This window comes from Lemur catta, chromosome 9 (assembly GCF_020740605.2).
Source record: "Lemur catta isolate mLemCat1 chromosome 9, mLemCat1.pri, whole genome shotgun sequence".
Lineage (NCBI taxonomy): Eukaryota > Metazoa > Chordata > Mammalia > Primates > Lemuridae > Lemur > Lemur catta.
In genome coordinates this window covers 28,565,856-28,710,034 of record NC_059136.1, presented here as the reverse complement: position 1 = coordinate 28,710,034, position 144,179 = coordinate 28,565,856, and positions in this window count along the sequence as shown.

The window sequence follows — 144,179 nt, the reverse complement described above, 5'->3', positions numbered from 1 at the left end:
TAAATAACCTACTCATTGCACATAATGGTATTTTCAATGTCCATTCTACTCTGCAGCCAGGTTGAGAATTTATATGTCTAGAGGTTGATTAAACTAATATAGAGAGAAACTGGCTTCACAGTGCTTTCAATATTGTAGTGGCAAAAGCTGTATAAACAGAAATAATTGCAGTAGAATATTACCAGCTCAGCAATAGTGATGTGTCAATGCCTCATGGGGAGAAAAGGTAGAAATGTCATTTGTACAATTTATTTAATCTTCGTTTATTTGTTTTTGTCATCTGTAAATGTCCATAATAGCAGCTGCCTCCTAAGGTCGTTGGGAGATTAAATTGGAAACCTTATGTTGAGGGTTCTAACCTCTGCATTTGTCAGATGGTAAGTGCCTAAATGTGGGTTCTCCTTTCCATACGTATAAAGAGCCACGGAGTCCCCAGTTACCCATTTATGAAATAGTGATCTTAATGCCCACTTCACAGGTTCCTCTGAGGATCATACGACACTATAGATATAGAATCTTTTGAAAAATAGCACAAACAAATTCAAAATGTTCTTAGGATTCCAAATGTCTAGACTGGAAAACATGTAGGATCATTCTCCTATCAGATTCAGATTCTACTATCAGAATCAGATTCTCCTATCATCCCAGCCCCTTCCTGAGTGGCTCCTTTGAAGATGTATCACTGTAATTAAAAAAAAAAAAAAAAAAACAAACTGTTTGAACAGTTCATGTTTGTGCACTTGGTTTCTTGTCCTGAATTATCCTTCCATGGTCAAGGTAACAGCAGGGGTGGGTCTGATGACCATCTCCTAGAAGGAGAGTAAATCAGAATCCGGGGAATTCTCCCTCCTATTTCATCTGTATTTTCTTGTCACCTTCAATTATCCTCCCTTCACCACTCCAGCATCCCAGTAATGGAAGGATATATGGGTAAGCAGACTTTCCTTTTCAATTCTACAAAACACCGGATCTATATTATGGAGACACTGGCTGACTCCAGGCAATGACCCACTTAGGTTTCATCTCATCATTCTTTTTGAACGTCTCATGACTATAAGGAGAATAAGAAAAAAAAAATACAATCCACAAAGAAAGCCAGCATTTTTCCTTAAAACAACTTTTATATGTCTGTGAAGTATAAATTGTATGGAAGAGTAGGAAGACTGTAGGTCTGGGTGATAGTACCCTGAATTTTACTTCTGTGCCTGCCAGGAAGTGACTGGCCCTTAGGAGGACTAGGTTTGGAAGAAACAGGGTGGTTGGTTACACAGATTTAAAATAGGCTGTTTGGGAAGGAGTAGAGCAAATCCAGAGGTTACTTTTCAGCAAGTAATTATATGGCAAAGTTAGAGCTACAAGCTAGGTGTTTGGATCCCATGATCATAGGCTCCTTATATATATTTTGCATTTCCGAATGATATGTGAATATGAGGCTGCTATGGAAAGATAGAGGTGGAGCCTGAGGCTTCTGCGGCTATTACTTGACTCTAGCAGGTTCCACCACTCCCATCCAGTGAAGGATTCAGATCCATTTCCATAAGAAAACTAGTCCCAGGATCTAGACAATTTTGAAATATGCTTCCCTTTGTATAATTAATCATGCTTCCTTCTTATTTTTAGAATTCTCTGTTCTTTCTTTAAAACAGGACATATTTTTGTAACGTTTCCTGTCTTTCCACTGCTTACTATTCTAAGGACTCTCCGTTTGCATGCACATTACAGTCCAAGCCCTGGGCATCCTAATCATTCCTCCCTTGTGCCTTTCTTCTTCCTGTGGTGGCAGGAACTACACCACTCTCCCTCCAATGTCTTCTTGCTCTGGGTGCCTTTCAGCGCAGGGATAGCTTGGGTCAAAACAGCCCTCAAGGGAACTACATTCAAGGGAAATAACAAGTTATTTATTTTCAGTTCTCAGAGCACAGCCTGTTTCTGCTCCACACCTCACTGCAATCCTCTCAGCTCTCTGGAAAGGCCTCTTCCTTGTTTAGATGCTCCAGCTGGCAGAAGATGGCTTTTCGATGCCCAGTGGTCTTAGACACCATCCGCCAAAGCAGCCCCCCTCAGAGGCCTTGATGCACAGCCTTCCTATGATGATCTCAATCTCACACATTCCAAGGGAGTGCCAGGCATGGCTGTTGCCGCAGAGTATTTTAATCTTCCCTTCACTTGACTGTTGCTCTCATCACAAAGAGCTCTCTAAAGGAAGGAACTATGATTTTGCCTTCTCCCCCAGCCTAGTACACTGCCTGAATTAAGAACATGTGAATTAATGTGGAGGAAATAAATGAATGAATGAATGAAAGGATGATTGTGAAATCCGTGAATGAGTGATTGTCATGACACACACAGCTTCAGACAGAACAGACATTATTTGTGGGAAGTCACCCACTGCCACCTATTGTAAGATCAGAACTAACTGAATACAATTACTGACAAGATCAATGAGATATTTATTTCCATTCAATAATTAATCCTGCAGTGAAACAAGACCTAGAAGGAAAGAAAATTAGTATTCTCATGTGTAATAGTCAATTTCATGTGTCAACTTGGCTGGGACACTGCACAGATACTGTGTCAAATATTACTTGGGATGTTTTTGTGAAGGTTATTTTTATATGAAATTAATATTTAAATTGGTGAACTTCCAGTGAAGCAAATTAACCTCCTTAATACGGGTGGGTCTCACACAATCAGTTGATTACTAGAACAAAAGACTGAACCCCCTCCCCAAGCAAGAAGAGATTCTTCCAGCAGACTGCCTTCCAACTAGAGCAGCAACACATTCCTGGGTCCCACCCTGAAATGTCTGAATTTATGCCTCCACAATCATATGAATCAATTCCTTAAAATCTCTCTCTTTCTCTCATATATATATATATACACACATACACATAGACACACACACATACACACGCACACATGTACACACACATTGTTTTGGTTTAGTTTCTCTGGATAATCCTGACTAATACACCATGAACTTGCAGAACTCTGTTTCCACATTTGACAAATCTGAGAAACTCCAGAGAGAAGGACATCTCACCTTCTCTGAGATAGAGTCCCTCTCATAAAATCTGAAGTAGGGAGCAGGTGGATACTTTTAGTAATTAATTGAGGAAGGTTATCATCTATTTAATAACTTCTCTATAATTATTAAATAATGCAATCACACTTCTAATGCTATGAATAGTTGGACTTAGAATCCACCATGCTGATATCAGCACATTTAAAAGCTGAAGACATTGCAATCTTTATATTTTTGTCATTTTGAGCCATGAATGCAGAAGTGAGTTTAATAATAATATGTGCTATTTATTTATTAGGTGTTCATACCTTTGTGTATATTATATATTAGATATACCCAAATAAAGTATTAAGAAGCTTTACATACTATTATCTCATTCACTTTTAAACACAAGTCTACTGCTACATACATTATATTATTTCCATTTTTCCATGAGGAGACAGATGTAAGAAGCTGTTATACGAACTAGGGTCACCTACTTAATGGTGTAGACTGAGGATTCAAAGTCAGATTTCTTTGATTCCAGAGTGTGAATGCTTTCCACAATTAGAAGAAATCAGTGACAAATATATAGATGTTTCCTTTATTCAATAGGATCTATTGTGATTGAAACAGAAGCTGTTGGTGTCTAGCCCCCATGCCTTCTGGTATTCACGTTTACATGGCAAAGGGCACTTGCAGCAAAAGCCAGTGTCTTGCTGCCTGAGAGCTGTTTGTGTGTTTCTGTTTAATACTGGCTGGAAAGCAAGTTGGGCTTATGTTCAGAACTAGCTCTAATTGCTAGAGGATTAATACCCTCAGAGAAATACAATCTTCATCCAACGACATAGGGAAACAGTGGGCAGATATGCCAGTGTCCTCATCACTGAGTTGGGATGTGAGCTCTGCAGCGTCTCCTCACTAGGAGGAGGAGACGCTGAAAAATCCAGTAGGATTTTGATTCAGTTCCCCATTCTGGCCACTGGGTAATTTTGCAAATTTTGTTGGCCATCTTCTCTTCCTCATCTTGATCTCCCACTGCATTACCGGTGATTCTTGAGTACTCTCTCAAATAAATTACTGCCCCTCAAATTCTTGTCTCAGAGTTTGCTTATGGGAGAACCCAAATCGAGATAATAATCCCAATTTTTTTGAAATTCCTATATATTTCACTCATCACAGGTTAATTAAATACCCAGTGCTTTTGTGTTTGCCTTTTAAATGTTTTTCAGTATGATCATTTCTGTTCTGGAGCTGAGGGCAGAAAGGTAAATGCCTAGAATGCTTGGATTGCCTCTGTAAAATCCCAATCCAGTAATCAATACCCATTAATAGTGCATGTGAGAAAATGTTGTCTGAGGCAATATTTGCTTATTTGTCTACTCTATAGACTTTTAAGAGTATGCCCTTTATTCAAACACCCTCAGGGCACATGTACAATAAAGAATTCTGTTAATTAAAATGCAGCCACTGCATTAATAAAACATCAAATGAAGACTGTAGAAGACACATCAGTTTGATGGTCCCACTTTTTCATTAGGTCAGAATTTTTTTCCCCCCACTTTCTTTCCTTAATAAGTCTGTAATACTTACTCTGAGATATTTAATTTAGACTAAGGATCATGAATACCTGAACTCCAGTGAGAGCTGCACTGATTTCTGAGAAGCCAGGGAGGGGAATTACAGCACACTTTTGGAAGCATCCAGATGAAATTTAGGCAATGTGAAAAGAGAGAGCCCAAGGACAAACAGTTGGAGGAATTGTGTTATGTTTCTTTTCAGTTTTCTGTATTACTCCCCTCTTAAACTTTTATTTCTTCTTTGCACCATACAAAAACAGTGTGTCCATGTGCCTTGAATTAAATCCATGATCCTAGTCAAGTCAAAGTACACTCCCTGCATCTCTGCATCTGGAAAATAAGGATGACTACTCGATATACTTGGCCAAATGTGTTGGATTCCTTCACATCTATCTAAGAGGAATTTTTTAAAATAACACATTCATACTTTACTTTTTTCCTAGGTACATATTGAACTGGCTCCATGACTACTTCAAAATGGGAATACACAAAACCTAAAATTACATTTATGGAAAGGACAGGGCATTTCCCAAACATGTTCATGAATTGTATGCTTCCATGTTGGGTGATGTTTAAGGAAAAAACATCAAACATTTAAAGAATTAAAGTTAGTTTTATTCAGAGTCTTACTGAGGACTACAGCCTGGGAAGAGTCTTTCAGAAAGTTTTTGTCAGACTGTTCCAACACAGCATCTCAACTCACAGTTTATATACAGGCTGTGGAGGTTCAGTATGTGCAAGTCACATCAAAGTGTGTATGTAAGAGTACACCTGGTTATAGATTGCAGAAGCATAATTGCAAATCCTATCAGATATTATCTTATATGTAGGAAAAGGCAAAGTCTAGGATCATTTATCTATGAAGGAATGCAGTGACTCAAGCAAGAGACCTAGGGGCCATGTGCTCTGTCCTGTTTTGTCTTCAAAGCATTCTTCCAGTGAGCTGTAAGTCATCACAGAATCAGGGATTTGGTGAAATTATTCTGGCAGGCAGAAATGAGCAGACATGGCTTCTTATTATACATTTGCTACTTTGTCTCACAGGGACATGGTATTTTGCCTTCATAGACTGATAATATTCTTAACCACAGAGTTAGAACTATTATTATTAATGAAATAATTTCTACTTGCTAAGCATTTATTAAATGATTTTTGTTTCATGTATTTTTACTTACTCCTCACAACAGATCAAAAAGATTGGTTCTATCATTAGTCCCACTTTACAGATGAGTGGAGGTGTCTTTCTTATGTTCTTTCTGCACATAAATGATGGAACAAAATCTTGTATTCTAAAATATACTCAATACATGTGCCATCCCATACTGTAGGCACTGGTCATATTAAATTAAAAGTAAAAATTAAATTCAGGGTAAAATCATATTTAAATGAAATAAAATTCAATACAATGGAAATTCACTCTTAGTCATATTAATCATATCCTTTACTCCTATAATCAATACTTTTTATTCATATTTTGAGGTATAGATAATAAATAAAAATTGTATATATTTAAGGTGAACAACGTAATGCTTCCATACACATATACATTGTAAATTGATTATCAAAGTCAAGGTAATTAACATATCCATCATCTCACTGTTACCATTTTTTGTGTGATGAGAACACTTGAGATATACTTTTTAGCAAAATTCAACTATATGATGTGTTATTATTAATTAGAGTTACCATGCTGCATGTTAGATGCCCAGAATTTACTCATCTTATAACTGAAAGTTTATAACCTCAACCAATATCTTCCATTTCTCCCCCCTCCCCCAAGTCATCAGTAATGAACTACCATTCTACTCTCTGTTACTAGAAGTTTAACTAATTTTTAGATTCCAGATATAAATGCAGCATTTGTCTTTCTGTATCTGGCTTATTTCATGTAACATAATATCCTCCAGGTTCATCCATGTTGTCACAAATGGCAGGATTTCACTCTTTTCTTAAGACTGAATAATACTCCACAATTTATGTATTATCTATGCATGTGTGTGTGTGTGGTGTGTGTATGTGTGTGTATATACATACATATGTGCATATATATCACTTTTTAAACTCTATTCATCTGTCCACGGACACTTAGGTTGTTTTCATATCACAAGAAATAATAAAGAGAGTTTCTCAAGCTGAATGAAACAAAAGAACACAAATTAGTAAGTATCAAATTCACTGATGAACATAAATACATCATCAAATTCAGAATATTTATGTCTTATAAGGCAAATCTAGTGGTCATAAATTCCACCAGCTTTTGTTTGTGTGGGAAAGTCTTCATCTCTTTTTGATTTCTGAAGGACAACTTCACTGGTAAAATATTTTTTGTTGGCACTTTTTTTTTTCCTTTCACCACTTTAAATATATCTTGCCGATTTCTCCTTGGCACAAGTTTTCTGCTGGGAAATCTACCAATATTATTTTAGTTAAATAATTTCCATTTATTAATTTTTAAAGTTTTATTTCTTCTTTACTGTATTTTTTCATTTGTTTCAAGAAAATTTATAATGGATTATTCAAGCACTTTTTGATGGCCGTTGTCAAATCCTTATTAGATAAGTGTAGCATCTGATTTATCTCAGTGTTGGCATCAGTTGAATTTCTTTTTTGTTGCTATTGTCACTTAAGCTGCAATTGTCCTGGTCTTGGTGTAGCTAGTTATTTGTTTTGAACATTTTATATGTTATGGTAGGAGAGCTGGTGTCTATTTCTATGTCTTATGTTAGTAGGTAGTCACCCTATTTAGGTTTAGCATGTGGGTCTTGACCCAACTCTGTGGGCTGCTGTTCCAAAGACAATTAAATTTACAGAGGCCCAGCAGTACTATTTTGGTCACTTGGTTTATTGGTTTATCTGTTGCTGTTGCTGGGGCTTCACCTGATCCCTGCTGATGTTGTCTGTGCCACATCTCCAGGTGCCTCTCAGCGAGTGAGGGCTGCTGTGGGATCTCCCTACTGGTGCACCAGGCCACCTCAGTGACTTGTGGCAGTGGAGGAGGTTCTCAGGCTCCTGGGGAAAAAATAGCTTGCTTGCCCAGGGTACTCGTTGTGACTGGTTCCCTTTTTACAACTCCATCAGCTTGCGTAAGTGTCTCCAGGTTTAAAAGAAGAGTCTTAGACACAGCACAGAAGAAGAGTACCTGCCTTGGCCACTTAATTCTGGCAGGGCTGCCACTCAATCTCCCTTGTTGGTGATGTCAGACTCACCTGCTATTGTCAGAGGGATTTATGGTCAGTCTGGGAGAAGAACAAGCCTATCTGGGCTGCCTTCTGTTTGTTCTAAGTTAGGAGATCTGGGCATGCCGGGTCTAGGTGGCCTTCCTCTGTTGGATAATGGGATTCTGGACATCTTGTTGCTGCGGTGCTCTTGGAGGCTCCTGGAGACTCAAAACAGCTCACATTCTTTTTAGCACATTTTGGAATTACCCTTTAGTTTTCCCTTATGCCATTTCTAGAGATTATAGCTGTGCTTAGCAGAAAGGCAAGGAAAAATGGGCTTATGCCATGTTGTTAAACTGGAAGTTCAAAAGCAGGGTTTTAATATAGTTTCTAGTCTCTAATACAGTTTTATCTCTAGGTAAAAGGAATGAAATTAAAACGTAATGCTCTGTGACAGTTCCTATTGATTGTATTTGGCAAGTTATTACAAGAAAGAGATGAGTTGAGAAAAGATTTGGCCTGTCTTGAAGCATGAAAAGGAAATAAAAATAAACCAGAAGTTTGAGGACTTGCAGAGTTGTAAGAGGTGACAGATTCTCAACAAGGCCACTCAAATATAAAACTGAGGAAAGGCCTTTGGCTACACCTAAATCAGTGCATGGCTCTCAAACCTATTGTTAAAATATCTGAATGCAGGAATGAGTCTCAGAGTCATTTTATTGTTGTTGTTTGTTTGGAGGAGAAAGAGAGTTGTTGCTGTTAGTTTTCCTCTTGTTTTTCCAATAAATCCCTAAGAAAATCACTTCTGTTTGTTACTGTGGCATGACCCAGTTTATACAGACTGATGTGCCATTGATGGTATAATGGCTGGCTGGAAAAAAATACATTATAAAAGCTAGGGCTTGAAAATGTTCATCTATTTAAAATTCACCACTTAACATACTACCTTCCAAATTTAGCCATCCTCCAGTAGTACAAAATCCATTATCCATGGAGCAGTTAAAAAATGAATGCTTTCTGGAGAGATGCAATGAATCATTGCAAAATGATGAACTTTGTCTTTAACTTAGAAAGTGATTCTCTTATGTTTTATTTCTCATCCTCTTATATTCTATGGCATTCAGTCTGATATCTTGATACCTTCATTATCCTTCCTCCATACTCAGGATCAATAAGTCCATAAGATATATATATACCTCAATTTGCATTGACACTGTCCTCTACATACTAAGTGAATCTTTCATTCTACCCAGACTATAACTCAAAACATTTCAGGGTGGAATTCATGGACTTTCATTTTATTTTGACAATCAATTTTGAAGGTCTTCTAGGTTTCCCTTTCCTCTCCCACATGTCCCACTCTTAAGCCAAACTCCTTGCCTTTTCCTTGGGAAATTTTATGTTCTTCTTCCTTCACCATGCCTTTGTTTTTGCTGTTCCCTTAATCTGGAATTATATCTGTCTTTATTTAATGTCATTGTCACTTGATCATATGACTAGATTTAGCTTCTTCCTCCAGGAAGGATTTCTTGGTATGCATTGCTCCAACCTACCCAATGCTATAATGAATGTCTCCTCTAAACTCTATAGATAAGTTAAACTATATGTGCTTAAAACATTCTTATAATAACTCCTAACATTTATTTTTCTCCAAGCAGAAATAATTCATTATTCAACTCTCTCTCTTATATATGCTCTTACTTAAAGAACTCTAAATACATATTTATTGAATCAAATAGAATTAAGTTGGATTTCTCTCTTAACTTATTAATGAAATAAAATATCCATGGTGAGTTCGTTATTCATCAGTGAGGCCCAGTCGGAGAAACACTGTTCATTTCAAGGTGGCCCATAATCTTTACACTAGCATACCGGTTCAAATTATTAGAAAAATTACTATGTATGTACTTGCTTAACAAAAGCTATAAATATCAGCCACATGCCCTCCAACTTTCTTAGTGGGAGTGAAATTCTTCTGTTATGTGTGAAATTGAAGGAACATAAAACATGCCACCTGCCCACACTTTAACCTTTGAAGAAGTTTGTAATGAAAATCTCACTATTAAGACTAGCCAGAGCAAGCATTTTTTTCTGCCCATAGCAACAGCTTAGGTTAGCAACAAAGTCATATTTTTCTCTATGACAATACCAAAGGGCACAGAAGGTGTCCCAGGGGAAACTATAGTGTAAGAGAAACTAAAATCATGTTAAAGACAGTGACATCCAGGGGAAGTATCAACAGATTCAATAACAGGTAGACATGGGTTTGATTCTCAGCTCTATTGCTTATAGAAGGTTAAACCTGGCAAGTGAATGAGCCCTTACGGCTCTCTCCAAAGTCTATATGCCCAACCATGAGGCCCCATAGCCTTCCATGGTCATGACTGCATTAGTATAGTCTAAGTGGCTGTAAATAATAAACCCAAAATTATAAATGCTAAATAATAAGAACTTGATTTATTTTTATTTAACAGCCCAGGGAAGATTTCAGTCCCTAAAGACCTAGTCACAGTTAAGAGTCAATAGGTGTTTTGCTATCTTCACCAAGTGGCTTCCAACATCCTCCTGTGCATCAAACCTTCAGTCAATTGGAATTGGTAAATCTAATGCAAGAGTACCATGCAAGTTTGTCTTGTTTGTTTTTCTCATGGACCACACTATAAAATGGTGCAAGTAATTTCCATTCACATTGTCACTGGAAGGAGCTTAGTTGTGTGGCTACACCCAACTGCAAAGGAAACTGGGAAATACAACTATAGCTGTGTGCCCAAGAAAAAGGAAATAAAACAGATTTTGTTAGACAGCCAGTGATCTCTGCCAAAAGAGGCCCATGTTACACACTGACATTACAAAGACAATGGAGACATGGATCCAGGCCTTCAACAGCTGACAATGCAGAGGAAAAGTCACTTAATATGCATTACGTGCTATAATAAAATAATTATATTTATTTATTTATTCATTGTACTCCTGGTACTGGGGTTAGTGTTCACTGTAAATGACATTTCTCAATTCCCCTTATAGTCATTGGTGGTCATGTATGAGTTCCATTCAAAAGAATGTGAGCATAAGCATTTGTGTCATTTCAGGGACAGTGGTTTTAAGAAGCTGGTGAGTTTTTCCAATCTTTCACTCTCTCTGCCTACTGGATGGAGAGGACCCCAAGACCCTAGGCAAGCAGAGCTCCAGAATGGAAGGACTACGGTCCCTGAGGTGCCATGGACAGAAAAGAGACCTGCTAACCTGAAAAACAGCATTTTGAAATCGTGTGAAAGAGAGATAAATTTCTATTATGTAAATCAGTGGTGTTTTGTACTTTATCTTATTTAATAGTTTTTACTGGAAATAATACAATGTTAAATCAAAATAAAAATACATAAAAAATAGTAGATCAGCTATTGCTAATACTGTGTTTAGTTTTTCTTTTGCATTATAGCTTGAGTACCAGAGGTCCCAACAAAACAATGATGTGATTGAAACCTTACCTAGAAGCCCATCATGATACTGATCATTCTTATTCTCATGTCTTATATTCTATGCCCCTTACATAGTTTCAGCCTTAATCTAAAACAATCATTTTTCTGTACAAAATCTCATATCCCTGCTATATTTATCCCCTTAGGATTTTAAAGTTTTCTGAAATGAGTTTTTTTTTTTTTTTTTGCCTTTTATTTTTGTATTCAGAATTTCTTATTTGCCCAGATACTACACTAGGATTAGGAGCACAGCTATGATCAAATAAACAAAGCTAGTTTTTCTTCTCACAGAGCTTACATTTCATTGACAGAGATGAAGATTTCTAAAAGAAGTCATGCAAGTCATGCATTCAATTATTTAGATACAGAAGCCAAACCGGACACTGCTGTGTCTCACGTCTTTACTTCCATGTTGTCATAAATCATTCCTGCAATTCCACAATTCAGCGCTTTTCAAAGCCAATTCAAAAAATAATGATAAAATTATCTAGTTTAAGCATATTAAATAACACTAATTTTAGGATAACACATCACAACTAATGACTTTATGAAAATTAATAAGTAATAAAATTTAGATATCGGATTTAAAAATGTACTTGGCTGACATATTTTGTCAAGGGTAGCTGGGATGTAATTATTTATTTTGTTTTATCATTCATTATAATGGGAATTTTCAACCATGGGATGAATCCTAAATAATAACAGTCAGCAGTAACGAGTAATTTGGTATGCGTGTGAAATGTGTCCTTCCTTCTTGATAAATCAGGCACTTATTATAATAGTGTTTCTCCAGGCTTGTAAACCTAGGGATGAAGCTAAAAGTTTAAGTTGAGAACAATGTAAAGTTTCTTCTTAATTTATTCCCTTGCTGGAATTCTATCTCAGCAAAGCCTACACCTCTAATTCAAAGGTTTGATGCTGCTTTAGAATGTTTTTCCATTTTGAGCAATTTTTTGTTGACGGTTTAGCCCTGTAAATATTCTCCATTGTGTGTTGATTCGTACACCTCTGTCTGCACAGCAATAACCAACAGGCAACGTCTCCACCCCAAAACTCCTCACCCCTCAACATCAGTGTCCCTGTGATTCTCAGGTTTTTTCCTCCTCCACCTCACCTCTATGTGTTATCAGAAAATTCAGCTTCAGAGGTACACATGTCATGGGAACGTCCCTTGTTTTAAAATGTAGAAGCACAGTAGTTTCTCACAAACAACATGAAACTAAAATGTATGACAGGTATAGCCTTAATTATTTGTTCTACACATTTTAATCTCTTCTCCTCTTTCCAGGCCCTTCCAGTGCCTCCTCATTCATAAGTGGCCCTGATGAGAATTAATCCCACTTTTTCCAAAAGTCTCAGAGTTCCTAATATGCCCATCTAATTAGCACAACCTTTATTTGGCATTTATGTATGATTTTGCTAAGAGGAAAAACTCTTAGAGTGACACAAAAACCTAAACATGAAGATATAAAGCTTCTCAAAGCCTGAATAGAAGCAACTCTTTAAATATTTAAATATTTTATCAACTCTTAAAATAAAAGCTATGCATTCTTAAAATTACTCTTGAAAGATCTTTAATCACCAAGAAAGTTCTGACTTTCAATAGGTCTAATTCAAGCAGATATCCCCCCAGCTTTGGAACAGATACTTCTTTGATAGAGCACTTTACAATTAAATTTTATTCAATGTGTGCTGTGTTCCAGATACTCTTCTAACCACTTAATATTTACTTATGTATTTATTTTTCAGAATATTATGCAGGTACAAATGTTTTGGTTACATGAATTGCTTTTGTACTGCTTGAGTCAAAGTTGTAAGCGTGCCCATCACCCAGATAGTGTACATTGTACCCATTAGGTTTGATTTTACCCATTCTGTCCCACTTTCTTGATTTTCTCTAAATATTACTTCCATCTGTGTACATGAGCGCTGACTGATTAGTTCCAATTTAACAGTGAGTACATGTAGTGTTTGTTTTTCCATTTTTGCAATACTTCACTTAAGAGTGATCTCCTGCGCTTCCATCCAGATTGTTGCAAAATGTATTAATTCATTATTTTATTGCTGAGTAGTACTCTATGGTATACATATATCACATTATATTAATCCACTCATTAATTAATGGGCACTTGGGTCAATTCCACAACTTTGTGATTGTGAATTGTACTTCAATAAACATTTGAGTGAAGATGTCTTTTTGATAACATGACTTCTTACTCCTTTTGATAAATACCCAGCAGTGGGAATACTGGATCAAATGGTAGGTCTATTTTTGGTTCTTTGAAGAATCTCTACACTATATTCCAAAACAGTTTCAATAGTTTGCAGTCCCACCAACAGTGTATAAGTGTTCTTTTCTCTCCGCATCCACACTAGCATCTGTCATTTTGAGACTTTTAAGTTATTCTTTCTAGGTGAATATCATTGTGATTTTGATTTGAATTTCCCTGATGATTAAAGACATTGAGCATTATTTCTTATGTTTATTGGCCATTTGTCTATCTTCTTTTGAAAATCTTCTGTTCATGTCTTTTGCCCACTTTGCCCACAGGGTTGTTTAATTGTTTCTTGCTGATTTTCTTGAGTTCTTTGTAGATTCTGTTTTTTTGTTTGTTTTTTTGTTTGATTCTAGTCATTAGTTCTCCATCGAATGTATAGCACACAAATATTTTCTCCTATTCTCTGTTTGCTCTGTTAATTGTTTCCTTGGCTATGTGGAAGATTTTTAAATTTAATCAAATCTCATTTATGAATTTTTGTTGTTTCTGTGATTGCCTTTGGGTTCTTCCTCATAAATTCTTTGCCTAGGCAGAAATCTAGAAAAGTTTTCCAAACATTTTCTTCTAGAATTCTTATGGCTTACTGTCTTTTGTTTAAGACTGTTATCCATCTTGAGTTAATTTTTGTGAATGGTGAGAGATTTGGATCCTATTTCAATCTTCTACATGTGGCTATCCAATTTTTCCAGCAACATTTATTGGATAGGACTTCTTTTCTCCAGTGTATATTGTTGTCTGCTTTCTCAAAGACCAGATTGCCATATGCAGATGATTTTATATTTGGATTCTCTGTTCTGTTAATTGGTCTATGTCTCTATTTCTATGCCAATACCATTCTGTTTGGTTACTATAGCCTTGTAGTATAGCATAAAGTTTAGTAAAGTGATGTCTCCAGATTTTTTCCTTTTGCTTAAGGTTGCTTTGGCTATTTTCTGCTTCAAAACGAAGTGTAGAATCATTTCTTCTAGATCTACAAACAATGATGTCGGTATTTTGATGGGGATTCTATTGAATTTATAAATCACATTCGGTAGTATGGACATTTTAACAATGTTGATTCTGCCAATTCACGAGCATGAAATGTTTTTCCACTTGTTTACATCATCTGCAATTTCCTTCCTCAGTGACTCGTAGTTTTTTTGCAGTGATCTTTCACTTCCATGGTTAAATATATTCCTAGGTATTTTATTTTCTTTGGAGCTATTGTGAAAGGTTGAGTACTTGAGTGCCTCAAGCTTTAGGAGGGGCCCTATAGCTCCCAGGGGGTTGCTAGATCTTTACCATCCCTGAGGTGTTGGTAGGATCAAAGCAGTCTATAGCTTGGTTGCAGGAGACTATAAAGCTTTTTAAAACCTCAGTGGGGCTCAGAAGTTGCTTTCTGGCCACTAGCAGGAGCCACTGGTGGTAGGGTCAGGACATACTCTCCAAACCAGGAGGTTGTTCATGGGGGAGGGGCCTACAGGCTTGAGTGCTAAGGCCCCAGGCTGGGGGCCTTATCCAGTAGCACTGTTTTTCTGCAGGGAGGGGTGGACAGTTTCCCAGATCGCTGATCCTTGGACTCCCACAGCACACTCCAGTCAGTTCAGTGCATGTGTGCTCCCTCATCACCGGAGTCCAGCTCTCAAACCTCCCCCTGGTCTGTGTGTCTGACCCACTAGCATTCATCTCTGCAATATGCTGGCAGGCAGGGTGTTTCCGAGATTGTGCACGCCTGTTCCACTATAAGTCTTCAAAGGAAGAGGTGTGGGATACTTTATTTGTGGGAACCTCAGCCAGGAGTTGGTGCCCACCAGAGAAAAGCAACCACTTATGAACTTCTTGGAGTAAACTGCTCTCCCTGTTATAATGAGTGGGGGGAGGGATCGCAGCACCTGATCAGCTGGCATGCCTATGTGTCAGGCATGTGGTTGCTGTGGAGCCAGGGACTAGGCTATCCCTCTCCAAATGCCATACCCTTATCCAATATGGGTGGTTCTCCAACGGGGGTTATGGACACACTCCCAGATCCCCTTTCCTCAGCACCCTACCACACTCTCCTGTCAGTTATGTCTGCACAGGCTTCTTTGCCACCCTAGTTCAACTTCCAGACTTCTCCCCTGCATCCACCTGCACCCATATTTTGTCCAGGGGCACCAGGACCAGCTTGCTTATCTGTGCCACTGGTATGTGACCCCGCAAAAATGCTGGTGGGCAAGGAGTTCCTAAATTGTGCACCTCTGTTCCACTACAAATCCTCAGGGAAAGAGGACTCTCTGTGGAGACTTCAGCCTGGGGTACACACCCACTAGAGAGAAGTTGCCATTTGTGAACTTCTTGGCTTAAACTATTCTCACAGTTGTAATGGGTTGAGGAGGGACAATTGTTCCTGGTTAGCCTGAGATCCGACTGCTTTCCCAGTTGCAGTAGTTAGGGGAGGTGCAGGGGAGGAAGAGTCTGGATGGAAGAAAGTTGGACTCTGGCCTCTCGTGACACTCTCCTGGGAGGAGCCCCTCTTGGACTGCCCAAACTTCTGGGACTCACTAATTCACCCCACTATTCCTTACTTGTCTCTGTGCCTGGGCTTGTGGAGGGTAGAAAAGCCTTCCATAAACTTAGTGGCCCACTGGCCACCAAAGGCACGTAGGAGGGGGATGGCAATCTCCCCTTACCCTTTCACTGAGCTCTAAACCTTCTTGGTATTGATCCTCACCAATATCTTTTCTTTGTCTTCTTCCTTCTCAGCTTCGCAATTTTTCTCTGTGGGGTCCCCAGCTGTCCCTGTGGTCTCTCTCTGTGGTTCACACCTTAGCTTGGACTCTTCTACTCCCTCCATAATCTGATATCCTACCTTCCTGCTGGGATGTCTCTAGGTGGCCATCTTGGCTCCTCCCCACTTAATATTTATCAACTCAGTTAATTTTCTCAAATATTCCGTAGACTAATGACATTTCAGTCACATTTTATGGATGAATATGTTAATGTAAGGAAAAGTTAGATAGCTTTCTCAAGGCCACAATATTGATTAATTAGGAATAGAATTTGAATCCACAATTTTATTGGAGCTAAGTCACATATATCTCCTTTCCTTGTATTTGTTAACAAAGACAAAACAAAATAAATAATGACAGTGTAAAACTAATCATTATTACTTTATTGCTGAAATCAAAACTAGGCATGGATTCAAACTTACAGGAAATTGTGAGGGCTGGTCAGTCTCCCTTTACAGCCTGTTGAAATCCTTCATCTAAGTACTCCTGTAACTTCCTCTCTGTTCCTGTTTTCTTATATGGGTCCTTCCATTATGAGTTTTTACTAAATATCTCCAATCTTAAATAAAAACCAACACAATTAATTTCATTTGTACATTCTGTTCCAGCAAATAGAAAGGGAAATCTTTACTCTCTCAATTCATTTCCTTATTTTCATTTATTCTTCAAACCTACCTACTCTGACTTCTGTTTCACTCCACTGAAATAACTCCTGATGTGGTAAAAAATGTGACAATGGTTCATATCGCTAGATTCACTGAGCACACCTCAAACTTCATCTTACTTCTCCAGAGTATTTGACATTTTTGATCACTGTTTCTCTTTTAATATACTTTATTTCCTTAGCCCTTGTCACATGACCATTTTTACCTAAAATCTATTTTTAATATTTATCCATATGGCCAAATGCACGTCTACCTTGTTGCTTCAAACTGTAGCATAATATTCCATAGCAGGCATATACTACATTTTACGTCTATAACCCCTGGTCATAAACAGGTTGGTAGTCACAAAATTTTTCATATAAAAAGCAATGATGAACTTATAAATGTGCTCTAATAGATGAGGGAGGATTTCTCAAAAATATATATGCAAGAGTGGAATTTCTGGTTTATGAAGCATATGCAGAATTAATTTCACTAAATAGTATTAGACTGATAGCCAGAAAGTCTGAATATGCCAATTTCAAGAAAATTTCTATGTTCCCTTATTTTCGCCAACATATAATTTTATTCCACTCTCTACTTATTTGACAGTACGAAGCATATGAAAAGATATTTTGCTTATGTATTAATATTCACTTTTTGAAATTATAGTGAAGTTTAACATATCGTTATATTTTTATTAGTTATTTCATCTCAACCTTTTATAAATGTCTTAGTCTTATCCCTTGTCTATTATTCTATGAACTTCTCTTTTTTACTTTTTCTCTCTCCTGAACAATAACATCAATGCCAACATTTTCCAAACTTATCTTTTTTCGGGTGGCCTTTAAATTTATATTGCTTTCATAGCCTTTATTCTTAGTTCTAGATCCAACTCTGTGGTTGACTATTTCACATAAGGTCTCTGTATCACTAACTCAACAAACCCAAGGCTAACCGATGCTCTAACACTCCTTCTCTACTCTAATCTGGGTCAGGTGTCTTAGTATTGTCTACAACAGCCTCCATGGTCTAGTTCCTGCCTAAGGCTCTTGCTTAACCTTATAAAACTCGTTTAATGACCTTCATTTCTCCTTTCCATAGGTAAAGCCATTTCTTCATTCAGATACCAATTCAAAATACTGCTTTCTCAGGGAATATTTCTTAGTGTTCTGAGTCAAATTTCTTTGTGATATTCTCTCAGAGTAATGTGCAGATTTCTTGAGGACCAATCATCCCTTTGTAATCATATATCAATTTGGATAACTACATAATTAACATTTATCTTTCTCAATCCTGTCTAAGAAGTCATATACCATGGCTTTTTGTGTTTCCAGGCATGTACAGTGGGCAATTAATACACACATGCTGTGTAGATAAATATATTTTGGTTTGAAAACCTGTACGTGTGTGTGTGTGTGTGTGTGTTTGGGTATGGAATATGCATCTAAATTTTAGAAAACGATGTATAAAAATATTAATAGCTATAAGTAGTAAGATTATAGATGTTTTTTAAATTATTTAATGTTATTTTTTCCCTAAACTTGCATAATGAGATAGTTAAAATAAGTGAAACAAATTATTTCCAAAGAACCTGTTCTCAGAATCCATTTGTTGAAGCTTTCCTTTCTGCATTTGTATTTTCTCTGAAAACACAAATTCCTTGGCCTTCTTCTGTTGTTACTTCTTTAATTCATGGAAGGCAGTGAATCCATATTCTAATGGCTCTCACGGGAGCAGCATTGGATAGTAAGCTAATTAACTAGTTACATGTTACTTGCACTGACTAATTGCTTAAAATCAATTAGCCAATTGGAAAAAAAAATCAATGTTTTTGTTGAGAGAGTCATAAGGGGATAGTAGCAACCATTTCTTCCTACATAAATTAATAGCTATTTTTTAAGAGAGAATTATTTGTTTAAAAAATCAAATGATTTCGGTGCAAAATGAGTAAAGAGTTTAACACTTTTGATTCAAAATAATATTGATGATATTATGTAAGCATATTTCAGATGAGATCATCTTTTTCTTTCAGTATGTTTGATCTTCTTAAAATTGTTTAAAGACAGCAAGGTAGACTTTATTTTCTTTATATTTCTCAGAGTATCTGATTAGCTGAGGATCACCTGATAAAGACTAGGTACAGCAGGTTGAATACCCCACAACTTTTGATTGCTAGGCAAGTTTTTTTTCTATATTTGTCATTTTATTATCCATCTTTTCTTGGTAATTTTAACTACTTACTGCAGGCTAACTCTGACAAATATGTCTGGAGACACCAGGCAAGGAGGCATTCCAATTCTTTATAACCCAACTAACATCTAATAACTAGATCATAACTTGAAGTATGTTGTTGTATATCCATATGACTATTTCAGGTAAGTGGTTTTATTCTTACTACACAGATGAGGAAACTGGATCCTAGCGAGCTTAAATATTTTAACTAAATTTACAAAGATAGTAAGTGAAAAAATCAGGATTGAACAACTGTCTTCTACGCTTTCAGCAAAATCACTGAGGATTAATTATGGACTGCACCTAGCATGGAAGTATAGGAAATGAATAGACACCAAGTCTAGGGCATTTAGCTCTCAAAATAAGTTTTTTAATTCAGTAAATGCATTCAGCAAATATTTGCTCAGCACCCTCTCAGATGTCAGATGTCAGGCACTTTGTTAAGCAGTTCAGGATATGCAAGGATGACAAAGATGGGTGTCTCATTAGAAGGATCCTAGGATCTCTTTGTAAAGAGAAAGGGTCATGAATGTCTCCCATATGAGGAGATTAATGCTCAGTAGATAGAAATAAAAAGGTCTGTGGTACCCAAAAGGTGTTGACCACTAAGACAGGCAGGGAGAATGAGAATGATTTAAAGAGACAATGGAATGATGTGGGGTCATAAAAGAAAAGGGAATTTGTTGGTATGACATAGGATCAGTGATTTGTAATTAATAGGAAAATATATACAAGACATAAAAGTGGAAGAATGTGGTTTGTTAGAAATTGGGAAAAAATAGGTTGTACAAAGGATTTTCAGAGAGAGTGGAAGGAGATTAAAGAGTTTAGTTGTTCAGAGTTATAAGCACACTTTTGTTTTCCTTCTATGTTTCAACAAGATCCTACCATTGGTAGGTCCTGTGACTCCAGGTATATCAGTCTACTGTTGCCACTTGCCCACTGCAGGCTGTTTTTATTCATCCACCATGATCTGATCCTGCTCACCCACCACAGTCTATAGCTACTAATCCTATAGCTTAGAGTGGGATTTGGGGAGGCAAGTCTGAGCGTCCAGATCCTTCTTTCCTCTGGGCCCCTAAATGCAGACCCATAGTTGAGCTTAAGCAAACATTGGGAGCTTAAACTGACATTGGAAAATGGAACAACTCCTCTTCAAACAGTCCCACCAGAGAACTGGCTGACTGGAAAGAAAGAGATTTCTTACTAAATGGTCCAAACAAGCCTCTTGTTCATGAAAATTTCCAATACTTTGTTCTTTCTAGTCTTTTTTACTTCTCCCTATTGAAAAATTTTTTTTTATTTTTGAGACAGAGTCTCACTCTGTTGCCTGGGCTAGAGTGCCATGGCGTCAGCCTAGCTCACAGCAACCTCAAACTCCTGGGCTTAAGCAATCCTCCTGCCTCAGCCTCCCGAGTAGCTGGGACTACAGGCATGTGCCACTATGCCCAGCTAATTTTTTCTCTATATATCTTTTTAGCTGCCCATATAATTTCTTTCTATTTTTAGTAGAGATGGGGTCTCGCTCTTGCTCAGGCTGGTCTCGAACTCCTGAGCTCAAACAATCTGCCTGCCTCGGCCTCCCAGAGTGCTAGGATTTACAGGTGTGAGCCACCGCGCCGGGCCTGAAAAAAATTTTTTTTTCTTCTTGAACTTTGAGGTGCTTTAGGATTTATTTAGAGTATTCTCCCAATTGCAGTTGTCTTTTATAATAAAATCTCTCCTTATCTAACTTCAGATTTTATTTTTATTTGTCCTTAGCCACCGTGGGCCATTGTTACATGTCCACAGCAGGACAAGTAACAATGATACTCTGCCAGAATGGGCTGTTTTCACTGATACTCCACAGGCTTCTGTTATTAGCACAAGTGTATGAGACATCTCTGTTCAAGTGATGAATTCATATGTCCAGAGTTGTGCCAGTATAATAAGATCTTCTGACCCTCCATCATCCCCATCTCCTACACCGAACCAAGAGAGACTATTTAGATACAAAATGCATGCTAAAAATACCATAAAATGTCTTCCTTATTGGGAAAACTTGAAAGCCCATATTCTTACTCACAGTATAGAATCACTTGAGCTATTTAGGAAAATATTTATTATTAGAAATTAGAATTTCTCATGGCAGTGGTATTTAAAAGTGATGCTATAATTTTTTTAATATTAGATCCATCTTTAAGTAGTTAGCTTAATGTTAAAAGGACAAAATTACATGAAAACTTCCACAAAGGGACACTGGAATGATCATGAAATTGGATTACCATTATCTGGAAGAATAGAACCTTAGTATTGTGATTAGGTGAAAAGTAATTGCCAAATCTAGGAATCAATCTTCAGTTTGTGCATTATATTTTGCATGATATTGGCAAAATCACTTCAATTTTTTGAGTCCTGTTGCCTTCACTGATAAAATATGTCATGACAATCAGATGTTGTTAAAAAATTCCATGGAGGATTTCAGGTGCAAAGGAATGAGTCAATAATTCAGTTCTTATCTTTCTTGATTTTAACATTCTTCTATGACTTGATGTTTCCTGACAAGCAAAGGACTGTTACATCTCTGTATACTCTTTTCACTGAAAATTATAAGCACCTTGAAGGAGTGAGGTGATATTTTGATCATCTTTGTACTTCTAATAACAGAGTAACCGGCCGAGAGGGTAGGACCTCATTATAAGTCTATTCATTTCATGACTGATTAGAGATGATTTACTGAAAATGAGCAATAGAAAGTTTAGTCCTATCATTTGGGATTTTATTTTCTGTGTTAGAGACTGCCTGGGCTGCTTAATAATCTCATTATGTATAGAGGGAAGCATTACAGAGGATTCAGCTATTTAAGTTTCCCCAGGGCAACCAAAGATATACCAGCTTCTTACAAAACATATTTCTGCTTAAATCTAAGAGACGATCGATTTGGGGTAGACTGGTGATTATGGATTAGAAAAATAAACATCCATTTCTGTCCTCTGATGTTGTATTAATAGAGAAAATAACAATAATAATAATACCTAACATTTATTCCTAAGAATTTTGTTATTTTTTGTAGTTATTGTAAATGGGATTGTTTACTTGATTTCTTTTTCAGGATAGTTGGCTATTGATGTATAGAAACAATGCTGAATTTTGTAAGTTGATTTTATATCCTGCAATTTTACTGAATTTGTTTTTCAGTTTTAAGAGATTTTTGGTGGAGTCTTTAGGGTTTTCTATATATATTAATAAGATCATATCATCTGCACACAAGGGCAATTGAACTTTCTTCTTTCCAATTTGAAAGTCTTTTATTTCTTTCTCTTGCCTCATTGCTCTGGCGAGGACTTCCAGTAATATGTTGAATAGAAGTAGTGAAAGTGGTTGTTAGTATAACTAATTTGTTGAGAGTTTGTATTGTGAATGAATGTTGAACTTCATCAATTTTTAAAAAATTTATTGAGATCATCATGTGATAATTTTTTTATTCTGTAAATATGGTAAAGTTACACTCATTGGTGTTTGAATGTTGTACTACACTTGCATTCTTGGGCTATATCTCACTGGATCACCATGTGTTAATCTGTTTATATTTCCAGACTGATTAACTTATATTTTTTAATGAATTTTGTGTCTATGTTCATGAGAGAAACTGATATATGGTTTTCTTTCATTTTAATGTCTTTCCTCCCCGACCCCCATCCCAGTTTTGGCATTAGAGTGATACTGGCGACATAAAATAATTTGAGAAATGGACCTTCACACTCTAAGTTATGAAATAGTGCACATGGGATTGACATTGTTGCCCTCTAAGTGTATATTAGCATTCACTAGTGAAGTCATTTATCTGCACTAGAATTTTCTTTATTAGATTTTTTTTAGCTAAGCTTTTGATAAAAATAAGCCTTCTTTGTGAGTAAGCTTAATTATTTTTCTCTTTCTAGGAATTTGTCTATTTTGTGTAAGCTATCAAATATATAGGGATAATATTGTCATGATATTCCATTACTGTCTGTTATTTAATTTCCATCTATTCTCTAGAATTGGAGAATCTAATATCTAGGTTCCTGATATGAATAATAATTTGTATTTTAATCATTATAGGTAGAAGATTATTAACATTATGGATCTTTTCAAAGAACCAACTTTGTTTTTATGGTTTTCATTTCATTTATTTCTTCTAATGTTTACTTTAGTTTACCTTTTTATGTTAATTTTTGTCTTAGTCTTGAAGCTTAGATAACTGATTTGCAGACTGCTTATATAGGTATTCAGGACTGTAAATTTTTCTTTAAGAATTGTGTTAAATTTATTACAAAAGTTCTGCTATATTTGCTTTAATTTTCATTTCCTTTAAAATATTTTATAATTTCCTATGATATTTCCTACTTGGCCCATATGTTTAGAGTTGTGATGTTTTATTTCCAAACATTTGGGAAATTTCCAGATACATTTCTGTTACTGATTTCTATTTTGCTTATGTTTTAATCAAAGAACATTCCCTGTATTATCCCAATCATTTTAAGTACCTTAAGACTTATCAGAGTGCCCTTTTTATGCTCTATCTTGATGAATCTACCTTGATGAGTAATGCATGTACACACCTTTTCTTAACCTTAGCATTCTAAATATGTTAGTTAGGTAAATATGTTTGATAATGTCTTTTGAGTGTCTCTACTTTTACTAATTATTTCACTTATTTTATTGTTATATTTCATCTAGGAATTACTGTAAAATATTATAGTTATCTCCAAATATGTATGAGGATTATTTTTTTCCTTTCAGATTTGTCAGTTTTTGTTTTATGTGTTTTTAACTTTTCTTATTAAGTATGTAGAGGTTTAGGATAGTTACGTCTTTTTGGTGAATTAACAATTTTATGAAATTTTAAGAAATGTTATAATTATTCATTTTAATATTTTTATTTGAATTCTGATTTTTAATTATTATTTATATTTAATATATATTTTATATATATTTATATATTATAATTTATATAATATTAATTATAATTATAGCTACTCCTGTTTTATTTTTATTACTATTTTATTATTATGTGTATTTCCAACCTTCTACTTTTAAGTTAACTATATATAGTTATATATATAACTTTGCTTTAACAAGTACTATTCATTTTAAATATCTTAAGATGAAAAAATATTTGTTCCCAAAGATAGTGTGCCATTTTTCTCTGGCTACCAACATTTTGAATATGATGTGCTTAGGTAGAGTTTTCTTCAAATTTATCCCATTTGGGGTTTTCTGAGTTTTTTGATCTGTACATTTATGTATTTCACCAAAGTTGAACATTTGGGGTGATTATTTCTTCAATTTTTTTCTATCTCATTCTCTTTCTCTTTTCCTTTTGAGACTCCAATTACATGTATGATAGCCATTTTTATTTTTGTCACACAGGTCTCTGAGGCTCTCTGTTTATTTTTTCTATTTAGTTGGGTTTTTTTATTATTATTACTTCAGAATATTACTGGGGTACACATGTTTGGTTACATGGATTGCTTTTGTACTGCTTGAGTCAAAGTTGTTAGTGAGCCCGTCCCCTAGATAGTTTGCACTATACCGTATCTTTGTATTCAGAGTGGGTTCCTTTCAGACATTGTAAAGATAAGTTTTTGGTTCTTATAAGTTGGATAATCTTTTGTTTTACTTGGATTGATCAGACCATCTGTCCTTATTGTATTTAACAATAATTTATGTGGTTAAGTTTAAATCTACCATGTATGCGTTCATTTGCTGGACATTTTTCTCATTCTTTTTAAATTCCCTTTTTTCCTCCCCATGCCTTCTTTCTGATTGAGTACATTTTTAATATTCTGCTTTATTTCTACCATAGGATTATTAACTATAACATCACATGTTATTTTTAATGATTACTCTGAAGTTTCAAATAGTTATCGTTAAGTGATTACACTGTACTTTCAAATAAAATCACATTAATACAACTTTGTGTGGAGTGTATAAACATACATCAGTGCACTCCCATTTCCTATTCCCTTTCTACGTGCTTTTGAGTTTACACATTTTACTTCCAGATGTTATAAACTTCATGAAAGTGTTGTTAATTGTGTTTTATATAATAAATTATAACTTTAACATTATAAAAATGAAATTATTCAATATGTATGCATATATTTATTATTTTTGGTTCTCTTTGATAAGCCCAAGTTTTTCTCTGGTTTCATTTCCTCAAGATTGAAACACTTTAGTATTTCTGATTGTGTAAGTCTGCTACTCATGAATTTTCTCAGCTTTAGTGTTTATGAGAGAGTTTTGACTTAATCTTTATTTTCAAAGGATATTTTAACTGTTGTTTTTAAATGCACTTTGATGATATAATTTCATTGTTTTCTTGTTTGAAGAGTTTCTGGTAAGAAGGCTGTGATATTTTCATTTTTGATTCCCTGTTTGTATCTCTTTATTCTTGATCTTATTTTTTAGGATTTTTTCTTTCACTGATATTTATTGCCTTCATTATGATTACCTTGGTTTGGTTTCCTTTGGTTTTATTCCTTATAAATCTAATTGAGTGTCTTGGGTCTGTAGTTATGTGGTTTTCATTAGTCTTTTTGCCTTATTGATTTAATTTTTTTTCTGTTTCCAAACTTTCTTCTTTCTATATCGTATCCCAATTATACATATATTAGAACATTTGATATCTTCCACACAAGTTAATGAGGCTCTGATAAATTATTATTTATTATTTTTTTGTCTTTCTTCACATGGTCTTTTAACTTGGATATTTTCTAGTGCTGTCTTCCGTCCATTGATATTTTCTTTTGCTCTGTCTAATCTGTTGTTAATCCATCCAGTTACTTTTTTAAAAAGTTCAGGTATTTTATTTCTTTAAAACTAGAGGCTGTATTTTCTTTTTATGTATACTTTTTAATTTCTCTTCTTTATATCTTTATTTTCTTTTATATAATTGAGCCTACTCATGCTGGTATAAAATTATTATTGCTGTCATCTATGGCACTGTTTCTATTTATCGATTTTTTTTTCAGCTGTGGAATTTTGAATTTTACACTTTTATGCTAGATTTTTTTTGCATTTCTTTATACTGTGTTGGACTTTGTTCTGGTGAGCAGAACAAAGTGGAACAGCTCAATATTTTAAAGGTTGTTTTAAGATTTGCTAGAGTGAATTTAATGATGTCATAGTCTGGTCTAGTTTTTTCCTATTACTAAAGAATGATACGTTAGGGGTCCTTATTAATTGTGCTGGTGTTCAACAAAGCTTCAATTTTTGATTGGTTGGAATTCATATGTCTCCCAGCCCTCCAATCTTTTAGAATTGTTTGGCTTACAGACACTTACCCATGTGTAGCTTAATGATCATTAACAAACTTAAGGGTATAACACTACGCTATCATCAGTAGCTCTTTCTCTGTGTAGCTTCCTCCCCTCCATGCTCTGCAGCCACCTGTTCCTCCCTGGATTCCAATCTCTCTCCTTTCAATTCAGCAAGATTTTTGTGTTTTCCTTGGTATTCCTCTGTCTGCATTGTAGTTTAGAAGGTAGGTGTCTCCAGGCAGAAAACTACCTTATTTTTTTTTCCATTCTTTTAGAGTTGATCTTTTTTTCTTCTTCTTCTTTTTCTTGTTCTGTATATTCAACTCCTATTAATTTCCCTTCATCCAAATCCAAATTTATTATTAATTTGTTTATGGGGATTATATTTTTAAAAATTATTTCACCTCTATTATATCTTAAGGTCATCTAATCAACCTTGTGAATTAGTGACTCCCTGAATTTTATAGAAGATATTGAAATGAATGTATTTCTGAGCTGGATTTGAAATGTTAACATAAGTAAAAGATGTTTTCTCCTTAAAAGTCTAGTGTTTCCCCTGTTATACCAAGTCTCCTTTAATTATCTGTTAAATTATAACAGATAAAATCTGCATGGCCAAAAGTCCCTGCCTCAAACCTTCTTGTACTTACTGATGAGAGTCCTTGACAATTTTAAGGAGAGCAATTTAGTTCTATTCAGAGTCCCCACTTAACATCAAACTCCACATGGACCAGTGAGTTCATTAACTCTTTCTTTAAAGTGCTGATGTGGTGCGTGTTGACTGCCTTGGTATATCTCTCCTGCAGCTTTTTTGTAAATGTCAAGGACCACTCCACAGATGCTTAAGGAGGCCTGCTGCGGAGACATCAGCAGAGAAAGATAGAAAATGTAAATTGAACCAATATCTTCTACAATAATTCAGTCTGAGAAGGAAAAAAAGTTATATCAAATCTCTTCTCAATGGAGTGTAGAGATTAACACTTGTCCTTTTTTTTAATTTTATTTTTTTATAATACCCACTCTTTTCAATGGGACCAAGCCCATCAGCCAAAATAGCTGAAAAGTAATTATTATTTTTTCCTTATAAATGGAGATAATAACTACTACTTGATTGCTTACTATGTGCCAATTTCATTAAATATATTGATTGATTTAAAATTTTAACTATATGAAACAGGAATAATTTATCTTCATATTTTACATACGAAAAATGCAATCTTCAGAGATAGGAAATGGGTTTCCCAGTTTCACACACTAAGTAAATGTTGGAGAGCCTTCAACTTTTTATTGCTTCATTGAATGACCTGTTTTTGGTTTTCTTAAGACTTTCCATATATCCCTGGACAGATATCCAGGGTGTCAAGGTTGCTATCCTTTTCAGAGATTTTTGATTATATACAATAGAAAATAAACCTGGCTAAACTCAGTAAAGTATATGGAAAAATGCTAACAGTATGTAAAAATAATTCAGAGAAAAAACTAAAGAACCAATCTCAGAAAGATCAGCAGAAAGTGTTCATCTGGAATTGGGGGAACAGGGACAGAAAACATTGCTGTTGAGTCACTGCCATTGTGACTTACTGTCTTCAGTCATATTTCTATTTGTTTATTTGTTTATGTTAAAAATTTTCCAACTCAAAAGAATTATACAAAATGGTAAAACAGCTATTCAAATACTTACTAGATTTAACAAACCGTAATAGTTTGACTTTTTCTAACTTAAAATATATGTTATTAAAAATACTTTATCCGTGACTAAAGCCTTACCCTGCTGTCTTTCCTAAAGGAAATCTCTGTCCTGTAGTTGGTCTATAACATCTTCATTCTTGATCTTTATTCTTATTGTATATTAATATCAGTAAGTATCAATAAGGAGCATGCATTTTATTTTGAATGTAAAGATTTATATAAGCCATCAAAGTATATGTATTCTTTTCCAAATCTAATAACTTTCTCTATCTAGTATTATTTTTCAATTTTTATTCTTGTATATTTTTTCTGATCTTGTTTAATCATTAACATCACTATATAATTTAACTGAATGAATCAATTTATTTATATACTTCCCCAATGAAGAAAAAGGTAAGTCCTTTTTACTGTATTTTTTGCTATAATGATTCTACTATGATTATCTTTATACATATTTTTCTCTCTAGAAGAAAATTACTAAACCGTTGAATACATCCACTTCAAAAGATTTTTCAAAATTGTACTTCGAAGCCATTATAATAAAGAGGATACTAATTGGCAGTATAACTGAGTTCTCACTTCCTTATATTCTTATTAATGCTTGGGAATTCAAATAACTTCAGCAAATACTTATTGATCACATACTGCAAGCCAAAAACTCTTCAATGTTTTTCAGAAACAATAGTAAACAAAAGGGGTAAGAAATCTGTGTCTTTATGAAACTTATGCTTTGGCATGGCAACACATATAATAAGCAATATAAACAAATAAATGTTTTGTGTTTAGAAATTGATAAGTGTTACATGGGGAAAAATAAGCAAAGATAAATCAGTCGGAAGTCAGAGGGATGGTGAGATTGCATTTTTAAATTAAGTGCTAAGGGAAGTTCTCACTGAGAAAGTGACATGCAAGCAAAGACTTGACTTCCCAGGAGTATGGTAGAACACCATTTATTATCTAGGAGAAAGCATGTTAGCTATAGGGAAGAACAAATTAACTGAAGTGAAAGTTTTCTTGGGTGGGTGTTTCTGAGGCAGCAAGGATGTCAACGTGGTTGTGAGTGACACAATAACTGGAAAGAAGGAATAGAATAACAGGGAGAGATATTTTGGGTCTTGCCACAATCTTAGGGATTTTAGTTTTAACTGGAATGTTGTAGGAATCCACTTCAATATATTGAATACAGGAGTGATATGATCTTATATGAAATTTAAAGGACACCTCTTGCTGCCATATGGAGAATAGTTCTAGGAAGACAAGTATGGAAGAAAAATGTCAGTTAGGAGGATAGGCAAGAGCAAATAAGGTATCAGACCAGCATGGCAACAATGAAGGTGCTAAAAATAGTTTGATTTTGATGGACTTTTAAAACTTTTGCTAGATGATCAATATGAACTGAGGTCTTGTTGTTTTGTTAATTTGCATTTCCCTATGCATAAGTAAAATTCAATTTTTTTTCTGTCTATAACTTAGTTAACTTATTTTTTATATTCTTTAGGATCTACAAATATGATTTTATGTTGATTGTAGTTATATTTTATATATTCTTTGTCCATATACTCTGTTAATTATATTCATATTAAAATCAAATATTATCTCCCAAAAGTATAGATCTTATTTTCACTTATTTGTGATACATGTGCATTTTAACTCTTAATATACTATTTAGTAATAATTTTCTTCTATAATTTGCTATATGGTTATTTACTTATTCCTTCCCTTCCTCCTCTCTTTCTTTCTCCCCTCCTCCACATTCTTCTCCTTCTTCTCCTCCTTCCCTCCCTCCTTCACTCTCTTCTTCAGAAATCCTACCTAATGTTGAGGCTCTCATACTAAGGCCTAAAATATGTGACACTTATTTCATGGGAAAGTAATGGGTAGCAAGAAAACTAATATCATGGTGAAGAAAGCTGGAGATTCATTTTATAGAGTGGCAAAACAGTTGGCAAACTGTCAGCTGTGAAAATGTGAAAGATCGTGTGCCCCTTGAAACCATGCTCCAGGGGAGGTAATCCGAGTGTTAGTAGGTATTGCCTTTGGTTTGCTGATTTTGGCAAGACAATTAAGAAAGAGATGTGATAGTAGATAACTGGCTAGATTGTAGGGGAAAATGAAAGGGAAGAGAGTCAGTGCTGAAATGCGGTTTATCAAAGAGTGGGAAAAGTGGTTAGGTGAAGGTTTCTAGATTTCAGATTGTAAAATGATATATTTAATAAGGCTTGGACCTAGAAGTTCTGCTAAAACTTGAACTGAACACGGTGAGTCATCTCTGAATCAAAAACAGGAATAAGGATGTGACCATTCAGCTATTGCTTCATGTGGCCTTAAGTGTTGGCAGACATATGTTCCTGGTTTGTCCTGATAGTCATTTATATCTGTTTTTCTGATGTAATTATTAATAATGCCCCCTTTATTATCAATATTGTTTTGGTTTGGATAATAAAATGCTACTGATACACAGACTAATCCTATCTTTGAGAGACAAGAGAGAGAAAGAGAGAATGAGAAAAAGAAAGAGATTGATAAAACATTGATATAAGAAAGAAGGATGGAAGAAAAAGGGCAAAGAAGAAAAAATTGATATGAACATTACATATAGAGAAAAAAAATTAGCACCATTACAAACATGCAAACAGACAGGAAGCAAATAGATCAGAAGTTGATTAAGTTGTGAGGGCACTGCATGCCAGGGAAATTATCAGCCAGGACTGGAAAGGGCCTTTGGTTGTTGAAACTGTAGAACAACCATTCTCCAACAGGGAGTCACCTGTTAAAGTGGTAGCCGCTAAAGACTGCACAGTCCACAGCACTCACTTCAGTGTGGCAAAAAAGATGGTGGACAACACAGGACTTCTCAAAGAGTAAGGCCAAGAGAGATTCCACATCTGCTGTGGACTAGCGGCTGTTGATGTGTCAGTGTTTATTGTGGTTATCCTGACTCTGCTCACCATTTCATATTGACTAGAGGTGAGAGGAAAGGAAGTAGGAATTTATATTTTTAGTTTATTTATATATGTGGATATCCATTTGTCTAAGCACCATTTATCAAAAAAGACTCTACTTTCACCCATTAAATTATCTCAGCATCTTTGTAGAAATTTTTCTTTTTAATTTCAGAATATTACAGGGGTACAAATGTTTAGGTTACATATATTGACCTTGCCCCACCTGAGTCAGAGCTTCAAGCGTGTCCATTCCCCATATGGTGTGTATCGCACTCATTATGTTTGAATATACACATCTCCTCTGCCCCCCTCCCATCTGCCCAACACCCGATGACTGTTATTGCTATATGTACACTTAAGTGTTGATTAGTTAAAATCAATTTGATGGTGAGTACATGTGGTGCTTATTGTTCCATTCTTGATATATTTCACTTAGTAGAATGGGTTTCAGCTCTATCCAGGATAATACAAGAGGTGCTATAGAACACCTGTTTGGCCCATCATGATTGCAAGACACAGTTATACAAAAGGAAAAAGGAATGCTGTTAGTTTATGTCTTTATGAGAATGGAAGGGCACTATAGGCTATGAGGCAAAAAAAAAAGCAACTCCTTTTTAATAACAGAGGTGGGGAATACATGGAACCCTTTATCAGTAAGGAAGCCCTTGATTTTAGCCAGGCATATTCCCATTCCACAGAAAAGGGATTTTGATAGTGAAGTAAAAGGGAATTGATTACTGGAGTCAAAAAGAAAGTTCTAAAATATTTAGCCATGACTGTATTTTTTTTCCCTCGCTGTTCTTAGGCTCTATGACTTGTTTTTCTCAATAAAATATGATCAGAAGTGACAGGTAGTCATTCTAGGTGGAAGCTTTGTGCTTTGTCATCCTCTCATTTCCTCTGCCGTGACCACTCCCAGTATTATTCCAGATTGCACTTCCCTCCCAGCCTTCACTGTGGAGTGAGGGTGACACTGGCCTGCACAGAGCCCCAGCCATTCTCCAGTGGATGTCAAGCTTTAACAAGAAGGAAATCTTCGTTGTTTTATGACCTTGAGATTTGGCAGGTGTTTGCTGCTCCAGGGTCGTGAAGCCATAGGAGGACTATGGAGAGTAGGGAGAGAGAGTTTTACATGGAAAATTAACATCGTCTGCCACAGCCAGATGCTGTGTCATTACTCAGTTTTATAGATGAGGAAACTTAGGCTCAGGAAGGTTAAATAATCTGCCCAGTAGCATATAGCTAATTAATACTGGAGGGATTGTCCTTCTGAAACAGTATTTGTAAAACTATGCCATACTGAGTGTGCTAGATGTTATTTTTTATGATATGGATGGCTCAAACTACTAAGTGCTAAAATAATTTTCACATAAATAAAGCACCTTCCTATATGTACTATTCCCCTAGATTACCCCATAGCATCAAACACCAAGCAGCCCTGTTTTTATTGCAAATTGAATCTCTTAGAATGTTATCTGGTACACTTCATTTAACAGCAATTAAATTTTTCATAGGTTGGTATTAAATAATGTATTAATGAACAGTGTTATAAATGTTCTGTCATTATGATCTGTAATTAAAATGTCCCAACGAGTCTTGTGCTAATGATAATAACTAAATTACTGACACCTTTAGAGTCGCTGTGGATTTCAAATACTTGGGCCCACTATGGAAATTTAGCTCAGTCAATATTAACTTCAGCTGTCAGGAGATGCAAAACTTCTCATGAATAAGCATTGTTCCACTCATTTCAAAATATATTTCAAACACCTGTTACCAAATCAAAATAGAAATCTATTTTCAAAGGCACCCGTAAAATGTACGAGCATATTAATAGAAGCTAAACTTTATTTTCATCAGCTGATCTGCACCTGTAGCATTTATAACATTGGGCTATGACAGTGAAAACATGATAGTCACTTTGGAATCTTTATTTAATAAATTTATTAATTCGTGACTCTAAAGAATCCTCTTGATACACACTTGTCACTAAAATATGAATGTCTTTATCAATAATAATAATATCTAAAATTTGTGTAACACTTTCACTTTTAAAAACATTTTCATTACAGCTCTCAAAAACATTTTAGTATATATTAGCTTAATGCTATTTTAGAAATTGAGAAATTTAGGTCTGAAAATATTAAATTCAGAAGTACATAGCAAAGCTGATTCACAGAAACTTCTTTTGACTGTAAGTACAGTATTCTTGCCATTGCATGGCAGAATGAAAGTACCTGTCAAAGACTTTCAAGGGATGAATTACTTAGAGTCAAAGTTATATTGGGAGGGGAAGCATCCCAGAAAGTGTCATGTGAAGACTATGTGGCCTTTTGGCCTTTTATGATCTTCACTACTATTGTTACAGAGAAACTTCCACTGACCTAAATGTACACAAAACCTACAAGTGACAATACTTAAGCTAATTTTGAGGTAGGTTCTTCATTGGAGATGGAACTTGGATCCTGGGGGACGAGATTTGGATTGCAGAGCAAGATACAAGAGTAATATTTAAAATGGTTTCATGGGGCCTCCAGTTATCTTTTGCGCAACAAAACAGCATATAACATAGTGGTTTAAAACAACAGAAATCTCTTATTTAGCTCATTAATCTACAGTTAGGCCATGACTCTTCAGGGATGACTCAATTTTTTCCCATCTGAGATCATCTGGGGTTTGTGTTCCTATAAATGCTGGTGCATTCACATGTGCACAGATTGATGCTGGCCGCTGGCTTGGACCTTAACTAGGACTGTCAACTAGAATGCCTACAAATTTTAAATCCTCAGCTTCCTCAAAGCATAGTGGCTGGGATTCAAGAAGTAAGCATCTCGAGGGTTGTTGGTCAAAGTTGTGTGACCCCTTAAGGCCTTTTAAGCCTTTAAGGGCATTAGAAGTGATGTAATGTCACTTCCACTGTCTTCTGTTTGTTAATCTTTACTGTTGAGTCTCAAAGTCTTGCCCATATGTCCATGGATGCTAATTGGACGAACATTTGATGGCATTTTTACTGGATGGAACAATACTTAAAATAATGGTTATTTCAAATGCTCTAGTACCAAGTATTGGAAATACTGAGTTAGCTGGGCCTCAGCATAGATTTGTCTGCCAAAACTATCTTCATCTCTGAGCTGATTAAACAAATCATATTACAATTATGGTGAAAAGTGCTATAGTCCTTTAAAAAATGGGAAACAATTGTTAACATAATGGTTATATCAAAAGTTCTGCTACATACTTCTTGGAAATATCCAGTTACCTGGGCCTAAACACAGATTAGCCTACCAGAACCATTTTCGATTCCAAGCTGATGAATCAAATGATTCTTAAAATAAATGCAAAAAGTGTGGATCCTGTTTCAGTCTTTAGATCTGCACTTTTCACCTCTCACAAAAATGCGCGCTTCTCATCCCTGGCGATAATCAACTCAAACGCAACATTGACAGAGGACCTGCACTTTCCACCTCTCACAAAAATCAACTGCAACAAAGGATTCTTAAAATAATGGTGAAACGATGGTGGAATAATACTGAAAATATTGGTTATTTCAAAGGCTCTAGTACCAAGTGTTGGAAATACCCAGTTAGCTGGGCTTCACCATAGATTTGTCCACCAAAACTATCTTTGGCTCTGAGCTGATGAAACAATATTACAATTATGGTGAAAAGTGCTATAGTTTTTTAAAAAATGGGAAAAAATTGTTAACATAATGGTTATTTCAAAAGTTCTGCTACATACTTCTTTGAAATATCCAGTTACCTGGGCCCAAACATATCTAGATTACTCTACCACAACCATTTTTGATTATGAGCTGATGAATCAAATGATTCTTAAAATAAATGTGAAAACTGTGAATCCTGTCTTAGTCTTTTCACCTCTCACAAAAATGCGCACTTCTCCTCTCTGGTGATAATCAACTCAAACACAAGACTGACAGAGGACCTGTACTTTCCACCTCTCACAAAAATCAACTCCAACAAAGGATTCTTAAAATAATGGTGAAAAGTGCTACCATTCCTAAAATAATGGTGAAAGGATGGTGGAATAAGGCCCTGTTGGAATGACATAATAAGAGATAACTCTTACCAATCTGCTTGTCATGTACCAGGTGTAGTTCTCAGTAAATACAATTCAACTAGTTCCCACAAAAATCCTACGAACATAATACATATATTAGCCTCAATTCTTCAGGTCAGGAAAGTGAAGTTCAGAATGCCTCAGGCCACTTGCCAAAGGCCAATAAGTGGGTGAATTTAGATATGACAGCAATTTCATATCTATGACTTCAATGCCTACCCTTGTATTCGTGGTACTATACAGGACATGATTGTTTTGGCAAAATTGCCCACATTTTGGTAGAGAAATCATACAAACAATATAGAAATCAAGTGCTGTAATAAGTGCACATGTCATGAAATACAAGTAAAATTCATGTTTTCTTATTTTAGGACTAAGTTGTTTAGAATATAAAAAAGTGAACCAATATAGTAGCTTTCTAACTACCAATTTAATACTGGGAAATATGTGCTAAAACTCTTCCTACTTATTCTGAAACATGGTCTAGGTGTGTTTTTCTCTGCCTACATCTTTCTGCAATAATTTTAGTACATTATTTGCTATACCTAGAAATATATGTCATCAATATTAAAAACAAAATTCTATCCAAGCCAGTTTTCTCTCATGGAAAAATATAAAAACTTATACATAGAGAAAATTGCAGTGATAAGAATTTACTTTTCCATAGATTGTGCAAGTAAACCTTAATATATGTTTACCAGCTATGAATTAAGTGGTGACTATGTGCTAGGCACTTAACCAACATTTTCTGTTTTGACAATTACAATATTGTGAAATAGGTAATTTGATTTTTTTTGACCAAAGAGATCAGAGACTCAGGAATGTTGAATGATGTGTCTAAAGGATGTAGAAAATCCAAAACTCTAATCCAATTCCACTGACCCATAATCCATTTTTTTTTCCTACTACATGATGCTGCCTGATTTGAGATAAAGGAAAGAAAAAAATTCTTGGGACATTTGTTGTCTGTTCAAACTGTGCTGCCTTTTTATGCCTTTATCCACTAACTTCAGGATAGATTCATACAGAGTAAATAATGAATTCAACTTTAGGATCCCAACACGCTGAAAAGAGTTAAGTCCTTATAGAATCAGATCAAGGCAGGTATATACAAAGTTCAAATTTTTAAATCGTATTTGGTACTTTAAAAATCATAATAAAAGCATAAATTAATCCACTGCTTATGTTCTCTCAGCTGTCAGAGTGCTTTAAGTATCATTATCTTTCTGAATAAAACAGGTCTATGGTGGAGAGAGAAATTTATTGCAATCCTAAAACTTATCACATGCTCTCTTTGGCCCTACCTTACAATGTGTCATCTAGTATTTAAATATGTGGAATTTTATATTAACTTTGTAGATAAGGAAGCTGAGACACAAAGAAATAAGGTCACTTCCCAGGGTTATGCAATTTTGAAGTATAGATCCAGTTATTAAAACAAAATCTACCTAACCCCGAGTCAGTGTTTATTAAATTGCAAAAACATCGCCACATGGAGGAGATCAGAACTGTCAAATTTGTCTCACAATTTAGGATATTTCAAATAGTTTTGTGCTTTTCTTATTAAAAAATCTTAAATTTCCTGTGTGTATGTGTGTGTGTGTGCGTGTAAGTGATATAATAGCCTTAGGGGATACGTATGGATAAAAGAAGGACACCGATCCGTCTATGAAGTGTTTGTTATTTTTCTAAGTTTTATTTATTTACTTAAAACTTTTACCATGTTCCCCAAATATTTCTATGTTGAAATCTTAACCCCGAGTACCTCAAAGAGTTGCCTTATTTGGAGATAGGGTCTTTATAGAGGTAATGAAGTTAAATGAGGTTAATAGGGTGGGTTCTAATTCGATAGGACTGGCGCCACAAAAAGGGAAAATACAGAGACATAAATGGACCCAGGGAGAAGCCCATGTGACCATGAAGGCAGAGACTGGAGTGATGCTTCTAGCCAAATAATTCCAAAGATTGCCAGAAAACCACCAGAAGCTAGGGAACAGGCATGGGGCAGCTTATTTCTCGCAGTCCTCTGAAAAACATGGTCTCTGCTGATACCTTGATCTTAAGACGTTTGGCCTCCAGCATGGACACGGTGAATTTCTGTTGCTTAAACCACGCAGTTTGTGGTACTTTGTTACCACAACCCTAGAAAACTATATGAATGCCATCTATTAAGATTCAAAATGCACTGGATTTTCATTAAAGATTGGAAATAATTAATCTCCTTTTTCATATTACAGATTCAGACTATGCCAATGTCTCATCTATTTCTAAATAAATGTAAACTCCACTAAAAATAAATAAAATCTTTTACCATGTCTAATGTAGAGAGCATTTCAGTAGCTGCAGCTACAATGCTTTCTCTGCTCTACAGCCACAGCTGCTACCCACCAGGTGTGGGAAACTGAGGGAATACCATGTTCATCAGAGGGAAATAAAGCTGCATGAATGAGTCGTGGTTGAGACATAGAGGGCCTTTGAAGGAGGTTCTGAACGGAAAGAAAAGTATATGTAGAGGGTGGGTCTGGACATTAACCGACTCTGCCTCAAGCAACACCATCCCATTCCACCCTACCCCCTGCATGCCATGGGCTTGAGACCCAAGGGATGCTTATTTGATATATTTGATAAACTGGGAACAACTCATTTATAAGCAACTCTGTTTATAAGCTACACTGTTTGGCTACATCACCTGTACTCTTGCCCATTCTTCCACCTGCCTCCATGAGAATATACAAAAGAAGCAAAAAACACCTGCCTGCAGAAGAGGAGATAGGTGGGTTCTTTGTACAGCCTGATGTAATGTTCCCATTGTGTGTAAAACAATTTATTACATACACTAAAGGTCTTTGGGTAAGGAAAAAACTGTTAAAATGACTTAGCATCCACAAATTAGTGCTTCTGAGAAGGCATGAGGCTGATAAGTTTAGTATGCTGGAATAGGTGCTGAAATGCGAGAAGTGTACAACAAATGTTTTGCCAGCCATTTGTTCTGCTTCTAGTGGTCAGGGAGGAGCCAACATTTGAGCTGGCCTTGAAGGAGATGAACAGCATGCATCTTCCGATTTCACATGCCTCTGCTCATCCCAAAGACCTCTGAACTCATCAGTTTTATACAAAAACGTTAGTGATGGTTGGGTAGCTTGAGCAATAGCACTTCTCTGAGCAAACCAAATTGTCTCAAGTCTTCTTCATTTTGTCGGTGGTTGTTCAGACAGTGTGGAATAATCTAGCTATCCATCTGCATCAAATGTTGCATTACCAAAGAAAAGCATTTCTTCAAATTGAATACAAGAAGTTCAAAGCTGATTGCAGACACAATTCATCTGTGAATGCAGCTTTCTTTTGTTTGCCTTGATGACTGAATAGTACATGAAACTCCATGATATGCAGGACACAGGGTACCTCTTTTAGGATGAAATCTCAAAGAAAGGAAAAATGGTAATATAGCCTTTGCATCATGTCCCTTTCCATGAGTTTCCCAAGTAGTATTTTGCAACAATTAGTCTCTTTGTATGGTAGTATGCATACCATCCCAAGCAGAAATTGAAAATTAATCAAACAGCAGTATTATTCTAGCCACTTTCACCACTGGTCATTGTAAAATAACAGAGGCATTGTTGCCTAGGGGTTAAGCATTCCCATTCTGTAACGAGACTCTTGAGGTTAAATTCTAGCTTCTCAACTTACCAATTGAAGGATCCCTAACAAATTCATCGATTCCTAAATACCTCAGTTTCTTAATAAGTAAAAAGAGGCTTATAGTACCCATCTTGTGTGATTGAGAAGTAGCTGTAAAATACTTCTAAATCTCAACAAATGTTGCCTGTAGCAGATTCATTTCTGAACTCTGGATCCTCCTTGGAATTCCTGGTACCCTCTATCTCACATCTCTTATCTTCTCTGAAACTGACTCTTTTAAAAATTATGTATATTAAACCTCTTAAAACAATGGTGATTATGATAATTTTAATAATGTCACTATGACAGCAACAGCAATAATAATTCTCTAAAAACTAGTCACATCTAATATTCTTTGGTGATTATATGCTCTGGGCTCAGTGCTTTATCTATATCATGTCATTTAATCCTTCCATAAGCCCTAGACGATGAGAGTCATGATTGTTCACATTTGATGGAAGCAATGAGAATTCATAGCAACTAGGTAATTGGCTGTGTATCTCACCTCTGATAAGTGCCAGGACCTGGATTTAAATTATATTGGCTGACTCCAGAACCTCTGATCTTAATCTAATTACTCCAGCCTCTCATGTGTCACCCGGCACTGCATTCATCAAAGTACTGTATCCCTATAGATTGTGACATAGAAGCTGCATTTTTTCTCATTTCTCTGGTACCCTTGTGTAAAACCCAGATTTTTTTTTTTTTTACATTTTGCCAATACCATTAACACTGATTAGTACTGGCATTTGTTGGTTTGTTCACTTAGTCATTTGGATCATTTAACACTTAGTTTCTAGTCTTTCTCTTCATTCTAATTCTTCCTTTTCCCTTCAAATTTGATTGTACCAGGACTCTGCTTAAAACTTATCAAATTTATCAACTTATCAACTCATTTTTCTCGGGGTGAAGACCAGATCCTTACCGTCACTTGCAAGCCTTGCATGATCCAGCCCTGATGACCACCTCATCCTCATATGACTTGCTGTTTCCTCTTGTTCTTCACACTTCAGCCGCACTGACTGGTTCTTGCTCTAATATGAACCTTGATCTATCAAATCACATGGATTCATATAGCATCTCCTCTGCCTGAATGTTCCTTTCTTCCCTGTTTGTACAGATTATCCCAGTTCTCCCTACAGATCTCAAATCAGTCAACATTTTCTCGCAGAAGACTTCCTGGAACTTTCTGACTAGATCAACCACCATTTGTAAGTCTTCATGGTGCTGCATACCTCTTCTTTGTAACACCTGTTGCTCTTCTTTGTAACACCTGTTGCACTTTGTTTCCTCCACCAGACTGTGAGCACTATGTAAGCAAGGACCAGGTCTTTTAATATCTAACCACCTTTATAAAATATGAAGACAATTCATTTGACTGCAAATATTAATGTGCATGTAAGTGGCCATCAGCTCCTTGTCATTGAGAAAACATTAATTATTATTGCTAATAGAAACAATAGCATTGTATGATTACACACACACACACACACACACACACACACACACACACACACACACATGCAAACTACTAGCTTATTCCAGCCAATGAAATGTAAAATTGTAGACAGGTAGCTAGCAGATCCACACTGGTGCAATCATTGTCATGGGGTATATTTATGAGCAGTATCTCCTTGTTATTTAATACCTTCCACCACATGACCCCACTGTGTCTATTCCATCTCATCTCAGACTGTGCTCTCAACCTGTTATAAAACATCCCAGCATGCTCCATTTCTGACACACCTGGCTTGTACACCACCTGCACTCACACCTGGATCCCATGCTTCACTAGGCTCTTGCTTACTCTATTCCCTGCCTCAATGCCCTCCTTTTCCTTTCTAGGTATCCTACTAACTGTGCCATTTCAAGAGCATAGATTCGGATTCAGACTGTTTCCGAGTCCCATCTGTCAGATGGGAATGGTTCCACAGGGATGCGGTGGAGGCGACCAGAGATGAGAACTGGTGTATAACAGACAGTGAATAAATATTATTCCACCACACTCTATTATTCAGAAACCAGAGATAAGTCCATCTTATTGAGGAAGACTTCATCTACTGTGCCCATCCAAATTGAATTTCCACCTCCACATACCACTGCCATTTACTGTCTATACTGTGCATTCCTAGTCTCATTCCCTGAGATGATTCTATAACTATTTCATATGTATATGTGTGGTGCTTCAAATGGATTGCTGCCATCCCAAGGGTAGAAAAATTGTCTCATGTTAACTTCTTATTCTCTTTCACAGAGCCCATTAATACCTTAAATGAATATTAGAATAGCTTAACTTTTACAGAATGGAATTTATCTCACAGATCATATATCAGCCATCCAGTATTGTGTGGGGTATATACCACCATTTAATCTCTGTGATAAAGAAGGCTCTGTGAATATCTAACTTTTGCTTACTAACTAAGAACACAGTCATTTTCATAACAAACAGCTTTGGCTTAAAGGAAGTATCCATCTGGGAGGAAAGATTCTGTTAATGCACTCATTTTAGTCCTATCATTGCATGATTCCATTAAGGTATCTAAGTCACTTTATTATTAGTTTACACATTCATGCATAAACATATTTGTAAGGATGGAAAAATATTCACCATATAATATTAATTGAAAATAGGAGAACATAAGATATGTAGTGTGATCTCAGCTCTGTATAATGTAAAATTGTGAATTACATACTAGAAGGGAAATCATTAAATATTAACAGAGACTGACTCTAAAAATGATTGTAGATATGATGTTTACATATTTTACAATCATTAGTATTATTTTCAATTCATACAATAAATGTCTATTACTTTTGTAATCAGAAGAGTGAAAATTTTTTGTGATGTAAGATGTATATGCTGTAAGATTATATTATAAATTCTTGATAAAATACAATAATCTGTATGAAAATTAGAAATATATTCATTTATTAATTACTATATTTTAATTAAAAATTTTTAATGAGTTTCTATTATGTGTTTTGCCGGTGCATTGTGCACTTTACTAGGTACAAAGAAAATCATGGCAAAATGTCAGCATTTTGAATGCTCAAGTATCTGTCTTTAGTCTAGTGACAAATAAAGAGAAGTTTAAGTCTAAAAATGCACGCAAAGTGAAATAACATACTGCCACAAGATAATAATGGAAGTCAGGCCGAGTGAAGTGGCTCACGTCTGTAATCCTTGCACTTTGGGAAGCCAAGGCAGGAGGATTGCTTGGAGGCCAAGAATTTGAGATCACTGTAGCCAATTTAGCACGACCCCATCTCTATGAAAAAAAAAAATTAGCCAGATGTGGTAGCATGTGCCTGTAGTCCCGGCTACTCAGGAGGCTAAGGCAGGAGGATCACTTGAGCCCAGAAATTTGAGGTTAGAGTGAGCTATGATCAGGCCACTGTACTCCAACCTGGGCAATGGGGTGAGACCCTGTTTCCCAAAATAAAAATAATGGGGGTCATGCAAATCTTATAAAGAATATGACAAATGAAATGGAAAGGATGATAGGTGGTATGTGAGTGAAGAAGAAAAAAAGGGAGTGATGTGTGTGCACGTGTGTGTGTGTGTGTATAAGCATGAATGTGTTTGTGTATGTGTGTTGGGTCCTGTGTATGTAGGTGCATGTTGATTTGTGTTTGTGTTGGCATGTGTGCTGAGGTTGGCTGGGGGTCAAGTGTAGCTGAGGAAATTATGCAGTACAGTTCAGATTTCCAAGGTTTTTGAGGTCGGTTCCCCTTAAGGTTCCAAGTGCCCATCAGTACATGAGTGGATTAATAAAATGTGGTATATGTGTACCATGGAGTTCTATTCAGCCATAAAAAACAATGGTGATCTAGCACATCTTGTTAGCACATCTTGTATTATGCTGGGTGGAGCTGGAACCCATCCTTTGACGTGATGTATCACAAGAATGGAAAAACAAGCACCACATATACTTTCCATAAATTAGTACTAACTGATCAGCACTAAGTTGCTCACATGGAAGTAATATTCATTGGGTGCCGGTCAGGTGGGGAGATAGGGGGGTAAACTCAACTAATGGCTGCAGTGCACATGATATGGGGGAAGGGCAAGCTTTTAGCCCTGACTTGGGTGAGGCAAAGGCATTATATGTAACCAAAATGTTTGTACCCCATAATATTCTGAAAAAAAAAAAAGCCCTTGGAAATCAGCTTGTCCCTGAGAGTTAAACCATACATTTGATTTGAGTATGATCACAACAGAGATATTCAAGGTCACCAGCACACAAACACACACATACGCAAATACATGCACACTGATTCCAAGGTCAACTAAATTTGATTAATTCCTCTTTTATTAGTGAATTTCAAAAGTTAAGAGTAAAATTCATACAAACACCATCCAGGGAAAAAGTTTCTCTGACCCAAGGGTCTGTGCCAGTGTAAACATTGTAACAAAATGACAGTAATAACTTTTATTATTTTAGAATTATAAGAGCATACTTATGCTCATTTCTTTTTACATGCATTATCTCATTTACTCTACACAACATTGAGATATATTCTATTCTGTTTATAAATGATGGAATTGTAGCTGAATCTAGGGCTTCTATACCTTGTCCCTGGACATGGATTAGCCTCCCTTAAACCAGCTTGTCCTGCTTGGGATCCATCAGCATCTTATTTCATTCTTTATCCTTGATCACCTTAGCCAGTCTCTGAGGAATGTGGTTATTCATTCCACATGCATATGCTGTTCCAGTGTTGGATGTATGGTACTCGTCTGGATTCTACTGAGGGGGGAAGCAGATTATATAATAACATGCTATAAAAAGAACAATGGACTTGAGTTAAGTCTTGGTTTCAAGACCCTATTCTGTTACTTACTGACTGTGAGTTCTCAAGGAAGTGGTAAAGTCCTCTCTTGACTTTACTTCTGTCAGACTCAGAATGGAAGATAAATTGCGTAGCAGTGGTAAAATAAATCATTGTTCAGCAAATATTTACTGCATCCATTCCTAACTCCATGGGAGTAGAATATTACTCTCTGTACTAGTCTGCTAAGCTGTCATAACAAGACATCATATACTGTGTGTCTTAAATAGCAGAAATTTATTTTCTTACAGATCTGGAGGCTGGAATTCTAAGATAAAGGAGTTGGCAGGGTTGGTTTCTGTCGAGGGTTCTCTCTTTAGCCTGCCAATAGTGCCTTCTTGCTGTGTCCTCACGTGGACTTTCTTATGTGTGCTCACACTCCTGGTGTTTCTTCCTCTTCTATTAAAGATGCCAGTACTATTGGTTTAGGACCCAACCCTTATGTCCTTATTTAACCTTAATTAACATCTTAAAGGCCCTATCTCCAAGTACAGTCACATTGCAAGTGTGAACTTCAATATATGAATTTTGGGGGGTACACAGTCTATAACTCCCTTCCTCCCAATTCAGGTTGGCAATGGTACTTACCTTGGCCTCACTGAAGGAGGAGTTTACTTTTCTATCTCTTGATCTGGGGCTTGGCTATGTAGTCTGCTTTAAATGACATGTCAGCAAGAAGCAGTTGGCAGAGGCTTAAAAGTTGCTCACATATTAGACTTGCTCTTCTGAGCTTCTGCCATAGTTATGAAAAGGACCAACCATGAGTATTTCTTTTGATCCAGAAGAATGAATGACCACTGAACAGAGATACCTCATCTGGTCCACAGTTCTGCAGCCAGACGTATAATTACCCTAGGTGGGTACAGAGTGCTTTCTGCCAAGTTTGGGGGCTGCTGGTTAGGCAGCATTATTGTGGTGTGGCTAAATAATACAGTCTCATTTCCTTTACTCTCTTGCCACATTTTACTTGAGCCAACAACTTCACACAGGTTAAGAGAATTGGCCAAGCTCACCTAGTTAGTAAGTAACAAAGACATCGTTCATGTTTGACAGCCTAACTCTTACCTTGGCCCTCCACTTCCCTGGAGTAGCTGCTTTCAGTTCACTCAGACAGAGGAATATATTCTGAGGCTTAATCACTAAAAACTCACAAGTTATTAATTCAATAAATACTTATTGAATACTTATTGAATGCATATAATTATTTGCTCTGGGTAATGTGAAGATCCTCTGATGGTAACCAGGCTAACTTTTGCTGCAATAACGTTATTATTCTTGAGGATTTGAGCAGGTTTTGAAATTATTCAGTTATGATAAGAATGGGTAGGGCAAATAGGGACCATTTTATATTGAAGATCCTGTGTCTCACAGAAAAAATGACCTTGAGTCAATCTTACTATGAGAAATGAGATGTCAAACTAAATCATCTCTATAGGCTCTCTGGATCTAAAATTCTAAACTTTGGTGATTACAACAGGCCTCTATTCCTGGGTTAATGACTCTAGTCTGTATCCTTCAGATATTATTATTCATCAATACCTTGATAATCATAGGAAACAACTTTACTATTCAAAAAGTCTTATATTGATTAGATTTATATTTTATATTTGTATGATGCCTTACAGTTTCCAAAGCACTTCAACATATTATCTTTCTGTATCCACAAAAATTCCCTGTGAATTAGAAAGAGCAGAATTTTAATGCACATTTAATGGTTGAATTAACAATGGCTTTGAGTAGTTTAAAAATTGCTCCAATTGAATTAGATAGAATATTAAGGACATTGTTGGAGCTTGAAATCAGATTTCTTAAAATCTAGTTGCATGTTTTTGGCACTGTCTCTGAAAATAAAACATTTGTGTTTAGGGAATGCAGGCAGAGATATTTCATCCTGCTTATTGTTCATTCATTAACTTATTAATTAGTGCAATCCTTCACTCATTCATTCATTAATTCACTTATTGCTTCAAGTAAGCCTTTAAAGAGCATTGGGAGCACAAAACCTACAGCCAGTTGTCAGGGTTTGTATCTCAGCTCTGCCACTACTTAGCTGTATGTCATACCACTTTTATCACTAATGAGGAGGAATCGAGTCAGTCATAGGATCTGCCTTATAATTTTAAGATGATAAAAATGTTAATATGTATTAAGGGCTCAGATAGCCCTTGTCTTGTAATATACACCCTATTCCTATCCCTACACTGCTAAACTGCTTATGCTTGGCATTGAGGAAAGAATGGAGAACAAAATGATGAACCTGGTTTAAAATTGGCAGTGGGAGAAAGAAGGGGGGTAGATGAGTAATTTTGTTTGTAAATAATTTTGCAAATGTTTGAAAAATGCTATGATGGGTTTAGGCGCACTCTGAAAGCAGGTGACCTCTGTTCTAAAAGATCTCTGGTAATTGTGGCCATTAAAAATTCTGCCTTTGGGTTTAGATAATGGCCCCGGAGCTTCAGGATGGGTAAATGTCTCTGGTTTCCTCCTGGGGCCCACTCTTCATTATTCTGCTGCATGTCTCAGATATTTCTTAGAGGAACATTCCTCAATGGGTAGCAACTGAATGGCTGGGATAGGCCCAGCTCCATCCCCAACTCTGCAGCAGGCCTTGGTCCACTGTTGCCAAGGATCTGGGATCACAGTGCTGAGCCCAACCAAAGACAGAGCTGACTCCATGGGAGGCAGTAGGAAGACAAAGAAGCATATTCTCATGTGAATTTTTGGCCCACTGACTCAGTCTAAAACCAAAGCCAACTCCAGTTCTGTACTTTACAGCAAATGACCTAATAAATCCAGTAACTAAATTCTATTGTTCAAGCCAGTTTGAGGTATGCTGTGACTTGTACCCAGATTTTCCTCATGTAAAGTGTAACTTGAATCCATAAAATTTGGAAAGTGGACTTAGTAGGTTAAGGACAAAGTCCCATAGGCATCCAGGTCTTGTGTCCCACCACTGCCACCACCAGCCCCTTCCCCAATCTATATATCCTTATCACAGTATGTATGAGCAATCAGTCTTGGCCTGGCCCACCCTTCTCTTCAGTTGGCTTTATGTCTGATACTGAAGGCCTACAGTTGTAATGCCTGGGTGTTCATGACTTCAACTTCATCTATCTCTAGCCTCATCTGCCAAACTGTATTAAAAAAAATGACTTCTGCTCTGCCCTCTGTAGTTTTTTTCCAGCATTAATATATATACATATATATATATATTTATTTATAGAATGTTTGTATCCAATTTCCATAATGATACAATAATAGTTAAGAAGAACCCACATTTTCATCAGAAGAGAAACACCAGGTGAACAGGTCTTGGAATAAATGTTTCAATAATCATTATGCCTAGAAAGAGAGTAGGATTTTGGGTGGGGCTTCTGAAAATTCCATTCCAAACTCCTTTTTTCCTCATTTACTCTATCTTCTCAGAATGTTAAAGAGATTTCTTTAACAGAATGTTAAAAGTTTGCGTGATTTGTTTGTTTCCCGCCCATTACACAAATGAATAATAAAAAACTCATAATAACTGACATTTCTTATACACATCCAATTCTTTCTAGCCTAAGCTGAAAAACTTGATGCTTCTCGGATGGTTCTCTTCTTTAAAATTGTTCTCACATTTATTATTCTATGAGTTAAAATGTCTATTTTTTTTTAAATTTCATATTTCTTCCCTAGGATCTTATCATTATCTGTTCCTGCCTCCCTGATTTTCCATGGTGACTTCAACTAATTTATTTTCATCACTTCATAGCAAATGAAATTTTCTTAACCTTTCTCTATGAGACATTACAAAGGATATTACTCACGGTGCTTAATTCCTCCCCACCTTTCTGGCAATTTCATGCTCAGTGAGGTATTATTAAAATCTACAGAGAATTCACCAGGTGATACATAAACTTAAATTTATTCTTAAGAAATAGAGCCCCTGTAGTTTGCCTTATTTTCAGAATTATATCTGTTGCAATGTTTATTCTGTCAACTGTATATTTTATATTTGTTGGGTTTTATGTTCTCCTCCTGTGTGTGCTGGTTTTTTCTAGGTACTACCACGGTTTCCTCCCCTATCCCAAAGGTGTGCACATTAGGTGAATTGGTGTGTCTGCATTTTTCCAGTCTGAGTGAGTGTGTGAGTGTGTGTGTGTGTGTGTGTGAGAGAGAGAGAGACACAGAGAGAGAGAGAGAGAGAGAGAGACAGAGAGAGAGAGAGACAGAGAGAAGGAGAGAGCAAACATGCCCTGCCTTTGGAATGGTGTCCTGTACAGGGCTGTTTCCTGCATTGTGTCCTGAACTGCCATGGTAGGCTCAGCTACCAGAGACTCTGCATTGGAATAAGAGGCTTGGAAAATGAATGAATACACATTATTGTGAAATAAAAATTTGGAAAGTATACAGTAATTACACAATACATGAGAATAAATAATGCGATGGGAAAGCACTCAACAAGATCATCATATTTGTTATTATTTGTTTTTGATGAGTGGGAGGAGATGCTCCTTACAATTTCTGATTTGCAAATATTTAGTCCTTGATTTAACCCACTACTAGTATGACTGTCATCACTTACTGGTCCACTAAACATTGAGTAAATTATTATCTTATTTGTTTTTATCAATCTGTTTTAATGCATGTATATTTAAGTGCATATATAGCTCACATTTATTTCAATGTTTAATACTGGAAGTGTTCCAGGTCTTTATTTAAAAGTTTTGTGATGATTTTTGACCAGAAATGTGCTGTAAGAAGTTAACTCTTGTTTATATCAACTAGCTTATGATAAAATTGGTTTTGTTATATATCATTTTACTTTTAAAGATGCAGTAACATTAAGTGGTAACATTAAGTAAGGACTTACTATACTGGAGAAAGAGATATACCCAGACCTTCTGGGGTTCTCAGTTAACACCAGTCCATCAGAATCCAAAATGCCACATGGAATCAGAGTGTGGAGTGACGGACAATGGAGACTCAGAAGAGTAGTGGGGAAGGAGGGTGGATCATGGGAGGTTGCTTGTTTGGTACAATGTGCATTGCTCCAATATTGGATGCACTGAAGGCCCTTAATTCACCACAGTGCAATATATCAATATAGCAAAATTGCACTTATCTTCCATGAAAATATATACAAATAAAAAATAAATGAAAAAACATAAAAGAACCCCAAAGGCCTGTGTGATCAGAGTGAGAGCTTATGGAGGTCAGGCAATGAATGGAAACTTGGCCTGAGTCAGTGACACATTGGTCCAGAGGACACAAGGACCCATTCTGTGGCTCTTTCCCTAGTTCTTTAATGTGCAGTTAGAATACAAATACTTAGCAACTGGCAGGATCTCCACTTTGATTCCTTAACAGGTTAAGTTAAAAGCCAAGATTGCTTTTAAAGAACAACAGTGAATTATAGCAAATGTTATCATGTGTTAGCACTAATTTCAGAATATGTTCTTCATTTGACTTCTTTTTTTTTTTTTTTTTTTTTTGAGACAGAGTCTCACTTTGTTGCCCGGGCTAGAGTGAGTGCCGTGGCATCAGCCTAGCTCACAGCAACCTCAGACTCCTGGGCTTAAGCGATCCTACTGCCTCAGCCTCCCGAGTAGCTGGGACTACAGGCATGAGCCACCATGCCCGGCTAATTTTTTTTTTTGTATATATATTTTTAGTTGGCCAGATAATTTCTTTCTATTTTTGGTAGAGACGGGGTCTCACTCTTGCTCAGGCTGGTCTCTAACTCCTGACCTCAAGTGATCCACCCGCCTCGGCCTCCCAGAGCTAGGAGTACAGGCGTGAGCCACCGCGCCCGGCCTCATTTGACTTCTTTACTCGAGCAAATCAACAGCTCCTGGCAACAAATATGTAGCTACTGATTGACTTATCAAATATTTCATTTCTCATTCCCGATTAATATATTCAATTGGGAATGCTCCAATTTTACCTGGCAAGGACAGCAATGTTTCTTCACTGTGTTATTCCAGAACTATGTCAACTTTAATGGACTCTTTCTTCATATATTATGCAAAATCATAGTCATATTTTTTTCTCCCAGTATATTATTCTGTTACATAACATAGACAATGTTTTGGTAAGAAAATTAAGTGAGGAGAATGTATCAAAACCCTAAATAAATGCTTTAAAAGGAGACCTTATGCCAGAGCAATTTCAGTGGTGTTTATGTATCAGTAAAGTTTCTAGAGGGTTAATGGTCTGGATCAGGTTGGGATATACCTTCTAAAGTAAATAACATGTTGCTCAACCCTGCATTGACATGATAAATAAAACAGTGTATAACCTTTGTTGGGAATCTCTGGATTTTGAATACAACACATACCTCATGTGCATGTGCTGCTCAGCTCCATGTATAGAATAACTCAACCCAAAGTCTGACAATTGTTTTAAGTCAATAGACTATTTAGAACAGTTTTAGATTTCAGAAAAATTCAGCAGAAATTACAGAAAGTTCCCTTATGCTTCCTCTCCCCCCACAGTTTCCTTTATTATTTACCTCTTACATAAATGTGATATGATTATTATAGTCGATTAAACAATATGGATACATTATCATTAACTAAAGTCTATAGTTCATATTAGAGTTCATGGTTTGCATTATAATATTCTATGAGTTTTGACAAATTGATAACATCGTGTATCCATCACTGTGGTGTCATGAGGAATAGTTTCATTGCCCTAAAAATGTCTTGTGCTCCAGGTATTCCGCCCTCTCTCCCTTCCCAAAACCCTGGCAACCACTGATCCCTTTTTTGTAATTGTATTAAAATATACGTAACATAAAATTTAACATCTTAACTATTTTAAATATACAATTTAGCAGTGCTAAGTACATTCACATGGTTGTACAACCAATCTCCAGGACTCTGTTTCATCTTGCAAAACTGAAACCCTATACCCGTTAAGCAGCAACTCCCCATTCCTCTTTTCCCCCAGCCTCTGGAAACACCATTTTACTTGCTATCTATGAATTTGACTACTCTAGGTATTTCAGTTACTTGGAATAATGAGTTATTTGTCCTTTTGTGACTGGTTTATTTCAATCAGCAAAAGGTCCTCAAGGTTTATCCATGTTGTAGCATGTGCCAGAATTTCCTTCATCTCGAAGGCTGAACAATATCCCATTGTATGGACAGACCATATATTGTTTCTTCATTTACCTATAGGTGGACACTTGTGTTATTTCCACCTTTTGGCTATTGTAAATAATGCGCTATGACATATGTGTGCAAATATCTCTTTGAGATCCTGTTTTTATAACTTTTAAGTATATAGTCAAAGGTAGAATTGCTGGATAATGTATAAATTATAGTCATAATTTTGGGGAGGAACCACTGTGCTTTCTTCCATAGAATTAACCACATGTCTGACAATTTCAAGCAGTACAATATAGATTATTTACTTGACACAAGCTACCCTGACACATGGGTCTCATGATCCAGTAGATCTGATGGTACTTTAAGTGATGTGTCAGATAGGGATGCTGCATAGGTTTTGTAGTGAATTTAAAATAGTAATTGCAGCCTAAACGCCTATGATTTTGGAGGAAAACTATGCTGTTCTGTACAGACAGTCGCCTTCCTTTGGGAAGGAACCCCTGGCATGTTTCCAGGCTCTGGTAGAGATGAAGTGCCTGACTGTGAGGCCCCAACGGCCTATGCTGACTTAGCTTCCCAGCATGAACTAGGTGTTATCTGATATTAAAAACATAATAAAGTCGGATATACACAATAGCATTTCATCCATATGTGATAACGATTTTTTCAGAGCAGGTCTGAGAAGATTCAATTTTTAAAGAAGGAAACAGATAACGTGCCTCTTCATTAGAATAGCAGGAGCCTCAAGTCATAAATTTTCATCAATTGATCAACACATAGCCTTGTTTCATGTGTGTTTCCGTTTAAAGATGCCATACTTAGGATATATTGTTGATTTACTAAAATTGAACTTATGACCAATAGCACTGTAATTTATGCTTGAATGAAGCTTATCTGTAAAAAATGTTTTTCCCCTATATGGCACATAACAGCTGTCCTGTGTTTACGAACACTAGACAGCACTTCGGCACTAATGGACCGTTTTAAAGAGGAACAGCGCCAACCAAAAACACAAAAATCTGAACATGTAACTACATAGACCTCAGAAAAGGATATATATTTTTAGTCTGACAGCAGGAAAAAAAAAAAAAAAACATTGCCTCTTTCGACCTCTGCTGGAAATGTACCTGTTGGATGACCTAAACATTTTGCCAATAACCAGGAAAACACGGGGAGTATTGATTTTGGTGTTACAAATGCATTTTAGGAAGCACAGAGATTAACAAACATGGAACCCATAAATGATGAGGATTGACTGTAATGTAAATATATATCCTAATGTTTAAAAAATACAATCTGCTGCGCATATTGTGCTTCGGGGTAATGCAAAAAACTGTGGCAAAAGAAGACTTCTCAGTGTCAGAACTTCTGATAGTTCACCAGATTTTCTGCTTTACTTGTTATGAAAGTTCCTCTGGGCGATCAGAACTTGTAAAGAAGAAGATTAAAACATTGATTGTAAGGTGCTATGATGCAGAGCCATATTTATGCACCTCTCAGAACAGATACGGTAGACATGATAGTCATGCCCCCGTGAAAACCCAGCTTAACTGCAGTTTAACAGCTCAACTGCAGAGATCTTAATAAGCAGGTGGGAAAAATGACCCATTCTATATAAATGTCAGTCAGCCTCTTTCCTCAGGTAGTCTGGGGCTTGCTATTAAGCCCTGCGTATTAAGCAAGTATAGAAACAGAAGAATGCTATATATGGATTCAACAATCTGGCTACCAATGAGTAGCTGAGCCACCCATAGCAAAGGCTGAAGCTGAACCCTGATAATGCACCGTAAATGTATTAACCAGCCATTTGGAGGCAGGCTGATTACATTGGTCCCCCTCTATTAATATTAAGGACAGTGATTTGTCTTACGGCAATGACAGATATTTGCCTTTCCTGCCCCCAAATCTTCTGCCATCATCACTACTTAAGGGATGCTTTATTCCCATTTATGTTCTTCCACTTGACATTGCTTCTTACCAAAGAAACAATTTTACAGCAAGCAAAATTTGACAGTGCATATATGCTTATGGATTTGCTGATCTTATCACATATACCATCACCCAGAAGGAGCTGGCCTGTTAGGATCATGAAATGCCCCACTGAAGTTTACTAGTTATCACCACCTGAGAGAAACACCACCAGTGAAGTTGGGAAGCTGTCTTACGGGATGTAGAATAGGCTATACATAACAGGCCAGTATATGTTGTCTTTTCCCTCTTAATCAAAACACAGGGATCCAGATGCGAGGGATACATGTATGAGTGGCCTCTTTCACTATTACAAATAATAACCACCTTATACAAATTTTGTTCCCCTTTTCTTCACAACCTTGAGTTTGGTGAGATGGAAGTCCCTTAGATGGAAGCTGAGAACTTCCCCTGGCCACTTATATTCTTGTGTTACTGAGAAAAATAGGTGATTATATTGACAAGAGTGAGTTGATCCTGTTTAACAAGGGAAAATTACTTATTGTGTAGGTTCTAAGGGGTTTATTGGGTTTTTCTTAATACTCTTATGTTCAATAACATATCAATGGAAGACTGTGACCACTCAATAAAGACAGGACAAATAAAGATTCAAATCCTGTGACAAAACGTTTATAAAATGGGACTAATACGAGTACACTTATCTCATGAAAAAGTGATAATTAAATAATTTAATAGATGCAAGACATTTATAACAGTGCTGGAATATGTCATGCACTATATTTTTGACATGTTTAATATTATTTTGTCTCATATTAATTTGATAGCTGAAAGGTACCAAATCAAATAAAATCTAGCTAGGTCAAAATTTAAAAAAAAGAGAGATTACACTTTATACCACTTTTTCTCCACCTAAGTCTCTATGTACCTCATTTTCTCACAATGGTCACAACTCTCCTAAATACAGTCTAGCCTATCTTTGAATAGCTTTGCCCTTTTCTTTCTTTTTGCTCTCCCATAGATTTAAAATAGGCATTATCCGTATAAATCATGGCATGTCTGTTCGGTTGATACACTCCATGTTTCTTTCCCTGCAACCCCCAACCCAAACACACATGGTCCTTCGGCTCTGCCCTTAACTAAGCTGCTGCGAACACTGGCTCCTGCTCCCTGCTCTCATGCAAGCACAGTCATCACTTAGCTGTGCTGTAAATGTTTACCACCCAAATCATCTGTTTCTTTGTTTCGTTCTCAATAGAGAGCATGCTTCCTGAGGGCAGACATCGTGTCTGTATGTGTACGTATACACACTCACTCTCTCACACACACACAATCTGGCAGATTTTTACTGATAGATTTACAAAACCATTTTTTTTGGTTTGTTTTTTTGAGACAGAGTGCCACTTTGTTGCCTGGGCTAGAGTGAGCGCTGTGGCGTCAGCCTAGCTCACAGCAACCTCAAACTCCTGGGCTTAAGCGGATCCTACTGCCTCAGCCTCTCGAGTAGCTGGGACTACAGGCATGCGCCACCATGCCTGGCTAATTTTTTCTATATATATTTCAGTTGGCCAGCTAATTTGTTTCTATTTTTAGTAGAGACGGGGTCTCGCTCTTGCTCAAGCTGGTCTCGAGCTCCTGATCTCGAGTGATCCACCCGCCTCGGCCTCCCAGAGTGCTAGGATTACAGGCGTGAGCCACTGCACCCTGCTACAAAACCATTTTTGAATCAATAAATGAAGGAAAATGTTTTTCAAGTTTCTCGATTATAGTAACCTACTTCCCCTCTCATTCAGCTGATGTATTGATTCTCTCTATCTGTTATGAGTAACGTACTTCCCTGACTAATGGTCTCTTGCTATATCTGTGGCCTCAAGTTTTCCTCCTCTTACCATTTGTTAATTTCCACACCTTTGGCAAGTTCCATAAACAGAAATTTTCCCTCGCTAGTAATTTTAGTGTATTATTTAAGGCAATTCTATTATTCTTTTAATTAGGAAATTGGTTTTTAAATTCTTTGCTCTTTGTAAACATTTTATAAAATGATGTTAGAGTGGATTCAATAATGGCCATGCACAGAAGAATTCTCATGTATATTTGCAAAAAATAAATTAAGGGGACAAACACAAAACAGAAATAAATTAAACAATATGTACAGCAAGATACACATTTTTTTTTTTGATGTTTCCAATGGTCATATCCCAAATTGAAGTGAATTGAATCCGGGGTACCATACTCTTTGCTTGAACTGGAGCTGTAGTTCCATCAAAATGTGCTTTACCTGAAAAGGATAAATTTAGCCATAATTTGGGTCTTAACTGAGATTTTGAGAGATGGCAACATTGTTCTCTAATTTTAATTAAAGTCTTAAAAAATCTAATATATCCTCCAAGCCTCTATCGTCTTTTTGGATTTCCCTATTTAATATCCTTCTTTCAGCCATTCTGAGCAATCTTTCATTTGGACACATATCTGTTCTCCATTTTTCTCCTTTGTACAAACAGATAGAGACCAGTTATTTAATGTTTTGCTTTTTCCTTTATTCTCCAACTCTAAATCCCAACCACCATTCTTAAGAGAACCCACTTTTTTTGTTTCAGTGTTGTTTATCATGAATAAGAAGAAATTATTGCCTTTGTTCAGAGAAGCAGATTGCACATAGGTTATTATAATTCACAAAATACTCAATTGTTTTGTTCAATGGCTTCTTTTTTTATGTGTTTCTTTGATTTTACAATTTAGTAGCCAAATATCTGATATTTAGTAGCCAAAATATCTAATTATCAAAGTGGTTTATTCCTTTAAAATGCTTCTGATGTATCTTACTTTCTTGTTTACATCATGATCTAATCACCTTGTGTCTCCCATTGTCTTTTTTTTTTTTTTTGACACTTAGGCCACTATGTATGAAACACGTATATCATTTATGTGACAATGGTTGGAAGGAAAAATGCCTGTCCTAAGTAAATTCCTAGTTTTCATGATTCATCATTCTCACTATTTCCCTGGCAAAAACCCAATAACATCATACTAAGACAGTGAATATTTTCTGTGAATCATAAATTCTGGTTGTTGTTTTTTTTTTTTTTCATTTCCTATGAAAGATTACTTAGAGGGAATATTTCATCAATATTTAGAATCCTATATAGGCATTAAAAATAGTTTATTGAAACTTGTTTAGAGTTTAAAGATTCCATAAATTTTAATCTTACAAGTAGGCAAACCCTTTTAATCCAATTTATTTTCAGGTTAAATCTAGGAAAGATAGCAGTTATTATTTTATTGTTAACAAAACTCCCAGATTTGTATACATTTAGCCCCAAATTTTCTTCATATTGACAAACCCAACACTATGCTAGACAATTATATATTACAGACATCATAAAATCAGTAAATCCCAAACTAAATGTTTTATGTCCTTTTTGACCAACCTTATTTCACTCTGAACCACAGTTAGGTGTTTAATAAATATGATAACCTCAAATATTCAACTTACTATTTCATTAATTAGCTTTAAAATCTAACCAGGAAGCAAGGCAAGAAACTAGGTTTATCCTTGACTGTTTCTTTTCCTAACATTTACATATAAGCTCTTTTGGTTATTTTGTTTATACATCACCCTAAATAGTACTTTAATTCTTTTCCATTGCTCTATTAGTTCTTATGTAAAGACCACTGAAATTGACACCAAGGACTCCATTTTCACCTATTTAATACATTTTTCCTTAGTGTGATGATGCTAAAACTTTTGTCTTATCAACTGAGTTATCTATTCTAAATCTCTGAGGATTTTCATTACTATAAGGATAAACTCCTAAAGTAAACTCCAAGGTAGTACACTGTATCCAAGATGCTGCACAATTTGCACCTAATGTTGCAGTCTCTTGCTTTGATCCATCCAAATTCAAGTTTATCCCATCTTTGCTTTCTTCATGATGATCCAACCGCTCTAACAATTCCATTCCACATCATCTCTATATGGCATCATGCTCACTCACCTTTTACTGTAGTATTATGCTCACTCACTCAACTCACAAGTAGCGCTATACTTGATTTACCAATAAGCAAGGCTATGAATCATGTCAAAACTAATGAATTCAGTTTGCTAGCATTTTATTAAGGACTTTTTCATCTATATTCATAGGGGCTATTGGTCTGTAGTTTTCTTTTATGCAGTATCCTTTCCTGGTTTTGGTACCAAGGTGATGCTCACTTTGTGGAATGAGTTGGCAGGATTCCTTCCTTCTTGATGTTATAGAATAAGTTTGGTAGTGTGGGTACTGGCTCTTCTTTGTAGGTCTGGTAAAATTCAGCTGTGAATTCATTTGCTCTGGGGCTTTTTTGCTGTTGTTGTTGTTGGAATATTTTTTATTACTGCTTTAATCTAGCTGCTTGTTATTTGTCTGTTCAGGATTTCTATTTCTTCCTGATGGGGTCTTGGGGGATTGTGTGTTTCCAGTAATTTGTCCATTTCCTCTACAATTTCTATTTTGTGCATAGAGATTTTCATAGTATTTACGGATGATATTTTATATTCTTGTGGTATTAGTTGTAATATCTCCCTTTTCATTTCTGATTGAGCTTGTTTGGGTCCTTTCTCTTCTTTTAATGGTTAATCTAGCAAGAGATCTATTAATTTTGTTATCTTTAAAAAGAACCGACTTTTTGTATCTTTTTTTTTTTTTTTTTTTTTTGGTTTTCATTTGTTTAGTTCTACCCTGACCTTAGTTATTTCTTTTCTTCTGGTGCCTTTGGGTTTGGCTTGCTCTTCCTTTTGTAGTTCCTTCAGATGTGTCATTAGATTGTTAATTTTTTATCTTTCTGTCTTTTTGATGTAGGGATTTAAGGCTACGAATTTCCCCAAAGGAGTGCTTTTGCTGAATACCATAGATTTTGATAGCTGTGTTCTTTTTGTCTTTCAGTTCTAGAAATCTTTTCATTTCTGTCATAATTTTATTATTCACCCAATAATCATTCAACAGCAGGTTGTTTAATTTCCATGACTTCTTGTAGAACATAGAAGAACATGTCCTTCTATGTTCTGGATATATGCCCTGACTATAAATATCCTTACTGTGGTGGTTTTCTCAATTGCCAGTTGTTTGTAAGCTGCCGCAGTGGTGAGCTAAATGCATGGGAAGAATCCCTATTATTTATGACTGAGGGTGGGGGTCTTTGAAGTCCTTTCTTTTTTCCCAGCCTTATGGTGTTCTTAATGGTGTGAATTGTATTGGCAAGTCCAGTTTAATCTCTGAGCTAGTAGTTGGTGCTTGTGTGTAAGAAACAACTGCACCCTGTGTGATGAAGTCAGTCAACGTTGTAATGGACTGTACAAATTGACTGCCCTGTCAGTAGGTGGTGCTGGCTGGAAAGAACCAGCTTTAGTATTGTTTTCAGGACCTGTGACCAGCTCTAGCCCCTCAGGAAAAGCATTTGAATGTCTCAAGTGTTGGGCAGGGCCCTAGAACTTCCAGATGAGTCCTTGTTCTCCACTTCAGAAAAGTCATGTGGGGAAATGAGGCTGGGAGGGGCTGGGTTGGGTGAGCCTGCCCTCAGGTTCCACAAAAGCCAGTAAGGTAGTTGTCTAGGCAGGGGTCAAAGCTCTTCTCCCAGACTGCTGGGAATAGCCACCAGGGTGGGGCTGAACTGCCTCACCAAGCCAGAAAATCTGCTTGCAGGGGTGGGGCATTATGGATTGACATATTAGAAATGTATAAGTGCTGAAAATATTCAACACTCAGTTTATGACTAGTAAACGGAACAGCATATTTTCAGGTGTAGCTGTGGCCTTATAAAAGACCAAATTAGAAAGTTTACAAATTTCTATATAATATTTAAAATGCTATTTATAAAGTTTTCTTGAAAGCAGATATACATACTCAACAAAAATAAAGAGCAGCTCCAGGTATGGGACCCATTTTAATTGTTTGCATGATTCATAGCCATCTCATAAAATCATAGCACTCTTGTTATGATAAAAATATAAAACTCTTTTAATGTCTGCTCCACTTAATTTGCATAGTTAATTGACAGCTCATTAGAAATGATGAAAGCATAATTATGAAAACAAATCTAGAAGAAAGGACAAAGTCTCTACTGGTGAATCATTGCTAATTGTATATTTTGTTTCATATTGTGGACTTATTATGGATATTAATTAGGTTATTTTTCTTCTAAGATCCCCACTCTAAGAAATCAGAAAATGAGAGGGAAATAAATGCATATAAGGAAAATGTTAAGCAGTGTAGTGTATTCATGGCCAGGTAACAAGTCAAAGACTCAAGTTCAATTTATCATCATGTAATCAAGTCTAGAATACAGTAATGCTGCACAATTTAGCCCAAAAGCCAGAATCCCAGTTCAATAATAAGGTACATTAAATTTTACTGTAAAGATTAAATATTTAATCTTTTAACTTTATACACTAACTTTCCTTTGAAGCTTTCTAAGATATCATTAACATAAAAACTATGCCATATATTGAATTCATTATTTATGTATTCATTCATTTAATTTATATTTATTAAGTTTCTATGACTCAAAATCCAGAACCAAGTAAAAATAAAAATATAAGATTTCCGAATTCAAGACTGTCCCATTAGTATGTAAAGAACTTCTAAAATGACAGAGACGATCACCCACCAGATAGAAAAATGGGCAATATATATATAGTTCACAGAAGAATAAATACATTTGCCCTTTAGAAAAAGGGGTGTTGTGGTTCTCTTTTTTGCTAATATGAAGAAAAATACAAATTAAAATTACACTGAGAAAGAAGTGTCACATCTGGTACTGAGTGGTGAAATTGCTCCTAGTGGATTTGTTGTCCTATAAATAACTATGGATACTCTTAAAACAAAAAAATGACAACTAATTAAAAGCATTGAGGAATGACTAAAACCAGGCAGAAACAGGAGAGGCCCCTAATCTTAGACAAAGGTGTGTCTATTTTGATAACTTATAGACTGAAGGTTTTTCCTCTTGGAGGCACGAGGGATACCTGGAACTTGAAGAAAAACTTTAAGTTTTTCTGGTTTTGAACACTAGAGGTCAGAGTTCTAGGCAACCACAACATGTGGAACGTGGAGAAATATTGCAGAAGTGAGAAAGCCACAGAAAAATTCCTCTGAATTCTCGCATACGATATCTACCCAAAGCCCTCACTGACTCTTGAACTACACACAGATAGAGCATATTTTAAGCATTCTAGCTAAGGTTAAAATATATATTCAAGCTACTTTCCTTTGTAGTAGTGGAGACGTTAGTTTGAGTTCAACCAAATGAACTGCATGCTTGAGAAGGAACAACAACAACAAAAAAAAACCAAAATAAAACACAAACGAAATTAATAGTGTTGAGAGGAACATAGCAAAATCTCTAAAATCTATGATACATTTTTATATTATCCAAATAAATAGATATATGATTAAAAGAGGAGAACCTGACCCATACATTAAAAAAAAGTACGAGCAAAGATCAACCCTGAAATGGCAGGTGATGAAATTTGCACACATAATCTTAAAGCAACTGTTAAAATCATGTCAAGAATAATAAAAATACTAATGATGAAGAAACCAGCAAGAAAGCTTAGTAGAAAATGAAAACTACAAAGAAACAAACAGAATTTTAAGAAACAAAAAATATAATGTTTGAAATGAAAAAAGAAGAAAAAAGGAAAACATACATTCTTTTCATGGAGTTACTAACAGATTGAAATTGAAGGAGAAAGAATCAGGGAACTTGAGTACAGACTGATACAAATTATTCAATTTGAAGAAGTGTGTGCAAATAAGTGTGTATGTGTATGTACATATGTATGTGCATGTGCATAAATATATCTGTGTGTGTGTCTGTGCCAGAGTCTCAATTATGTGCAAAATAATATCAAAATATAACATACTTATAATTAAAGTTCCAGAAGTGAAAGAGATAAGAATTGGTCAGAAATTTTTTTTTTTTTGAAGAACTAATGCTTCCAAACATCCTCAAATTACTAAAAGATATAAGTTTACAGATTTAAGAAGTTTAGTGAACCCTAAAGAAAGTAAATCCCAAGCTAAGAATAATATGTTCATCTCGTTAGAAATCAAAGTCAAAATTTGACAGAATTCAAAGAAGAGTGAAGTATTTCATATAAGAAAATGGTGATACAAATTGCTGCAAACTTCTCATCAGAAAGAACAGAAGCCAGATGAGAATGGAATCACAAGTTTAGAATGATAAAAGAAAAAAAAATCTTCTGAATACAATATGTTTTGTTCATATTCTTTAATAACAAAGGCAAAATAAAGACATTTATTTGAGGATTGGGGCTCAATAGGTATAATGTTTCAGTTAAACAAGATAAAAAAAGTTTCGTTTATGCAAAACAAATCTAGAGATTTGCTGTACAACACAATACCTGTAATCCATAATACAGTATTGTGCTCTTTAAAATACCTTCAGAAGATAAATCTCATGGCATGTGTCCTTACCACAAACACACATAGAAACACACACACACAGAACACAAGGACATTTTGGGGGTTGATGGATGTGTTCACTACCTGGATTGTGGTAATGGTTATCACAGGTGTATGCATATACAAAACTCACAAAAATGTATACATTAAATATTTGCCTTTTTTGTATATCAATTTACCTCAATACAGCTTAAAAAGAGAATTCCAAATTTTAAAAATTAATTTATTATTCAACAATCATACCATACAGAAAATCCAGGCCTATGGTGTGTCACTAGTGAATAATTTCAAATATAAAAATTAAAAAGAAAATAACATTTTTCAAATTCTTAGACATTAATAAAGAAGAGAACATTTGACATCTTGTTTTATGAGGCAAGCATAAGCCCTACACCAAAACTTTACAAAGAAATTATATGCACACATACACACAAATAAGTTATAGACAAATATTCTTCATGACTAAATGAGAAAATTTTTAACAAGATATTAATTAGCAAATTAAATCTTGCAATGTATACTCACTATTAAAGATTTTTGAAAAGATTCTCCTTGCTCAGATAATTGGCAATTAAAGAGAAAACATTACACATCTATCCAGCTTTCTTTATATCAACTGTATATCAGTGAAACAACCCAGGTTGATGAGGGTTAGTTCTTTATGGAATAATTATAGATAATAAAAATTAAAGGTACTATAGACTTGGAAAAATAACCTTATTATCATGTTGCCTGATAGGAAGAAATGTCAATAGATGAATCTATTAGATGAAATATTCATTAAACACACACACACACACACACACAAAGGAAAAGAGAGAGAGAGAACTTCTCAGTGAAGTCATCTGTCTCATCTGTCAGTAACACCCTGAGATTCTAAGGCCACTAATTAATTTTAACTCAAAGAAAAGTATAACATGGAAAGATGTTTAATGGATAATATTTGTATATAGAGCAGCATATGACATATTCTTGCCAAAAAAGTTTAATTTGAATCAACTTAACAATTTAGTACTAATTTTATTTTTCACAAGAAAAACAGAGCACAGAGGACCAAGTTAAGCATCACATTGAAACAGCAAATAGACCAATGTATAATATGGAATGGTCCACAGGACAAGAGCCAGGTTTTTTAAAAAGTAATTCAATGATTAAGAATAAATATATACAAAAATTTGGGAGAGGGGCTTATATTTTAAGCGACTTAATTTTGGAAATATAATATGTGAGTCTTGTTTGGATTCTAATTGTGTAAAAAGACAAATTCTAGACTATTTAGAAAATTTGAATACAGCCTAGGTACTAGAAGCAAATAATCATTGTTAACTTCTTAGATGTTGTGTAAGAAAAAGTTCAGAAATTTTAGAGATTTGTGCCAAAATATGGATGTATAAAATTATATATATTTTTTCTTTACAATAAAACATCATATAAAATAAAATAAGAAGATTGAAGCAGCAAATATAAAATTTTCATAATTTCTAGGGATAGTTGACAATTATGCAGAGATAAATTAATACACTCCTCTTTACTTTTGTGAATGCTTAAAACTACTTATAATTAAAAATATATCAACACACACACACACACACACACACACACACACACACACACACTGTCTCTCTCTTCTGAATTTTACAGAGACTGCATACATATACTACTTCCAAATTAATTTGACATTGATTTTCCCATACTTAAGAAGTTCTCAATTTTAAGCTTCTCAACTAACAACAATCAGCCAAAATTTGTTATAAACATTTTTAAAATTCTTCATATTGTGTATTTTAGATTTTCTCTTTCATTAAATTGGGGAACATTTGTTTTTATGCAAAATTTTTATTAATCTAGAAGTGGAAGATGAATGCAATTTGAAAAAGGAGAGTATTAGCAAGAGGACTTATAAAAGTAGGAACTCCCCAAAATGTCAGTTTTTTCATGTGTTAAATGGGGAACTTCTAAGAAGAATCAATGAGATAATGTAATTAAAATGCTTTCCTATGTCATTAATTTAATCATACAAGTGATTGTGCCTCTACCCCCATTTAAAAACCCCTCACTTGAGGGTCATTCGATGGATGTGTACCCTCTTCTATGTTTCACTGATACTGCTGTTTACCCACTCCCCAGTCACTCAACTTCATTTTCAGAAGTGTTTAGAAGACAGCTCACAGATTCTGATACCACCACATATTTTGCCATCTCTTTATCATTGCCCTTGTGTGTAACAAATCCAACAACCTAACTCTATTGCCTTGAATGTTTTACCACAATGGACTTAATGTTCATTCAACTTCAATTTCTCCCTCTGTGATATCACCCTAAATATTCTTATGAGAACTTTCCTATGTCTGGGATTATAGGAATCAAACTCTGTACAGAACATTCTGCACTTTCTAGACTACCTTTCAATGACTATCATTGCATCTAGTTTTATTTTATTCTACTTCACTGAGATATTAGTTTGCTTCACCTTTTTGCTTTTGGCCAACTCTTTGCAGCCTCACTCCTTGACTCCTGCCATTGTCTTTCTTTTCCACAAGCTTTGACACTATTGTCCATCAAACTGCACACTCTCTGGTTAGTATGGCCAACTTCTGTGTTCCATTCTTACTGTTAGCACCATCTTGAATAATCCTAACACTAAATAAATCCACTATCTGAATAAACTTTACCTTTACCATAATTAAGCTTTGGAGTTCTTAAAAAAATTGCAAAGGAGCAAAGAATTATGCCATAGTACATATGAGCTCTTCTGTGTTGTGACTCTTTCATTTGGAAGTGACAGAAAGCCAACCAAGACTAGTTTCAGAAACAAGAAGAAAATTTATTGCTTTGTGTAATAGAAGCATCCCAGGCAACAAGAATGATTTGGTTAGTTGCTTAAACATCATTTTCAGAAACCTGTCTCTGATCATCTTGCAGGTCTTCTCTCTTACGCTTTATTTCTGGGCTCTCCTGATCCCTGTTGTTCATGACTTCAAATGAGAGGATTTCTCTCTCTTTATCTCGGTCTCATGAATATAAATAAAAACAACAATAAAACCACACGCTGGATAATAGAGTCATATGATTGCTTTAAAAAGTAGTATAGGGGATCTATCCCAAAGAAAAGAGGCTCTGTAACAAAATAAGAGAAGAGAAATTCAGACAGGAAAAAAACGACAACAAAGGTTTACTGTGCTTTACCTTTCGGCTTCCAAGATTGAACAAGAAATTTAATCTGGTGATAGTTATTAAATTTAAACCCATCGGTATTGAACTTTCAGCAACTGATTTGGCCTCTCTTCACATTCACACAACTTTTAGATCAATTGTAATAATACTGACCTCCAATCATGTCCAAGATATTGGGCATGTTCTTGACATGGAACTAGATTTTAGGTTCAACATACTGTATTATTCTTTCAAAGGAAGGAATAGAAATATAGGGAATATCATCCTTGAAGAATGAAAATTTTAAAGACTTAAGCTTGAAAGAGAGGTTGTGTTCATTAATATAAGTATTTCCTGGCTTATTAATATTAAATTATAAAAAAGAGGTTTGTTATTTGAAAACAGAAAACGATAACACATCTTAACTAAGATGTTTTACCTCTGCTTCCCTTTAAGCCCCCTTTGAGACGTACCCATTTGGATCAAAGCATATTTGTTTATTTTAGGACCTTAAACAAGAATATCAGAATAGAAGACACCAGCAAAATTAATGTGCAATTAAATTGTGAAATTTTTCAGCCAAGTCATTGTAACTAGCATTATTAGGAATGTGACCTGGGTCACAAAATACAAGTGACAATGTACTATGTATAGGTTTATAGCACAAAACAAACAAGCAAAAGCAATATTCCAAATTATTAAAGATTGGGAAATTTTCTTCCCTATAATTGACCACATGTGTTGGTGCAGGGACTCATTACTACCACTAGGGTTGAAGCATCCAGGGGAGCAAATATCATTATGGGAGCCCAGCTAGCACTGGAGTCATGAAGGGGTGACTGCCAGTTCGCCTAGCTAAGTAATATTTGCAAAAGGACACAGTCATTGCCAGAGAATATGTGCCAAATCAAGATGTAGCATAGAAGAAATACCCCACCTCTGATCTCCTGATGAAGCCTTCCAATGACTGAACTCAACAAGAAACCAAAGGAAAAACAACCCAAATGAAGCAAACTTGGAGTTACAGAATACATATTTCTTGTCATGATTTTGACATAGTTAGACTCAGTCACCCTAAGATTATTGGTCTTTAGTGGGCATAATCTCAGAAAAATATAAATTTTTTTCTCTTCTCTTTCTCCTCCATCTCTATTACCCTTTCTATTAATCCCATGGAAACATACAAACAAAAAAAAAATACTTTTTCCAGTAAATTACTTACTTACACTAAATGCTTTGAGTGCAGGGGGAAAGCTATTGCTTTCTTTACTGCTCTGTCCCCAGTATATAAAGACGCGTATGAAAGGATTAATAAATATTCGTATAGTGGGAAAGAATGTATCAGAATTTTTACATATAAAACTTAAAGCCATTATTAGAATTACACAATTAAAAATTATTTTAAAAGAATTATTGCCAAGCTAGTTAAAATGCTTTGGATATCTTTTATTTTAATTTTGAAAATAAATGCAAGTAAAAGACTTCTATTTATGTGGTGAATTACATTTATAGATTTGCATATGTTGAACCATCCCTGCATCTCTAGGATTTGTGCTTCTCTCACCTCTCACAAAAATCAACTCATGGTGGATAAGAGACTTAAACCTAAGGCGTGAAACTTTAAGAATTCTAGAAGAAAATGTTGGAAAAATTTTATGGACATTGGCCGAGGGAAGAATTTATGAAGAAGACTCCAAAGGCAATCATAGCAACAACAAAAATTAATAAATGGGACCTGATCAAATTAAAAAGCTTTTATACAGCCAAGGAAACTATTATTAGAGTGAATAGACACTGACCAGAATGGAAGAAGCTATTTTCATGCTATACATCTGATAAAAGACTGATAACTAGAATCTATATAGAACTCCGGAAAATCAGCAAGAAAAAATCAAACAACCCCATTTAAAATTGGGCAAAAGACATGAACAAAAACTTTTCAAAAGTAGACAGACTAATGGCCAACAAACATGAAAAAATGCTCAAAAATCTCTAATCATCAGGGAAATGCAAATCAAAACCACAATGATATATCATTTAACTCCAATTAGAATAGCTTTTATCAGAAAGTCCCAAAACGATGTGGATGCAGAGAGATAGGAACACTCATACACTTCTGTTGTGACTGCAAACTAGTACAATCTCTATGGAAAGTAATATGGAGATACCTCAAAGAACTAAAAGTAGAAGTACAATTTGATCCAGCAACACCATTACTGGGCATCTACCCAAAGGAACAAAGGACATTCTATAAAAAAGACATCTGCACTAGAATGTTTATAGTAGCACATTCACAATTGCAAAGATGTGGAAACAACTCAAGTGCCTCTCAATACATGAGTGGATTAATAAAATATGGTATATGTATACCATGGAGTTCTACTCAGCCACAAAAAGCAATGGTGATCTAGCATCTCTTGTATTATCCTGGATAGAGCTGGAACCCATTATATTAAGTGAAGTGTCACAAGAATGGAAAAGCAAGCACCACATGAACTCACCAACAAGTTGGTATTAACTGATCAACACTTATGTGCACATTTAGTAGTGACATCCATCGGGTGCCAGGCAGGTGGGGGGCAGGGAAGAAGGGATGGTTATATTCACACCTAATGGGTATGATGTGCAATGTGTGGGGGATGGACACCCTTAAAGCTCTGATTTGGGCGGGGTAAAGCCAATATATGTAACCTAAATATTTGCCGCCCTGTAATATGTTGAAATAAAACATAAAAACAAAACAAAAAAATTAAAAATAACATAATTGCTTAGTGAATATGTATCTCCAAAACCACTGAACATCAACTTTTTTTAGAAGTTTAAACAGTTGAACAATTTTGTTCAAGTATGGCATTAAATCAAGAGGAAAATTTCCATTATTTAGATAATCATAGAAGTTATTGTCAAGTTAAGCTTGCATAGCTATTTGTTACATCTATGTTGGTTTTCAGTACTATTTACTACCTTGTAGATAATCCCATATTAGTGTTGGAATGAACTTTGGGCACATGGTAGCACAGCCCTCTCAATCCATGGGAAAGGAAAGAATACGTGCAAAGTTAGACTGAGCCAGTTTGGAATATGTATCTTCATAACCCTAGGTTAGAGCTAATCTAGACATTGCTGGAAATCCAGACACTAAAATTGCAAAAAGTGATGGTAACAAATGATGATGATATAAATATCTTTCTACAGGTGCACATTCTGCTATACTCACAGGGTATCTTGAAATTATCTAGATTGCCATACTTATTTGCATCCATTTGCTATAGTATATGCCCTCTTTACTATGGGAGGGCAACTACCATTTATATTTTGAATTTTACAACAAGCCTTGGCTCTTTCTTGAATCCAGTGAGTTTTTGCTGCTCTCTGAGACCTCAAATATTCTGATGCTCTCTGTCTCTCTCCCTCTCTTTTCTCTACCCCTCACCCTCCCACTGGAATGATACTGCACACATAGGTTTTTTTCTTGCATTTTTTCAGTTTATAGTATATCATAAATTTCACCCCAAAATATTGTAGATGGTAGTATAATGTATCAAATAAGGACTAAAGATTATGAATTAGAAAGTCTCGGGTTTGAATTCTGACTCAAATGTTTATTGACTGATTAGTTATTACGCTGGTTTTAAAACATCCCAGAGTTCAGTTCCTTAATGTAAAGCAGAGCAAATAATACCCAGATCTCATGTTTGTGGAGAGAATTTAATGAGATAATACATCTAAAGCAGGGTTGCCAGATTTAGCAAATAAAACTACAGGATGTCCAGTTAAATTTGAATTTCAGATACACAACAATTTTTTTTTTTTAGTTTAAGTAGTGTATTAGTCTCTTAGGTTTGCCATAACAAATTATTGCAAACTGGGTGGCTTAAAAAAACAGAAATCTATTCTCTTATAGTTCAGGAGGCTAGGAGTCCAAAATCAAGGTATTGGCAGATTTGGTTCCTTCTGAGTCTCTTATAGAGAATCCATTCCATGCCTCTTTCCTAGTATTTGGTGATTGCTGGCAATCCTTGGTATCTCTTGGTTGTAGCTGCTTTACTCCAAAATCTGTCTCCATCTTCACAATCTTCACATCACTTGTGTGTATGTTTGTGTGTGTGTGCATGTGTGTGTCCTTTTCTCTCTTTATAAGGACATTTGCCATTGGACTTAGGGTCTCTCTTAATCCAGGATGACCACACCTTGAGAATAGTAACTACATTTTCAAAAACTTTTATAAAAAGGTCACTTTCATGGGTGCCAGGGGTACCTTGGACATATTTTTTTCAGGGCCATTCTTTAAGTTATTGTAGGTACGTACCGAATGTTGCATAATGTGTGTGTGTGTATGTGTGTGTGTGTATAGGTATATACCAAAACTTATTTGCTGCTTGTCTGAAAGTCAAGAATTTGGATTCCTCTGTTTTCTTTGATAACTCAAACCTAATGTTCTGAACTCGATGCCTGAAATATAGCAATAGCTAACATGAATTAATAAATAAATATATAGTTGTTTTGTAAAGAAAATTCTGTAGAATTTGTTTTAATAGCTACATAGTATTCATAATTATTAACTAAATATTAATATAGTCTGTGCCACATATTTTGGAATTTTCATGTTAATGTTTTAGAAAACAGATCAGTTTAACTTTTGGGTGCTTCATTATTCATATAATAATAAATAAATAAACATTTTGTGTTGCAAATTCAATTGCTAAGCATGAAATATCTTGCTTTAGTATGCTTAGAAAGAATTCACCTTTGAATATCTTATACTTTAGCGAGGAAACATGCAAATGTCTGCATTTAAAATACCTACTATTCTGTTTAATCTACCATTTACCCTTACCTCAATGTAAGAAATAAATGAAACTAATGCAAAATAAACTAAAATTTAGGAAGAAGCTAAACCATTATGTCCCTTTATGACTACTTCTTGAAGTGAATATATTGTTATCAAAAAGAAAAGAAAAAAAACATGAAAGACAGAGAGAAAGGAGAAGAGAGAGACGGGACGAGGGTTGATCTTAATTCTCCAGGTATTTTCTATGAATCTTAAAAATGTTTCTATCTTCTCTCAGGTTTTCTTTCTGTAAGGGTTTTTGCTGAAAGGTGACTGAGACATACTCTACAAAGCAGAGTGCTTATTTAACTGCCTTACCCCACGGTTGTTGGCCTGTTTCTGATCAAGAATCTTAATTCATATTATCATCTTTCCAATGAACTAAACCTTGTAACATTCTCCTTCATATCTTATTAAAATGTTAAGTAATTTATTATGTTTTCCCTGACTGACAAAATGGTGATGCCTTTCTTGTTTTGTTCTTTGCCGCCTTTTTATAGACTCATTATTCAGATGCCAAAGTATCACCGGTGATCTCTTGTACAGCTGAAGGTTTAATTTAAAACATTTCTGTATAGAATGTGCATGCTTTATGTCAAAACATTAAAAAGAACCAGATGCCAGTGAGGGAGAAAGAAGTTCAGATGGGGTGAAACGGATAGATTCATACAAAACAATTCATTATATTTTTAATAGCATGAGCAAGAAATGAAAACTGAATTCATATAAATAAGAAATCAGATTCTTCTGTGATTTAGATAATTTGAATCTTCCAATGCCTTAATACCAAATGTAATAAAAAAAAATGTCCCCTGGTGTGTGTGTGTGTGTGTGTGTGTGTGTGTGTATGCACTAGAAAGTTTTATGTGTGTATATATGTGTATATAATACATATTAAATATATAATATATATTTAATATATAATATATTTAATTATACATAATTTAAAGATATTTTTATAGAAATTGCTTTTCAAATGGGAAAGAAATAAAGGGAATAAAAATTCATTGGGCATCTATTATGATCTAGGGACTTTGCAGAAATCTTACTTCGTTATATCTTTATAGTTCTGTGATGGTGACAGCATTTAGCTTTCTTTTCAGAGATGAGGATACTGAGGTTCAGAGAGTTTCAGTGGGATTCCCAGGTTCATGTAGGTAGATTTTTGTCAGATATTTACAATGCCGTTTAACTAATTCACCATCTCCTACCTCACTGTAAAAAATAATTGAAACTCACACACACCCAGGTCTCACAAAAAAGCTCAGTCTTTTCCCACAGATTGAGAGTGAGTAAAGAAATGCTAAATAAGCAAACCTTAGGCATTTTTTAAAATGTTCTCTTTGCATTCAGCAAAACAAAATAATAATGTCATGCAAAATTTAATAAAATGTCTTAATCATTCTACACAGATGAGATCAGGCAATATTTCTCTTTCCATGCCTAGCTGATGTCACTTAACATAATGCTGTCTATGTTTACCGATGTTTCTTTATCCATTCATCCACTGATGCACATTTAGGTTGATTCCCTATCTTGGCTATTGTGAATATGCTGCAATAAATGTAGGAGAGCAAACATGTCTTCAAAATACTGATTTCATGGTACTTGGTTATATAGCCAGTAGTGGGATTGCTGGGTCATAGAACAGTTTAATGCTTAATTTTTTAAAGAATCTCCATACTGTTTTCCATAATGGCTGTACTAATTTACAATTTACATTCCCACAGGCACTGTGTTGGTTTCCTTTGCTCCACGTCCTTGACAACACTTGTTATCTTTTGATTTTTTTTTTTTTTGCTTTTTTCTGTTTTTGTTCTTTCAAAATATTAAGAGGGAACAAATGTTTCTGTTACATGGATACCCTGTATAATGCTAAAGTCAGGGCTTTCAGGGTGCCTGTCTCCTGGACAGTGTTCATTGTTCCTGACAGATAAAATATTATCCCTCACCCTCCTCCATAATCATTCTAATGGGAGTGAGGTGATATTTCATTGTAGTTTTCATTTGCATGTTCCTGATGATTAGTGATGTTAGGCATTTTTTAATATATCTGTTGATCATTTGTATATCTTCTCTTGAGAAACATCTATTCAGATATTTTGCCCATTTTTTAACTGGGTTATTTGATTTTTTTTGTTGCTGAGTTGTTTGAGTTCTTATATATTTTGCATATTTGCTCCTTAAAAGATGTACAGTTTGCAAATTTATTCTCCAATTCTGTAGGTTGTCTCTTTGTGCTGTTGATTGTGTCTTTTGCTGTGTAGAAGCTTTTTAGTTTGATACATTCCAATTTGTCTCTCTATGTATTTTCTGTTGCTCATGTATTGGAGTTTTTATTTAAAAAAAAATAAATAAAAACTCTTGACTAAACCAATCCCATGAAGCTTTTGCCCGGTGTTTTCTTTTGATATTTTTGTAGTTTTCAGTCTTATGTTTAAGCCTATAATTCATTTTGAGTTAATTTTTTATATGGTGAGAGATGAGGGTCTGGTTTTATTCTTCTGCATGTGAATATGCAGTTTTCCCATCACCATTTATAGAATGGCTGTCCTTTCCCCATTGTTTATACTTGGTACGTTTATTGAAAATTAGTTAGCTATAGACACATGGATTTACTTCTGGGTTTTCTATTCTGTTTCATTGGTCTAAGTGTTTTTTTTTTTACACTGTTTTGATTACTATAGCTTTGTAGTATGTTTTGAACTCAGGTAGTATGATGCCCACAGCTTTGTTATTTTTGTTCCAGATTACTTTTTCTATTTTGACTCTTTTGTGGTTCAATACAAATTGTAGAATTGTTTTTTTTTCCCATTTCTGTAAAGAATATAATTTTGATTTTGATAGGAATTACATTAAAGCTGTAGATCACTTTGAGTAATATGGACACTTAGCAGTATTAATTCTTCCAATTCATGTATATGGGATATATTTCCATTTTTGTGTGTGTGTTCTTCAGTTTCTTTCATCAATGTTTTATAGTTCTCATTGCAGAGATCTCTCACCTCCTTTGTTAAGTTTATTCCCAAGGTTTATTTTTTGTAGCTATTATAAAAAACATTGCCTTCTTGATTTGTTTCAGATAATTTCCTATTGTCATATAAAAACACTATTGAGGTTTTTTTTTTTTTTTTTGAGACGGAGTGTCCCCTTGTTGCCCTGGCCTAGAGTGAGTGCCGTGGCGTCAGCCTAGCTCACAGCAACCTCAGACTCCTGGGCTTAAGCGATCCTACTGCCTCAGCTTCCTGAGTAGCTGGGACTACAGGCATGTGTCACCATGCCCAGCTAATTTTTCCTATATATATTTTAGTTGGCCAGATATTTTCTTTCCATTTTCAGTAGAGACGGGGTCTCGCTCTTGCTCAGGCTGGTCTTGAACTCCTGACCTTGAGTGATCCACCCACCTCGGCCTCCCAGAGTGCTAGGATTACAGGCGTGAGCCACCGCGCCCGGCCAAAAACACTATTGAGGTTTGTACATTGATTTTGTATCCTGCAACTTTACTGAATTTAGTCCTAATTGTTTTTTGGTGGAGTCATTGTAGTTTTTTATATATAAGCTCATGTCATCTGCAAGCAAGGACAGTTTGACTTCCTTCTTTGCAGGATACAAAATCAATGTACAAACCTCTTGCCTGATCACTCTGGCTAGGACCTACATCACTATGTTGAATAAATGTGGAAAGTGGGTAGCCTTGTCTTGTTTCAGATCTTAGAGAGAAATCTTTTAGCTTCTCTCCATTCAGTATGATGGTAGCTGTGGGTTTGTGGTTACCAGAGGATGTGGAGGGGAGACAGAAGGGAGAGATGGTAAGAGATTAATTAATGGGTTCAAAGCTACAGTTAGATGGAAGAAATAAGTTCTGATGGTCTATTGCATACTAGGATGACTAGAGTTAAAAAAAAGTATTATATAGTTCAAAATATCTAGAAGAGAGTTTTTAAATGTTTTCATCATAAAGAAATAAGTGTTTAAGGTGATGTATAAGCTAATTACCCTAATTTGATCATTATACAATTTATACATGCATCAGAACATCACACTGAACTGAATAAATATATACAATTAAAGAAACAAACCTTAGTCATTCTGATGAGAGAATTTCATTTTTCTTACATTCTTCAAAGTCCATATAAATGCTATCTTTTCTGGGGACTGTCTCCTAAACTCTCCTACCCCAATTGTTCAATTCCTGCACTAGGGTACATTGGCACCAAGCATAAGGCTATCTTGTGATTTTTACCCCACCACATTAGTTTACCTTGCTGTCCTCCATTAGTAGACCTGCCATTCCTCTGGAGCTATGTCTGTGTATTGTTTACTTTTGTTCCCCTAAACTTAGCTTAGTGCCTACATACAATAACTTCCCAGTAAATACTAAATGGATCAAATGTATGGCTTCTTAAAATATTTGCTTAATAAAACTATCATTCATAGACAACAGAAATCTGCCTATACCACCACTGGCTTAATATTGTTATACAGAATCTCAGTTGAAGATGTACTGGCCAGATTTTAAGATCCTCTTAGTAATGGATACACAAGTTTAGATGTCTTTAGACCAGTTGAATTTTCTCTACCTCCATGTCCTCACTTCAGGACACCCTTTTATCAGTGGAAATAAAAGCCATGTATCAGAAGTGAGATGATCTCAGTGCCAATTCAAGTTTACTATTGCAAGAGCAACCCAAAACAAATGAATTTATAAATAAAATAAGTTTAAATTTAATTTAAAACAATAGGTATTTGATCAACATTAAAAGCCCTGCTCCACAGTTTGATGAGTAAAAACACTCATATAGGTGAAATTGCAATCTTTAGGCATAAACTTCTTAACATTACTTGTAATGGTTTAAGTAGATACTGAGGCAGATTGATGCTTGTTGCTTTTCACATGATGGGAGGTATCACTGTTGGCCCCTTTAAATAACAACAAATATGTTGTATGGATTTTACATGCACTATTAATTTCATTGACAAATACAGATGTTGTACTTGATATTTTAAATTTTATCTTATTGCTGCTAAAAGGATTTACTTAAAGTGTTACCAAAATATAATAAATACATAGTTAAAGATATAACAGGTGGCAAAAACACTATAGCAATATATTCAGACTATTATCTATTCCATGGTGGGCAACATTTTCTGTAAAGGGTCAGATATTTTAAGCTTTGCAGTTGATACAATCTCTTTCACAATTACTAAACTCTGCCACAACAGCCATAGACTATACAGATGCTTCTCAATTTACAATGGTGTTATACTCTGATAAAATCATTGTAAGTGAAAATATTATAAGTCAAAAAATGCATTTCATACGGCTACCCTACCAAACCTCATAGCTTAACCTATGTTCAAACACTTACATTAGCCTACATTTGGGTAAAAATCATCTAACATAAAGCCTATATTATAATTAAATGTTGACTATCTCATGTAATTTATTGAATACTACATTGAAAATAAAGAAAAGGATGGTTTTATAGGTATTCAAAGTGCAGTTTCTACTGAATCTACCAAATGTGTATTGCTTTTGCACCATCACCAAATCAAAAAATTGTAAGTTGAATCATTGTACCTTGGCAGTTGTCCATACATAAAAGAGAAAACATGGCTGTGTTCAAATAAAATTTTATTTATGGACAATGAAATGGGCTGTCATGTAATTATTTTGTGTCATAAAATATTCTTCTTTTGATTTTTTCCAACCAGTTAGAAAGACAAAGGCCATTCTTAGTCTGAAGTTGTCTTAGACTAGTCTGTTCAAGTTGCTCTAACAGAATATCATAGACTGGGTGGCTTATAAACAAGACAAATTCATTTCTCACAGTTCTGAAGGCTGTGAAGTCCAAGATGAAGATGCAGGCAGATACTGTGCTTGGTGAGGGCCTGCTTCCTGGTTCATAGATCACCACGTACGTCTTCTGGGGTCCCTCGTAAAAGGACACTAACTCATTCATGAGGGCTCTCACTTCATGACTTAATCACCAGGGAAAGGCTTTACCTCCAAATAGCATTATACAGGGGATTAGGTTTCAATATATGGATTTTGAGGGGACATGAACATTTAGTCTGTAGTAAAGATTGTACCAAAACGTTCAGCAGGACAGACTTGTCCTGGGTGGTAATTTGTGGAACTTTTCTCTGTGTACCCTCTGAAGGATATTCTATTTTCTCAGCTGTACTGTCCTAACATCTGGATGGATAGTCACACTAATTAGAGGCCAAAGTTGACAGCATTGAGCACGAAGGATTTTGTGAGACAGCAACAATTTTGGAATCCTGGAAAATAAACCATGTAGGGTGTCAGAGATGTGGTCCTAAGGATCCAGAAGTTTGGGGGCATCAAGAAGTCATAAAAGGACATCTATGTAAAGCATGGCATTCCCCTGATGGGCAGGGGCAAGCAAAATGTTTCTCTCACAAGATTTGTAAGGGGGATGTGGGCAAGTGAGAATTGGAGCAGGTGAGGGAGAATTAGACCATCTAGGCTATGCCTGGTGGTTGCTGCTGCTAAGAAAACATTTTATTTGATCTTTTCTGTTTCTCAGAAGTACCAAGGGGATTTCTGTCTCAGATATTGCTGCTGTCAGGTCAGGGGACATATGCAGAAGTCTATTTCTCTGGAAGTTTTCCTAGCTCACTCCATGGGTTTGATTATTCCTTCTTCTGACCTGCTTCTATCTATATTCTGACAGAATGATCATAGGATTTGTTTACTTCATGTCCATCTCACCAATGAGACTGAGCTCCTTAAAGCTATGGGCATCCTTTTATTTACCTCTGTAACTCTAGGACTTGGGGTGATGCTTGAAACTGAGTTAAGGACTGCATACATATCTGTTGTGCAAAACTTAATTATAGCATAGATATGACTTTTATTCTGCCTTTGTCATTCAATAATTTATTATATAAGAGTTTAATTTTGCTTAATAGTCATCATAATTATCATTTTCATGGCTACATAAAAGTCCATCAAGTTTGTGTGTTATAATTTGCTATATTATTTTCACTTTGCATATTGATACTATCTTCACAGTTTTACTATTAAATATTTAATTAGATGTTGCTTTATCTTTTTGAATTTTGAAGGCTTGAAGCCATGATTTGCATTATTCATTTTTGTTAAAAAAATCTTTGTAATGGAATTTGACTACTTACTTTTCCACAGCACATTTTTACTGATCAAAGTAATATTTAATATTATAAATAAAAATATGTATATTAACAAATGCTATATAACACAAACATATAATGACATGTCACTATATAAAGTATAAGTTTTAGATATGAATATTTAAATATATATTTGAATATAAGATAGGCTTAGCCTTTAAATTTGGGAAAAAGACTTTACATTTAAGTTGAAAAATTCTGAAGCAAGGGTATAGTCTGGCAGCACTGTGCTACTAAGGAAAAGCTAGCAACTGAGATAGGAAAGACTCAACAGGAATTGGTACACAGGCCCCAAATAATTATAACCTGGAAATCAAGGGGCCAGCTAAGGAATATATATAACTTACTCTTCCCTAATTTGTTTAATCCTTCTTGAATTGATAAGATTTTTGAATTATTAATGTTTAATTATTGATCAAAATTCAAAAGACATTACTAGTAATTTACTTTTTAAACAGTTTTTTTTGAAGTATAATATACATACAAGAGACCACAGAAATTGTATCAAAAGTATACCATTGGATAAGTTTTGACATGTATATACACATGTGAAACAATTACTACAAGATTGTGAATGATTTCATCGCAAGAGATTCCTTGTGTTTCTTTTTGTTCCATCACTACAACCTCTCCTTGCACCTCTGGGAACCAGACATCCACTTATATGCTTTCTGTCCTTCTCAATTTGTTTGTTTTTTTCCAGAATTTTCTATGTACTGAGATATACAGTATGCAGAATATTTTGTCTGATTCACTATGTTCTAGCAGTTATGGTAATATATATATATATATATACACATATATACATATATATAATTTTTTCTTCCTATGGCACTGATTTTAATGAATGTCAAATTCTTTTCCATGGTACATGACAAGAAATAGATTCAACATTCTTACATAAATTCTTATCCTAACTTATGGTCTTCCTTTGCTTACACACTGTGGAGATGATCCCAGAATAAAGGAAAAAGATCTGACCTCCTTCTTGTTTGACACATTACTCACCTCAAAACCTTGCATCCTGTCCTATAAGGCATATTTATTTATTTACAAACTAAATTGATATGGACTGAATTTAAACAGCAAATAAGAGTTCTACTCAACAGCTCATGAATTCTATTTAAGAAATGTTTCAATAAAGAATAATAAGTCCCACTGAGTGATTTTTGATTTCCTACAAGCCTGGAAACACAAGCTCTTTTGAGTTGGCCCCCAAAGTATGTGGCAACATTCATTTATTCAGGTCAAGTGATCCAGAATATTTTCATGTTATTTTTTTCTTGTTATTAATTTTAAAAAAATATATTGAAAATTATAACTCTTGAGATGACAAAAATATATGTACATATCCACATTTCAGAAATATCAGCAAAAAGAAAATCAACCAGTTCAATGTCAAATTACAAGAGTTCAATATATAGTTCTAACATTTCCTAGTGTGTGATCTCATTTGATTCTTTTGAATTCCAATTCCTTCATTTGGTAAATATGGATACTAGGAATGGATTCACAGGGCTGTTGTAAAGATTAAAATAGGTAACATGTATAAGAACCAAGTGGACTGCTCTGTATTTAGCCTTTGATGAATAATTGAGAGTATAATTAATTGAGAAATTAGATGGATTCTGAACACTTAAATTTGAAAATACTGTCAGGGGACAAGGAAGCCAAGTATATCAGTTTGAATTCTGTAAGCTTCTCTCCTTCTGTCATTTTGACCTGTCTTCTTTGGCAAATCTACATCATTGTGGACAGGAAGTCTTCCATCCAAGGCACTGTAAATTAATGACTAGCTTTGCAGCCGTGGTCAGGCCATTCACTCTTTCTCAATATCAGTGGACTTATTTATAAAATAGTAATAATTGTACCTATTTGTCTTATCTCACAGGGTTGTTTTGAGAAATAAATAGGATTATTTACGTGAAAGCCCTTTGTAAATGACTACATAAGCTCCTAGAAAACTGGCAAAGCAGGACTATTTATCAAGCCTTAGAGCAGACATCTGACTGGCTTTATTCACACACACCCACCCTTTTTGAGCCTGTTACCTTTTGTTCCATGGAGAAGGGCTTTGCGGCATTTGATTGACTGTATACATTACACTGCTAAGGGTCACGTCACTTAACATGAGGTTGGGCTGGAAAGTGACAGGAAAGAAAAGACTCTGGTTACTGACTGAGCAACCCATGGCAGCTCCATGTCTTCGTGTCTTCCCACCATCCAGCTGTCAAGGGCCGGTGGCACCCCTCTGGGGCCACAGCTCGCTCAGCACGGGGGCTGTCCCTCTGCAGGGGGCCTTTTGTTCTTATGATGCAGCTGTCAAGGGTGGCCGCAGGCAGCTTCATCTATGGAAATAAATTGGTGTCAGAACTTCCCAAAAAGATTTGTAATTTTCTCAGCAACCATTTCATCTCGTTACAAATGCTACAGGCCTCTGGTAGTCCTCTTTCAAGGTGTCACACTCTTAAAGTCATTTTATGATAATCTCCTCCACCAGAGCTTCTTTCTAAAGAAACAGCATAGTCTATCAGAACAGAAATGCGTCAGGCATGAGTCTCTCTATTCTACTCCAAGTACAAATTAATCAAATATGTCAGAAAGGTAAGTCCTGTGCCAAGTTATATGGTAACATAAGGCAGAGAATATCAGGACGGTCCTACATATAAAACAATGGAAAAGAGGTGATAATACTACCAAAGATATATATATATGTGTGTGTGTATATATATATATATATATACGAAATACCACAGATTTTTATTGGTGGAGAGATTTTTATTTATTATTATTTAATAAATAATAATGTTTTATGACCAATATTGTCCAGTGACTATCAAGAATCATGTGCAGCTCTCTGTATTGGTGAATGACAAACAGAACAAAAATAGCACCTGCTCCCTTGAAACTTATATCCTAGAAAGAAAACATGCATGAATTTATATACATATATAAACATATATATGTAAAGGTAAAGAATGGGTAAGTGAATTATGTATATGCTTGTGTGTGTGTGTGTGTTTAAAGGTAAATAACGGGTAAGTGAATTTTTCAGAAAGTCATGACCCCTTCCAACCAAGTTCATAAGAAAAAACACAGAAAAGTCTCTAATCAGATAAAATTTAATTCCTAATTTGGGCTAAATAGAGATTTATGGTTCAATTCTAGGAGCAGAGTCTAGTGCTAGGCTTTTTTTCCCCCTGAGTTTCTTATCCCTCTTCCCATGGAAGCAATAGTCCTGTTTTGTTATAAGAGCCTAAGAAGAAACACACCTCATTCAAGAGTCCCAGAGTTCTTTTTATTATTATAAATTCCAAAAGAAAAAATGACTTAAAATCAGAGATTCTAAGATACTACTAGGCCTCTAGAAGGGGCAGTGGGCAGATATACCCAAGACTGAGCTAGGGTGGGGTTTGGAGCTACTGGTGTTTGCATGGTGGAGGTGAAGGTAATAGGAACAGGCCCCTAAAGACCCTCCCAGACATTGCTTTACAATCTGGTCAAATATATTCACCTCTTGACATGACCAGCCATCCCCTCGCAACACCCACTCTTCAAATGATTGCAGTGTTTCCTGACTTCTCAGGTAGAATCAAGACACAAACTGCAGTAGGACAGTAGGTTTGGGCAACTTCTGTTGTAGTCTTCCTTCTAGAAGGAACACGCAGCAATCCAAGGCCAGACGGTACTTGGAAATGTCCAGGAATAGAGAGCAAGGTACAACAGATCAAGTAAAATCATCAGGATTTAACTTTCTTCTCTTGCCATGTCTTGGTATGATCTCTTCCAGTTTGGCTTCATGTTAAGACAGATTCTTGGAGTAGATTTCAAAAGTTAGTTTGGTTAAAAAATTAAAATAAATAAAGGAAGAGGAAGAAAAAGAGAGTGGTGAGGACACAGAGAGACTGGCAAGAGAAAAAGAGATAAATACAGACCCATGCAGTCAGAATCCTAGGCAACCTGCAGGGTAGGAAGCAGAACCATCGAAGGTATATTGTATGAACAGAATGAACCCATGCATAGACAACTCTCTAGTTTTGTTAGTGCCAGCATATCACAGGTACTCAGGAAATATTGTCTAGCTCAATCTTAATTTAATGAATGTCTGTGCAGATATCAAAATATCTTTCTTTCTAATGCAGTGTCATTTACATTGCAGATATTATAAGAAAAATGTAATAAGAAAAATAAGAAAAAAATGTATAATAAGAAAAAATAAGAAATATAACCTAGGAAGTAATAGACAATGACCGCTGGACCTCCAGAATCAACCAAGACAGAAAGTCATGAACTACAGCCAGTGTTATTTTCCAGCTCTCTGTTCAAATTGAGATCACTCTAACTCATTCTGTCATCAATATATGTGTTCTAGTTATTTTATGTTTAAAACTGTTAAATGGAGTAGAATAATAATCATCAACTTTGTAATCATATGCTCTTGATTTTAATCCTGGGTCACTTATTTCCTGTCTGGGTTACTTTTAGCAAATTACTCACTTTTCTGAACGGATTTCCTAAATCATAAAATGAGGGCAATATTATGTACTTTATCAGGTCATTGAGAGGACTAATTTTGAGGATGAATTAGATTATAATGGCTGGCATGTAGTAGTATCTACATAAATATAAATATGTATTTATAAATATATAAATATAATTTATGAGGAGTTGTGAAGTTTCTCTCTACTTTTCTCACTTATTTTGGTTCAGTTAATTTGCATGAAACTTATGATGCTACATTCCCAGAGGTTGATTAAGGATGTTTAAGTGCCTATACCTGCTTTAATATCTGCCAAATAATTTGTTAATGATGCCATTCTAAATAAACCTGAATTTCATGAATTGTAATGTGATTCAGAATGATACACCATAAAGTTGACAAAAATATCTTCTTCAATGAAGATTAAATTTTGATTTCAATAAAAGACACATTAATATGAGTTGATCCCCAATCTCCATCATTGTGTTTGTTGTTATGCACTTAATCTTCAATTCCAATCAAGTCTGCTCATCACGCACTGGGAGGTTCTTGAATATAGTGGTCATAGGAAGTAATCCTTAAATTAGCCCTCCTGTATTCACATTCCAGCATTGCTACAGAATCTCTCTTGTAATCTCTGGCCATTTGAATATACAGCTCTTATGAAAAAATTTCCCCTGTCTTCCTCTCCCCCAGCTTCGATTAGATCCCATATCTCTGTCCTTTTTTTTCTCCCCTGTAAATGCCTTTACAGTAGCATCGTGCTCTTGTTTTCCAGCTCACCAGTAGGCAGTAAGGTCCTGAAGGGGGTTGGCTATATCTTCTATTTTGGTACAGAGGAGATACTTGGTGAATTGGATAAATAAGTGAACTTTACACTTGAAAATAGTAATGTTGCTCATCGCAGTAGCTGTAGTTACAGTAGCATAAATTATAGAAGTAATATTAATAATAACTGAAACAATTAACATTCAATTAATGTTAAACATTTAAAATGTGGCAGGCACTGTTCTAAGGGCTTCGTGTTTATTCCATCATTTTCTCATTACAACAGTCTATGAGGTATTTACCACATTTCCCCCCTTTTATGGATGAGAAATCTGAGGCAAAGGTAACTTGGTAATCTGCCCAGGATCACACAGCTAGTGAGTGCTAAAATAAGGATCAAAATACAGGTAACCCCAATTTTCTGAGTATCCTAAAGTCCCCAAAGGGCCAGTTAGTTTTAGGTGTGTGTATTTAAATTTATTGGCTTTCAATTTTCTCCAATGAGGAGTTTGGACCCTGTCATCTATAAGATACAGTCTAACTGTAATTCTATGATCTATCCTTATCCCTTACTTGTGACTCTGTTGTCCTTCGTGGCCACCTTGGCCCATCTCCTATCTTCTCCTTTCATGGCATCACATCTGCAATCAGGTCTTGGGCCCCATGGGGGTCAGACACCTGTGAGAGTGTTCCTGGGATGCTGGTTAACCTTCTCCTAATCTTTGACCATCCTCCCACACATTGCTTGTTCCCCAGCTTGTGGGGAAATCATCTGTAGTCAGGGGAGTAATTAGCTGCTGATTACTGCTGATCTGTTAATTGGGAAGTGCTGTAGGCCCTATTTAGAGTGATCTGACTAATGAAATAACGGTATCTCTAATCAAGGATTCAGTGATGTTTCTAGCTAGAGGGTAGAATTTGTCTATTTTTACTTGTGAAAATCTTTCTCCACCTCCACCATGGTGTTTGGTGGCTGCAGCTACACATTAAAACTCCTAAGCCCTAAGCCTACTGCAATTGTGTGTATGTTCACCTGACTGCAGGTACTCTGCGGGATTTACCTGTGAGTCCCCAGTATCTGGCTCATTGTCTAATGTAGTTTAGAAACTAAACATATAATACACAGGTAGCATAAATGGACTACTCCAAGCTCCAGTTGTATTTTATAAACAGAGGATAATAATAGATATTTTGTTGTATTATTAGGATTTATTTCAAAAAATGTATATAATGAGATTGGTTGTGGTCAAGACATAACAAGAAGGTAGTAAAGAATATGTGCTGTTCATATGATGTCAGGGTTATGTTTTAGAAATGAATTTTTATGCTTGTGAATGATGAACAATTAATGAAAGAATAACAATGAATGAATGGATGGATTATTGAATGAATGGCAGAATAAATTAATTTAGAGATAACCTATAAGTTTGATCTATTTTATTACTACTAGTACTAATTACAACACAATATCTGTTTCTTTCTTAATGAAACTTATCACTTATTTTCATTGAGTTCTGATGTGAGTAGTAAATTACTTCTTTAATTTTAATTCTGTCTTGAGGGAGCATCATGTGCAGATTCCCCCACCCCAAGGCGTTTACTAATTCACCTTTTACAATGGAAACAAGTATCTATGGGGACAAGACTGAATGTAGATATATGATATGTTGTTTTACATTTATTTATGGATAGATAAGAAGCTAGTCTGCTGGGTAATATGGATTGGTTGCTTTAACCTTCATTTCAATCTCCTTCTAGCTGAAGAAATTAAAAAGTTAAAAAGAACATTTCATAGACTACCTTTAACTTGGGTTCTGTATATGAAATAGTTTCTACCAACTAAATACACTTGTGTGACATTTGGTGACCAGATATTGAAAAAAAAGACCTCATTTCAACATAATTTCTTTTTTTTTTTCTGATACCAAGCAAAAACACAGAAATGTGAAGATTACTGTAGCCTTACCCCAGTGTTCATTCTCTTTCTACCCAGCATTAGGGGGGATTATGGAGACCTCAGTGTCAGGAGTGACTTTTTGACTCTTGGATAGGAGATAGGATCACACATCCAATGATTGCCTCAAAAGTAGTGGCTTTCTGCTGGGTCACTCTTGCATTGGCATAGGAATCATTCCTGGATATTAATCACTTTTTCAAGCCCAATTTTCTCTATTAAATCACTGCCTTCTTAAAAGACCTGGAGTGTTTTTGCTTTCTTGTACTGAATACTAACACAACAGAGAATATTACCCCATTTATAGATGCCAAAACTATGCCTCTAATAAATTAATAAACCGTCTGAACACTACATGGAAGTGATTTGAAGAGGCAATATCTAAAAGTGGATCTGAGTTTTTAGTCTAGGCATTTCTTCTATATGCCTAGGTCAAAATGCTATGCTAGCAAAACAGCATGCAATATTATGATTGCCCTTCTTCCTTTCATAAGAGATAGGTAAGCACATGTCTATAAGAACTTCTGTGCAGAAATCACTAGCGAAAGCCTTAGGAAACCGGGGAAGTTGTCATGTTGAGTATAAAAAACATGCTGGTCCTGAGTATAGTGGGTTCAAGCATCAAGCCTTGTTAGGGTTGCTCTAGAAGAGTCCTCACCCAATGAAGAGTTCACACATTCATTGTAGCGTAAGATCCACAGCTTGTTTCCATAAGCATCATAATTATAATTCTAATGGCTGCATAATCTTTCATCTAGTCAAAAAGCTGGCACTTACTCAAACATTCCCTTACTTTTTCATTTTGATTTTTAATAATATCAGGAAAACAATAAATGTTTTCAATACATTGTCTTCTGCACTTTTAACTCTTTCCCTGTATGGTACAATTCTATGAAAGTTTTTCAGGACAAAATATGACCTGTAATTGATTTAAAAATAAATCACTTATCTTACTCTCTATTCTCTAACTTTACAATGCCTCTGTGGTAAATAGAGAAGTATATTAATCTCTAAATTGCATGATTCTATTGCAAATCTTCTCCACAATCCTCTTCTCTCCCTGTTGTAGGCTAGTTCCCTGGCAACAAATCCCAGGGTAAGAGATACTGGAAGAAAAACACCTTTTTCTTCAAAACTAGAAGTTGAATTCAGTGAAAGTAAGATCTCTAGCTACCAAGAGAATGTCTTCAAAATTTTTAATTCATTCTTCATTATCAATGCTTATAGAAAATTAATGGTTAGCTATTTTACATTCTTTCAACATAGTTACTACATTTTCTCTAATTTTCTACATAAAGATTGTCTTTGTGTTTCTTATAAGATCAGATTTTTTTTAACTTGATATAATAAACTATCTGCCTATAGAACTGCTGCTTAGACTAAATTGGTTGGTCAGATTCATGGAGGCAGGGTGTGAGCAGGTAAGGGCAGAGAGTGGTTGGTTTGGACAATTATTGTTCCTATTTGAGACGTCAAAATGAATATGTAGGCAGGTTACAAAACTTGCCCTGTTATCAAACCAATAATTACTTAAAGAATCAGGGATCTTAAGTCCATGTTCTTTCCACCATGATGACATTCATTAGAAAATGAAAATATAAACACATACACAGACGCACACACAGACACCCAGCACAAGTTGTTTATTTAAAAAATCAAGATTTCCCGTAGCTATAGTAAAATGTGTTGTTAGGTTTTTAACATCAGGCCAGCAAGCCTAGAGACATGACACACATTTGGGGCAGAGAGAAAGGGGGATTATATAGGCTTGGTTAATCTTGTCTAAGATTATGCTTTCAAACTGCTTCTAATATCTTAACATCATAATCTTAACAACCAACCTTAAAAATATTGAAAAGGTACTCCCTCTGCAGAATGTACCAGAGGATTAACCATTTATGCAGCACACCTTCTCTTAGCCATGTGCAGTTGATGGCTGACTACTTGGGGTTCCTGTGTTCACAAGCTGTGTTTTCTCCTAACTCAAAATAACACCAGAAACAAACATTGTCTAAATCCTTTTATGCTCAACAGGCAATGCATCTGCTTCATAATGCCACCTTAACCCTAGGGAGTCCCATCTGAGCTGAATGTCTTAAAACACAAAAGCATAGATTCTGCCCTAAAGACTGTCAGGATGCAGGAGGGAAGCAAGGATGAGGCAGTGAATGAAACAAATGCAAACTACCAAGAAGCTGTACATGGAGACAGCACAGGGGAGGGACAGAGAGCAGCACTGTCCTGGTGGGACAGAACAGGGTTCTCAGGAGTCCGGATGATGTCTGGCTTTGTCTGTGTTTGAAGGAGAAGAGTTAAGTTTGTCTGGAAAGGAGGGTGTGGAGAAAGGGCTTGCCTGGATGACAGTGAGGTGTACAGAAAGGTGAGCAGTTGGGTTGTGAAAACTTTGCAGTCCATTAGGGGCAAATGGAGCTAGACTTTGTTTGTTTATCACTGAAAGGTGGTGATAAGTGCTGGTGAGAGGTATTTTCTTTTCTTTTCTTTTCTTTTCTTTTCTTTTCTTTTCTTTTCTTTTCTTTTCTTTTCTTTTCTTTTCTTTGTGGTTCTTTGATGTTTTCTTTCATCTCTTCTTTCCCTTCATTTGAGTTTTTAGCTATTGAAAAACCCTCTTCCTAATTTCAAGTGGTTTTGCAATCTTTCTGGTGATACAGCTTTGGTATTCCGTAGCCGAAACATAATCAGAAACTTATTTGGTTCTGATCACTGTTGATTTTAAACTCTAAGTTGCATTTTTTTTAATTTAATTATATTGGATGGCTCTGCCTTCCTCTTTATTTTGCTGCATTGCTATCCAAGCAAATAACCACCCCTTTCCTCAGCACCGTGGAATCCACATGTGACCTCTAAGATAAACAAAGGGCTTTGGACAAAGTAATTCTAATGTATGACTCTAGGATGAAGAATGGAGGGGAGGGGAAACATCTTGGGAGAAAGAATTGAAACGTTATTTTCTCAGTCGTAGGAATTTCAGGGTTTGAAAGTGAAAGCCAGCAAGTGTTTAAAGACTGTCTTTGTTAAAAGGAGAAGCACTGGGGAGAATGATTTCATTCTTGATATCTTATAATCTCATTTTAAGAGAGTGACAGTTGCAAGTTCTTTTTCGCACTAATTGCCTTCTCTGATCAAACTCTCCTGTCTTGAACCCTGACAGTCTGTCTCTGGTCAAATTTATATCTTTATCTGTGTTCCACAGCTCTGACAAAAAGCTCATCTGTGCTCAGTGGTTAAGTTTGCCTCTGAGAGGAGTGACTATCTCACCACAGCATCTGAATTTTGAATCATTATTCCTCCAGAAAGGTAGATCTTTCATTGTTGGCTATTGGATTGCACTCATAGTAGATTCTATGCTCTACCTCTCAATAGACTTGATAATTATTTTGTGCAAGAAGAAAAAAATAAGAAATTATTATGAAAGTGAGGAAACACAATGCAGGGTATCAGCTGGCATCAGCAGAGAATTTTTAAGCAGTCTGATAAATATCAGTTTTCCCTCCTGTCCCTAATCAGTCAGTCATGGGTTTGAATCTCAACTTGATTTTTAATTAGGCAAATTAACCTTCCTGTTTTTATAGTGCCCTGTTCTTCCTTCCATCTTCCCATTTTTAGTTTAAGGTGATGAGACCACCTTGCCCACTAGACTGTGAGTGTTCTGAGAAGAGTGATAGTGTCCTAATGACTTTGTATCCTGTCACCCAGCCCAATGCCTGTTCAAGAGTATACATGTGATATATCTTTCATAAATGAACAAATCTATTCCACAATGTTCCTCCCACTCACTTTCAGATGTGTGAGAAAGTTACTGAGCCAATTCCTTAATATTATTGAGTGTTTTCTTCTCTCTCCTTTCCGCCTTACCATTTTCAGGAAACACTGCTTTGTGCATTCATTCACACATCTTTAAAAAGAGAAAAATTCCTTCTTACTCCCAACACTGTTTATCAACTGCAGGGCAAAATATGGGTGGACAAATGTAACTTCCTCATTTGAATTAGAAAAACCAGTTGTGAGTAAGGAAGTTGGTTTGCTCTTCTGAAACTTGAAGTTACAGCACAATTTATAGTTAGTCCTGAATAGAGCTATGGGGTGTCAAGTATTACTAAATGGGATTGATTTTCCAAAATTATGGCAATCTGGTCCCCAGAATTGTAGGTCTTTATTTAGTATAGAAAAGAGATGATTTGATTACCCTTCATAGTGTTTATTGTAAACGTCAATTCTTATTTCCAGCAAAGTGCTGGGTACTTCATCTTAATTGCATAATTCATCACCTTATTTGCGTGATCCCTGAGTCTTACAGAGTTAGCCACCACAGCTGTTATTCACACTCTTTTTGCAATCTTTGTTTTAAATTTATATCTTCCAAATGAGCCTGTAATCTGCTCTAAAGCCAACGTTGTGTCCTATTGATCTTGAAATCTTTGAAGTAGAAGTTTTTGAGGGGAAGGGGGTTTAGTAAGGCTTCACAGAGAAAAAGTTGCTGAGACTTTACAATCAGGATATGGTTCTGAAGCTGTACAAGGAATCTAGGACATTGCAGGAAGAAAAATAAAATTTTGCAGCTCCAAGTATAAAAGAAAAGCATCCATGTTCTTGGAAGTCTACGTGAGTGAAGTGGCTAGAGTGTAGGTACATGCAGGCAAGGGAGTTTAATTGTAGAGGTACATGTAGGATACAGATCACAGAGGGATTTCACTGACACATTGCAGAGTTTCAATTATATAAGGATCAAGAATAGCTGTGCTATTTCTCTGCTTTCAGGTGGAAAAAAATGAATCCAGTATCTTTCTGTATACAGCTAATAGAAATATGCACGTTTCTGAGTATAGATTTCTGATCAATGAAGACTTTCATACCAGTGTGCTCAATTAGCTTTACCAAATCCCTGCACCTGAGCTAGATTGCACTTAGCTGACTGGACAACCATAACGTAGCCACATGCAAGAAGAATTCATTGAACACTCTACTGAGTCAGGGTTCAAGGGCCTGGGCTTTAGGAGCTATTTGGCTGAGAATTCAAAGTAGAAAGATGCATAATTTACTCTATACAGAGGTTGCAAACTTGCAAAGAAGGTGCCAGATTTGTATTGCTGGCATAGTTAAAAATCATTTCCTAATACTTAAAAACTGAGAGATTTTAACATGAGCAACCTGATATCAGGCTTCTCTTGAAAAAAGTCATGGGAACATGGAAGCAGGTACCCTCAAGGCAATAGCGGCCAGGGACTGAGAAGGATATGCCAACTTAGATGGAGCATGAATACACTCATTTGCCACAATTCTCTCTACTTCCTGTTGAAAATGTGATGCTCAAGCCAAGTGTCAACCATAATTTATCATCTCCAATGCAGTGTTGATTTTCTTAATTTAGAGTTACAGGAAAAGCAAAATACTTGCTGAACTCAACTCTCCATTAAATGGTAGTTGTAGATATGCTGCATACGTATTTCAAGAAAATATGACTGTGTATATATATTTTTAAATGAGAAATATTTCTCCAATATCAATATGGAAACCAAGTGCTCATGAACGCATGGATTAACATGAGATGAAATTATGAGCCCTACCCTGATTCGTTTCTTTCTACCCTAGCTCACTGTTGAGGATCACTAGAATAGAAACTCTCTGGGTAACAGTCTCCTCTTTGCACCCTGGATTCAGGCTCACTTCCTAGATCCTGTCTTGCCGGTGGAACACTATGACCATGGCTTTTTTCACAAGAAAATGTCTAAACCAGAGGTCGGTTTTTTGTTTGTTTGTTTGTTTGCTTTCCTTTTGGGAAAGCAGTTACCAGCCTTGCTTGACCCCCAGTGAGTTGCTAAAACATTATTGTCTTTGGTGTTTCTGTCTTTAAAATACAAAGAAAAGTCTTACTTGATCCATTCTATGAGACTATGAGACTTTTATACACCTAGAATGTTAATAAGGAAACAGTAGATTGCTTCCTCTTATTATATTAATTGTAATATAGTTAAAGCAATACATGTTAATGTGCTTGAGAGACTTAATTATAAAATAATAGCTACTATATATGGGGGCTTTTTGTTAGTAAGCTCAGAGCTGCTAAGTATTCCATAAACATATTTTTTGTTTAACTTAACAAAACTAAACACATGGTTCTTTCTCCCCCTCATTTTAGGGATGAGGAGTATAATATGCAGGAATCAGTAGTTCATTTACAAATCTACATCCATTCTACTGTAAATCTGGGGCTTCTTTAGTTACATCAAATGACATGACAGACAACTAGTAAACAGGGAATCTGAATTTGAACCAAATATGAATTCTAAACCAATGATGTTAGCCATAAGGCTAGATCCTGATTTTTATAATTCTTTGTGACGGGATTGACAATTAAATGCCAGAAATCTAATATGTGAATAAAGAGTGCTTTCATAAGTGCATGAATGGAATGCATCTATAAAACATCTGAATATATACATACATTCTATAAACATATGTACAGACACATGTTCACAAACACGCTATGATATTTTTGGTAAACATTTTAGAATTTAGCATAGCTAAGAGAACATTTCAGGTGTTTATGGCTTATGTCAGTGACACTGTCTTAACAGCTCCTTTGTTCACATAATTTTGAGTGGAAAGATACTCTGCTGATAAATTATTTTTTAACTTTCCAGAAATAAACACATGGTTCTTTCACCCCCATATTTTATAGACTCACTTCAGGCTTCTATCAAAAATGAGCCAATATTAACAAACTTCAATAACCATGATTTACTTAGACAATATAAAAATTACGTATGACATAAGATAATTTATATGCATTGTACCTATTAATATTCAAAGTTTCTCTATGAAGTTACCATATGGAACAGGTATGTTCATCTCTATTTTATAAAAAGGAAACTGAGGTTCAGAAAAGCTCACCCATATATCTAAGGTATCGCAGTTAATAACTTTTCAGAACTGTATCTTCAATTCAGGTATCTGACTCCACAGATACTATGCCTTCAGTTCAATGCACTCATTGCCTGCATCAATACTAATCCATCTCTTCAGGATAGGCAACTTCCATCATATGGTACAGATTTGTTGTTTGGAATGTCCAAGTGTGAGTTGGAGATCAGTCTATAAATAAACAACCTTGGTCAAACCTGCCCCAAAGCAAGATATGATTATAAAAATAGAGATTTCCCAGTGTGGCTTTAAAATTGGTTTCTGTATGAAATCTACACTCTCAACCTGCTTTCCAGTTCATATACTCTTAGAATATCATGCCAGAGAAATGTTGTAATAATAAATCCTGATATGTCTGTCTGATATGGGCTTGAGCAATGAGGCAAACTGACATGGAATTTTCCTTCCTCCTGTCTTCCATCTCCACTTGGCCCTTCACCTAGAAATTCCCAGCTCAATTTAACTGAAGGTTGCACTGGGAGACCAAAGGCTAAGACATTTGTAGCTCAATGCAATGATAGAAATTATGCCAGCTCTTTTATGGGTTGAACAAATGAAGCACTTAAATCTTTGAGAGAACTCCTGTCCAAACTACAGAGTGATGGTGGGGATGGTAACTCTAGCTTATTCAATGCTTGCTAAAAACTTCAGCAGCTGTGTATAGTGACGAAAGACGAGAGTCTCGAGATTAACCAAAAGAAGTGCTTCAGAATGACAACCATAAGAGACAGACAATGCCTGGCCAAATAGCTATGCAGTCCTGATTATAATGTTTACCAATGAATGCTTTCCTGAGACTCAACTTCCTCCTCTGCTAAGACTAAGATATCTGTCTTTGAGCATCATTGGAATGAAATGAAATAACTGTTTTGAAGTGGCTCAGTTTAATAAATGAACATGGTATGTGGCCATTAAATGGCAGAGAACAGTATTGTTACATCAGGTAATACATATATGCATTACATTAATGTAATACTACATAATACTAGTACCACTTCAGGTTGATTGAGGCAAAACTAGGTACCAGGGAATTTTGATATTGATGACAGTAGTATACAAACAAAAACTGGCAGCAAGAAAAGAAATAAAAGGGAAGAGTTTTACGCTGTATGAGAGCTAGGGCTCTTGAGTCAGTCAAATCCTCCTTCTAGCATTTAATAGCCAAATGACCTTGGTTGAGTTATTTTACCCTTAAGGCTCAGTTTCCTTTGAACTAGGCATGATAATATTATCTAATACATTTTAAGCAAGGACATAAGGATATACATACACACACATTATACAAATTTAAATATATATTAAATATTTAAGGTATATAATGCATATTTAAGTATATAAATGTATATTTACTATATATTTAACACTTATGAATTATTAAACATATCTATTTAAATCTATGCATATTAACATAATCTGTGTAAATCACTTAATTAAATTCCTGACACACATTGGACCTTCAATCAATATTATATATTACCATTGTTATTATTTATGGAGTACCACACAATGCCTGACACTTGATAACAATATCTAACCTAATTCTCTCCACTGTCTAGACCCTTAATCCAATGTGTGTTTTTTTTTTTTCCCTCTAAAACAGGATAATTTACTTCTCACATGGCTAACTTCCCCCAGAGAGAGTATTCCAGGAGAACCTAGTAGAAACCTGTAAGACCTCTTCTGACCTATTAACCCAATCTTAGAAATCCCAGAACTTCACTTCTCTTACATTCTATCTGCCTTGCAAGGCACTATGGTCAACCTCAGTTCAAGAGGATAGAAACTAGTCACCACCTCTGGGGGGGAGTAATAGCAAAGAATTTGCAGCCGTCTTTAACCTATCACAAGGAGTAGCCACAATAAACAGCTACATTAGTTTGCTAGGACTGCCATGATAAAACACCATAGACTGGGTGATTTAAACAATAGAAATTTATTTTCTTACAGCTCTGGGGCTGGAAGTCAGAGTTCAGCATGTCAGCAGGGCTGGGTTCTGGTGAGGGCCCTCTTTCTGACTTGCAGATTTGTCACTGTGTCCTCACAAGGCCTTTTCTTTGTGCCTGCACAGATTTTCTTCTCATAAGGCTACAAGTCCTATCAGATTAGGACCCAAGCCTTATGACCTCATTTAACCTTAATTATATTCTAAAAGCCCTTTTCCCAAATACAGCCACTTTGGGAATTTTGGCCTCAATATAATGAACCTTGGGTGGGCACAATTCAGACCAAAGCAAAAGCAGAGAAAATGAATGAGAGCCACATAACATGTATCGAGCAACTGTATGCAGTTGTGCCTGAAGCTATGTCTACTACCAGAGCTCCTCAATAATGAGAACCAATAAATTCTATTTTCTTTTATATAAGCCAATTTTGATCAGATTTTCTGTTCTTTGTAACAGAAAGTGTCCTGGTTGATACGACTGACAATTTTTTAGAGCCATTTTACAGGTCGCCAAGGGCAAGAATAGGATTTATAAGAAGGAATTAGAATCCTGAAACAGAGGCACAAACAGGAAATGATGACATCAGCGCGTTTGCAGGATCTCAGGCCATAAAATGACTTAATTCCAACAGATGGTCTTTTGGTGGCTTGGGGCTACCTTTAGAAAACAGGATATGAACTTTTTAATTTACTGTCAAGATTCCTAAAGGCACATTCGGTACCTGAGAAACAAAAGCAGAAACATAACACAATTGAATCAAAACGGCTTCTAGAATATAACATAGATGTCACTTAGAGACTCTTGAGTTTGATTAGAAATGCATTTATTCTCAAAACTGATTATATGCAATTTCCTCTCTTTAGGGAAGAGAAAACGAACAGCCTGAGAATCAAAGCAATTTTTGCACCCTGGAGTACAAAAACACTAGCTTTTACAATAAAGATCTTGACTCATATTTAACATACGTGTGATGTTTCCTGCTTTTCAGAAAGCAGCAACTCCACATTTATTATAACCCTGTCCTCCCTGATTATTCGCTTTAAAGGAAGGACAGTCAGGGTGAGTCCATGGCCCCCAAGGCAGAGAAGAGTGTTGTCAAACACAGGGAGGGAAATAGGGAGTATCTCCAAACAACAAAGGTGACCTGAGGTACAGTAAGGTAAGATGCCAAGAATAGATGCTCATTAATCCCTGTCGCACGGGTCACAGGCACCTCTGTCAACCAAAACGTGTGGCTGTGTGCCTAACGGTGTGCGTTCAGCCAGGATATTAAGGCACAGAGAGCAATACATCTCCCTGCCGTCCCGCCTGCCCCTCTGAATGCATTAGGTCGGCATTCTACTTTGCCTGCTGAAAGGAAAATGACAGGTGTGTAGAACAACATGGAAAGGAAATGAAAGTCATTGAGCACAGAGAAGAACGATTATTTTATACGATATGTTAAAGAAGAGAGGGGAAATTCAGCAGGTTTATACTCTTGGAGCTTTAATGAATTTACCAGTAAATAAAATTGTTATATTAATGTTGCTCATATGATAGAAGTTTTCTCTTTGTAGTATACTCTTAGATACTTCACCCTCTGTAAAAAAGAGATCACTTCCTTTTATAAAAGCAATAATCACATTGCCTATTGATATATTTGTTAATTCAACTTTCCCCCTCCACTTTCTATATATGTATATGTATAAACATACATATATAGGACACAAATATATCCTATATATATATTTCATATATATGTTTTCTCACTTATAGTATATCTGAAATAAGTGTGGAAGAAATTTAAAAATACATGCATGAACACTTAGTGTTGTAAGTAATTTCAGCCCCCTTTGTTTCTGCCCTCTGTTATTTCTCTCTGTTAAAGCCTTGATTTGAGAGCTGCCAAAAATCTTACCATTTAAGTTGCTTTGGATATGAAAAAAAGAAAAAGAAAGAAAGAAAGAAAGAAAGAAAGAAAGAAAGAAAGAAAGAAAGAAAGAGAGAGAGAGAGAGAGAGAGAGAGAGAGGGAGGGAGGGAGGGAGGGAGGAAGGGAGGGATGGATGGATTAAAATGATTGGAGGAGATGGGGCAAAGTCTGTATATTTTAATAAAAACATGAATTTGCTGGAATGTTCGGGAAATTGGGACTCTGGAGAATTAGATTTCCTGTCAATGAACTTCCCTTATTTCAGCTGTCATCAGAATGATTGCAAATATCTAAGTCCCTAGTCTTCCTTCATCAACCTAACATGATTGCATCTTTGCTTAATGAATCTGAGTTCTTTGAGATTTTGCATTCATCAGTGTTCAATATGTGAAACTTGATGTTGTTATAAATGTTTTAGGAGGTAGAGTTTGTTTACTTCTGAGTTTAGAATGCAAATACCTGTGAACTTGTATGGTTTTGGTAGAATTTCAATATACTTATGCAATATATTAAATACAAGATTTCAGAAAATATCAGATAAGTGTGATAGTGATATAATATGTGCAATTACTTACTTTTAACATGTATCAGGCATTGTGGTAAGCATTTCACGGGCATTATCACATTTATTTCTGAAATTCACATGGGGAAATTCATGCTATGAATCCCTTTTACAGATGATCAACTGCTAGGTTAGAGCAAAGCTTTGCAAACATTAATGTGCCTACAAATAACCTGGAGATCCTATTAAATTGCCAACCATGATTTGGTATCTGGTGTTGAGCCTGAGATTCTGCATTTCTAATGGCGTCCTAGGCAATGACAATAATAAACACTATGAATACTGTTTATTCATACTGAGAACTCTGAAATATACCAGTCCCCTAGCCAGAGAAGCTAGACTAGCACCTGTGACTCCAGAGCACCACCCTTGGCCATCATTGTCTCAGCAAACACACATTAGGCTGTTGGGCTTCCTTCCCTGCCTATGCAGACACTAACAATGCACCCTATCATTCTTTTCTACCCAGTCTGGAAAACGAACTTAAACGTTTAGTCTCACTGCGAAGATTTAGAAAATTCACTGGCAATCAACAGATCAGGATTGGCCTGTGACAGGAAGCTTATTCTTTCATGGTGCTACAGGTTTTGTTTGTTTGTTTGTTTTTGTTTTGTTTTGCGTTGGCCAAAAGGCTTATATGTCAGTTTTTCTTGAAAAAAAGTAAATTTAATTGTTTCTAAAATTGTTATTTAAAATGAGTGGCATGCATTCTTGTGGTGATACATAATAAAAAAATGATAAAATAATTTCTATAATGTCACTACTCAGAGACAAAGACTTGGATTTCCTTTCCAATCATTTGTTGTGTGTGAGTTTGGTTTTTTGCATAAATTTTATTATGTACTACTTACACTTTTGTATTCTGATAGAATACAGTATTTGTCTTTTTTTTAAAAAATGAGGACATATTACTCCATAAAGCAGATATATCATGGATTAATTAAACACTTTATATGTGAGGTTTTCTCCCCAAAATTTTATAATTAATTTACTAATTTTATACTTCATAATAAAACTGAGAATAACATATTTGTTCTAGCCTTTACTCTGTACATCAATTTCATGCCAGTTTATTGATTAGAAAATTCTGATGTCTCTCTGGTTCTCTTTCTTTGTGTTTTGTTTTGTTTGTGCTTCAAAAGAGTAGGATTGGGTCCTTGCAGATATGCATTTGGCAAATCCTACATTTTTCCTTTCATCCAACTACACACATAATCTGCATTTCTTGCTATCCGATTCACATTTGGTAGTTTTTATACCCAAACATGTCTTCTTTCAGAGATTGTGCTTTAATACAAAAACTTCTGTTTGAAGAGAACTCTAGGTAACAAAAGTAAAATAATTGAAATAATTATCCTTTTCAAACCCTTAGTTTTTTAAAAAAATAACCTCAAAATGAATTCTCTACTTGAGTTGTACTTCACCATCTTTCCCTGCTGCCCACGGCTTGATTAAAACACAAGAATGTAATTATCTGTTAATTTGGAGTCTCAACTGATTAAAATAGAAAGAACTTGCATAGGTTAGAGGTTATCGTGGTGCATAATTAATTGTCCAACATCATCTTAATCAACATCTCTTCAGTTTGAGCATCCTGCATTTCTTGGACAGGAAGGGGGAGGAGAGATGTGTGATTTAATCAACTATGCCTGAGTTGTCAGAAATGGATTTGGGGAGGTGGCATCCCCCGGTTATTAGAGAAGGAGCTGAAGTGTTGCAGCCTTCAGGGATGGGTGCATTACCAAGTTTGTAAGATACAAAGTGCATTATTGAACAAAAGGTTTCTAGCATGTGGCTCAGTGCAACTTGATTAATAAATTGAAGTATTAAACCTGAGAAGGAAAGGTATGCACATAGGAAAGTAATTTAACATGATATAAATCACTAGGCATAAAAAGCCATTGATTTTTATAAGTCAGATTTGCTGTGCTGTAGCCAATGTGTGTTAAAATATAGAATCTGTCCTTTTTTCAAAAAATCACAATAATGTGACCTGTCACATTTTCATAAAGATGCAATAAGCCAAATCAAATAACAAAGGAGTATCTATGTTTCAGGCAAGGTCTGGCCTTATAAACTGAAATAATTCTATTGAATCCTATTCTTTGCTGTAGAATACAGCATGGACTATCCATGGATTTTCAGCACCTGGTCAGAAAATCAATATGCTTTTTTCTCTTATTGAATCTGCATAACAAGGCAGCAAGGTAGAGATTATTGTTCCCAAGTTATAGATTTGGAAATTGACATTCAGAGCAACTAACTTTCTTACTGATTTGGAGGTAGAAAGTGGCCCAACTTGGAACCTTTGCCCTTCAGTTTCCTGGATGGAGTGTACACTTCGCTGTAAAAGACAAATTTATATCTTGCTTCATCATCCTTGTGCATTATTTGTGCTTCTTTCATTAGCTTCTTATCTTGTTTTCTTTGCTCCCCCAAATCCACCATACACCTCTATTGCAGAGTCTTGAACAGCACTGTCATTTGAGATTTTGGGTTATTTTTTCTCACAGTGAATTATTGCTATTTTCTTCTCTACATATGTGTTTTCCAAATGAGTATGGTCTGTTTGTGGATAAATTTCATGCATTTTGTTTATGATTCTTTACAACTTAGATCAACATCTAGCTCATAAAATGTATGAAGTAAGTGTTTATGGAATAAGTTATTAAAAACAATGAATGTATGAATGGATAGGTGGACAAACAATAGGTAGATGAACAGACAGATAAACAGTTGGATGAACAGACGCATAGATGAGAGAAAAACAGGCAAGTTTCCAAAGGGAAGTTGATAAGTAGAACATGTCAGATTTACCTTGTGATTCAATATTGGGTAAAAGAGAACTGCACGTTTCTGCAAAGTGTTTAAGACTTTCCAGAGGCCTCTCCATTCTTCTGATAACTAGCCAATCGCCACTATTATAATGGAGGCAGCCTTAACAATGATCAGTTTATTCCAACCTGGTAGTTATTAAAATCATAGTTTTGTGATTTAACTCATTGGTAGGTGGTTTGGATGCTTAGATTTCATTTTTATTTTATTTGATTATGCATATTATTTAGGGTTCTCCATAGACACAGAATCAGTACAATGTATACATGCACACACACACATACACAGAAAGAGAGAGAGAGAGACTTTAAGAAAGTGACTCACACTGTTATGGAGGCTGAGGAGTCCCAAAATCTGCAGGACCAGATGGCAAGCTGGAGACCCCTGAGAGTAGATAGTTTTGTTGCAGCGTGAGTCTAAAGGCTTAGGAGAACCAATGACGTATTTAATAGTTCCGGTCCTGAATCCAGAAGGCTTGAGACCCAAGAAGAGCCAACATTTACATATGAGTCTGAAGGCAGGAAAAAAAAAGAAAAAGAAAAAACTAATATCCCAGTTCAAAGGCCTTCAGGAAGGAAGAATTTATTCTTTCTTGGGGGAGGGTAAACCTTTTTGTTCTATTGAGGTCTTCAACTGATTGGACAAGGCCCACTCACATTAGGGAGGATAGTCTGCTTTACTCAGTCTTACAATATAAATGTTCATCTGGTTCAATAGTACCCTCACAGCTACATCAAGAATAATATGTGACCAAATATCTCAGCGCCCTGTGTCTCAGTCAAGCTGACACATAGAATTAGCCATCACTGCATGTTTTTCTGTTTGCTTTGTTTCTCTTTTACTATTTGAAAAAGATGCTATCTGAGTAAAAAGTCGAGACGAAAAGCTGGTGGGCTTGGGGGGACTGAAATGGAGTAAAACAGGATGGTAGCAGTAGCTGAGGCTGTTAATCAGAGCAGGGAAGGACTAGAGAGGGAACACAGAAGTGCACTACAGAAGAAAGTGGTCAAAATCAAGAAAGCGAGATGCTGTGTTAAGTCCAAAGTCCATGCAAGGTCAGTAATAGGCAGAGAAAGTTAAGGGTATAAAAGTAAATAGACCATGAAATGGATTTGTAAAAAAGAATAAGCCAGCGGAAGAGTCCAGGGACAATTAGGAGAAATTTCACTGACCTTTCGCATGGTTATAAACCAGCAGAGACCTCTGGACAGAGATTTCCCAGAGAGCTGGGATCTCTGTCTCTCTTTTTGACCAGCACACTCCCATTTCTGAGTTATGTGGCCACACAGAGTAACACTAGTTAATTAATTAGTAGTTGAGTGAATTTATTTTTATTAAGTATCATATACTTTTCTCAAATATTTAGGCCTTTAACACCCTGCCCACCACTCGGTATTCAGCCCTGCACTACAGCCCTTCTCATGGCCTTTCCTTAACTTTTAATTAACCAGGGAACTTTCTGATCCTCCAGAGTAGGTCTCCCCTCACCCCACCATTATGTATTCACATACTGTACTACCCCTTTAGAGCACTCCCTACAGAGAATAATATTTGTTTATTTTGATGTCTGTAAACCCCACTGAAGCCAGGAATCATTGATTCATCAACTGCTTACTGAGCAGCTTCATTGTGGCACAGAATATACAGCAGTGAGGAAGGCAGAGGCGTTTGAGCTCCTCGAGCCTATACCTATTTTATGAAGGCAGGATTGAGCATGTTGTAAAAAGTGAAACATAAAGATCATAAATTGAGAACATGAGCCATTATAGAAAAGGAGTAAAATTATGGGAATGGTGACATTACGTGGACCACGGGCACTGATGGCCAGATGAGCCCTCTGAGAAGTAGCTGGGAAGTAAATGGCAGAGGACCCAGGGAAAGGAAATTCTTTACGGAGAGACCACATTCTCCCAGTTCAAAAGCCCTAACACCAAGTCAAACTTTCAGGTTTAGGTAAGACATTTGGATTATGTTTGAAATATGATATGAAACATGCTCTTTAACGTTCACCCTATCAACAGAGTGTAGAATGGGCTATTGGGTCCCAAGGAGAGAACTGAGAGTTTATAGTATCTTTCTCACTGGTGTTATTCTAATATTAGTAGAAGATCTGGCCCAAAGCAAATGCTCAGTATATATTTTTTAAATGAAATGAATAAACAAATTATTCTCTGAAAATTCATTCTCTTTCATTGCAAGTCATTTATGCTCATAAAATTGAAATATTTCACATTTTATTCAGTATTTTTGGAGAGAAGGACATCAGAATATAGTCAGAATTATAGGCTGCTTTGGAGAAATTTTCTCCCACCTTTTGTATTCGTAATCCCAGTCTTCCTTAAAACCTAACAGCATCATTTTTTTCCCTGCTATAAAAATTTTTCCCACTCATTTTTTAAAGTATTTTCTAATATAACACTGCAAAATTAACTGTCACTGTAAACACAATTTGGCTAAAGCTAACAGGACTTGCAGTATTGTTTTTCTCCTATTTTTTATATAATAAAATGCTCTGAATACAGATTAACTTTATGTCCCCAGTATTTGTTATTGCTTTACCTGCTTAAAAACACAAACTGAAAGTTCTTTGATAAATGGTCATAAAATTCATTGAGTTTTACTTTATTGTCAGCAACTTGTTCTGTTTTCTCACACAAAAAGCAAGTTTATAATTTTCTGCAGCAATAGGGCCCATCAGAACTCAGACAGGTCCTAGATCTGTGTTTCTCACCAAGCTGGCTCTCTCTGATCCCATCTCATGATGGCTATGTCATCGCAGTAACATAACAGGACTCTCTCAGGTGTTGCTTGCTTTCAGCACTGGGCACCAGTGAGGACCTGGAACAACGGCACATCCTGTTAGGCTGGAAAATCAGACGTCAGTCTAGAATCTGGTCCTTACAAAGACTTCTCTGAAGACGTAACATGCTTCAACAGTGCTTATAGAGGATGGAGAGGAGCTCAAAATTCCAAACTGTGGGTAACAGTACAAAGTCATGCGGTCTGAAAATGAGGTAGGTTTATTTTTTAAATAATAGCTTTGTTGAGATACCATTGACATAACATACAATTAACCTTTTTTTAAAAAGTGTACAATTCATCAGTTTATGGATATTCAGGTTGTTTCAACCTTTTGGTTATTATGAATAACACTGCTATGGGTATTTATGTGTCGGTCTTTGTGAGGACATATGTTTGCATATTTCTTGGGTAAATTTCTAGGAGTCGAATTGTTGAATCATATGGTAACTCTAGGTTTAGCAATTTGAAAAGCTGCCAAACTGTTTGCAGGGAGGATACAATATTTTACATTTCTCCCAGGAACTTAGGATGGTTCTAATTTCTCTATAACCTCACCAATACATGACATTGTCTCTCCTTTTGAGTTTAGTTATCTCAGTGGGTTTGAAGTGGTATCTCATGGTGATTTTGATTTTGATTTCCCTAATGATGTTGAGTATCTTTTAATAACAATTTGTATTTATTTGTTTATTATTTATTAACAATTTATTTATTATATATTAACAATTTGTGTATATTCTTTGAAAAAAATCTATTCAAATCTCTCAACCATTTAAAATTGAATTTTTTACCTTTTTATTGAGTTTAAATATTCTTTTCATATTCTGGATTCAAGTCCCTTATCAGATACATGATTTGAAAATATTTTCTCTCATTCTATAGGTTGATTTTTCACTTTCTTGATGATTTCCTTTGAAGCACAAACATTTTTTTCTAATTTTGATGAAAGTTCAGTTTATCTATTTTTTGATCATTTGTTTTTGTGTGTCATATTTCAGAAACAATTGCCCAAATTAAGATCATGAAACACTTATGTTTCTCTAAGAGCTTTATAGTTTTTGCTCTTACATTTAGGTGAATGATTTATTTTTGGTTGTTATAAGTAGTGATACATATATATATATATATATATATATATATATATATATATTCGTGTGTGTGTGTATTTTAAATCCATTCAGGCAATCTATATCTTTTTGAATGAAAAATACTAACATTTTTCATTCAATGTTAGTATTTATTTGTGAAATAGTGTTCTGGTCATCATGTTAATTTTTACCCAGTTGCTTGTTTTTCTTCTTTATATTACTGTTTTATAAAAGCCAGGAGTTTTAACTTTTGGATGAGTTTACACTGGTGGATATCAATTGTTCTGTTCCATGTATAGAGTATTTTAAAGCATTTCTTGAAGGGCAAGTGTAGTGGTGACAAATTCCCTTCATGTTTGCTTGTTTAGGAAAGATTTTATTTCTCCTTCATTTATGAAAGTTAATTTTTCAGGATATAAGATTCTTGGCTGGCAATTATTCTGTTTAAGAAGTCTAAAAATGGGACTGAAATCCCTCAGATCCCTCAGGTTTCTGCTGAGAGATCTGCTGTTAGTCTGATGGGTTTTTCTTTGCAAGTTACTTGATGCTTTTGTCTCATGGCTTGTAGGATTTTTCTCCTTCACTTTAACCTTGGCCAGACTGATGACTGTGTGCCCTGGTGATGTCCTATTTGCCTCGAATCTTCCAGATGTTCTCTGAATTTCTTGTAACTGAATGTCTAAATCTCTACCAATACCAGGGAAGTTTTCTTCCAATATTCTGTCAAATAGGTTTTTTGTGCTTTTTCTTCTTTCTTCTTCTCCCATAGGTACACTTACAATTTTCATATTTGTTCATTTTACATAATCCCATATTTCTCAGACAGATTTTTCCTTCTTGCTGATTCATTTTTCTTCATTTTTGACTGACTGGGTTAATTTGAAACTCTTGTCTTCATTCTCTGAAAGTCTTTCTTTTGCTTGATCTAGTCTGTTATTAAAACTTCCCACTGTATTTTGACATTCTCTACATGACTTTTTCATTTCCAGAAGTTCTTGGCAGTTTTTTTCTTACATTATCTCTTTAGTGAATTTTTCATTTATGTCCTGAATTTTTATTTATTTTTTATTTCTTTATGTTGGTTTTCAACTTTCTCATCAATATCATTGATCTTATTTGCAATCTGTACTCTGAATTCCATATCTGACATTTCAACAATTTCCTTTCGGTTGGAGTCCCTTGCTGGAGAGCTAGTGTCATACTTGCAGAGTGGAGTGTCAAGATAGTCTGTTTTTCCACGTTGCCAGAGTGCTTATGCTGGTTCCTCATCATCTAGCACTTCTTCTCTCAGCTCAGAAGAGATGACTTTGTGGTCCGTCTGTTCTCCTCTGCTGAGAATCTGTTGCTCAGTAAAGAGAGGGAGAGGTCCCTAGATGGGGTGCTGGAGTCCTACTCCAGAAGATTGACCAGGTAGGAGAGGGGTGGATGCACTGTGAGCCTGTGACACTGCTGTTCCCCTGCATCTCCATGTCCCCAGTTGTCTCAGGCAGGTGGGACATGCCAGGCTTGTGACAGGTAATTGTTATGCAGTGTATGTGGGGCAAGTTGTCAGTGGGCAGTGGGCATGTGGTGGTCCATCACTGTGTGATTTTGTATATTTGGTTGGTTCACTTGTTGGCCACATGTCACCTGGAGGATACCTGCAGCTTTGCAGGTGGTGGCAGTGACATTCCTAAGGTCAGACAGAGAATAAGCTCTAGAATGAGATTCAAAACCAAATTTCCTGATCTCTAGAATTTCTGGCAGAGAAAAGGGAAAGTGAGGTGAATAGGGGATCCTAAGCAATAGTTTCTAGTTTTTAAGATTAAATGAAAAAATAATTTTAAAAAATCAAAGTAGTTTGATAGTAGGAATCTTGTTTTATTATTTAATTGTCTAGTACTCATTATCAAATTGAGTTTAAATTATAATATAGTACTATTTCATGAAAATGCATGGAAAATACAGATTAAAATACAAAAATTAAGGAATATAAAGTAGTGCAAAGATCTTCAACTAATTCTCTTTTGAAGTCTCTAAATATTTTGTAAGATTTATTTATTTTTTCTACTGTATTTTTGCTATCTTTAGGAACAATTCATATAAAGTCATATATATAATCTCCTCCATTTTTTTAATTGGAATTTAATTCTTTATTGTTTCAATCATGAAATCTGTTGTTGATAGGTTTTCTAGTACAGATTCAGCAAAGGATTTCAGTGGGGCTTCAAATTGCCTTGATTCAGAATTGCAATAATGTTTCTCCTGAGAATACTTGATTTGTAGATAAGAATGATCATGTCAGTAACAACAGCTTCCTTTTATTGAAATACTGTTGTGCATCAAAAACTCTACTAATAAGAATTCATGTTTCTATTTATTCTTCAAAACAGTTCTTTGAGATAAGCATCATCCCTGTTCTGCAGAGCGAGATATACTGGTTTACGTAAATCACTGGTTTACATAAGCAAACGGTGATAGAGTGAAAATTGAACCAAGAATAATCTGAGACCAAAGCTTACTACTATTACTACTGCTGTTGCTAATAATAATAATAATAATAATAATAATAATAAAATCAGAGAGAGTACAGAAGACAAGGGAAAGGTAGAGAAAAGTAGGAGGAGGTAAGAATGCCGAAAGGGAAGGAGATGGAAATATCACTAAAAAGACTTTTCCAATTATTTCCTTATTCAATCTTTTGCATTCTGTGAAATAGGCCAGGCAAGTCTCTGTGGGTGTTAGGCACTATTAGGCAGTAGCACTATTGTGTGGGTGGGGTGTACAAAGATAAAACAATACCCTGAAGGCATCTGTCAAGTCTAGTCAGAGCTGCAGAAAGTTACTGAATGCCAAAGTATTGGAAGTAGGCAGGTTTAGTAGTTGTGAATGTGTGCAGAGCTTAAAACCATCCTACTCAGTGATCTGTAAGGCTGGGGTGCCATGCCTATTATTAACTGCCCCAAGAGCACATCAAGTGGTTGAGTCAACACCGATTGCAGGTGTCAGTGTGGATGGTAATTCTCAAGAGAACTCTTTAGTGTATACTCATTAAATGACTGTGTTTGTCTGAAGAAATAGAAAAGTAACAGACTGCAAGTAGTGCATATCAAATGCAGCATTTATGTATCAGGCACTGACCTTTTCAGAGTATCTCTATGTTGTGGCGATTCCTAGCAAACAATAATCTCTTTAAAAAAAACTCAATAGTCTTCCCTTCTCTCAAAGTATCTTACATATAAAAGGGACAAATGAATACACATGGGGAAAACTGGCTATCATGTTTCTGAGAGATGGCCATGACATTGAGCATAGAGGTTTGAAGTTCTCAAGAAACGGCTTCTGAGAAAAATTGTCACTGCCTTGGCAATCTGGGGATCAGGTCGCACAGACTGTCACCTGAAAAGGAAATAAGAAAAAATATAAAGGGCCGTGAGTCAAGAACTGCCACCATCGGTCATTTAATCACTTCTGGACCGCTAGCTTTTCAACGAGGCTTGAAGTAAACTTGTGAAAGATACGTGCTTGTTTCAGAATAGATAGATGCCTCTCCTGTAGCATTCGTCAAAGGACAGTGGGCTGGAGGGACTGACGTGCTTATTAGGAGGCCTGGCTCCAACTTCAGCACTTACCAGCTCTCTGAGCTTGGACCTGTGAATGTATATAAATTCTTATTCTTCCATGTAGAAAAAGCACAGAACAAACTAATATCATAGAACTTACAAACAATGACATTGTTTAGAGCTTATTGCCCTGGATTTGTAAGAAAAATATATAAAAGATAATAAAGAAAACAAACGTTTGTGGAGCTTCCTCCATTGGTGCAAGTGCTGTGCCATAGCGTTTATATACATTTACCATTTGATCCTCAAGATACAAGGAAATAGGTATTCATATATACATACATATATATATACACACATACATACATACATATATATATACATATATATATTCCTAGGAACAGAGGTTCACGTTACTTAAGAACAAGTTTACATGGTTAGTGCATAGGACCTACCAAGATTCTACATCAGGCCTCATAGACCCTGAAAGCCCACATCATTGGTACATATATTGCATATTTGCAAGGCACAGTATCAACTGCTGGGAGGAAGGTGGAAATGATGTCACAGAGATGTTCCTGCCTTCAGAATGGTGAAAATCATGAGGAAGCAGAAGCCATGGAGGTAGCATTGCATTTAGAGTCAGAAGACCTTATTTTGAGCTTGGTTGTCATTTACTAGTTGTCATTTAGGGTAATTCACAGAGTTTCTTTGACATCACATCCTGATATGAAAAAAGTGTGGGGCTGCTGTGAGAATCCCACATTCAAACAAACAAAAGTGTTTTATAAAAGTGAAAAATGTAACATGTAAATAGCAGTTATTTTTAGTATAAGAAATAAACATGTCATAAGAATAAATCAATATTTTGCTTATGCTTCTGTTGTATTAATGACCATGTCATATTTGTACTATTTTTACATCTATTTTTCATTCTACCCATGAAGACAGGGAGGGTCAAAAATTAACTTTTTAAATTAAGGTTAACACAAGGCCCAACAAATAATAATTTATACTAGTAAGTATTTGTTGAATGTATGAGATTCATGTATAATGAGAGGCCAAGACATCACTTTTAAGGGATCCTCAAAAGTCTTTATGGCAACAGATAAACCTTCAATTATAGGTAGAAGATCAGCAAGCAGAGAAGGGCTGATAAAAGTCAGGTCACCTTGGCTTCCAAGGAAATTGCCTGCTACCTGCCCAGGAGTTATTTGGTATTTTTGTCTTGGCTTTGAGATCACTGGAACCATTCCACATGTCTGAGTATGTTGATCTGGATTACACTAGATTTGTAAGCTACAGCAGGAGATTTTTAATAGCAGGGAAATCATGAAAGGGCATTCCAGCTGAGTGCAAAATGGGGACAGGTGTAACTGGGACTCTGCCCAAGTTGATACCAGACCTGCATCAAAATTAATGAAGTCAGGACAAATTCACAGGGAGAAAGCCACATGCTCATTCTTGGGTATGTTGCAAAGCCAAAAGGTCCATTGAATTTTGTCCTAATCAAACCTTCTCTCCCAACTGTGACATACAAAAAAAAAAAAAAAATCCTAGACTAGCCTTTAGTTAATTCAGACAGTTTTTCATTCACCTACTTATCTACCTAACCATCTATCTATTCCTTTATTAATTGACTCATTTATTTAGCAAGTGTGCATTTTGATCTTGCAGGATTAAGCTCTGGAAATAAAAAGAAGGGACACAAGCACAAACATAAAAGTGAAAGAAGCAGGTAGCTTTTTTCCAGTCTCAGGAAGGGGCTATTTTCTTTGTGTTCAACTAAGTGCTTTATATATATTGTCAAATTTAATTCTTAAAACAAACCTGAGTGGATTAAGCTTCTGAATTCAGATTGAGATGTCCTAAACCAGGCAAAATTGAAATCTAATGAGGTTCTTACAAGAGACAACTAGTCTTACCTAATGTCGAGCATAGTAAAAAGACCCTGCTTCTAGTCAAATCTCTATTGTTTATTCTCAGCCTTTATTTGTCATGGCTCATAGTTGTTCATCTCAATCTAACTGTAGGCAACACAACAAGTGTAAGGACCAGGTAAATGCTAGCTCATTTGGGGAAACTTTGAGCACCCTTTGTGTTTTCTCCTAAATCACTGAGGACCCACCTTACTTCATTCACTCAATCGACATGTATAATACATCTATAATAACGTATAGATGCCAACTACCTACCAGACCCTGCTAGGCCCTGAGCATATGAATAGAGGTGAATAAAGTGACTAAAGTTTGTGTGCTTATTTAGCTTATTGTTTATTTCGAAAGACAGACACAAAATATATAATTCTAAATAATTTATTTATTAATATTAATCCAAAATGTGCAAAGAACTACAGAGAAAAAACATATGGTCTTGTCATATGTGCTGATTCTTCCAGCTGCTAAATTTTGATTCCATCACTGATTTATTTAATCCACTCCTCTCCTTTGGGCTTTCATTGTTAGCTATTTTCCAGGATTGGGGCATGGATTACCACTTGGATATTTCTATCTTAGAAAACTTCTAGTAGAATATCCTGCGTGTAGAGTTTTGGATCGGCTTCTTACTGAGCTGCTGCCCTCCTGTACTGGTGGGGGGCTTCAGCCCTGGCAGCTGTCAGAGTGTGAGGGGTTGTGTGGATGTGGAGAAGACATGAGTGGCTCTCTTCCCCTTTAAGTCACTCATGGTCACAGAATCTGAGGGCTACTAGAAGTTTTGAATCAAATTGGTTTAATGATACCCAGTCTGGATTCTGAGATTTGCAGGCATTATAAATATAGAAAACATAATTTGCATTATTTAAGATAGTTTTAAAAACAATAATTAGAAAAATGATAACAATGATAATAAATGTTTTCTTGTTGACACTGTTACATGCTCTTTGTTTATTTTTCTTGTTTAATCTTCATGTCAAACTTATGGGGTGGGTACTGTAGAATGCTACTCAAGTGGCTGACTAAAGTGAGGCGATGACAAGGACGTGCCAAAGGTCACACAGAGTGGGAATTAAAAATAGGATATCTGACTCCAGATCCTATAACTTAATTTTTATGCTATATGATTTATCAGATCTGCTCTGAACAGATGACATAAATCTGTAATAATTGTATTTTTGGAATGGAATTACACCAACACAGCATAGGAGACCACTTACTTAAGCAGAGGAGTTCTCACTGGTAGGGAACTCTGTATTAAGTTACATCCAGAGAATACTGTTTTTCTGCTCACTAAATGATAGGGTCTTTGAAGACCCTGGTAGTAGAAATTTGCAAAGAAATAATCATTTCCATTTTGGGAGGGTTAAAAACTGAGGCCTAAGTAATTTATATAAACTACCCAAATGCATATGCAAACTCAGGAAGTAGTCTCTGTTTTTCAGATTCCCATTCCTAAGATTAAGAAAATAACTACAAAGCAAAATTCAAATGTTGATTTAAATAAGACCTAATACATTAGCCATGTATACGAGTGAAGGCTCATATCTTTAATTATGAAAGGTTTCATGGAAGAAAAGGCAGTTGAAATGGGTTAAAAAATATGTAACCTTCTATCATATGATACATGGGAATAGCACATTCTCAGCCCAGGACATGGGTTTGTTGGTATTACATGTTTTATCTCTCCCCATAGTTAACAAGGTCTTCACACTTAGGTGAGTCTTGGCAAATGCCTGTGTAGTACCCAGATTTTCTGGATTTCTGTCTAATTGAGGTTGGTCAAAATAGTCTGGCTTTTTGAAGCACTCAAAACTTCCCAATAGTTTTCTGATACATTTTCAGGAAATTAACAATCTCTTCATGTCAATTGATGAAAATTAGGTTTTCCCTTTCCTCAAAGATTGGAGACAACTGTTAGATCCCCTGAAGTAAATTTATCACAATATATGTAACAGTTTATCTTCCAGGTTTCTCTGGGAAGAAAGACTGTGCTTACTTGTACAGAGATAATTTATTTTTTCCAGAGTGAAACTTATATAGGTTTAGTACTAACTATTCTGAGTCTACCATCTGCTTAGGGCCAGATATGTATTACCTATATTATGTTATTTAATGTTCAAAAATAAACAGATAAAAAATTAAACCAGAAATATGTCAACAATAGTAGCCACACTAGAAACAGTAAACCATCTGATATATGATCATAATCCCCATTTCAGATAGGAAAATGGAATCTCTTCAACTAGTAAACAATGAAGTACATTTTCCAAAACATGGATGTCAAGTGACAGGACTTTTATTCTGACCTGGCAATGCTGATTATAAAGACAGTTATCGTCTCATTGACAGCACTGCCTCAATGTTACCTTTCAATAAATGGGAGTTTCATTCCTTATGAAAAATTTAGATAAATTAAACTACATGCTTGGATTGAGGACTCTGGATATATCTAGAAAAACTCTTTCCTATTTGTGTGCTCATTTCACACAAATTAATTTGTTTGTTTAAAAATATTTCTTGAGTAGCTACTTATCCTTGGCAATGGCAGGCACATTGAGACCTGAGGATTCTACAGACAAAAGATACAGCCAGGTGACTACAGGGTGGGTAGGAAAAGTGCACATATAGAGAGAAGACATTTCAGACAGGAAAATAGCTGGGGAATTCAATGGCAGTGAGTGCAGCATTTAACTCATGAGCAGTGGGAACAAGTGCCCTGAGGCAGAAAAGGACTGCTGTTTTAAAGGGCCGAAAGTAAGACGAGTGTGGCTAGAGAAGAGAACATAATAGGGGGATCCGTGAACTGCGTGGTCAGAGCCAAGAGCAGGTCATGAAAGTAATTGAAAACAATCATGGTAAGGGATTTGGGTATTTCTCTATTTGCAATGAGAAGTCAGGAGGGCACTTTAGGAGTGTGCTGTGATTAATTTGGAGTCTGGAAAGATCAGAGTGGTTTAGAAAGGCCATGGATTGTAGGGGCAAGTTTAGCACAAGCATGTGGAGACAGACAAAGGGGATGCTAGTGGCTATCCTTCCGATATAGTAGGTAGGTAGTTAATGGTAAGTGGCAGGATCCAGTGCATAGTGTGAAGATAGCCTCTGGGGGATTTACTGATGTTTTGGTCTAGACAAAGAGAAGATAACAGATGATTTCCAGCCCATTAATTATCCTTGCTCTCAGTCATAGTCCTCTTGGACATTGATAGAAATTCCCCCCACCCCCACACACTTGGTTCTGGGGAAGGGCCAACTGAGCCTCATCTTTTTCCTGAATCCACGTTTACCAAGTTTTCATCCAAGGCTGTTCTGCTTAACATGGCATAGACATCTAACTTCACTCTCTCATTCCTTTTCAATATGAGCCAACAGAGTACACATAAACCTAGAGTTATCCTCCTCTGGCCCTCCCTGCTCAGCTTTTCTTTTGGGGATCACCCCTCTCTCCCCTGAGAAAGCAATGAAGCATCACAAATCTACATGTTCCTACTCCTCTCTATTTTAAAGTGCTCATTTAACGAGAGCTGAATCCTGTGGATTTATGTAGAGAGTAGGCTATCACAGGTGGCAGAGCTTGAGAAACAGGCAAGAAGTGCCTGTGTTTGCTGTGATAGGAATTCTGTGACTTTATCTTAGGGTGAGAAACTGAGGAAAGTGCACATCTCTCTATCTTCCTCCAGGCTCTCTCTATGCAGATATCAAATATAATTGCATACATACAATTAGTTATTATTGGTGCTGGCAAGATCTATTCTGTGCATTTCCTCTTTAAATGTAGTTATGATTTCATTTTTAAAATCTCATACATATATTTTATTGAGAAGATGAGAAATACTGAATCAGAGTCTGAACTGAGCTTTTTGTGGGAAAAACAATCACAAAGGAAAAAAAAAGTTCATTGTGGTATTCAACTCTGAGCCCCCATGTAGCACCTTAAAGAAAGTCTGGCATGGTATAAAACAAACACGTGAAAAATAATTATATGCTTTAATAAATTGTTTAGAGCCTGCTAAAATTATTATCTGCACTAATTAAGAATCAACATACTAGCCAAATTTGGAAGAGACCACACAATTATAAAATACATTGCATTTCTTGATTTTTAATTAAAAATAATTATTCACTTCGTGCAGAGAGAGACAAATACAAAATCTAATTTTAATTAAAACCAATGCAAATGCATTTGTGTAAAAGTGGACTGGCTTTAAAAAAAAGGATTCTGAATTTTAAACAAACTAAATGAAATATGCTACTACTCTTCTGGTGCTAAAATATAAAAGCTTGCAGTCAAAGAATGTATCTTAAAAATATTCTTTTTTTTAACCTCCATGAATATTTTGATTTATAAATAGTCTTTTCACAAAAATATTTGTTATTAGATATTCTGCTAGATTTTATTTTTTTTGGTTGATGCAATCTTCTCTGTATTTTATGTTTCTTATAACAACCTTGTGAGTTAGATCCAAAAGTATCTTTGTCCTCATTTTATACAAAACTGATATGTTCAAGGTTAACACAGCATGCAAGTGGCAGAACCAGGATATTAATCTTATAATCCTGTGGGATTTTCCCACTCCACTTTCTTTACGTTTGGCATAATACAGTAACACAGCATGTACACCAAATTTTTAAGGACAGCTATATGGACTGTGTTATTGTTCCCACTTGAATTGTCTAGTCATATGCGTACATAAAGTTATATTTTGCATTAGAAACTATGTGAGAAGTAGCATTTATTAATTGGGCAGCCTCTATATATTTTTTTTCAAATCACAGATTGTACAACTACGAAGTTGCAGGCAGTGTGGAGCAAATAGAGAGACATCCATTCCAGAGAAAGAAAAATAGAGGAACTTATAAACTCGTGTTATCCATCTCAGGTGATGATTAATTGGCCTCTCTTGTTTCAGTTGGAGAAATGCTCTCTCTCTTCAGATGGACTAACAATTTAACGTATCAGCAGCTTGATGAGATAAGCTATATAACCTTTGAGTAATCACCCCATCATCCGGCTTCTCAATATTAGAATGCTAGAAATATTAACAAAGATTTAATTTACACATAAAAATTTTGTTTGTAATAGTTTAATATTTCATTTTATCAATTTTAAAAGATTAATATTTACCATAATACACTTTATCTTGAGATCCAATACACTGTGTTCTGAGGACATTATAATTTAGTTGTATTTGACATGCTCTGAGAAGGACATAGATTAAACCCCTGATGTATGACATTAAACATTATGAAAGTGGCCAATATTTCTGAAAGAGAAGAATACTCAGTTATGATGTTATTAAAAGAGTAGTAATTTACCAATGCAATGCTATTATCTGGGAAGACATAGAGTAAAAGTATAGGATTTGACTTCGATTGAGTATCGGGTATGAAAACAGGCAACCTTTTAACCTGTACTTAAAGAGCATCTATTCTTTTTTTTTTTTTATCATCCAAATAAATTTCTTTTAGTTAACTTGGTTTACAGAAAAATTGAACAGAAAATATAATTTCTACATACCCCCTATCTCTTCCTCACAGTTTCCTTAATACTAACATCTTGTATTAATGTGATATATTGTTATAATTGATGAGCCAATATTGATGCATTATTATTAATTAAAGTCCACAGTTTACATACAGTTCCAGCAAAATGTTCATCTATTGCCAGGCGTTCAAGAGCAGGGAGGGGTGAACAGGTGGAGCGAGGGGCATGTTTAGGTCAGTGAAATTATTCTGTATGAAACTATGATGGAAGATACCTGTCTTTCTTCATTTGTTAACCCAAAGAGCATCTATTCTTATTACTGGTCCATTCTGTGGCTGAGAGGAGGAGGCCTCCCTCATGAGGCTCTGCAATGTGAGAGGCCATGAAGAACAAAGACTTAGCATCAATCTCTCTTCTTTGTGACAATCACTTAATGTGAATATCTTTATCATGTACCTTACACTTAAGTATCTGTTTGGTTTCCTCCATTCAGTCCTCCTGGGAATCCTCAGAACAGGCCAAAAACCAATCAATCAAACAAACAAACAGTATTTGTACACTTTTGAAGGCTTCCAAGGATGTTTGTTGAATGAGGTATGAGTGAATAGACCAGAAGTCCTGAGATCTTTTTAAAGCTAGGATGACTTTAAATGTCTATTTCATCTCTATCACTGAATGGTAATATAGAACTATTAATTTAACATTGCTGCACCTCAGTTTTCTCACCTGCAAAATTAAGGAAATAAAACCTCTCTCAAGGATTTATCCTAATGAAAAAACTACCACTTACAAAATCCCTAGATCAGTGCCTGGCACATAGAAGACACACAATATATGTGAATCTCTCCTTCTTTCAGAGGATGACCGGATCCAGTGCAGGCTCTGAGGGTCTGGGGTGGCAGAGAAAGCAGACTCAAGAAGTGGGGACCAGGTGCAGACACAAGCTCTAAAGGCAACTTTACCAACCTGCAGTTCAAAGCTGAAGTTTCTGGAGGCAGGGCTCAATTGTGCCGTGGCAAATCATTGAAGAAACTGTTTTGAGTAAAACAATCTTTGGTTATAAAACTTAATCCATAACAGTGACAAAAATCACTTACTATGGTTAAGACTCAGTTTTTGTTTTGTTTTGGTTAGGTTTTGATTTTGTCTGTGTATTTTTTCAGCTGCAGAAAGAAGAAAAGTTTGGCCTAAAATATAAATTTTAACTTTCTTTTCAAACTCACATCTCAAATTCTCTTCATTTTAATTTACCTTAACAACTCAGTGTGAGTCTTTGTACACTGCCTTGTATCACAACAAACACTGTATTACAAAAATGTATTATAAGGATATATCAGTCAGTCAGAGAAGGGGCATATAAGATAATTAGCCATCCTACAATGCAATAATACTATAGCAGAAGTATGTGTAACATGCCCTTGGGCGGAGAGCTTGGAGCCCTTACTAGCAGCCCAAATTGTTTCTTGGGCATGATGCCCTCAGCAAGGCTGCACAGAGAAAAGGATGATATCAGAGTTTAACCCAGAACCATGGATTTTTGGTGACAATGTGAGCAAATATACAGTGGTTCAAAGTGCAAGAATTTTTTCTCATTCATGGGTCATTGTTATGCACCTACTATGTGTCAGCCCTGAGCTATGTGCCTGAATTTCAGAGAAGGCCAATTAACCCTGGATGCTTGGTGACTATGGCCTATGGACTTATGGTAAGTAGTGTGATTAAACAAGATTGGAAAAGTACATTCATTTCACATTTTGAAGGGCCGTGGATGAATGACATAATTGTTAAATTTTATGTGGTAAATAACAGGAAACCAGTGATATTTCTAATAAAGACAATGAAACAACTTGACATTGCAAAAGTCGATTTTTGTTTCACAGTGTGAGTGATAAATTAGTGATTCGAAAGATTAGAGTTAGGGAGGCCAGTGATGAAGATAGTTTAAGAAGATAAATCTCTCCACAAAATAGCCTCTTCCTGAAGTCAAATCCTTGTTCTAATATATGCCACAAAAATCTCTCTTCTCTTAAACACAATTTTGATTTATAATTTAAATTACCTTGGAAAAATATTGCAAAACCTACTCGTGACTGCATATGCATGTCACTTCCCTAAAGATTTTGGTATATCTTTTAAAAATATTTCTAGAATACCTGTCATAGCTTGCAGGTATTCAGTTATTTTTGTGATTGCTTTTATTTTCCTTTGCCTATTGAACTCATCTTATTCAATAAATTGTTTAAATGTTATTTATTAAGCACTTCCTATGTATTAAGTATAATACTAAACATTTTACACATTTTATCACATTTAATCCTCACAACGAATCGCTGGTCATTGCTCGCATAGACACCAGGACTGGAAAGTTTATTTAACTTAGTCAAGGTCAAGAAGTCTTCATAAGCCAACAGCTGTAATCTAAAGCCCATATTCTGTCCAGAGCAAATACAAATATCAATGATCTCTTTCTTCTTGGAGCCTGACCCAAATCAGAAAAATAAAGGAAATCAGGAAATCATCTTTGGAGTAAAAAATATTCAAGTCTGAATATTCTCTCTCTTTCTCTCTCTCTCTGTCTCTGTCTCTCTCTCTCTCTCTCACACACACATACACACACACACACACACACACACTCACTCACATACACACTTTCTCTCTATTCTCCTCCATGAGACCACTTACCGAAACTCTTGGTGCACTTATTTGTAAAATGAAGCTAATAATACCTACCTTATTGGCTTAGGTTGAACTTTCCATAAAACAGCAGTTGTTAGAACAACCATCACAACAGCCAACTGTAAGAGCTCAAAAAGTGCCAAGTTCCTTTCCCAATTCCATACCTCCCTGTGTACTCATTTCATTGTGTTTCAATTTCCTGTTAACAAGTCTTTCTCCTCTGGTCTGACCAACTGTGCAAATTGAAAGGGCAAAAAGTTTTCTCGTTAATCTCTGTGCCCACAGTCTTAATTCAATGCCTAGAATTTAGGAACTTAACAGACACTTAATAAATGTTTTAATGGATGAGCAAGCAAGGCATAAATGGGATGGCCTCTTCTGTTTCAATCACTACTCCTAAGTGCTGTTGGGTAAAATAAGGCATCCTGTGTGGAAGTTTTAGAGAAGAATCCTGCTGTGTGTGTGTGAGTGTGTGTGTGTGTGTGTGTGTGTGTGTGTGTGGCAAAGCTGGGATCTCTGGCATGTTCTAACATGATATATAAAACAAATTAAAGCAAGTATAAATGGAAATTAGACCTATGGAAAGCAGGAAGAATGACATATGCTAACCAAGGGGACTAGCTGAGCACCAAATTAGTCTCTACACTCCCTGGTTACCATGGCAAAGAGTAAGACATAGTAAGCTAAATAATTCTGATTATCAGTAAGGCAGACATCTAGGTAAAAATTTTCTTGGCACTTAATCATAAAGACATGTCATAAATGGGGTTGTCAGATGCTGAACATAGAGGAACGTATCTTCAGAGAACTAAAGACTCAGAGGCAGAGCCAGCCCTTGGATTTCAAAGGAGATCTCATCACAGTGTATCTGTGAGAATCACTGTATACCAACTGCAGCCCCATTCTAACCCCCAAATTAATCTTGTTCCAGGATTTAAAATATTTATCACTCCCATGTCTTACATGGACTTCCTCTGGCGTATGACCCACTTAGATTTTTTTTCCCTCTCCCACACTAGCCTGGCAAGGGGTTTCACTGTGCCTGGCCTGTGCTTCCCTCCAAGTACTCACCATTCCTGTCCTGTTCAGATTTTCCCAGAATCCCTCTCTCTCCTGACCCAGGCATTTGGCTTCCTTCTTCTACCTGAAAGACATCTCACATCCCCCATTCATAGATTGCAAATACTTGCTGAGTTTATTTGTTCCCACAGCGGCATCCTCTGCAAGACTGGAGACACAGGAGGCAAAACTGGCATTCTCACATTCAGCTCTATGTGTCTAAAACCCAATACAATGCTTTTCACAGAGAAGATGCTCTGGAAATGTAGGGAATGTGCAATTCGGGGGATCTAGACTTGCTAAATGGCTGAAATAGTACAGTACCTCATAAATGAGACATAGTACTATTTAATGGACAATATCCTTCAGAATGAGTCATGATTTGGGTGTCCAAAAATGAATGTAAACTTAGACTCCAATAAACACGTAAGACACAAGTGAAAAGAGGAAATTTCTCTCTTTTACTCTGCTAAAGAATAAATGTCAGGCTTCTTAGCTCCATAGTTTAACTCCTACCTAAGACTAAAGACTTAAAGACATGATCACAATGGTCTCCACATCTTAAGGATCACACTCCAGTTCTAGTAAAAGAATAATTGGACATGGATCACTAATATATGTATAATTATTTACAATTATATAAGAATCATTTTACTAATGTAGCTCATGTACGTGAATGTTATGCACCCAAAATATCTATTTTTCTCCTTTCACACTGCTTCTGTTCCAGCACTCAAGACTCAAGACATAACAGACTGATTGCCAATAAATTTTCATTCCTCTGCTTTTTATAGCATCTGTTCACACAACCTTGAAAGATTTTCCTTTTTTTATTGTCCAATATTTTCAAGACATTTAAAATGCCACCTCCTATGTGAAGACTTCCTTGGTCTTTTGCTAGAATTAACAAGTCTTTCTGTGCTTTCACAAACATTTTGCTCATACTTAGGTTACATTCTTATTTCAGTATGCTTTATCTGTATTTGTCCTACTAGAGTGAAGCATTTTAAAGACAAAGACTAAGCATTAAAAAAAGCCTTCTGGTTTCCTCCCGCAGCTCAATAACACCAACCTTAGATATTTCTTTTTTTAAAAAATTACATCTTTCATCTGTATGTTTCTTTGAGGTCACTACAATTTCTGACATAAATTCAATAGTAAAACATGCTCTCCTTAAAAAAACAAAACAAACAAAACAACAACAACAACAAAGTGTTCTCCTTTCCTCTAATCTCCTTGTCTTGATGTAATTTTTGGTATATACACATTGGAACAAATTTTTAAAGCTAAGGAATTTACAGCTAAAAGCTATAATGTATTTTCACATCATCTTGTTTGCTATTTAAAAAAAAATCCTTTGAAGAAGGTAGAAAAGGAAAGAAACTCCATTTTATAGACAAGAAACCGGAGTCACTGAAAAGTGGACTTGCTGGTGGTCACAGGGCTAGAGAAAGGTGAATATGGGTACAGATAATGCCTAATGGCATAAAGTGACAATTTAGTTGGCTCACATGTGAAATTCTGAAGGGAAGTAGCTGGAGGCAAGTGGGACATTTATTACCAATTAGAATAATGCAGTCTCCCACCAAAGAAATATTCAACAATTGTTAAATTTTGATTTTGAATAAAACCTGACCTATGTTTAAATAACTGATAAAGATATGTTCTATTATTAATTTTTATGAGACTTGAGTAAGTTCATGGTCTTGAGTTCTAAGAAAAAATACAAAGATGTTCTCTTTTTCTCACACTAATTACAGAAATCAGCTGGCTTAAACTTAGAATAAATAATTTGACTTTGGTCTGAGATACTCTATGAACCTAATGCATTACCGAGTTTCTTTGTTTGTTAAAAATGGGGGTGTCAGGCGCTGCCCCCTGCTGCCTGCTCAACTTTGAAAGCTTATATGATTCCATCATTGCATTCGGCTAATGAAGTATAGGTAGGTGTTAGCTGAGAAGTGACTTCTTTTTCTTCAAAATGACTCATTTTCCTGACAAATGATTTATCCAATCTAGTTCCCAAGAAGAATATTTATTTCAGTCTGATGATGTACAGTATGCATTTTACCAGTAATACAAGTTTCAATAGTTAATGAGCCATGGCTATTTCTAAGCGTGATATATCTTCGTCTTTCCTCAGCTTCAATGGAAGAGCACCTTGCTGTAATTGACTTGAAAAGGAGGCTGCTACCACTTTTCATTTCAAGTAAAGTTTCTTAAGCCTCAATTTCTAGTAGGATTTGGTTTAAAATTAGAGGTATCTGCAATTGCATGTGTCACTTTTGGCTCATAAAGCTGATTCCAATATGAAACTGATATTACAAAACATCATTCTAACTTATGATAAATGATGGGAAACAGTATATGCCTCAAACCCGGGGCCTTTGATTCATATCAGTGCACACACAAATTTTGGAACTGGCAACTCATAAAACAGGGTATTAGGTGGCCCAACAGGGCAGGGGCCCAATACAGGGCAAAACATGAAATGAATAATCTTTCTGCAGTCTGTTCTTTTTACCTGCTTCCTTCCCCTTCTCTCTTATGATCTCTATTTCTGAATGATGCCTTCATTCTTTGGACCCATTAACATATTTGACTTTTCTGGTATGATTATTTGTTCTTTGTCCTAGGCCAGGTTTGTTTTTCAAGTCACTTCAGGAAGATGTTCTAACTCCTTAAACTTTGTAATTAAAATCGCCCTTGGCACTGGTCGGCTTGGCTAACGTCATGCTAGGTTTATTCCATATCCCTATGAAAGAGGATTTGATGACTACAACACTGACAGAGCTTAATACAAACTGTCTGAGTAAATGAGATAATACATCTGAGAACACTTGTAAACTAAGAAGCAAGTCAAATGTGCAAAATCAAATCAAAACCATCTTTAATGTTACTAAATATATGTAAATAAGTATATGTGTGCATGAGTGTATATATGGACATGAATATATAGGAGCATATGCACATACATATATGGGTGCACATGTATGCACATGTATATGTATAAGCATGTCTATGTGTGTATGTAAGTGTAGTTGTATATGTGTATGTATGTGTGTATGTGTATGTATATTTGTATCTGTGTGCTATATACATGTATGTATTAGGTGTGTATGTGTGTGTTGTTATATGTGAATGTCACACAGTTAACTGAGTTTATTGGCACTCTCCTAGATGAGCAATAATTACTTCTCCATGGACCCTCACCCTTGACCAACATTAGTACGGGTCTGTTTGTTTCTCAGTTTCCTGTCTCTGCATATTTCTTCTTTCCATAGATGGAACTACATGTTTCCTACATCAAGACACAACCCTTTCTAAAACATGTCCTGATGGAGGACATAAGGGATTTTTAAAGCACTCTAGTCTCATAGTTTAGGAGAGATGATTTGATGCCACTTGTAACACCTGATTAGCTCCACGCCCCTTTAGAGTACCTGGCTTGTTGCCTTGTTTACCACATATTCCCAAATCTCAAACTTAGTTCTCTTTAATGTCAGAATTTTCCCTCTTGTCAGCCCAACCCCTGCCTTTGGCTAGAGTCTAGCCCTTTCACAAGAGCCACACTTCTAGCAACTGCCTGCATTACTCTGGGCATTATCAGCTCAGGGTTTCCCAATCGATCTCGGCCTTTCTGTTGGAACACTTCACTGACATTGAATTTTCTTGATTCTGACTGTCATCTGTTATGTAAGCTTAAGAAATCAGTAGCAAAACATAAGCACTTGTTTGCACCCACTGGATATATTTTAAGACTATTTGCAAACAGCAAACAATAGCAAGAGAGGTGAAACTGTTGTTTGACGTGATTTGTTTCTAACCCACAACCACAGGTGACCAGATAACACTGTTGAGATCATTGTCATTCCTAGGTTAATCAGAAAGGGAAAAAGGATAAAAATATAGGTAGGATGCAAACATGGAAATTGACTTAGGTATGGGTTAAAGGTACTAATTGTGTATTTATTTGTATATTTAAATAATGCTGAAATTTTAATGATTTGGAATTTCTGTTATTCTAGAAATGTCTGTATTATATCTTGGATATTTCTTCAAACATTTTATTCTACTATTCAAAAGATTTGCTCCCAGGCTTACCAGCAAAAGCCTGCTGTACTGGAAGGGGTTGCCCTGCTTCAGAAATTCAGACCAGATCCTGAAACGTGACGGTTTCATTTTACTTCAATAGTCTACATGTTTTGTAGTGATTAATACAAGTGGTAGCCAAACCACTTCTCCTGAACCTGAAATTCCCCTGGGCTCCTTAGCAAAATCATAAAATAAAATGAACTCATAATATTAATACCAGAAATGAAATATGAGACACAAAGACTCTGCATCAAAATGAACGTCTGAAAACCTTACAAAATAATTAAAAATGTTTTCAAAAACAAGTATGCAATTCCAGCAGTGTGGTATTATGAAAGATGTTTTAACACCAGAATTTAAAGGGGTTATTTTCCTTCATATCCGAGTTATCTGCATAACCTAAGGCAGTGCGTAGAGTCCCTCCAGACTTCAGTTGTCTTGGCTATACATTTGGAATTATCATAGATACCTTTTCTCAAAATAGAAGCTGTATCAGACAATTTCTTAACAATTTCTTATATTTTAATTTCTGATTATGTAATTCCTACCTAATTCCTCTAATAAGAGTAAAAACAGAAACAAAAGTTAGAATAGTTTTTTTTTCTATAGAAGTGAAAACAATACTCTGATGTGGTCAATTAAGATGTACATTTGCACATTATTCTCATTGCCACAACCTGGGCAAGCTTAGCCCTAAGGCATGGCGGAGTCCAGCCATGCTCACTGGAAATAGGGAAGTAAATACACGAAGTACAGAACCACATTCTTTCTCTATTTTGCATTCAGGCTCATCTCTCATCTCTCCTGTCCTCCTGTAGCCAATAAGCCTCTCTTGGCCCTGCTCTTCTGCCCACAACCCACTACATCCACACATTATCCTTATTCTCAGTTCCCTAAATACAAAGTTGCTTTGCTTGGCTAATGTCAGCACACGCATCCTTTGGGATAGTTGCCCCCTCTATGTAGTCTCATCACAATGGTTGTCTAACTCTACAATGTCCCTTCGGCCACTGAGTTATATCCCCTGGCATTTTTTCTTATCTCCACCTCTAAAATGTAAGCTGCTTACAGGAATAGAGTATATAATATTCACTTTTTAAGAGACTTATACAGTAAAATACTGCTGTGGTTTAGTCTGGCCCTGCCAAAACTCGGATCCCCAAAGTGGTGCTGTTGGGAGGTGGGGCCTTGTGGGAGGTATTTGGGTCATGGAGGCAGATACCTCATGAATAGATTAATGTTCTGCTGAGGGTTTTTTTAAAAAGAGTCTGGCTTCTTTTGTCTCTCTCTCTTGTTTTCTCTCTCATCATGTGATCTCCTCAAACATGCGGCTCCCCTTCCACTTTCTGCTGTGGGTTGAAGCAGCCTGAGGCCCTCACTAGATGCAAAAGCCCAATTTTGAACTTTCCATCTACCAGAAATGCAAGCCAAATAAACCTCTTTTCTTTATAAACTACCAAGTCTGAGTATTCTGTCACAGTAACACTAAAAGAACTAAGACACATACACACAGTAGGCATGAAATAGCTGTTGATTGAATTAATAAACACATCCACATGTGTAGTTCACAAACAATATGCATAGAAGTTACAGAAGTTATAACCAGCTTCAGCTTGAATTCCTTCATGGGTAGAAAAATCATGATCTCTTAATGAATCAACTTAATTTACGAACAACTATAACTATTACAACTTTCTTTTTATGTTGGGTCGAAATATGCCTCCCAGTGGCATTCACAAATTAATTGTAGCTCTATTATCTGGAATCACACATGCAGTGACTAGACCTTATTCTACAGGATAAAAACTAACAACTACAGCTACATAACCCTTCATAGTTTAGAAAACATTTTTTTTACATATACTATCATTTAATTGTCACAACAACTTATGCGAAAGACTTCATTTATGTCCATAGTATTAGTCAGGATCTAAATTGGAGGTAGAAATCATGCCAGTTATTTTAAAACAGTAAAAAATACATAATATTTTAACCAGACTTTGAAGATCTGGAAAGAGGAATGAATAGAAAAAAGTTTGAGAGTATTAACACTTAGAAGCTCAGAGGAGGGACCCCTGAGTGCTGGGACTCAGACCACTGAGGAGGCGATGCTGGTCAGCCAGTGCTGGATCTCTGCGGGCAGGTACTGAGGTTGGTTCTGTGAGTGTTGGAGACACCGGGAACTAGAACAAACTGCTCACATCTGGGCAAAGGATTGTGGATTCAGGAACACTCACAAGCACAGGAAAGAAAAACAGGCATAGGAAGCAAACAGGAAGGGCTGCACCCCACCTTTCTCCTCCAGCCTCACTGCCCTCCTCCAGCACCCGGCATGGGCAGATGGTAGAACGGAGCCAGTTTTCAAAACAGAACTATTGTTGACTGAGTCACAGCACCAGCACCACCAAGGAGAGTATTAAAGAACCGGTTTGCTGCCTAGAGATGACAGTGTAATAACTGGCACATTGTTTGGGTGTTTCAGTTGGAGAGCAGAGGTTGACCAAGAATTTCTCAATAAACTTTGAATAGGTAGAGTGTACAGCATAGACTTAGGAGTTTATATTTCTTCTCCAGGTGTAACGTCAATTTATTAGACCATTCCTCATTCACCCTCAATATCAGGGAAAATGATTGTGCATGTGTGTGTGTGTGTGTGTGTGTGTGAGTGAGTGTGTGTGTGTGTGTGTGTGTGTGTTGGACAGCGGGTATAGCAATGGTTTGGAAATTAGAAAACTATAGCTTGTATTTGCTGATAGTATCTAATACTAACAAAGAGAAGTTTAGAAAGTTAAATTACCTTTCTAAAGCCTCAATGTTTCCACACGCAGGTGCACATAACAGGTTTCCTATTGAACAAGATGAAATCATTCAGTGAATAAATATTGAGCATCCACAATGTGCACGACTCTGTGCTATGCACTGGGAATGCAATGATAACAAGAACAACCAAGGTTACCCTCTCCGGAGGTTAGAATCTAGTGGGGGCAACAGACATTAATGAAACAGCCACACAAAGTATATATAAATAGAATAGAGTATGTGACTGCAACTGAGATAATTGCTATGGTGGGCAATCCTAGTCCCAAGAAATCAGGCAGAACAGAGGAATCTGACTTGCTAAGGGGCAGGGAAGACTTCCTGGGGAAGGAGGGTGGGAACTAAACTCTGAGAATGAGTGGGAGGTGCCTGGATGAAGGCAGACAGGGACAGATGCAGGGGAAAGGTGGCATCGCATGTGGAAAAGCAGCACAAACTCTGTCTGGGGTGGAGGGAGCACATTTCATTCAAGGACCTAAAAGAGGGATCGTGGGGCTGTGTGGATGCACAGAGAACAAGGTGTGTGATGGAGAAGGAAGCTACAAGAGGAGCCTGGAGGGAGAAGCAGCAGCCAGAACCCTGAGCTGATAAAAGCAGGAGAGCTTTGTAAACTGTCAAGTGCTAGTAAAATGTATATACGATTATTGTTCCTGGAAAAAAAAATATGGAAATTTTTACTCTCTGCCAATTAGAAAGTGAATCATTGAAACCAGAAGGAAAGGAAGAAACTGGTAAGACATTAGAATTATGAAAAATCACAAAAAACATATGTATCTCCCCCAAATCAAAGTTACTTCCCCACCCCGTGCATTAACGAAGCCAAGACTGTCAGAGGGAAGGCAATGCCAACACCTTACCGTATATGTACCCTCATCAGGCATTTAAAATATAATAATAATCTGAGCTTAAAAGGTTTGATTGCTTGATCACAGCAGCTTGTTAATTAAAGGTGCAAAGAGGGGAATGATTAGAGAAGGGAAGTTTGCACCTGAGGGAGAAATAGGATTAGTTTGCCTGAGAAATCAGATTAGTGTTCCTGGCAGCATGCCAATTGCAAAGGAAGAGGAGAAAGACTCCAGAGAAATAAAATCTGTGTCTTTCTAAGCACTCTGTGGGAGGACAGGCCTCCCCGCTACCTGTCCAAAAGCAGGGAAAAAACAAAGCCTTGCAGACTGTTCACCCCTGACATTGACTTGCTTCCCCAATATTAAATGTGTGACTTGCTAATTGCTCTTGGTGGAGATAACTGTGTTTGAAATTTATTTGGCTCAGAAGTATGTGAGGCTGTGGAATCGCTGACACCACATGATTAATGAGGAAGGTTGGTGTTCACATCCTCTGTTGCGGAGACTGGAGCCTCATCCCATCCTTACGGCCCCTCTGGGTTTGCTCACATCACAGTGGCCTGCGTTTCGTTAAGCTGAGCAGCTTGGTTTCCGGAGGGGTGATTAGGAGAGAGATGAAAAGGTGGAGCAGACTGGTAAGTCAGGAGTATGATGATAAAATCCAACGTGTGTACAGTAGCTGAGAGGCAGCATGATGAAATGGAAAAAGCAGGGCTTGGAAGCCGAATTGTCCTGAGTTAGAACTTGCCTTGTATAGGTAGGAGTCATGTGACCTTGGGGAAATTAGCTTAACCTCTTTGAGCTTCAGATTACCTATTGTAAAATGAGAAGCATAAAACCTACCTTCAGGGTGCTCTAGAGAATTTTTAGATAATGAAGGCCAGCCCTTTCTGGCATGGTGCTCTTGTTCAATAAGAAAAGAAAATAACAAAGTGTTTTCATACATATTCTTTCACCCTGCCCGAGATCGGCTCAGTAATCCTAATCACCAAAGAATTTATAATTCTTATCTAAACACTGCTAATCCCATCATAGGCATTTCTCCACCAATATGTCCAGTAGGGCCACCTCCCAGATAGCCAATAGGCAGTCTTGGTTTCAGTTTTGGCGATTTCATTCAATAATTGATCATCTCAGCCTTCCGTTGGCACCGTCTGGACAAAGCCATCCCCCTCCACAGCCAAGCCCTCTCCTCACACGGCTACGCAGGTGACCTCCCAGGCGTCACGCACACTGCCTGGCCCAACGTGGCTGTTACGCGAATGCAGTGGGCACACACGCAGCTTTTAGACCATTTGCCCATGGCCTTGTCTTCTTTCCCCACAACATAAGACACTGGATCAAGAACATACATAACGTTCCTTTCCCTGTTACTATGATGTTCTTTTCTTGAAATTCCCAGCCAATCACACAAAGATCCTATGGAGAAGACACACTTCTTACTCAAAGTTTCCATCACTGTGTTTCCCTCTTTGTAGCTATGTAAGAGATCAGTTGAATCACTGAGGTGTTGACCAGCTTGCCAGATGGGCACAGAGCCCATCACTGCTGTTGACAAAGGTAGTCGGTAAGAGGAACTGGTGGATGGGAAGATGCACAGAGTTGGATAGAATTAGTGACAGCCATAGTTCAGCTTTGGCCTTAGTGTTTTGTGTGTGGCAAAGTCAGCAGCATCCTTTTATCTCTTCAAAGGTAGCTTGCTATGGTATTAGAAAACAAAACAAATAAAAACAGACAAAATGTTTTGCCTTTTTAATTTTTTGTGCTCTGTAGTTTTAACTAAGTTACTTATACTTCTTTTATCTTAATGTCTTCATGTGACGAGTTGATGCAAAGGCTTCATGCATTTATATATTGCAAAAGGGCTTAGACTAAAGGTGACAACAACTCAATGCCAGTTACTATTGTAAGCTGATGTGATGACCTACGTTTTTCTCCTACAATCACATAGCAAACAACCCAGGTCAGTGAAGGACATGCTTTTATCAGGTACTAAGACCTAGTTAGGTTGAACACACTATTTCCTGCCATTAGCAAAGTTTCTTCCACAATGCAGGCACTGAATAAAAAATTATGAATTGATAATATATTTTCTTTTGAGCCTTGCAAATGCATAATTTAAATCAATTGCATAAATACCTGCAGTCATATCCTGAAGATAATACATATTTTTTTTCTAGTTTTAAGGATCTTGAGAGGTTTCATGTTAGTACTGGCAGTGATAATATTCCTCATATTCATCTGTCACATTATGAGCTAGTAACACCATTTCTTGGAAGAGAATGAAAACTTCAAAAAATATAAATAAGCCCAAGTCCCATTTTTTCTGATTGACAGCAGGAATTTTATGCCTGGTTCTGTTTATTCATTTGGGGCTTATTACATTTATTTCCTAAGGAAAAGGAACTAATGTCAGGTTTCCTCAATACTATACCTTCCTATATTTTTTACCAAATGAGTCAGTAAAAACTAACTGAAGAAGTATCCCTTAGTGGAAACAAGGTAATATATGACTTTAATACTAATTCACAGGGGAAAAAATACACACAAACATTATTCAATCTCTTTCCAAGTGACATGGGCTGAGAGATAAGACCAAATATAGACAGATATGATGATAATATCAACTATTATTATGTTGTTGTTGCACTAACAGAATAGGGGCATTTGTCTATCTCATGTAAAACAAGCAATGTTAAGAGGGCAGAATGGAAAAGCAGAAATAGAATAGGATTTGGAGGCTAAAACCTTGGCATAAAGGCCTGTTATTTTAACTCTTTGAGCCAGTATTAAATAATCTGTACAGTAGGTTACTGTGATAGACAATTATTAATAAATAAGCTGAAATAAAGCCATTATGGAAAACAATATGGAGGTTTCTCAGAAAACTAAAATTAGAACTACCATATGATCCAGCAATCTGATTTCTGGATATGTATTCAAAGGAAGGGAGATTAGTATGTAGAAGATTTCTGCACTCCTGTTTTCATTATTTCAAATTTATAATAGCTAATATATGGAAGCAACCTAGGCATCCATCATCAGATGAATGGATAAATAAAATGTGGTATAAACACACAATACAATACTATTCAGCCTAAATAAAAGGAGAGTTCCTGTCATTTGTGAGAACATAGATTAACCTAGATATTATGCTAAGTGAAATAAGCGAGTCACAGAAAGACAAGTATAGCATGATCTCACTTTTATGTGCATCTGAAAAAGTTGCACTCATAGAAGTAGAGAGTAGAACAGTGGTTACCAGAGGCAGGGTGAAGGTGTGTGGCTGGGGGAAAGGGAGATGTTGATAAAAGGGTACAAAATTTCAGTTAGATGGAGGAATAAGCTTTAGTCATCTATTGCACAGAATGGTGACTATAATAAATAATAATACATTGTATATTTCAAAATTGCTGAAAGAGTAGATTTTAAATGTTTTACCACAAAAAATAAGTATGTGAGGTGATTGATTTGTTAATTACACTGATTTAATCATTCCACATTATAAACATACATCAAAAATCACATTGTGTGCCATAAATATATACAATTATTTGTCAATTAAAACAAAATTAAAAATAAAAATAAATAAGTTCACATATATAAAAATAATTTTTGTGACCAACGTAATTTGTATTACTAATGTTCCTTCCAGAGCATAGGAATGATTTCTCTAGGATCTCATGGTTCATACAATGGTTATTTCTTGCTGGAAAACTGACCTCTTTATTGTTATGTAATGTCTCTTTTTATTTATGATAATTTTTTTGTTCTAAATATACTTTATGGGCTGGGCGCGGTGGCTCACACCTGTAATCTTAGCACTCTGGGAGGCTGAGGCAGGAGGATCGCTCGAGGTCAGGAGTTCAAGACCAGCCTGAGCAAGAATGAGACCCCCGTCTCTACTAAAAAATAGAAAGAAATTAACTGGACAACTAAAAATATATAGAAAAAATTAGCGGGGCATGGTGGCTCATGCCTGTAGTCCAGCTACTCGGGAGGCTGAGGCAGTAGGATTGCTTGAGCCCAGGAGTTTGAGGTTGCTGTGAGCTAGGCTGACGCCATGGCACTCTAGCCTGGGGCAACAGAGTGAGACTCTGTCTCAAAAATCAATCAATAAATAAATAAATAAAAATAAAATATACTTTGTGTAAAATTAATATAGCTACTATAGCTTTCTTTTGATTAATGTTAACCTGATATACCTTCAGTCAACTCTTTACTTTTAATCTATCCATGTCTTTATAGTTAAAATGGGCTTCGGGTACACAACATATAGTTGTGATTTGTTTGTATGCTTACTTTATCCACTCTGACAAACCCTGCTTTAAACTGGTATCACTTTCAAATAAAATAAGTATTGGCATAGTTGGATTAATATCTACCAGTTTTGTAACTGTTTTCTATTCATTGCATTTGTACTTTGCCCCACCTATATTTTCTGACTTCTGTGATTTTAATTGATCGTTTTATGTGACTTAATTTTATCCCCTCTCAGGGCACATGTATTCATAGTTATTTCTTAAATATTTAAGTGTTGATCTGGAGTTTTCAATATACATTTTAACTTAAGTCTACCATTAAATAACACTGTACTGCTTCACGTTAGTGCAGTGCCACATAAGAGATTATTCCCAGTTCCTAGACTCCCATCACTTAAGACATTACTGACATTTATTTCATTTACCTACATGCTAAAATCACCCAATTCCATCTTGTTATTATTACTTTAAACAAACATGTTCTTTTTAGTTCAATTAAGAATAAGAAAAATACATTTCTTCACTTATATTACAGTGTTTTTATTTCTACCATTTTAATTATCTCTTAAATGTTCCATTTCTGCTTATATTACCCAACTATTACTGCATGTTGTTTATCTGTACCCTTCAATAAAGGCTTAGGGCATTGATCAGAGTCATTTTCAATCCCCAGTCTGATCATCCCAATGACTGTGTCAGATCTGATTCAGATTCTGATGATTGCTTTGTCACTCCGTGTGTGTGTGTGTGTGTGTGTGTGCGTGTGCGTGTGCGTGTGCGTGTGTGTGTGTGTGTGTGTGTGTTTTATTTACTTTTTGGCACAACTTTAATTTTTGTTAAAAGCCAGACATGATGTACCAGATATTAGAGGCCAAAGTTAATAGGCCTTTAGTGTGCAGTTTATGTTAATATGGCTAGAAGTTGTACTATGTTTAATTTTTATTTTAGTAGAGGTGCCAGAGCCTTCAAATTCCTCTAGTGTTATTGTTTTTGTCTTCCTGTTGATGCTGGATTTCCCTAAATACTTCTCCTGAGAGAGTCTGCTTCTTTAGCTCTTTCAGCTCGTATTTACCAGGAATATATTGAATTCCTGTTGGTGTGCTGGTAAGGTATGGGAAGGGGAAGTGTGCTATGATTTTTGTTTAAATTTTCTTGTTTTAGCAAGCCTGGTTTCCTGGGCTGTGACCTTTACACATGTCTCTTAACATTTTTATCCATCTTTCTATGAGACAAGAATTCTAGAAGGGCTTGGAGTAGGAGGGGTAAGTTTTGGTAAGGTTTTCTAAGCTACAGCATAGGCATTTGTTATGGAGAACACTCTGGGCCTTTTCACAGGGATTAGTCTTCACCTCCTCCCGCTAGAGTCAAAAGAGAATCTTTTTGGCATCTTCATTTTGAGACTTGGCAGGGTTCCTGTTGCTAAAACTCACAAAAATGGGGTATTTTTTTCTAAGACAGTAATCTCCAGAAATGTCTAACTCTCCCACTTGTCCAAACTTGGCCTCCAGCAATTCTTCAAAATTACTATTTAAGTTTTTCTAACACCTTATGTCCCTGGGACTTTTTGCTCTAGGTAAGCAGATCACAGCTTTGACTCTTTGAATTTGCCTGTCTCTAGAGATTTCGGGGTGGTGGTTTGTCATGAAATTCCAGTTCTCAGGTCCAATAACAGTTGTTTAATGTTAGTTTTTCTGCTTTTTTCTTGTAAAGATATGAGTAATGAGTTCCAAGCTCTTTACATGTTGAAATAATGTGGTATATAAATTGTATGTCAATAAATAAAGCTGTTCTTAAAACAGTCAAACAACGAAACTAACAAACAAATGTGATGAGTAGAAAACGGTTACAAATATAGTTGATATTATTCTAATTATATCAATAATCTCTTTAAATGAAAATGGTTTTTATTATGTTTATTTATATTTTTGCAATTAAGTGTTTTATGGCAGGTCATATTGATTTTCCATTTACAGTAGTAACATAAAGTTTACTCTTTTTATTTTTTATTTATTTTTATTTTTCCCTCCACCCCAAGTTTACTCTTTTAATGAAAATATTTAACAAAGATGTGAATTAAGTAAGAAGAAATATAATTAAGGCAGTATCATAAAGATTATTCACAGATTATTGAAATTTGGGACACTCTGATTCACACCATGCCAGCCTTCCCCCATGAGGCAATATGGCCTGTCTGGAACAATTCCCAGAACACCGTTCACTCAGAACACCTACTCAGGAACCAGAACAAGCCTAACCTAGCTGGGGCATCTACCACCCTCTGACCTGAGAAGGCAGTTCCATAATTCACCCAGTGTTAAAGAAGTGTTGTCTCATTCCTGCCAAAGCTGCCAGGGTGTCCTGTGGGAAGCAGGCCTGGAGACAGCTCCTGGGGGCGTGAAAGCAAAGCAAAGGTTAATAAGATTGAGATCTCCTTTGCTTTTCCTTGTTGAAGTCCCCTGGTCTCTTGCCTGAAGGTTGAATTCATCAGCAGTGGCATAATTCTCAAAGCTTCACTTTAAAGTCCCAGTGCTAGACAGAAATGTCTTCCTAGTGCATTAAAATCTCACCAGTGAGTTCTCACAAGAGCAAATATCTGCGGGCATTGCAGATGTCATGTGCTTTCGCACATGAAGCAGGAAATCACAAGGAGCAATAAAGGATAGGGAGCCCACCAAGCTGAGGAAATGTTTATGTAGAACTTTGTATTTTGTTAATAGACAACGTGGTATGGAATATTGACCGTCTTTGTTCAGCTTAATAAAAAATGAGGTTCTCAAAAAACAGATTATATCAAAAACATGGATGTCAAAGGTATAGTGTTCCAGGAAGACATGATGTCAGGATAAGATAATTACATTAAAGGGACAATTAGGAATTGAACAATGGTAATGGTTAGGACTGGGTAAGTGATTTCTCCTAGGACAGGTCAACAGAGGACAAAGGACACATGGGCACTGAGCCACAATCTAAGTTTGAGGAAATTTCAGTTGTCATCAGAGTATCAAAGCCAAAAACTTGGGACCAACAGGAGAAATTATTGATGGACCAAGTTCAGACTGGATTCAATGGGTTCTCTCTAGAGCAGCTGGGTAGAGTAGAACCTGCAGAGAGTGAAAGAGTGGTAGAAATGACAGATGATAGTGTCATGTGGTAATTTCTAAAGTAGTGAGTTGTGGGCTCTAGAAAGACATGCAAGTTATGAAATCAAGCAGGAAAGCACAGATTTTAATATTGGTTTTGCCTTCTTATGGATGTGAAGTTGAACACTCCCCCAAAGTAAAACCCAGTCAGTGTCACCAGGATCACTGGGCAGGTCGGGCTTTGTGTCCAGCTTTGTTTCCATCAGAACTCCCTTCCGGAGAGCTCGCTTCCAAATCTGCTTTTTCTAAGCCTTCATCTCTCTTTCGAGCCACTTCCTCAAAATATATTATATCTAATTGGACCTTGAGTTTTATAACTTAGAGCAGAAACCAGACAAAAAAGGACTGCCTGAGCAGGCCAGTTATCCCCCAGCTCACTTGCTTCTATCTTTATTCCCAGTTATCTTAAGTCTAAAGGGAAAGTATGATATTCAATTTGTCCTCAGACCCACTCCACTCCATTTTTTCAGCACAGTTTACCCAGAAACCCCAACCTTTAAGAATATGCATATTTAAAATGAAATTTGCCTTTGTCTGTTCTCATTATTTGGAACATGCATAGGCAAGGGACCAAATTTCCCCAATCCATGAACAATCTCCATCTGTATTATCTGAACATATAAGAATGAGGATAAGCTACCATTTGCTAAGGATCTACTATATATCATGAATCGTTTTATATACATTACATATATTTTCTCATATAATCTTCATAACAACTTTTGAGGCAGGTTCAGAGAGGCACACTTGCTTAATTACATACCCAGCATATGACAGAGGCAAGAGTTGAATCTAGGCCATCTAGCTAGAGATTGAATAATTTTCTTGCACTACCTCTCTGCAACTAGAAGCATGAGTTCCTGAAATGCGCTACTATTTGTATTGGAAAGGCTCCCTGTTTGTGCTGCCAGAATAGGACCACTTAATTACATTTTCAATCCAACTGCCAGGAACCATTCTGCAATACAAACTGAGTAACAGCCAGGTGCCCAAGGATTACAGAGGTAGTCATTTCACCAATATCTTTGACCACTTTGAAACAAAGCATTTACCATCCTTTCCTTAGATGTCAAATGTACACTGCATTTATTTTTTGTAATTTCCTTCCAAATTCTTGCTTACTAAGCAGAGAGACATGTCAGAGGCTCAAACTTGCGCAAAGAACAAAGATGTAAAGAAACTAGGCATATCTTGGAAACTATAAGTAGCCCAGCATTGCAGGAGCACAGGGTGCTGGTTTGATTATTTATTTACTTTAACACTGGACACCACCACCACCTGCTGAATACAAACTTCATGAGATTAGGTGCCTTGTCTATTTATTCATTGCTACAGCAGCCCCCTATGTAAGACCTCGAATAAAGCCCACTACATAACAAGTGTTCAATAAAACCATAAGCCATGTAATAAATGAACAAAAGCACAAGGACAGTGGTGGAAACACAGTGGAGGACAATATGAACCATAATTCCTGGAGTCTGGATAACAAAACCACAATGCTAACATAACGAATTTGGAAAAATTATTACATAAACAAATAATAAGCAATCACTAAAAATTGATGGAAAGTGGAATAAGATGATATGATGGCTTTGTAATGTGACACCTGGGATAGGCTAAAATGCATCTCCCAGCATTTTCTTTCCTGTTGGGTTGGAACACAAGGGAGACTCTTGCCAGATTTATTGCTGATCTGCTAACTCACCTCACTGGCATGAAGCAGCATCTTGGCCTGCAATTGCTCTCCCTTTTCTGGACTCCTTCAGCTCTTCTGATTCTGACGTGCATGTTGAGCTTCATGATGATGGGTCCCTGATTTCTTCAGAATATGCTGTCAGCAAGATCAGAGGCAATGAGAAGGGACACGCATTTCTGTCTATCCATGTGCTGTCCAATTCATGCTCATCTGCTTATAATATTCCCTTCCTGCCTGCCTGCCTGCCTGTGAACTTTAGTTTGTAAGAAAACTGCCTACAGAGACTATTTAACCATATCCACGATTGCATAAGCCCAATTCTCTGTAACAAATGTGTGTGTGTGTGTGTGTGTGTGTGTGTGTAGTGATTTTGCTTCTCTAGCTGATCTGTGACTTATAGAGATGATTAACTTAAGTAATAGACAAAGGAATCTGCAGGAATGTCAAATATATGTGGGGGATGGAGGTAATTCTAAAAGGTGAGATATTAGAAGCTATATAAGATTATTGAACAGAGAAATGGATTGATTCACTGTGGCTTAACTGGGTGTTGTGTTCAGCCTTGGACATAAATCAGTGAATACAACATGGTCCTGTTTTGGCATCAGTGAATGCTATAATTGAGAAGGAGATGAAATGTGTACCATAGGTCATATCAGGTAACTGTTAATAGAGCAAAGACCAAGTTAAAATGCACAGACACAGGCCCAAGCATCACAAACTGAAAGATGATGAAATATAGAAAACAATTCATAGGATGTTTTTTTTCATCATAGTAAATTAAGAATAAACCTGCAAGTATTCTAGGAAATGTATAGGGACCAGAAAGACAAATCATTGATTCTTTGATATTTTTCAGCTGCCTACAGTACTAACCCTGCTTTTATGAATGGGATCCCTGAGTCATTAAAGAACTTTCAGAATAGCTGTGTTCTTTGGAGAAGCACCTGATAATTATGAGTCAGGAAAGCTAAGTAGGGGCTATGGACACTAATTGCCACCTCCTGTCACCATGTCGCCATTTGGCAGTGGTGCTGTCAGTTTTGGGGCCACCTATATATGTTAGGAATTCTATGGTTTAGGAATTAGACTTATTAGGATGTGCTTCATTGGCATTGTATAATGTGACCCACATACAATCATCAGTTGCAGACAGAAAAGACATTTTTTTAATTTATTCAGATTCAAGAAACGAAAGCAGAGACGTTCTTCCAATTCATCTTCCTTTGGAAGATTCACACATCACATGGCCCATGGAAAACTCTTGATCTCTTTCAAGAATACTTTTCTTATAGAGTTGTTTGATTTGACCTGACCTGGAAAAAAAATCCCCTCACAATGAAGCAGCAAAGTGTCCCGGATTGTACACTACGCATGATAGCGGTTATTACAGTGATGGGTGATAGACACCCTGGTTCAGAGAAAAAAGAAAGTAAAAAGGGAGAGGAAGGAATGGAGGAAAAGAAAAGAAAGAAAGAAAAAAAATGCTTTTTCTGCATCTATTGAGAGGATCATATGGCCTTTGTTTTTGTTTTGTTTAATTGCATGTATTGATTTATGATGTTGAACCATCTTTGCATCTCTGGGATGAAGCCCACTTGGTCCTGGTGCATTATTTTTTGATGTGCTGTTGAATTTGGTTTGCTAGTATTTTACTGAGGACTTTTGCATCCATATTAATATGGAATATTGGTCTGTAGTTTTCTTTTTTGTTGTGTCCATTTCTGGTTTTGGTATCAAGGTAATACTGGCTTTGTAAAATGAGTTGAAGAGGATTCCTTGCTTCTCAATATTATGGAATTATTTCTGTATTATGGGTACCAGGGCTTCTTTGTAGGTCTTATATAATTCATCAATGAGTCCATCTGGTCAAAGGCTTTTTTAAATTGGGAGATTTTTATTGTTGTTTCAATTTCATTGTTCATCACGGGACTATTTGGGAGTTCTGTTTCCTCAAGGTCGAGTTTTGGGTTGTTGTTTGTTTCCAGGAACTTGTCCATTTCCTCTGCATTTTCTAATTTATGCACATAGAGATTTATATACTATTTATGGATGTTGTTTTGCATTTATGCAGTATCAATTGTAATGTCATCATATTCATTTTTGATTGGGCATATTTGGTTCTTTTCTCTCCTGTTCTTGGTTAGTCTAACAAGAGGTCTGTCAATTTTGTTTATCTTTTCAAAGAACCAAATTTTAATTTAGTTAATCTTTTGTGTTTTTGGTTTTGTTTTGAATGTTAGTTTGCTTCACATAGTCCACTATCTCTCTCAGTGATTGCACAGTGATTACACTTCTCTGCCTCTTTGACTGGGTTATCTTGAGTGCCTTGTCTTCATGCTCTGAGATTCTTTCTTCTCCTTGGTTTATCCTGTTGTTAAAGCTTTCTGTTGCATTTTGAAATTCCCCAAATGACTCTTTCATTTCTTTAAGTTCTGTTATATCCTCTCTTATGTTGTCTAGATCTCTAGTGACATTTTCATTTTTTTTCATTGATTTCCTAAAATTTGGGGGGGCTTATTTTTGTTGGTTTTCAACTTTTTCTACAATTCCATTCATCTTATTTGCCATCCATATTCTGAATTCCATTCCTGTATTTTGTCAATTTCCTTGTGGGTGGGGTCCACTACTGTAGCTCTGTTGTGTTCACTTGGAGGTGTCAAACTATTTTGTTGTTTCATGTCACCAGTGTTCTTTTGCTGGTTTCTTCTTATCTGGCTCCCCTTCTCTCACCTCTGGGTTAACAGAATTGCAGGACATCTGTTCTTCTTGGCTGGGGAATCTCTAGAACCAACTCCAGAAGTAATGGCTACATAGGGATTGAGGGTCCTGAGTGAAGTGTTGGGAAAGGAAGTTATGCTGGCCCAGGGGTAGTGGTGGAGACTCAGTAGTGGAGTCTTTTGATCCAGGAACAATTCTGGAATCTCAGGAGTGGTGTCACAGGCCTGTTGGGGGCCTGGGAGCTACAGGGGCAGAGCCTCTGATTCTGGCACAGTGAGAGTTTCAGAGCTGGCACTGGGGCTTTGGAAGCAGAGTCAGTCTTACAGGATGCTGTTCCACTAGTGTGGAGACCACTGATGTCCTGTTGCACAGTCTTAATGGCCTAGGGTCTGTGTAGGTGGACCAGCACTGCTGTTTGACCCAGGTTGTACCCACAACCTAAGACTCACCGATGCAGTCACCCCAGGGTTTCCAAGTGGTGCCTGTGGTGTCTGGGACTCCTTCTCTGTTTGGCTCCCACACTGGGGAAGAGGCGTGCTTGGCCCACAGTCACAGGGCACTATGCAGGGGAACGTTTGTTCCCTCCCAACTTAGTGGGGGTGATGCAAAGGCTATCGCTTGGAGGCTGGGTCCCATGCAGACCTGGCTCTGTGCACCAGAATGATCAGGATGCCATCAGTTGCAGAAACCTGGGATTGGCAGGCATCAGGTCTCTGCTGTACGTGCTTTCCAGTGGAATGTCTGCACAGACACTGAGCAGCTCCCTGATCTGTCCATAAGTCTGCAGTGGAGGAGGGAGACTCTTCACAGATTGAGCTGCCTGTAACTTCTGTTTCTCTCCTAAAAAGCAGTGTCCCCTTGGGTTGCTTCATTCCTGCTGTCTTCCTTTCTTCAAATCAGTGTGAATTGTATTGGGATCCCCAGTTTAATCTCCGAGATGGTGGATGATGCTTGTGAGTAAGGATCAGCTATGTCCTGTTTGATTGAACTCATAGATGCTGTAATAAGCTATAGAGTTGTTCTCCTTGTCAGTGGTTGATGCTTGCAAGAGAAAGCCAACTGCAGAGATGTTCTTTTGTGCCTGTGATAAGCTCTAGTCCCTCAGGTGGAGCATTTTAATGCCCCAGGCTTTGGGAGGGGCCCTGTAGCTCCTAGGGGGTTGCTTGGTCTCCCCCACAGCAGAAGTGGGTGGAGGCCCAGGGCTGGGCACAGTTAGGTTGTATCTGGAAGGCTTTGCAAAACCTTGTCCAGGCTCAGAGTTCATCTTCCCAGGTGCTAGGGGTAGCTGCTGGGAGGAAGGTCAAGGCAGGCTCTCCAGGCCAGAAAGGCTGATTATGATGGAGGGGCTGTAATTTCCAGCCTGGCTGTGGGGAGTGAGCTCTGCCTCTCTTGCCTTGTCCCTGCCCTCAGGCCCTGAATGTGCTGCACTGAGTTGCTATGGAGCCACAGACTGGGATTTTCCCTGCTGAAGAACCTGCCCTAGCTGACAGCAGGGCTTTTCTGTGAGGCGGATGGGCACGTCCCCAGTTCACCATGTCTTAGGCCCCCACAGTTTTCTCCTACCAGTCCTGCCTATGGGGGCTCCTTCACCTAACAATTCCAGCTCCTAAACCTCCCCACTGTGCCTCCCTGCAACCTTCTGGAGGCCTACATGTCTGACCCATTGGTATACATCTCTGTGAAACACCGGAAGGGGCAGAGAGCTCTAAGATCGGGTGCCCTGAGTCCCCTACATGTCCCCAAGAGGAGAGGCATGAGTGGCAGTCTCTGTGGAACAGACTGCAGGATTCACCAGCTGGGTGGAGGGGGCTGCTCACCAAATTCTTGGCTCAAACTACTCTCTGAGTTGCAGGGGGAGGGGAGGGGTGGGGAAAGATAAGAGTCTGAATGGAAGAAAGCCTGCTCTCTGGCCTCTCAGGTCACTCTCCCTGGAGGGGAACCCTGCATGGAGTGTCCAGGCTCTGGTATCACACAAATTCTCCTCATTGTGTTTGCCACAATGCTTGGGTTTGTGGAGGTGGAAAAATTTCCCAGTAACTTGGCGGAGGCCTACTCATCAATGAAGGATTGTGAGAGGGAGAAAGGGAATCTCATTTACCCTCTCGCTGGACTTCGAGCCTCCCTGGATTTAGTTCTTCTCACCAATATCATTTTTTTCCTTTATCCTCTTTCATCTCTGTTTCACAATTTTCTTCAGTGAGGTCCCCAGCAGCCTCTGGCACTTCTTTCACTGAAATTCACCTGTGCTGTGTTCCCTCTCCTGTCTGCCCTATCCAAAACCCCTCCTTCTGTCTGGGATGGCCCAGCAAATGATGTCTCTGTCAGCCATCTTGCCTCCTCTTCCCTGGGAACTCAGATTTTAAGGTTTCTCTGGGGTCTACTTGGCCCAGAAAGGATCCATTTAGTTGGTTTGGAGGCCTTAGGATTTTATTTTTAGTTTACACTTTCCTTGTTTATCAAATAAACTTTCCCATAGGATTCTATTGGGTCCTCCTCAATGCAAGCTGTTGCGTGTAATACATTCATCAAACAGGTTGCAGAGGTAAATGTGTTCATCACCTCTCCTGCTTAAACCCTCCAGTAGCTCTCCACTCTTCATGGTAGCCTGGCACCTGATGCCATTGTGATACCAGGGCCATCATCACCTCTAGGCTTATATCTGCCTCCTCCTGACACATGTTCCGTGACCCAACCAGCTGAATTCTTAGCAGTTCTTTCCCTGAAAACACATTGTGGTTTGTTCCTCCATGTCACTGAAGATATTGTTCAATGGGGAGTATTGACTAAAAGGAGATGCCATGGTATGGTGGAGGGAAGAATATCAGGGCTAGCAGGAGAGGTAAGTGAGTAAATTCAGGAAAACTGTGTACATCAGGCAGACCTTAAGGGTGAAAAAAAGACTTGGAAAAGAAAGGGAAGACTTCTGTCCCTGGTGCTCATTCTTGGCAAGGTGAGTGGTCGGTAATGAATTCATGTTGTCTCCCTCAATCTTTGCCTTTGTATTGTTGCCATAGAGAAGCCGTAAAAATCATCAACCCTCCCCTCACACCATGTGGTAGGGCTAGGAACATTGTGGACAGTCTGAGTCTGGAGTTGCTCTACCCCAGGAAGGTTGGGCCTGTACAAAAGTGGGAAGTAGATTGGCAGTCAGTTTTCTAGCTCCCCTCACTGTGAGAACCTCTTGCTGCTCACTGAATGACACAGGTTCTTCTCATTCTCCTAGATGACTTTGCTTCCTCCATCTTGGGAAGACTTCTTGACTCATCTCTCATCAAAAGGTGAATTGCACATCCTCTTGGGAAATGACACTTGCACCTCTGATAAAGCAGTATTTACACTGAATTGCAAAATATCTTCACCTTTCCCCTTCTCCACTGGAGCATTCAGCCAGTGATGTAGTTTGGATATTTGGTGCCTCCGAATATCGTGTTGAGATTTGATTCCAAGTGTTGGAGATGGTACCAAGAGGGAGGTGTTTGGGTCATGGGGACAGATCTCTCATGAATGGCTTTGTGCCCTTCCTGCAATAATGACTGTTCTCACTTTGTTAGTTCACTCTACAGATGGTTGTTTAAAGGAGCCTGGCACCACCTCCTGCCTTTCTTCCTAGCCTTGCTCTCCAAGTGACACACCTGTTCCCCCTTCACCTTCCCTGAAGTTCCCTGAAGCCCTCACCAGAAATAGATGCTGGTGTAATGCTTCTTGTACAGCCTGCAGAACCATGACCCAAATAAACCTCTGTTCTTTAGGGATTATCCAGCCTTAGTTATTCCTTTATAACAACACAAAATGGACTAACACAGGCAGGAAAGAATCTTCTCACTTCCTTTTCTTCAGTGCCTAACATAATGTCTGGCAAAGTTGGTATCAATTTAGTACTAACTACATGAACACACACACGTACACATGCAGGAATTTAAACTCAGATTTCAAATTTCCTAAAACATAAACCTTTATTATGTATTGTATTTCATAATTTCTACTGCCATTTCAAGCATATTATTCAGGTGAAGGAGATATAACATGCATGCAATGAGAGACAATTTACATTGCACTATAAATTCCATCAAAGAAAATGGAGCAGAATATTGACCAATCAGCATACAGCTGGAAATGAAAGAACTGTAGGCAAGGTAATGATGAAGTAATTACCCTGGCTTGAACTCAAGAGGTCAAAACTTTTATAATTTATTTTAATGAAACTCTATGTTCTGCCTACATAAATCATATATTTCTACTACATGATTTGTTATAAAATACCTATTTATATAGTTGAAAAGAATGTCTGGCAGGAAGTAGGTGCTGGTGGGGATAATTTGGGGTCCAGACTTACTATTTGAATTAACAGAGGAAGAGTATATGCAGCATTTTAATGAAAATTTGAAATGAAACTAAATTAGGTATTGAAATTAAGTATAATTTTTCAAGCTAGGAATAGAAAAATAATATATTGAGTGGAGCTCTTTATAGCTTAGAGACATAAGAATATAAGTTTAACACAATTTAGTTATTCTTGATGTTTCTCTCTAGCTGGAGATACCATCTCTTTCTTATCCTAATTGAGTTTCCCTATCTCACTCCCATTAATAATGGTTAGAGTGAGATATTGGTCAAGTGGAAAAATGACCATAAATGTTCTCTTGTTCTGTGGAAGATTACGCACTTCCAGTATGTAAAGAATGATGATAATATGAACCTTGTTGACCTGATCCTAAAGAATATGATGAATGGAAAGAAAAAAATAAAAATAAAGTATGTTCTCATTCTTTAAGTTTTAGATACAAATCCAACTTACTGAACAACCTTTGATTAAGCATTATTATGTGTGAGATATTTTCAGGTGCTGAAATCAAACATCAGGGAAAAACAAATACACAAGAAAACAATAAAATGGTGCCTCTACTCCTCTGCCCAAAACACACAGACTAGTAAAAGAGACACATAAGACATGAAAGAAATGATACAAGTACTATATGTTGCATGGTCTAATAGAAATGTGGAAAATGTTCTGGAGGGTCCTAAATGTAGAAATATGCAAAGTTTCCAAGGTAGCAAGGCAAGGCTTTGGGACATTGGAGTAGGTGGCTGATAAAATGACCAAGCGTTTGAGAGGACAGTGCATCCCACTAAGGGCATCTTCTGACAATTCGAAGGTAACATGCAGAGTGGCCAACAAAGCACTAAGCCCTGGGTATGTCCAAGGAATCTAAATGTCATGATAGGTAAGTCTAGAGACACGGTGACAGTGAATGTGGTAGGGATGATGTAGTGGGCTCCTCACATGTTCTATCACTATTCTATCCTTGGCATGTGAATAACCACTTCCCTGTCCCCTTGCAATTTGGTGGGACCAAATGACTGATTCTAGCCAATAAAATGTGAGCTGGAGTGATATGTATTATGCCTGAACTGAGACTTTAAAAAGCTCCTTTTCAATACACGAGTCTCCAGTATATTTCTTCACATGAGCAATAAACGTGGGAGCCTTTGAAATTAAGGCACACAAAGGTTAAAGCAGGTTGATTTTCTGAGTCACCACACAGGGCACAGCTGCAAGGAGAGTGACCAAAAACAGAATTCATACGAATGATATCTGATCGCGCTTCCTGTTAAGCCACTGAGATTCAGGAATTGTCTGTTATTATAGAATGAGCTTATCCTATCCTGACTGATACCAAGGGTGGTAGTGACAGTTGAGACAATGACAAATGGGAGATCATGTAACACTTGAATAAACTCTTCTTTGATTCCCTAATGAGAACTAATTATTCTTTCTGATGCTTCCCAAGAATATAATTGGCTCTCTATTCAGCATGTATTTTCTTCTGCAGGCTCTACCATTTCTTGTTTGTCTATGTTCCTCATTATATTATACAAGAGCTTCATTTAAATGATGTCTAGTATAATAAAAACTCACTGGATAACAAATACACTAAAATTTGAATATCCAAATGTGGAACGTGACTGGAAGTCCTCTGGATTGCAAATGGGGAAGAAAGAACAGAGAAGAACTTTATGGTCTATGCAATTTTGGGAATGCAAGAAGGCTCTCTGCTATTAAGTTAAAGGTCAGCTTCTTAGACCAGGTGATGTTTCCTCTGGGCCCCCAAATTTATTGAGGTATAATTGGTACACAAAAACTGCATATAATTACTGTAAACAATTTGCTGAGTTTGGATGTATGTACATATGTGTTAATATCACCACAATCCAGATAATAAACATTTCTATTACTTCCAAAAGTTTCCTTGTGTAGCTTTGTAGGTTTTCTTTTCTTTCTTTCTTTCTTTTTTTTTTTTTGGTAATAGCAGTTCACGTAAAATCCACCCTCTTAAAATTTTATCTTTAAGGACACAATACCTTATTGTTAACTATAAGCACTATCTTCTTCAGCAGATCTCTGAAACTTACGTTGCATAACTGTAATTTTATGCTCATAATCAATAACTCCCCATATTTCCCTTCACCCCAAGCTATGGTAAATTAATTCTATTGTCTACATCTACACTTTTGACTATGCTAGACATCTCATGTAAGAGGAATCATGCAGTGTTTGTAACTTCTGTGACTGACATTTTTGTGTCTTTGGGGTGTTTGTTCTTTTTTCACCAAGCCTCAGAGTCTCTGTAGTAGAACTAGGGGCTTTAAAAGAGCCAAAGACGTGGGAGCCCTATTCTGGAGAAACTGAATCCACAGGCTCCAAATCAGGGTGTCTTAAGCACAGATGTAGCCTCTATTTCTTCCACAAGTAGTGTTTTAGCCTAATGAGTGTCAGAATGAACACAAAAGCAGCCAGGTCCTGCAATGTTTCAGATGATCCCATAAAATTTCCACAGATGGTGTTTAGGAGGCCCATAATTTTCAGCCATTCAATTATTTGCTAAATCGGATGTTCATGTGCATAAACATGTATATTTCAGAAATACATTCAAAATTGCATTGGATATTCCAAGGAATGGTCTACCTTGCCAAATGCTTAAGAACCACTGTAGTAATGGGAGGCAGATCTGTATAAACTTCTTTCAATGTAACGTAGTAAGTGCAACAATAAATATAAAGAAGTGCCTGTAGTTTTATGGTGGACTGAGTGAGAGCTAGATAATTGTATAATCAAAGGTCACTTTCTAGGGTCTGACTGTGTTTAATATATGACAATACCTTTATTTTATTGATGTGAAAAAAATGTGATTGATAATTTTATCATTTGACATTTTGGCAGAAAATAGACAACACTGATTTTCAGATAGTAGATTTTGAATTTATTTAGGATGCCTAGTGAATGTTAGACTTCTTATCAATTGACAAGCCAAAATTCCTAAAGGAAGAGGTCTCCTCTATAAGCAGTGAACCCTCATTGCTCAAAACATTGTCAAATTTCAATGCAAGAGGTGACTCTTTTGACTTTTTGATGGAGATGGGCTGCCATGCCAAATCATACTCGTTCTCTACTTTGACCATATTCTCTGTATAACAAGTTTTTCTGAATGCAAATAGAATATACAAGAAATTGACAAATCATTATCAACATTTTGCATCTTAGAAAAGAGGAGGAAAAGCCACTTGTAGCTTTCCACACCTCAGTTGATAGCATTTTCATTCTAGTTATTTCCTTTCTCTCTTTCCCTAATTCCCCAAACTCAATTCATCAGCAAATTATCTTGTTTCTACTTTCAAAACATATCCAGAATCTGACCAATATCCACTATATCTAAACACAAACTTACAAGTTTGCCTTGGTCTTCTACTCCTTTCTCCACCTCCACTCCATCAAAGTCTGTATTATGAATCTTCTACCTTCAAGGACTTGCCAAAGGTACCATATCCATCCACCTCCCCTCTTTTCTGCTGCTACTACCCTGATCCAGGCCATCATTACCTTACACCTGAACTGTTACAACAGCTTCTCTGTTCTCACATCTGTACTTTAAAAATGACCATTGTCCATTCTCTACAGATATAAAATGAAAGACATAGTATAAAATATATTTAAAATATAAACACATATATAAAATGAAACACATAGTACAAATGTACAGCAATGACATTCGAAATGACTTAGGATAAAATTCAAAGTACGGTCATGACCTGCAAGTCTTGACTTGCTCTGTGCTCCGTTTGTCTCCTCTCCAGATATACATCACAGCAGACCTTGTTATGCCAAATATATTTTAGACATGGTGGCGATTTCTGTGTTTTCTAAATCATTGCACATGTTCCAGCCTCAGGGCCCTTGTACTGGAGATTCATTCTCCCTGGAAAGCTTTCTATAGGTTATCTCTTTTTTTTTTTTTTAAGGCAGAGTCTCACTCTGTTGCCTGGGCTAGAGTGCCGTGGCGTCAGCCTAGCTCACAGCAAC